Consider the following 130,180-nt stretch of genomic DNA (forward strand, 5'->3'; position numbering starts at 1 on the left):
TAGGGACCCAAATTAATTTATTCGGACTAATCTTCTTGAATGGACAATAATGCGTTTTGTGTCCAAGTTTGCAACAAAAGTTGCATTTGCTTTGGTGTCGAACATGTAAGATGGGGCCTTTTACGAAGGTGGTTGGATTTTGGTGAGGACTTCTCACAAATCCAATTCCACTTTTTTTGGGAACGTGACCCTTGTTTGCAAGGATCATGTTTAATGACTTGCTACCAACCTTGAATTTCTTCGATGTGTCCTTAAGTAGCAAGTTTTCCTTTTGGAGAGTTTCTAGATCATGGCATTTTATGCATGAGCTTAAACTATCATGATATTCGGCTTTTAACTTATCGAAATTACAAATAAGACTATCATGCTCCTTTTTTAGCAATTTGTATTTTCTACTAATTGTCTTACATTCATCAAATAATTCATGGAAAGCATTTAATAATTCATGATAAGGTAAATCTGCATCAATTAAATCTGTTACCTCTTCTCCGATGGCCATTAGGGCGTAATGAGCAACTTGCTCGGTGTTGGACTCCTCTTCTTCGGATGCGCTCGAATCATCACTTGTTGCTTTGAGCGCCTTCTTCTTTGGTGTTCTCTTTTTGATTTGGGGACAATCACTCTTGTAGTGTCCCGGCTTTTTGCACTCATAGCAAATGACTTGGTCCTTTTTGGGTTCAAGTTTGCTTTTTGTGTCATTTTTAAACTTGTTTCTTTTAATAAATTTTTTAAATTTTCTTGTTAGAAGTGCTAAGTCATCGTCACAGTCCCCATCACTTGAGTTTTCTCTCAAGTGGTCTTCTGAAGTTCTAAGTGTCATATCCTTCCTGTTCTTTGGAAGGATGTCTTCTTGCTTTTCATGAGCTTTGCAAGTCATCTCGTAGGTCATTAATGACCCAATTAATTCTTCAAGAGGGAAGTTGTTTAGATCTTTCGCCTCTTGAATAGCAGTGACTTTAGGATCCCAACTTTTAGGAAGGGATCTTAGAATCTTATTTACGAGCTCAAAATCCGAAAAACTTTTTCCGAGTCCTTTTAGACCGTTGACGACATCCGTGAAACGGGTAAACATGTCGCCAATAGTCTCACTCGGTTTCATCCAGAAAAGTTCAAAAGAGTGTAGCAAAAGATTGATTTTTGACTCTTTCACTCTATTTGTGCCTTCATGAGTCACTTCGAGTGTGTGCCAAATATCAAATATGGTTTCACAAATCGAAACACGATTAAACTCGTTTTTATCAAGTGCACAAAATAAGGCATTCATAGCCTTTGCATTAAGAACGAAAGCCTTCTTCTCCAAATCATTCCAATCGATCATTGGAAGAGAAGACTTCGAAAAACTGTTTTCGACAAGATTCCAAAGTTCAAAATCCATAGAAATAAGAAAGATCCTCATTCGGGTCTTCCAATAGGTGTAGTCCGTCCCATTGAACATGGGTGGACGTGTAATAGAATGGCCCTCTTGGTTTCTGGCGTAAGTCATCTCTCTTGGGTTTTAATCCGTTTGAGAGTTAACCCCGCTCTGATACCAATTGTTAGGATCAAGAGCACTAAGAGGGGGGGTGAATTAGTGTAGCGGAAATCTTTCACTATTAAAATCGAAAGCTGCGTTCGTTTGATAAAAACGATTTCGATGTAAAAGCCGATTCTAAGATTACTTTAACTTAAGATTAAGCGAGATGACATTAAAGTAAATCTATGAAGGCAGTTTGCAGTTTATGATAAAAATCAGAATGCAAGAGCAAACTGAAATGCGACGTTCGTACGATAAAATCGGTTTACGTCTAAATGCCAATTTTGAGGATATTGAACTTTGAGATACGTTTTATAAATGCGCAGAAGGCAGTTTGCAGTTATGATTGAAATCAAAACGTAAACGTAAACTGAAATGTAATGATCGTACGAAAAAGCCGATTTACGTCTAAATGCAGATTCGGAAAGTTCTGAACTTAGAAACTCGTTCGAAAAAGCGCAGAAGGCAGTAGCTATTTAGGAGGTTTGCAGTAAAGATAAAATGCTCAAAGTAAATGCAAACCAAGATTTAGAGTGGTTCAGTCAATCTTGACCTACTCCACTTTTGGCTTCCTCCACCGACGAGGTCACCGACGTCAACTAGAGGCCTTCCTTCAATAGGCGAAGGCCAACCACCCTTTTACAGTTTCACTCCTTTTGACGGGCTTAGGAGACAACCCTTACAGAAATTTTCTCTCCTCTCTTTACAACTCAAAACTTTGAAGAATAGAGGGAGGAGACCTTTTGGCCTTTACAACAATTTTGAGCTCTAAGAATCACAAAAAAAGATCAAGATTTCGAGTGTAAGTTCTGCTCTTTCAGTGCTGAATGGGTGGGGTATTTATAGGCCCCAACCCAGTTCAAATTTGGAGCTCAAAACTGTCAATTCCCGGAATTCCGGGATCAGGCGATTGCACCTCCTGACTGGGGCGGTTGCACTGCCTGCCAGAGCTCGAAGACTGAGCTCAGGCGGTGCTACCTCCTGTCAGGGGAGGTTGCACCGCTCAGTCTCGCTCAGAGACTGAGCCCAGGCGGTGCTACCTCCTGGCTGGGGCGGTTGCACCGCCCAGTCTCCCTGGGAGACTTAGCCCAGGCGGTGCTACCTCCTGGCTTGGGCGGTTGCACCTCCCACAGCAATCAGGGTCCGAATGGGTAGATCCATTCGGCCCAATTTAGGTTTTTCAGGGGCCCAATTGCCCCAAGATTAAGCTAATAGGATCACCTCCCATTTCCAACTTAATCATTATGCTAACTACGATAAATCCTAAGACAATTTCTGCAGCTTGCTCCGGTACGTCAATCGCTTCTTCCGGTGAGTTTCCGACGAACTTCCGTCGATCATCCGATGAACCCTCGGTGATGCTCCTGCGGACTTCCGGCAAACTCCTGGACTTGCGACGATCCACTTGGCGAGTTCCGACGAGCTTCTTTTGGCAAGTTTATGGACTTCTCGGATTTGTTCCCGCAGAACCTCCGACGACTGTCCGAACTTTTGTCGAACTCTCGAACTCCCAACGTGATCATTGTCTTGACTCCGGCGCAACTCCTGCTGCATGTCTAACTTTCATCATAGTTAATCCTGCACACTTATCTCAACACATAGATTAGACAACAAATGACAATTGACTTCATCATCAAAATCCGAGATTCAACACTTTCAAGTTATCTTTACGAAAATGCTTTCAAGTTAACCTCTCTCCGAAATGGTTTTCATCGAAATCGGTTTTTATCGTATGAAGGTTTTTTGAACCGACGTAATTTTACCGCTGCACTAATTCACCGCCCCACCCCACCCCTCTCTTAGTGCCGACTCTTTTCCTAACAGCATAGGCAAGGAGCATCCTTCTGGCATCTAATCGTACCACAAGAGCGAAGGTTTCTTCATAATCGATATCTTCTTCTTGGTTGAAACCTTTGGCCACTAATCTAGCCTTGTTTCGAACCACGATACCAAATTTATCTTGCTTATTTCTAAATACCCATTTAGTACCAATAACTAAATGGTCATTTAGTCTAGGAACAAGCTTCCACACTTCATTTCTCTCAAATTGATTCAATAATTCTTGCATTGCGATGACCCATGAATCGTCTTTCATGGCTTCGTCAATGCATTTAGGTTCAATATGGGAGAGAAAAGCAGCGTTGGTACAAAAATTATTAAGAGAAGAAAGAGTTTGAACCCCTTTCGATGTATCTCCTATAATTAGCTCGTTAGGATGAGCATCTACATACTTCCATTCCTCAAGCAAAGAAGGTTCGGAAGAAGATACATCCAAGTTGCTAGATGGAGAAAGGGATTCATTTAAATTCAAAGTATCAAATTGAAGATCATCATCAAAATCATTTTTCTTAACTTCGAAAATTTCAATAAAAATAACATAAATAGATTCTTCTATAACTAAAGTTCTTTTATTGAAGATTCAAAAAGCCTTTAAAATAGAAGAATAACCAAGAAAAATTCTCTTATCGGATTTTGCATCAAACTTTCCTAAGGTTTCTTTTTCATTCAAAATAAAACATTTATGCCCGAAAACTTTGAAGTATGAAACGTTGGGTTTTTTATTGTTCTATAACTCATAAGGAGTTTTGGAAAGTATAGTCTTATTAGAACTCTATTCATAATATAGCATGTCGTATTTACGGCTTCAGCCCAAAAATATTTGGGTAGGCTATGTTCGTTTAACATGGTTCTAGTCATTTTTTATAAGTTTCTATTCTTTCTTTCTACTACTCCATTTTATTGAGGATTTCTTGGAGTAGAGAAGTTGTGGTTGTATCCATTAGATTCATAAAATTCTTGGAAATCACGGTTTTGAAATTCACCACCGTGATCACTTCGAATTGACGAAATCATAAAACCCTTTTTATTTTGAACAAGTTTACAAAATTTGGAGAAATACCTAAAGCATTCACTTTTGTGTGTCAAAAAATAAGTCCATATGTATCTACTATAATCATCTATGATGACAAATGCGTATTTGCTATCTCTTAGGCTTGATGTAGAAATTGGTCCGAACAAGTCCATATGGATCAATTGCAAAGGTCTAGATGTGCTTATTTGGTTCTTAGGTTTAAAACTACCTTTTATTTATTTTCCTAGTTGACATGCATCACACACATTATCTTTGACAAACTTGATATGAGGAATTCCTCTTACAAGTTCCTTAGATAAAATTTGAGTGATTAGTTTCATACTAGCATGACCTAATCTCCTATGCCAAAGTAAAGTATTGTCATTTAAAACCGAAAAACATGTTTCATTACAAAGATCATTAATATCGATAGTGTATACATTATTTTGTTTTAGAGCAATCATAGATGTATTTTTGTGTGGTTTTTCTATAATACAAGCATTAGATTCAAATTTAACAATATATCCTTTATCACACTAATGCTCAAAAGGTTGTGCTTTAAGCCATCAACTAACAACACATCTTCAATAAAAAAGTTGGATGTGTTACCTATAGTTCCTTTGCCAATGATTTTACCCTTGTTGTCTCCGAATGTGACATATCCTTCATCTAGGCTAGTGAGCTTAGAGAATTGAGATGGATCTTCGGTCATATACCTTGAGCATCCACTATCAAGGTACCATCTCTTGCTCCTAGCTTGTGATAGTATATGTTTCTACAAAAAAGGATGATTTTTATATACCCATTTGATCTTGGGTGCCTCAAAAATCGATCGGCTTAATTTATTATTTTGTATGGAATTCTTTACGGTTCCTTTAGGAACCCAAATCAATTTGTGTGGACTACACTTCTTAAATGGACAATGATAAGCTATATGTCCAAGTTTGCAACAAATGTTGCATTTGTTTTGGGGTGAAATATATAAGATAGGGCCTTTAATAAAGGTGGTTGGATTTTGGTGAGAGCTACTCAAAAATCCGATTCCACTTCTTTTATGAATGTGACCCTTATTGGCAAGGATCATGTTCAAGGACTTGCTACCAACCTCAAATTTTTCTAAGATTTCTTTGAGTAGCAAGTTTTCCTTTCTAAGTGTTTTTACTTCATGGCATTTCGTACATGGAGCTAAACTATCATTATGCTCAACTTTTAATCTATTGTAATCACTAACAAGAGAATCATGCTTTTTTTTAACAATTTATATTTTTTACTAATTGATTTGCATTCATCAAAGAAATCATAAAAAGCATTTAATAGTTCATCAAATGATAAATTTGTATCAATTAAACTTGTTACCTCATCTCTAATGGTCATTAGTGCATAGTGAGCAACTTGCTCGGTGTTGGTTGGCTCCTCTTCTTCGGAAGCACTTTGAGTCGTCCCATGTTGCTTTGAGAACCTTCTTCTTTAGTGTCCTCTTCTTAGCTTGGGGACATTCGCTCTTATAGTGTCCCGGCTTCTTGCATTCGTAGCATATTACTTGATCTTTCTTGGGTTCAAATTTATTCTTAGCTTGGGGACATTCGCTCTTATTCCTTCTTATGAATTTTTTAAATTTTCTTGTTAAAAGTATCAAGTCTTTATCAAGATCCTCATCACTTGAGTTTTCTTTCAAGTGGTCTTCTTGGGTTCTTAGTGTCATATCCTTCCTATTCTTTAGAAGGGTGTCCTTAAGCTCTTCATGAGCTTTACAAGTCATCTCATAGGTCATTGTTATTTAAATCTTTGGCCTCTTGAATGGTCATGACTTTAGGGTCCCAACTCTTTGGAAGGGGTCTTAAAACTTTATTAACGAGTTCAAAATCTGAGAAACCTTTACCAAGTCCTTTTAGACCATTGACGACATTGGTAAATCGGGTATACATGTCTCCAATGGTCTCACTCGGTTTCATCCGAAATAACTTATAAGTGTGTACTAAAAGATTAATTTTTGACTCCTTCACTCTACTAGTGTCTTCATGAGTCACTTTGAGTGTGTGCCAAATATCAAAAGTCGTTTCATAAATCGATACTCGATTAAACTCGTTTTTATCTAATGCACAAAACAAGGCATTCATAGCCTTGGCATTTAAAGTAAAAGTCTTCTTCTCCAACTCATTCCAATCATTCATTGGAAGAGAAGACTTTTGAAAACCGTTTTCAACAATGATCCAAAGCTCAAAATCTATTGAAATTAGGAAGATCCTCATTTTAGTCTTCCAATATGTGTAATCAATCCCATTGAACATGGGCGGACGTGTAACTGAATGACCCTCTTGGTTGCCAGCAAATGCCATCTCTCTTAGGTTTTAAACCAAACGAGAGTGAACATTACTATGATACCAATTGTTAGGATCAGGAGCGACACTAAGAGGGGGGGGTGAATTAGTGCAGCGAAAAACTTTCGCAATTTCAAAAGTCTATGTTTCGATTAAAACCGATTCCGACGAAAATTGTTTCATAAGGAGTTTAATTTGAAAGCGTATGTGAGTATAGTGAAGGCAATAAGAAGGTAATGTAGCTTGCAATAACGAAACTTGCACAAATTGAAAAGCAAACCAGAATTTAGAGTGGTTCGGGCTTTATGACCTACATCCACTTTTGGATTCCTCCTCCGTCGAGGTCACCGGCGTCCACTAAAGGCCTTTCTTCAATAGACGAAGACCAACCACCTCTTACAGCGCTTTCTCCTTTTCACGGGTTTAGGAGAGAACCCTTACAAGTCTCACACCTCTCTTGAATGATCTCAAAACTTAGAAAGGGAGAACTCTAGCACTTGTTTACAACACTTTTACACTCCAACAACTCAAGATTATCTCAATGCTTTTGTGCCCTTTCATGCAGAAAAGGGTGGGATTTTTATAGGCCCCAATGGCTTCAAAAATGGAGTCAAAAAGTATCTAATCCTGGATTTTCGGGGTCTTAGCGGTACCACCACTATTACTGGGTGGTACCACCGCCTAACACCTAACATTGGGCGGTACCATCGCCTAGAAATCTTGGGGGGGGGCACTACTTTCCAAGCGGTGGCATTGTCGGCTAGGAATTTAGGAGCTGAATTGGGTGCTTAATTTGGCCCAATTTAGCCCTATTAAGGGCCCAATTGGCCCCTAATTAAGTTAGTGGGATCACCTCCCAATCCTAACTTAATTTATGGTCTAACTACGATAACTAAGATATGATTATAGTGCTGCCTGTTTTGGTGCGTCAATTGCTCTTCCGGCGTACTTTCGGTGAACATCTGACAAACTTTTGGTAATGTTCCGATGGACTCCCGACAAGCTCCTAGACTTTATGATGATCTTCTTGGCGAGTTCCGATAAGCTTCTTTGGCAAGCTCCTAGACTTCTCGGTTGGTTCCGGCAGAACTTCCGACGAATGTCCGGACTTCCGTCGAACTCTCGAACTCCCAATGAGATCTCAATCTTGACTCCGGCACAAACCCTACTTTATGACTTACTGCTATCGTAGTTAATCATGTACACTTATCTCAACATATAGATTAGATCAAACAACTTACAATTGACTTCATCAAAATTCGAGATTCAACAAGTCCTTCCCTGTTCCTCAAACAGTTTGCGGACATGTAGGAGAATAGATCTGGTATCCATCTTTTTATGTTGTCTTTGTAACTTAAGAGTCATGGATCCTAATATGTAACACTGAGCAAGAGTAGAGTCATCCATGTACTTCACGTAGCGAGCAATCTCATCCTCGCTTGCCCCTTCCTTAGGCGTAGGCATCACTGTATCAAGAATGTACACGATTTTCTCCGCTGTGAGAATAATTCTCAAGTTATGGAGCCAATCCGTATAATTTGGACCAGTGAGATGGTTGACATTAAGTATGCCACGTAAGGGATTTGAATGCGACATATTTCTGAAAATAAAGATGCAGTAGAAATAAATAATATGTAGATTTTACAAAAACATAAACAATCAAGATATGGACTTATATCTTAATATGCTCTCATTATTTTACTGACAAGTCATGCGACACCCTTAGCACGTGAAACAGAAGTCTCCAGCAGACTTCTAGTAGGGATCAGGATCCAATCAGCATCTTAGTATAACCTCGAGAGACTCGACCAATCACACTAAGTCCAAAAGATATGCAACTCTTGCCGATCACAACTCCTTGTGATTCCCGTCTTGTTCGGCATCCGAATCACCATGGTCTCGAGGGACTCGACCAACCAATGATGTTCGATTAAGTCAACACCATCGTTACAAGATGAGTCTGATTTGATGAAATGTCATCGAGGGACTCGACCAAACATACCTTGTCTTTAGGTCACCGGGGACATCTCTGTGTCGTAGGAAAGATAACGAATCACGATATAGGTGAGCCTTGAGAGACTCGACTAACTCAACCTACATCGAGAATCAGTCTCTACCTATAATAATGGAAGATCACATGGGTCAATCTAATTGCCTCACGTTTACCGACTTAATATTATCGAGAGAGGAGATTTTTGACTTAGTCTCCTAATCTGACATGTCACACACATACATATTTAATATCTATCTACATCGCATGCAAATATATATACATATCTAGTATGTGTATAAGCAATCACACCAGATGATCATGGACCATAGCCTAATATAATCAGGCCCGAGCCAGTGGGCCTAATCACTCACATCAAGATCTATGTGGGCAATGGTGCATCTTTATACCCTGTGATCGTCCATCTTGTCCTCATTGGTTCCGTCAACATCTCGACGCATCTCCATGCATCGCGATCGTCCGTCTCGTGAGTCCGGCTATCGCTTCCATGCTCCTGTTGCAACTCCTTGTGTGATTACAACTTAATCATAAGCACGTAAACCCGACAAGAAATAAAAAATAAAATGGAGGCTCGCAAGCCCCAATAATAATAATCACAAGTACACACATCACACGGTTCATAATCATTCGTCCATACATCATACATCACATGTACACATCATCATGTAGGACTACTTGATGATGATAATAATAATAATAATAATAATAATAATAATAATAATAATAATAATAATAATAAATTAAATATTTTAATTAATTAATATTTTCTAAAATCAGGGACACGTAGGGAATTTTTGAATTGTGAGGGGTATTTTCATAATTTGGACAAAGGATAGAATTTGAAATTTCTAAAATTCTGAGTGAAAGAACTATCTTTTTGCCTAGAAAAATGCCCTAAACCCATATCTCCTTCTCCTGCTTGTTGTGGCTACCGCCACCCTGCCGGCGGCGACCCTCTACGACGGGGGGTGGGGGTGCCACCCCTATAGGTGGGCGCCCCACAACAATAGTTGTTGCCCTTTCTCGCTTTTGCGTTAACGATTTTGATGTCAAAAGCTTCTCTAAAACATAACACACGTAGTTTAAAACTAATCTTTCACATGAACAACCTGACTTTGATACCACTGTTAGAAAATCTAAGGGCGACATCACATGCGTAGTAAAAGAACATTAAAAACAAAATCCCCAATTTCCTAAAGATGTGTTCATCGTCATACGAAGATTGGTGCATAAAAACTATGAAACTTAAAACTACATATATGAAAGATTGTGTTTCTTAGGGAGGATGAAGGAGGTCAAACATCCTCCTCTCTAGTGGTAATCCACATAGTAGGGTTGCGACGATGCTCCTCAAGCTTGCTATTTGAGAAGGAGAAGGGGAAGAGAATAGGAGAGGCAACCCAAAAGGGCTCTAGCCTACGAACCATTGGTTCCCTCCTATTTATTGAGATCTCCTATCAACTTAACCATAATAGATCCTGCCCTATTGGGTATTGGATCTCCATCCAACTACCCAAGCCTCTTAGATTAGTGATTCTCTATCCAATAATCTCTCATTAGCTATTATTGGATCTCTTCCATAGGATCCAATAATTCATGGGCTTATTGGATATCCAATAAGATAAGGGCTCTAGCAGATAACTCATATTTGAATCTCTAATCATCGTAATGCCTACCATATGTGTGTGACTCTCTAGGCCCAATATCGAGCTAGTCGTGAGTTATACCTGTCAGAACTCCTTCTGGCTTATTGAATTATTATCTCCATAATAATTCACTCGAGTCATCAACTACGAATGTACTAGGCAACTACGCCGCAATCCCCGATGATATAGGGGAATCCAATCTATTAGACCTATCTATCTAAGTTACCATGTACCTATAGTCCCTCATCTATCTAATATCCCAGAAATCGTATATCGGGAATGGTGCTGTCAGACCCATACGGTTTCTACTCGAGTCTCGCTCTAATCGAATTCTCCCGGAGAACTCTTTCTCTCTCAATCCGAATGACCCTAGCTAGGGATTTATCTGAGAAAGAACACATAGGATATTTCTCTCTTCACACCGAGAGTGAATGATTCTCTATCGACACTCAATAATCCTCGCAAGGTTGGCTACCACTCCCGATGACCAATTATGCTAGATCTGGAACCTTCAGACTTATAAGTCTTGTATCAAAGAATGGAGTACTTATACAGGACATCCTTGGTGTCTCAAGTCTAAGGATTAGATACACCACTAGGACTACGAAATCGTTGTCTGACAATAAGGCATCATCAACCATTCAACATTCCATAAGCGGATCAATCAGTGAACTCATTCTCCAATGAGCACCTGTACTATATCCCTAGTGTCCCCACACGAGCAGCTATGAGACCAGCTGCATCTATCATATGGACAGATATATAGCATACCAGTCTGTTCGGTTATCTCGATATCCCTCTTGAGTAACCTATGACCGGGATTATTTAGAATCTGTATTTAAAGGTGAATCGATCTTATTATTGTGATCTCATCACAATCTGATTCCCATTGCACAGATCCATGGACATCACAATATATTTAAGCAACAGGCAATATAAAGTGATAAAATGTCAAATAATAATAAGCAAAAAGACTGCATGTCAAGTCACACATGTCATCACTCACGTGATTAGCTTGCAATGCACCTATGACTAGCAAAAAGGGGACGAATTGTTAGGATCCCTTTATTTTCTGAGCTTTTGAATAATGTTTTGTTAAGTTTATTTAGTTCGATAAGAGTCCAATAAAGGTTTATTTAATATTTATTTATTATTAAGCATCCAAATCCCAATGGACTCTGGGTGGAACTTTATAAATAGGGATGTAACTGTTTCTTTTCAACAAGCAATGAAATATTATTCAGTCGTTTGACATACCCTAGGAGGCCAATCCCCTCGAAGTGATCAAAGAGGTCGATCCCCTCGAAGTGATCATCCTCTTTTCTCCCCTTTCTTCTATGATAAATCCTTAGGGTCTTATCAGAATCCCTCAAGTTGTATCATATATACCTCCTCCTCGATGTTGCCATTGAGGAACGCTATTTTCACATCCATCTACCAGATCTCATTATCATAGTGTGCTATAATAGCCAATAGAATTTGGATGGATTATAGCATGGCTATGGGTGAGAAGGTTTCGTTGTAGTCAATACATTGCCTTTGATGATACCCCTTGGCTACTAGCCTTACTTTATAGGTCTCCACCTTTCCATCCATTCTGATCTTTTTCTTGAAGATCTATTTATAACCTATGGGTACAATACCCTTAGGTGCATCAACTAGGTTCCAAACCTTGTTGAAGTACACGAAATCCATCTCAGAATCCATGGCTTCTTACTACTTCCTAGAGTCTATACTCATAATAGCCTCCTTGTAAGTCTGAGGATCAATATCCTCAACATCTTCTTCTCTTATATGTCTCACATATCTCTCAGGAGGATGAGGTATTTTACCAGACCTATGTAAAATCAGAACTTATGTGCTAGGTACCTGAACAGACTTGAGCTATGGAGTGGTGCTTGAGCTAGGTTCTCCAACCTCACTCAACTCTATCATACTCCCACTATCTCTGCCAAGAATGTATTCCTTCTCAAGGAACACTACTCTCTTTGCTACAAAGATATTTTGGTCCTCTATATGACAGAAATAATATCCACAAGTTTTCTTAGGGTATCCCATGAACTTGCATCGCTCCATCCTGGATTCCAACTTGTTGGGGTTATGTCTCTTAACGTGGGTAGGTAAGCCTCAAATCATAACAATCTTAAGATCGGGCTTCTTCCTTTTCCATATCTCATATGGAGTAGATACTACCGACTTAGTTGAAATTATGCTCCGAAAGTAAGTTACGCTCTCTATGGCGTATCCCTAGAATGAGATGGGTAGGTCGACGAAATTAATCATGGATCATACCATGTCTAGCATTGTGTGATTCTTCCTCTCGGATACACCATTAAGCTAAGGTGAATAATAAGGTGTCCAATGGAACAGAATCTCATGGTCCTTGAGAAATTGGGTGAACTTTGTACCCAAGTACTTTTTAGTCATAGGTTCCTTGTAAGCCAATCATGTGAGTGATGGCACGTGTGACATGATATGCATTTTTTTTCTTATTATATTTTATCACTTTATATTGCTTATTGCATATATGCATATACATTGTGATGTCCATGGATCTGTGCAATGGGAATCAGATCGTGATGAGATCACGATAATGATATCGATTCACCTTCACCCTAAAAAATCCTGGTTATAGGTTACTCGAAAGGGATATCGAGATAATCGAACAGACTGGTGTGTTGTATACCTGTCCATATGATGAAGGCAGTTGATCTCTTAGCTACTCGTGTAGGGACACTAGGGCTACGTGCAGGTGCTCATTGAAGAATGAGTTCACTAATTGATCCGCTTACGGAATGCTTGATGGTTAATGATACCTCATTGTCAGACAGTGATACCATTGTCCCAGTGGTGTACATGATCCTTAGACTTGAGAAACCAAGGATATCCTGTATGAGTACTCCACTGTTTGATACTGGACTTATAGGCCTAGTGTTGAATCTCGGATTTTGATGATGAAACCAATTGATACTATTTATGATTTGATCTACGTTTTGAGTGACGTAGGATGCTTCGATCAGGGAGAGACAATTAAAGCAAGAAGAATCATGTTAGGCCGAAACATGTTAGAAGATTAGACGTCGGTCGACGTATCGACAGAATGCTTCGGGCCATGAGTTCGGGCATCGGGCCTAGAAGAGCGAAAATTATGCCAAGGAAATTAGAGTTACGGAGGTCAACTAGCCGATTGGGTAATAGGCCACAAGAGAGGAGAATGCACCAAAAAACGGACGAAGCGTCGATGAACCAATGTTATGCTGGACAACATGATTGAAGCTTTGTAATAATTGTGTAGATCGAAGTTGGTTTTAATTATGTAGGATTAACTATGATAGTGATTAAGGCATAAAGCAAAATGAATTCCCAGAGTCAAGAATAAGATTTCGTTGGGAGTTTGAGAATTCGTCGGAGGTTCGGACGCTCATCGGAAGTTATGCTGGAATTGACCGAGAAGTCCAAGAGCTTGCCGAAGAAGCTCATCGGAACTCACTGTTGAATCTCGTATTTTGATGATGAAACTACTTGATATATATTTATGATTTAATCTACGTTTTGAGTGACGCAGGATGCCTCGATCTGGATGAGACAATTAAAGCAAGAAAATTATGTTGTGCCGGAGGAACATGTCAAGATTGGACGTCGGGCCGGTGGATCGATCGACGTATCGACAGAAGGCTTCGGGTCGTGGACTCGGGCATCGGGCCAAGAAGAGTGGGTATTGTGCCAAGGATATCGGAGTTGCGGAGCCAACTGGCCGATTGGGCAATAGGCCGCAGGAAAGGATGATGCGCCGAAGAATCGGACGAAGCGTCGAGGGACCAATGACATGCCGGACAACTTGGTTAATTGCTTAGGATTAATTGTCTCGATCAAAGTTTTGTTTACATGTGTAGGATTAACTACGATGAAAGTAAGACATGCAGTAGGAGTTGCACCGGAGTCAAGACAATGATCACGTTGGGAGTTCGAGAGTTCGACGGAAGTTCGGACAGTCGTCGGAGGTTCTGCGGGAACAAATCCGAGAAGTCCATAAGCTTGCCAAAGATGCTCGTCGAAACTTGCCAAGTGGATCGTCGCAAGTCCAGGAGTTTGCCGGAAGTCCGCAGGAGCATCACCAAGGGTTCATCGGATGATCGACGGAAGTTCGCCGGAAGCTCGCCGGAAGAAGCGATTGACGCACCGGAGCAAGTTGCAGTAAACGTCTTAGAAAATATCGTAGTTAGCACAATGATTAAGTTGGAAATGGGAGGTGATCCCATTAACTTAATCTTGGGGCAATTGGGCCCCTAAAAAACCCAAATTGGGCCGAATGGATCAACCCATTCGGACCCTGATTGCTGTGGGAGGTGCAACCGCCCAGGCTAGGAGGTAGCACCGCCTAGGCTAAGTCTCCGAGTGAGACTGGGCGGTGCAACCGCCCCAGCCAGGAGGTGGCACCGCCTGGGCTCAGTCTCCGAGCGAGACTGGGCGGTGCAACCTCCCCTGACAGGAGGTGGCACCGCTTAAGCTCAGTCTTCGAGCTCTGCCAGGCGGTGCAACCGCCTCAGTCAGGAGGTGCAACCGCCTGAGCTCGGTCTTCGAGCTCTGGCAAGAGGTGCGACCGCCCTTGACAAGAGGTAGCACCGCCAAGAGGCTCAGTCTTCGAGCTCTGCCAGGCGGTGCAACCGCCTGATCCCGGAATTCCGGGAATTGACAGTTTTGAGCTTCAAATTTGAACTGGGTTGGGGCCTATAAATACCCCACCCATTCAGCACTGAAAGAGCATGAACTAACACCGAAATCTTGATCTTGTTCAGTGATTTTTAGAGCTCAAAATTGTTGTAAAGGCCAAAAGTTCTTCTCCTTCTGTTCTTCTAAGTTCTGAGTTGTAAAGAGAGGAGAGAAAATTTCTGTAAGGGTTGTCTCCTAAGCCCGTCAAAAGGAGTGAAACTGTAAAAGGGTGGTTGGCCTTCGTCTATTGAAGGAAGGCCTCTAGTTAACGTCGGTGACCTCGTCGGTGGAGGAAGCCAAAAGTGGAGTGGGTCAAGATTGACCGAACCACTCTAAATCTCGGTTTGCATTTACTTTGAGCATATTATCTTTACTGCAAACCTCTTCTGAAGCTTACTGCTTTCTGCGCATATACGATCGGGTTTCAAGCCTTTCACTTTCCGAATCAGCGTTTAGACATAAATCTATTTTTTTGTACGATCATCATATTTCAGATTGCGTTTACATTTTAAGCTCTACCATAACTGCAAACTGCCTTTATACTCTTGCTTAAACTGCATCTTGCCTAATCAAGTGATTTACGAATCAGCATTTAGACGTAAATCAGTTTCTTCGTACGAACGTCGTATTTCATTTTGCGCCTATATTCTGGTTTTCATCATAGGTGCAAACTGCCTTCATAGATTGACTTTAACATCATCTTGCTTAGAATCAGCTTTCACACAGAAATCGTTTATATCGTTCGAACGCAGTTTCGTTTTAATCGCAGAAAGTTTTCCGCTGCACTAATTCACCCCCCCCCCCCCCCCCCCCTCTTAGTGCTCTTGATCCTAACAATTGGTATCAGAGCCCGGTATTTCTCATTTCGGATTTACACCCGAGAGAAATGGCTCTTCAAGAGGGCTTATCGGTTGTTCGTCCACCGTTGTTTAACGGATTGGACTACACTTATTGAAAAACTCGAATGAGAGTTTTCTTGATTTCTATGAATCTGGATTTATGGAATATCATTGAAAACGGTTTTCAACTTCCCTCTAAACCGATGAACAAATGGTCGGATTTGGAGAAGAAGTATTTTTCTTTAAACGCAAAGGCTATGAATGCCTTATTTTGCGGTTTGGACAAAAATGAGTTCAATCGGATTTCTACGTGCGAAACGGCTTTTGACATTTAGCGAACACTTGAAATCACGCACGAGGGAACTAGTAGAGTCAAAGACTCGAAAGTTAACTTTTTATTGCATGATTTTGAGCTTTTTCGAATGCAACCAAGCGAGACTATAGGCAACATGTACACCCGTTTCACGGATGTCGTCAATAGTTTAAGAGCTCTTGGAAAATGTTTTTCGGATTTTGAACTCGTAAACAAGATTTTGCGTTCTCTTTCTAAGAAGTGGGATTCAAAAGTAACTGCAATACAAGAAGCTAAAATCCTAAACAACTTACCACTTGAAGAACTAATTGGTTCGTTGATGACATATGAAATGGTGCACAATGCAAATGATGAATATGTTGAACATAATCACCTTCCAAAGAACATGAAGGATTTGGAACTCCGGACAAATGAATGCCACTTGTGCAATGACTCAAGTGATGAGGACAATGATGAACTTGAACTTCGAACACTAAATCTTAATAAGTTTATTAAACAAAAATCTAAAATAGACAATAAACTTGAACGAAGGAAAAGGCCAAAGAAGAGGAAGGCAACCAAGGATGAATCAAGAACTTCCAAAGGTGAAACGGCGAATTGGGCTTTGACGGGCTTCGACTACAAGGTAAGTAACTCAACTCTCTTGAATTATTTCGAAATTACATGATGCTCTTCATAATACATTTTTTTTTTAATATAGAATTAATTTTCTTGAAAATTACATGTTAAAAAAATTTGATGAAAATGCAAAATTTATGATCATGCTAGTAGTTTTGAAAATAATCATAAAAAATACATATTTTATGATAAATAAACAAAATGGTTTTGATTGAAAATATGAAATCATGCTTGATGATATAATGATGTTTTGATACCATGATTTTATTCTATGCATGAGATTTTAAAAATCATGTTTATTGGTTTTATAATTATGGATGATGAATCTTGCGATTTTCGATTTTCATGGTAATGAAAGTGCCTTATTGATCTTTGTCGTAATAAAACTTGCACTTTCGATTTTAAAACATGCTACATGTTTGGCATAGATGAAATAAAATCATATGAACTAAAACAACTAAAAAGAAAAAAGTAATTTTCTTGAAAATTTATTTTTCTCTACCGTATTGACTTTTTCACTAAGAGATCAATAAAATTATCTATGCCATTTTGAATCTCTTGAAAGTAATGTTGAGATTTTGATGATGTGTTCTTATTGAAATTTATTGAAATGAATCGTGATTTCTTGGAATTATAACTTGAGAATTCTTTTTATAAATCAAAATAACTTATTGTGATTCTTTCTTTTTGCTATTTGAGTTATCTAAAAAGAATCATAATATGTCTCTTAATATTCATAATTTGTCTACATGATTCGTAAATCTCATTACCAACTCTTCTTGATATTCCTTATGTGATGATATGAATACATGAAATATTCATTAATTTATTTTGATGTATACAAATGAAAAGTTATGATCATGCATGGTAAGATATAATTTGACAAAATTGATACCATCATGATATGAAGCATTTATGATTTGCAATGATGCATGCAATACTTGAGCTTTTTAATTATGATGTGATGTATTGCATATGATGTAAATCATGATTTAAAATGCTATGAGTTGTTACTAAAATGATGTATGTTGATTTAATGTCATGAATACTCTAAATGATGAATGTTTGGTATCATGATCAAAATGTTGATAAATAGTTAAAAATTTAAGTATCATGTATGATATGCTCATAATATTGATTGATTTATTCAGTATCATGCATGAATGAAATATAAGGTTTTTGAAATTGTGCATGTTCGAATTTAAAAATATAATGATGCACAAATAAGATTGAAACCTTCCCTTGTCATGATTTAGAAATTAATGTAAAGGGTCTTCCCTTCTCTTTCCCAATGACATAGGGGGAGAAAGAGTTGCTAATGTGCATATCTCAAAGAGAAAATTGCTAGTTTTCGTGTCTTAAAATGTTGAAAATTTTTTACTAGCTTGTATATTGTAAACTTGCTATCGTACTATCATGATGATGAGCATGTCTTATCTTCATAATTGTATTTGAAAAACTATGGCAAAAATATGTCCGAATGATTGAACTTGTTAAAATTAATTTTCGGACTTTCTTGATTGAATGATCAAATCACTCGATTGCCATGATGATTTTACACAATTACATGCCCTAATAATAGGTTGGAAATTATGTGCTTTGGATATAAAAATTTCCATGATAATAAGCATGTTTTGTCCTCATGATTGTATTTGAAAATCAATAGCACAGCCTTGTCCGAATGCATGAAAGTGTTAATTTCATTTTCGGATTCTCTTAACTATTGGCATCCTAACAATTGGATTTTCGAATTATCCTCTTCCAAACTTAATAAGCATATGTCATATCAAGTTTAATTCATATCATTAATTTTTGACATATGGAATCAATCAGCAAATACATCTCTTATACACTTATCATGTGAACAATATTTTGTTTTGAGAAATGGATTTGATGAAATGATTCCTGTTTATAAATTCCTTCTTGAAAAAGGAAGTCATTTTTACGTACAAGGATTTGATACATATCTTGATACTTGTAAAAATGAAGCGTGCTTTAATATCTTATCGATTTTAACGTCATTCGAGTAAGCTCAGAAGTAGCTTTCCTCCGTCATGCAAAAAAAAAATAACAAATAAAATGTAAGAAGTTTTCAAAGCTATCTCCATGTCATGTTTTCCTTGAAATGTTTGAATATTTGGTATCTTATCACTTTTTGTTGAAAAATGACATGAACCTGCTTATGGCATCGCACTTATATTTAAAATTTGCTTATATCGTTCTCCTTTTTGTTGACGACAAAGGGGGAAAAATATATGAATTGATGCTATGAACACTGATGCTATGATTGCCAAATTTGCATTATGCCATGTCTGCAATATGTGTTAAGATGTCAAGAACTTGTATCGTAATTTTACGCGTTGATATCTTACCATGTGATGAAATGCTATAATTAATAAACACTTGAAATGTTTGAGTTATGATATCAAAAGCTTACATCGCAATTTTACATGTTGATATTTGATAATAGCAAACTTGCATGATGATAAAACTTGATATTATGTTTTTCATGCAATGAGTTGAACCAATATCACAAACGCTTGATTGTGGTACTTCTCCTTTTTGTTGATGACAAAGTGGGAGAAGTATGATGTTATGCATAAGTTTATGCATAAGTTCATGATAACGTGTTGCAAGTATTCATGATGAATATTGCAATGACTTGAATTTAGTTTGAATTCAAGGTTTTATCAATATGGCATATTGATAGGGGGAGTTTGTTTAAACTCCGGGAGTTAAGTTTAACTCCGTCATCAAGTGGTTGTCATCATCAAAAAGGGGGAGATTGTTGAATCTCGTATTTTGATGATGAAACTACTTGATATATGTTTATGATTTAATCTACGTTTTGAGTGACGCAGGATGCCTCGATCAGGATGAGACAATTAAAGTAGGAAAATCATGTTGTGCCGGAGGAACATGTCAGAAGATTGGACGTCGGGCCGGTGGATCGGTCGACGTATCGATAGAAAGCTTCGGGCCATGGACTCAGGCATCGGGCCAAGAAGAGCGGGTATTGTGCCAAGGATATCGGAGTTGCGGAGCCAACTGGTCGATTGGGTAATAGGCCGCAGGAAAGGACGATGCGCCGAAGAATCGGACGAAGCGTCGAGGGACCAATGACATGCCAGACAACTTGGTTAATTGCTTAGGATTAATTGTCTCGATCGAAGTTTTGTTTACATGTGCAGGATTAACTACGATGAAAGTAAGACATGCAGTAGGAGTTGCGCCGGAGTCAAGACAATGATCACGTTGGGAGTTCGAGAGTTCGACGGAAGTTCGGACAGTCGTCGGAGGTTCTGCGGGAACAAATCCGAGAAGTCCATAAGCTTGCCAAAGAAGCTCGTTGGAACTCGCCAAGTGGATCGTCGCAAGTCCAAGAGTTTGCCGGAAGTCCGCAGGAGCATCACCGAGGGTTCATCGGATGATCGACGGAAGTTCGCCGGAAGCTCGCCGGAAGAAGCGATTGACGCACCGGAGCAGGTTACAGTAAACGTCTTAGAAAATATCATAGTTAGCACAATGATTAAGTTGGAAATGGGAGGTGATCCCATTAACTTAATCTTGGGGCAATTGGGCCCCTAAAAAACCCAAATTGGGTCGAATGGATCAACCCATTCGGACCCTGATTGCTGTGGGAGGTGCAACCGCCCAGGCCAGGAGGTAGCACCGCCTAGGCTAAGTCTCCGAGTGAGACTGGGCGGTGCAACTGCCCCAGCCAGGAGGTGGCACCGCCTGGGCTCAGTCTCCGAGCGAGACTGGGCGGTGCAACCTCCCCTGACAGGAGGTGGCACCGCTTGAGCTTAGTCTTCGAGCTCTGCCAGGCAGTGCAACCGTCTCAGTCAGGAGGTGCAACCGCCTGAGCTCGGTCTTCGAGCTCTGGCAAGAGGTGCGACCGCCCCTGACAAGAGGTAGCACCGCCTAGAGGCTCAGTCTTCGAGCTCTGCCAGGCGGTGCAACCGCTCCAGTCAAGAGGTGCAACCGCCTGATCCTGGAATTCCGGGAATTGACAGTTTTGAGCTCCAAATTTGAACTGGGTTAGGGCCTATAAATACCCCACCCATTCAGCACTGAAAGAGCATGAACTAACACCGAAATCTTGATCTTGTTCAGTGATTTTTAGAGCTCAAAATTATTGTAAAGGCCAAAAGTTCTTCTCCCTCTGTTCTTCCAAGTTCTGAGTTGTAAAGAGAGGAGAGAAAATTTCTGTAAGGGTTGTCTCCTAAGCCCGTCAAAAGGAGTGAAACTGTAAAAGGGTGGTTGGCCTTCACATATTGAAGGAAGGCCTCTAGTTGATGTCGATGACCTCGTCGGTGGAGGAAGCCAAAAGTGGAGTAGGTCAAGATTGACCGAACCACTCTAAATCTCGGTTTGCATTTACTTTGAGCATATTATCTTTACTGCAAACCTCTTCTGAAGCTTACTGCTTTCTGCGCATATACGATCGGGTTTCAAGCCTTTCACTTTCTGAATCAGCGTTTAGACGTAAATCTGTTTTTTCGTACGATCATCATATTTCAGATTGCGTTTATGTTTTGAGCTCTACCATAACTACAAACTGCCTTTATACTCTTGCTTAAATTGCATCTTACCTAATCAAGTGATTTACGAATCAGCATTTAGATGTAAATCAGTTTCTTCGTACGAACGTTGTATTTCAGTTTGCGCCTATATTCTGGTTTTCATCATAGTTGCAAACTGCCTTCATAGATTGACTTTAACATCATCTTGCTTAGAATCGGCTTTCACACATAAATCGTTTTTATCGTTCGAACGCAGTTTCGTTTTAATCGCAGAAAGTTTTCCGCTGCACTAATTCACACCCCCCCCCCCCCCCCCCCTCTTAGTGCTCTTAATCCTAACACTCACTAAGAAGATCGTCGTGAAGTCCACGAGCTTGCCGGGAGTCCATTGGAACATTGCCAAGAGATCGTCAGAAGTTTGCCGGAAGAAACCAAGACTAACCAGACCGGATTTACTTAGTGTATGCCTTAGAATTCATAGTTAGCACATAATTGGGATTGGAATTGGGCCAACCCAATTAAGGGCCAGTTGGGCCCGTGTATGGGCTATGTTGAGCCAAGTGAAAGGCCCAAACAATGACCCAACATGTGACACCATTGTGGCACAGTCTCCGATACTATATCAAGTGGTAGTATTGTCGATCTAGGTAGTGGTACTGCCAGTCTGGGTGGTGATACCGCCCAAACACAGTCTCTCAGGAGGTGGTACCGCCAGACTGGGCGGTGGTATCGCCCAATGTCAGTGCTGCAAGCGGTGGTACCACCAGGGCTTGGGAAACCCGGGATGAGACCTTTTTATGCTCTAAGTTTGAATCAACTTGAAGCCTATAAATACCCCTCTCATCACACAAGAATTGAGAGTGAAAAAGAAAGAAAATGTTGTTTAATATTGTGTAAACTCCTCTCAAACTCTAAGTGTTAGAGAAGCTTAAGAGAGGAGGTTGTGGGGGTTGTAAAGGTTCTCTCTTGAACCTGTAAAAAAGAGAATCGAGTTGTAAGGGTAGTTGATTTTCGCCCATTAAAGGAAGATCATTAGTGGATGCCTGTGGCCTTGACGAAAGGAGAATCAGTGGAGTGGATGTAGGTTACGACGATCGAACCACTAGAAAACTTGGTTTGTATTTACTTTAAGCTCTTTACTTATATTGTAAACTGCCTTACTTGCTTTACTTCTCAATATACTCTTCCGTGTGCATTCAAGTTAAATTTATCTTTACGAAACGGCTTTCGTCAGAATCAATTTTTCATTGTACGAAGAAATTTTAAAACCGATGATTTTTTCGCTACACTAATTCACCCCTCCCCCCCCCCCCTCTTAGTGTCGACTCATTCTTAACAGTTGGTATCAGAGCCACATTATTTCTCATTTGATTTAACACCTAAGAGAAATAGCTCTTTTCGGATTTCAATAGGGTTTTTCTATCGTTCGTCCTCTTATGTTCAATGGGATGGACTACACTTATTGGAAAACTCGAATGATAGTTTACTTGCTTTCTTTATATTTGAATTTATGGAATATTATCAAAAGTAGTTTTCAAAGGTCTTCTCTTCCAATGAACGATTGGAATAATTTGGAGAAGACTTTCTCTTTAAATACTAGAGCTATGAATGCTCTCTTTTACACTTTAGATAAGAACGAATTTAATCAGGTTTCTATTTGCAAAACTACGTATAATATTTGGCAAACTCTTGAATTCATATACGAAGGCACTAATAGAGTTAAAGAGTCTAAAGTCAATCTTTTGATTCGTGATTTTGAATTATTTCGTATGGAACCAAGCGAGACTATTGGAGACATGTACACCCATTTTACGGATGTCGTCAATAGTTTAAATGCTCTTGGTAAAAAATTTTCGAATCTTGAACTTGTGAATAAAGTTTTACGTTCATTTTCTAAAAATTAGGATTCGAAAGTAACGGCAATAAAAGAACTTAAACCACTTCCCACTTGAACAACTTATTGAGTCTTTGATGACCTACAAAATGACCAATGTGGCATACATGACGAACTTGAGAACAACCTTCCAAAGAACAGGAAGGATTTTGCACTTAGAACAAAAGAAGACTACTCAAGCGAAAGTTATGGTGAACTTGAACTTCTCACAATAAAGATTAAAAAAATTTTAAAACAAAAATTAAAAATTAAAAGTAAACTTAAAAACGAGTTCCTCTGAAGATGAAAGTACTTTGGGATGAAACGAGTTCCTCCGAAGATAAGGAGCAAACCGATGAAGACAAAGGGGCGAACTTCACTTTGATGACTTTCGTCAATGAGGTAAACAACTCAAATGAAACCCCTTTACTTTATTTCAAAATTATATGATACTTTTCATGAGTTATTTTTTAATTAGTTAGTAAAAATAAAAAATAAAAAAATATTGGGATCATGATAATTACATGTTTTATGAAAATATAATAAAATATTAGATCTAAATATATTGCTTGTACACCAAATAAGATTAATCTTATGTATATGCTTGAGAAGCAATAATGTGTATTATGTTGATTTTCATATTATTTTTCGATATTGATTAAAGATGTCTTATATTCGATGAAACCATATTTGATGTTTTAATGAAAATGTTAAGAGGTTTGATATCATGTTTATAGTTTGAAATTGTGTGTTATACCTTGAAAACTTGAAACCAGGTATCATGCCCAAAGTAATGATGCATAAAGATCATGCTTAACGAGTTTATATTTATAATTATGCATAATGATTTGAAGTAATGATGATTTTTGGGTGATTTATAGTTTATTGATCTTGATGATTTATATGATGAGATTTGCTCTTTCGATTTTAAACTATGATGTATGGTTTTCGTATGAAAAAATTGAGTATACTTATATGAAATTAATCACATAAAATGAACACATAAAAAGAAAATTATATTATCATTGGAATCAAAATGATTAAACAAATCACTTATTTAAAGAAGCCTTATGTTTTATATTTTTGGTCATGATGATTTTTAATAATAAAACCAAAAGATATGCATGTTTTGATTGGCATAAATGACAAAGGCATAGTTGTATGAAATAAAAATGAAATATATTTTTCTTGAAAACTTCTCGATCCTTACCTTATCGAGTTTTCAAAAAAAGAAGATTGATGAATCTATATATATCATTTGTATGAATCTCTTGGACTATGAAAATGATTTTGATGATTTGAATTTGAATGAGTTTTATCTATCTTGATTTCTTGGAATTACTTTTTTTTTTTTTAATCAAGATCTCTTCTTTGTACTCCTATGATTTTTTCTTGGTATTTTATTTAAAAAAAGATTTATTATATGAATCATGTCTTTTGGTATTTAAATGATCTTATCTTTCATGCCATGATTTCTTTGTATTTATGACTTATATGTTTTGTAATGATTGAAATATTTTACACCATTATATTCTTTCCTTCTTTCTTGTCTACAACGACAAAAGGGGGAGAAGTTATGAATATACATATGTTGAATCTTGAATTTTGATAATCAAGTGAATTATAAATTATTTTATCTAATCTTCGAAAATGTTTGGCCTTTTTTTGTACACGTGTATGTACAGTACAGACATATATATCTCTCCACCCACGGATTCAGCTCCCTGCAAAACCCGTGGATTGCTCATCAATGCAATGATAGATTTTTCTACGCTTAACATAGCGCTTACTAAGTAATCAAGAATAATATAATTGGAGAAATGGTGTACGCCGCTTGTGATGTTTTATTGCTATCATTTTCTGGCTCACACAGCAGCTCTGCATTTTGAGACTCCAGTGCTTATGCCGTACCTCTGACGTTTCTCCGGACGGTAGATGTTTCCAAATCATGTTCAACAAAACCTGTGGGTGGTGGATTCTGTGGCACTCGCATTTACGGGTCTTTGCTTTGATCTCATGCGGATTAAACCAAATAAAGACGGGGAAGTGTCGGTTTCGAACATATGTCGGGGACTATGATAACTATCTTCGAAATGATCGATCAATAATTTTAAATGTAATATATTTATAGTCATTATGCTCGCTCGGTGGCCTGGAAAACCCATGGATTCGGCCGGCGATACGGTTCCGAATCCAGTCAAACAGTGGAAACATAAGATGGCTGCTGCTCACCTGCTGCTGTTTTGGACCTCATCTTCTTCAACTCACCCTGTTTTGTTTCCAAAACGAAGAATTAGGCCGGCGAACGGTCCAGTAATGTATGGAACGCATGTATGTGATAGAAGGAATACAATCACACGAGTCAACGAATGTCAGTCATTGCGTTGAATTAGACTCTACTACTGAAACAGAAGAGAGGAGAGGAAGCATACATCTCTCTCTCTCTCTCTCTCTCTCTCTCTCTCTCTCTCATGGCACGAGGTTAGGCAGGACTTTGGCATCCCGATTCAAAGGGGGAGGAACACGCGCAAGGAAGGAGTTACGATTGGGAAAACAGTGGTCGCAATGAACCGGCCTACCAAAGGGTTGAATGATGCGAGCTACATTACGGTTCGCCGGTACGGCCATCATTAAGGGAAATGTGCACAGAGTGTGATAATTATATCAGCACCCTGGACATGCAATATCTCGCGACATACGACCCCAAGTACGGTACGAACTCCCATCTTGACGTGCATAAGAGGAGACAGCTGAGGGTTCGTGGCCTGCGTCGTGGACTAGTCGTGGGGCACACGGCTTCCGACCGAATAAAAACGTGGAGGACGCGGATTAATTGTTGACTAAGCGACGACCGGTGCAACATAATTTTTCCTTGCGTGGGAATCTCCATGCTGTTCCAAAAAAGAGGAACCTTAAGTAATTATATTATTAACACTAGCTAAATCCAATACGTTAGATTCCTTGGAACCTTAAGTAAAATAGAGTTGTCTATGGTTCCATGAAATCAAAATAATATCCTTGATGAAATCATCTCCATGGAAATCATGATCCTGAAAAAGTAAGATTAGAATATTACGCCCACTGTAATACGCAACGATTTCCGTGGAGAAGAAACCCGATGACAGTGACCGTCGATCGGGGTCATGGATGATGCATGCATGTCTGATGCACGTTGTACCTTTCACATCATGGCTGATGCACGTTGTGGCAGGATTAACTTGCTTCCACGAACTATTCACGAAGAAGAGCGCAGCCAAATCAGCCTTGGACCGCACTAAAGATGCAACTTCTGTTGTGGGACCCATGCCTAGGGCCAATACCTGAGGGCCACGCTGTTTGATCGTCACAGTAAGCCAGAGTCCCGACGTATCTGATGCACCTACGAGACGTTGAATGGGGACTTGGCCGTCACCTCCGTCAGCTGCAAACTACAGTACGTACCACGATTTCTCCCTCGAAGAAGCTGCAACGGCGACAGGTCAAATTCCTCATCTCGTGCTCGCTACGACGGCAGCCGTAAGTATTAAAGCTGGTGTTAAGAACGGGTTTCACAGCATCAAGAAAGTCCACCACCATCGATGGAGGCGACGAGAGGCGAGACGAAGAAGAAGGCAGTGGAGGATAGGGCGGGGGGAGGCGAGACGAAGGGCGGGCGGCCGAGAGAGGTCTTCCCGGAGCTGTGCTCGCCGGCACCCGTCCGGCTTACGGTCTGGTGCAAGTCACTCCTCTTCAACAGCCACGGGTACACCGTGTACGACGACGCCGACGGCCGGATGGTCTTCCGGGTCGACAACTACGCCCACAACTGGAAGCAGGAGACGGTGCTCATGGATCGCGCCGGCCATGTCCTGCTCACCATCCGCCGCTGCCGCAAGGTTAGGCCACACTTCTCTCTCTCTCTCTCTCTCTCTCTCTCTCTCTCATGTGGCCGCAAGGTGAGGCCACATACATACATGCGTGTTTCAGTTCTTGTTGAGTTTTAGGGAGATTTCAGTAACAAATGTCATAAGATTCCATGGACAGAAGTAGTGCAGTGCATCAGAACCTAAAACTATTTTGTTTATCTTGTACAAAGGCATGCATCATCTTTACCAAAAATATGATTCATATTTCAGCTAATAAATTGCATCTTTATATTTGTTTCAAGTTGCTTTTCGCTCGACATCTCATCTGACTGCACAATCATGCATGCAATGGATGCTTCAAGGTCCCGCAGAAGACATTCCCTTCCTGCTCCATAATGTTTGGTTGAGTGAGAGATGCTTTGAGAAAAACAAGGACCACACCTCCACGGTCATCCCTTTGAAAACCAAGCACTTTTCACCTGATGGACCCACGGAGAAGGAAAATTAGTCCATGATGTGATTTACAAAACAATGCACTACTGTTTCCATTTCCCCATAAAACAAAACAAAAACAAAATATAGCTTTGTTTTTTCTTTCTTTTTTACTTTTTTTTTATTGTTGTCGTGTAGAGGCTTCTCTGTTGGGACTCCTCCAAGTCTAGTTGGAATAATGATGACTTCTCAGGAGTATATTTCTCCAAATGATGAAGACAATCTTAATAACCGTGAATGTCTCCTCTTAATCTCATTAAAGCATACGGTAGAAATCTCAGCATATCATACTCGGCAGCAGATTAGATATAATCTTAAGTAATATACACAGAAGACAGCTAACATCCTAAGCATGCATGTTCTTAAGGGCACATATTGTATAGCTGCAGGTACTTCCTACATAAAGCAATCCATTTTAATGTGAGAGACAAGCTGCATCATATATACTACTGCATTGGTTAGATGGTTAATACCTTCCTTTGAAGCAAATTGGAACATAAGAATTGGATATAAGCTTCTTATCGATCATGCGGATTATAGCTGATCTCTCCGTGTCTTCACAGATTTTGAACTTGACAGAGAGTTGGGAGGCCTACAAAGGAGACAAGGATGTCCAAAGAATAGTGAGAGAGCAAAGACCGCTGTTCAAAGCCACAAAGGACTTGGGCAGCCCTAGTTGCACCATATCGATGTTCCCCGAAGATGGAGTGAAGCCTTCAGGCTATCGCATGAGCTGGTCTCGCGAGAAGGAATGGTCCAAGATCTATCAGGCCGCCGCAAATACTCCTGTAGCTGAGGTATTAATTATTAGCAGCACTCGAAGTCTCATGATCATCTCCCAAATGCCTTCTAACCATCATTAATTGCGTGATAGATTGGCAGAAAATACGGTTCGATGCCGATGAAATTACTGGACAAAGATGTTTTAGCACTGAGAGTGCAGCCTGGGATGGATCAAGCTCTTGCGATGGCAATGATTATGATCACAAATTCAATGAGGTGATGGAGCCAGTGGATCATTATGCGGTCATACTCTTTCAAGTCGTATGCCTGAGATGGATTAAGCAGGCAGGAGCAATGTGTATAGTTCATATTCTACATGAGGATAACTTCGTGAACGAAACATTGTAGTTACAACAGTAAGGAATTTGTGTTCATTTGTTAGTGTTATACGTACATATATACTACACCTTCTTTCTGAACTTTTTTTCTTTTTTATGAGGTTTTGGTATACAATCAAACTATTTCATGGCTTATGAACTCTAAAAGAATGTTTTCCGTCCCAAAACGAAAGTCGAGTACTGTAGCTTTTCTAGAGTAAGATTTCCATGGATGCCTGCTCCATGTGAACGCTTGGTTACCATGCATTAATGGAAAGGGAGAGATATATATGATTTTGAGATGCCTGAGAGGAGTCGATTGTCGACGGACCAAAAAAGGGTTCTTCAAAGGCGACTACTTGCTATACATATATAGAAGGTATCGAGTGAGCTAAACACGAGAACGAAAGCTAAACGACAGACTTTCCATGCACTCGTACAGTATTGTCTGTAGTACAACAGTGAAATGGAATAGATAGAGGATTCATGCAACAGCGAATACAGTTTCTGAACAAGAAGCAATAGCTTTTGGTGCTCTCTGCATCAGCTGATGGCCTCGCATGGTTGAACAAGTCACGGGCATGTTTTGGTTGCTCCTGCCTGAGAAGTAGCCAAAGAGTCGATGATACTTGCAAGTAACAGTTGTCATGTGAGGAAATAAACCGGCCCTCAAGAAGAAGTTGACAAGTGGATTCTCAAGTCAAAATGGAAAGTATCCTCCATAACTCTGAATATGGGAGATTTTTTCAAAGTTCAATCTCCGAGAGTCCCAATGTTATATATTTTACAAAGATTTTTTTGTTTTTTTTTCACTTGTACTTTTTTTTTCCAAACTTAAGCTAATGTTCTTATAGACTTTGATATTACTTAATTTTCAGGTCACCTTATTCGTATTCATCCTCCTACTCGTCCGTAAATCTATCTCGATTCTAATGTTTATTATCTTGGTACTTTAAAAGTTTGTGGTATAGATACGTTTTTTTCTTTTATTTTAGATGGACGATCTTAACATGATATTAGCAAATAAAGAGAAAAAAAAAAAAGATTGATTATGTAGAAGGTACAACCTCATATTTGACTTTTCATAGTCTCATAGGACCAAGTTCAATTTACCTAGTCATCATGTCATAAATTTTCTTCAAAACTTACTTTTCATTTTGGATAAACGATCTTGCCACATAGAAATAAAAAAAAATCGATTACGTGGAAGCTATAGCCTGATTGACTTCGAGTATCTTCAAAAACTAATCTCATTTAGCTTAGTCGTGTCATATATTTTCTTTAAATTTATAATATTATCTTGGTACTTTTAAAAAAGTTGTGATATGTTACATGTTATGTTGCTATCTTAGTATGACATTGGTACATAAAGATGAACAAGACCTGCCATGTAGAAGCTACAACTTGAGATTGACTCGATAGCTGCAGAGGACGAATCTCATTTAGCTTCTTAGTCATCATGTCCTCCACTTTCTTGATGAGAATCCATTTCTCATCATCGATTGGAAGTGGATTTTTCTCTTGTGTTGACAAGAATGTGCTTGGCTTTAGCTCAGAAGAGTCAGTCATATGGAGATAAGGTTAGGAGATGAATCCACTGTTGTAGGGAGAATCCATGCCTCTCTTCCCATTAACTCCATGTCAAAGAAGCCTGCACTGTTGGCTGCACAAGTGACTGCCTGCTCTTCTTGATGATTCCATGATTGGCCAAGACAAATTAAATAAATAAGAAGAAAAGTGAGATTAAAATAAGGGGTTGGATTGGATCTTCTTTGTGGTCCAAAGCACTGCATGCTTATTGAGGAATAGACTAACACCAGCTTCTCTTTTTGACTTGTGGAGGAGTTCTCAGAGTTTCTGAGTATCCAATTGACTTGGGAAAGCTTCATGTGAGGATTTGGGTTGTCTCTGGTGATTTTACTGGTTGTAGCATGGAAAAGAGTGTGGATTAGAGACCCACTTTTAAGTAACAGTGCATGGAGTTCAAGAATTCATGAGGTAGAGCCTACTTTCTTTCAGGAGTATCAAAATCTATCTCAACACAATCTCAATCTTGACCTACTTTTTTTGGCCAACATTGTGACCAAGTTAGCTAAACTCCAAGAGAATATTATATTAGACATGTGTGATCGTTATACTCATGTTTTGATGACTCAGTAGATTCTTAAAGACCACAAACTTGTCAGTTCCTAAGTCAATTATGAGATTCTTAATTGAGCTTACCTTTCATTTGGGAGGCATGAAGGAAGCCTAATATGATGTGACCACTGTCAACAACAATATTAAAATCATGCTTGGATGTTGACCTAAGAATTCCTATGGGTTAATGAGACCCTGCAGATTAAAGTTCTCAAGATAAAGCCAAATGTTTCTTCCTTTTTATCTGCCATGATCCTGTTCATGAGAGAGGAATTTTGTCGACAACATCATCCATGGTTTGAAAGTTCCTCCAAGTTAAGGTGGACATGCAGATTAAAGTCATGGAATAATGTTTATTTTTCCCCAAACAAGGTCAGATTAAAGCCATATGTCTCTGCAACAAGAAAAATGGCATGGGTGTTTTGATTGGTGATCAGAAATTAGCAAGCATGACAAGGGACCTCATTGATGGCATCCCTGCTTGACAAAGAAATCTAAACTTTAAGCAGACAGTCTACATCATCCTTTTTTAATTACCCCAAAGAGTTGCATCATTCATTAAGTTAATAACAACATAAAATTCTGATCAAAATCCTTCCATTTTTTTTTTTTTCCCATCAAAGATCATAGATTGGATCATTGGAACACAGACTCTGCTTTCAAATGTATGAAAGAGTATAGAGACCCGAACGCAGATTTGGAGAACCGAAGCTTGATCTATGCAAACAATCATTTTGATGCTTGGAAATGGACATCAACTTTGCATGATTGTTTTTGTGTTATTATTTTTATGCCCCCCAAAAATAATCCAAAGAAGCCTCAATTGCAGCAGTAACTCATCCTGACTTCTTTCACTAGAAAATTTGTGCTGGTAAGAATCTCACCATCCACAAATACAAAGTACAATAACTTTAGTTCGGACAATGTGTTTTTAGTGTTCCAAGATACAAACAACATCATCTTCAAAAAACTGGAGCTCCTACATGTCCAGTTGGTTTTTGATGGATTTTTCAGACAAATCATGTCATAGATAGGATACTTACAGAGCATCAAGAGTGGATCCAAAAGTCTGTGCTAGAAATAAAGGTAAAGCATGACAGGAATCACCTCCCCCTAAGTGCTGCACTTAGTTCTGCTGCTACTCCTTTGCTGAAAAAGATGGGACCAAGAAAATATAGTATAGATGGGTGAGTTTGACACAGCTACCAAAAAAAAAGTCATTTGAAACACTCAAATCACATTTATATGTAAGGTTTTAAGAAAGAAGATACCAGAGGAATCATGACTGTGGTTGCATGAGTGATTCAACTGAGATGACTACTGGAAAAGCTGATGGCTCTTGGACATGCTTGCTGTTCTAAGATGTCAAGATTTTCTTCAGAGAAAACATTACCATGTGCAGGGAGAAGCAAATACACCTGTGAGATATGCATAAAGAAAAGAAAAGGCTACTGACTGCATTATCTTCTTGAGAAAGTGAATATTACTGTCAAAGTTGTAAATGCTTCCTAGCAAAGAGAGAGAGAGAGAGAGAGAGAGAGAGAGAGAGAGAGAGAGAGAGAGAGAGAGAGAAGGCTAATGCATTAGTTTTCCTTACAAAACAATGCACTCTACAAAAAAAAATGAACAACAAAATATCCAAAAGCTTCAAGCAATTACATTAGCCCAAAGAGTGACTCAATGCATAACTCTGAATGTGCCACAATATTTAGCCTTTACATCATCTGCATGGCTCTTAAGGACTGACTCACTTAAAAACAAAATTGCAGTTGATGGGTGATTATGAAGAGGCTTACATTAAGACCAATTGTAAAAGAAAAATATACTTCAATAATATATATATATATATATGGGATAAAATAATTTAGATTTGAGTTGATATATAAGTATCATCAAGTGAGTTTTTTATTATTATTTAATGAATTTAATTAGTACTTATTCATTGATTGAGATGTACCAATCAATATTTATTAATTTGTCTCATGTCACATTGCCTCTGTGACATGAGAAGTTAAAGTTTGGATCACATCAAATTATGTACATTGATCCGTCCGAGATTTGGCGGCCCGAGGCCCATTGCGTCAGATTGGATCCGGTCCGGTTCAATCCGCACCCGATAACCATGGTTCGGTCCGGTTCAATTCTTCCGATGGATTTGATTTCGTCTTAGCAGTGAGGATGACTCGATGGTACCCCCATCATCAACATCATCGTCTAACGGTTTTTCCCGTCCGGGTCGGAGGAGAAGAGATGGCGGCGTCGGGGTGGGGTGTCACGGGGAACGATGGCCGGTGCTGCGACTTCAGCGATTGCGTGTCCCGTTGCCGGGAGCCCAAGTGCTGCGCCCTCCTCCGCGACGACTACCTGGAGTGTCTCCACCACTCCAAAGAGGTCATCCCCTTAAACCCCTACTCTCGTCTTCAAGATCTGCTGATTTTGATTGGGCCATCTCGCCATCATGCATCCTTCACCTTTTAGGGCATGATCATTAACCATCGTAATATATAGATAGTGTACAGTTTAGTGCGGGATTGATCGCAGTTTCTGAGGTGAGCCGGAGAACTTGGTGATCGTGTCATTGGACTTAATGTTTCGCTATAGCAGGATCAATAATTTTTGTTGAGATTGCAGTTCTTTCACACAAGGCTTAACCCAAATAGCAGGCTAAATTAGAAGGAAATCTTTTCCTAAGAAAAGGTGATAGCTTCTGTGGGGATTATAGCTGTATCCTTCGATTTGCTTTCGAATAAGAATCCTTATGTTACGAAATATCAGTATTTTGAATGATTCCCACAACAAGTTCTCATGTGTTCTCTCTCCTCAAGACAAGTTCACGTATGTCTTGAAATTTCACACGAGGCATAACTACTGTTTAATGGAGCTATGGAACATTTCATCTCAGTTCCGCAAGTGTCTGCCGTACTTCTCCTTTAATGTATGTTTCATTCCTAGTAATCAATCCCTTGCAGCAGGAGGATATCATGATCTCTACAAACTTAAGGGTGTAGAGAAGAATTGGTCGAATGGTCTCATAGGCTGTGGATCATATGTGAGGGAGTGCCCCTCCCAGGGACAAACGTTATCCCTAGGAATGGCATAAACCAGTGGGATAGGAATGGCATCAGCCGCAGGAGGATCACATTATCATGATAGAGAGAAGCAGCAGCATCAATTGGAGTGGTCTTGTCACGGAAAGAACTCCCCCTTGGCCAATGACAAGATTATGATGATATTACATATTAAAATATACTCAATGAATCCATATATATATATGTGGACTAATTATTTGTTTGTATGAGGCTGACACCACGAAGAGAATTGTGAAGCAAAGCGATGACAGTCCAATAGGGTGTGCTTGAAGTATCTTAGACAGTAGTAACCCACTTAAATGCTCATAATTTCCTATGAGTTGTATCTTTCATGTGTCTACTCTCAGCATGTAGCTAGAATCACCTGATTGGGATTTCTGCTTGCCAATGAAGGTCAATCCAGCTGTTGAAGTCGGACTACATAGAGGAAAGAATCACCTGGTTGTGATTTCTGCTTGCTAAAAAAGGTCAACCTAGCTATTAAAGTTGGACTACATATTCCTGTAGGTCAAACATGAATGACTCATCAACAGTGCTGCACTGCAACCCCACCAAAGTCAAGAGGTGTTCAACATGCATTTCAATCAGGAAGATATTAGAGCACAAAGTAGCCTTCTAGAAAATAGTTTCAGAAACAACTAACAGAGGTCAGAGTATCACACTAGATTGTTGCTGGCATTGCTATGTTCGATCCAACTCCAAGTTCTGATCACTTGGATTTATCTGCTTCTAAATCTTCTTTGTCTATGTTCAGTGGTAATTATGCTTATATGAGTGCAGTGAGGAAAACAGTAGCAAAAATTTAGCCAAAGGGATCAGTTTTGTTGAAGTATAGCCATTCTAGAGCACCATCATACAATATCAAAAAGCTGCATCAATATCCCTAGTTTAATTTCTCCTGCATTCCATCATTACACTTGCACTAGTATAATAAGCTTGACTCCACTATTTACCCACTGCTAAACCACTTGAGATATACATCAGCAGCAACAAAACCAAAAGGAGAGATTGCCCTCATCACATGAGGCAGCAAGCGTTGGCGTTCTCTTCGCTGAAGTAGTATGAGCTTGGAGGCGCCGTGGAGTAGATGCAGTTGCTCTGCTGCTGCATCAGAATCGGCATCGGATGCACCGAGCTGTAGCTCACTGCGTCGATTGCCGGTGGGATCGCAAGGCTACTGCCGCCTGCCGCTTTCTGGCCGGCCTCTTGCGAAGCCACTTCGGGATCAGCTCCACCAGGCTTGCCACTGCCTCCACTGCTGCTGTCGTGTTCCTTGCGACCCTTCTTCCCCTTCTTCTTACCACAACCTGCATCGGTGACAGCCTTCTCTGTCCCACTCTGTTTCTCCGGCAACGGAGGGGCTTCGCTGTCGGGCTTGTCCGACGATTCGGCAGAGCTGTCGTCGCCTGAGTAGGTCACGTTGTTTTCAGTGTTTTCCGGTGGCTCATTTGGTTTGCCGTCATTCTTGTTCTTGTTCTTTTTCTTCTTCCCGCCACCGCCACCTCCACCAGCGTTCTCGATCGGCTTCTGCTTCGGCCAGAGCTCAGCATGCTTCCCCGACTTTGTGAGCTTCCTTATAAGGCTCTCGGCCGTGACGTTGCCAGTTACCACAACCTTGTGCTGCTGGGAGTCGACGCTAATCTTGTAAACCCCTGAGAGACATCGAAACATCAGATATTGTAGTGGTGAAAGAGAGATTAACAGGGAACAGAGATGAAGCGTCATGGATTGGCGCCGGGCAACCATCTATGTGCTGGAGGACTCTCTTCACCTCCCTTTTGCAGCCTTCACAGTGGATGGAGACCTTCAAGGCCAGAGTCTGAAGCATCAACATGAACCAAAACCTTAATTCTCGGTTCCAGTTCGATAGAGTCTCTTTGAGCAAGCGAAGGAGAGGGAGTAGAAGCAATGTAGTACCTGGTATTTCAGTGGTTCAGGAGCTTCTTCAGGTGCTGCCATGAGGAACAACAGCGGAGAAGATGAAGGTTTGGTGCAAATACTTGGGCTGGTGGGGGAATCAAGGCCGGAGAAGAGCAAAGGAAAAGGGACTGAGAACAGAGAGAAAAGGCCGACGGTTTGGAGGGTGTGATGGGTTTCTCATTGGTACACAGCGGAGGAGAGATGAAACCACTGTTTTCAATGAAGCTTATAATAGATTATTGGATACAAAAGTACTGTTAATATCTTCTTTCTTCTTCTTTTACCTTTTTTTCTCTTCTTTTGGGCAGAGTCACTGTCATACATCACCACCATTAACAAAATCACCACATAAATTCCAAGGTAATTGCTTTACGTCAAGCGATTATATGTAAATGAAATGTCTAATGGACGTCATTAGACATTTTTTATTGTTATTTTTATTAAAAAAATATCATTGATATTTTTATCAGTTTGACATGGATTAAATCTATACATGTAAGATTGTTTTTAAGTATCTCTAATTAAAAGTATAAAACTCTCTAAATATCATTTATACATAGATCGAGATTGAAAAAGAATTTTTTAAATTTATTCTATTCGATATTTTTCTATTCTACGTTCAAATTAGTAATAATATATGATTCATAAATGTTGATTCGAATAATTTATTAAAAAATTATATTAAACTTAAAATATCTTTTTATATCTTACCCTATAGAAAGAAATTTATGTCATAAATAATAAAAAAATTATAATTATCTCTTTTAAGAGAAAAAATTATATATTTATCGATTTTGAATCTTCGTTCGCATAAATAAATATTCGGATTTCAACTATCACATGTCGGTCGATATCGTATTCCCTATCAATTTGCATGGTGGATGATCTCATCGTTCTTCTACCATCAGCTATTTCAGAGGGAATTCCATGGCACATGAAGCTCATCTCTCTCTCTCTCTCTCTCTCTCGTGCATTAACTTGCGTGGCAGAGGAAGGCAGGAAAAGTGAAATGACAGTGCTTTTAATTGAGGGGGTTCGAGTCATGGAGAGTTGTCGCCTACCCTGTGAGCTCGAGCGTCATTATCAACCCTATTCTCGCTTAAGCACGTAGCATCTGACATAAGCATCAGATCAAACTTCGCTCTCCCTCTGTGAGAGCGAGAGAGAGAGAGATGGATGTCCGTCTCATCAAAAAGTGACTTGTATCACCGAGAGATAGATGTCACATCAATGTCAATTCTAACTTCTGCTGAACCATGCAATGATGTTCTTTGGATAGGCACCAAAAAGATTAGCAGTATAAAATATGTCAAAGGCATGAATTATTCTTCCAATTACATACCTTATAATTGATAAAAATTAAACGAAGAATATAAAAAAATAGAAATCGGAGAAGAAACTATGAAATGTATAAGATGTAATTGTGTAGTTTATTTTGATAGTAAACTCTTGATAGTTATTTATACACACTCAGCAAGGAGATTATACATATTCAGCATGGAGGATTTTCTCAACTGCTTAGAGATTTCCTCAACTACCTTGAGGAAATCTTATCTACTTATCATGCCCCGTAAGATTGAGCCTCCATCACAGATGCCGATCTAATCTTATCTACTTATCATGCCCCCGTAAGATTGAGCTTCCATCAAGGATGCCGATCTTGGACCGATGAGATGAAAAAAAGTTTACGGACGAGAGGCTTTGTGAGTGAGTCTGCTAGTTGATCAACTGTATGTACGTGAGAAACACGGAGTTGATGTCTGACAACTTGATATCGCACGAAGTGGAAGTCAATGACTATGTGTTTCATGCGGGAATGGAATACTGGATTAGCACATAAGTAGGTAGCTCCAATATTATCACAATAAATATAAGAATAACTGTGGAGTTGACGTTGAGTTCCTGGAGCAGATTTATGACCCAATTGAGTTCAGCAGCGGCGGTGGCGATGGCACGATATTCAGCTTCAGTTATAGATCGTGCAACTATCTTTTATTTTTTTGAACTCCAACTGATTGGAATAGCTCCAAGGAAAACAATGTATTTAGACGTAGAAGTTCTATCATCAAAGTTCCCTGTCCAATCAGCATCAGCAAAAGCATGGAGATGGAGTGAAGTATTTTTGCGAAGAAAAATACCATGATTAAGAGTCCCTTTAAGATACCGCAAAATTCGTTTGACCGCAGACCAATGCGTAGTAGATGGTCGATGCATGAATTGCGATAATTTATTAACGGTAAATGAAATATCTAAACAGGTGAGAGCCAAGTACTGTAAGGAGCCAAGGACTTGTCGATATTGAATCGAATCTGTAGCAGGACTTCCATCACATAATTTAAGTGATTCACTGGTAGAGAGAGGAGTTGTAACCTTTTTCGTATCCTGCATGTTTGTCTTTGATAATAAATCTTGAATATACTTTCTTTGTGATAGGAAGAGACCTGAAGGTGTAAATGTTGCTTCCACTCCCAAAAAATAGCTTAAAGTTCCTAGATCTTTGAGGGAGAATCGATCGGCCAAGTGCTTTAGAAATACCTGAGTCTTCAAAGGATCATTTCCTGTGACAATAATATCATCCACATATACTAAAAGATATATTATGCTTTCATTGTGCTGGCAAATGAATAACGAGGTATCAGACTTGGAATTGATGAAGCCAATTGAGGTCAAAAATGATCCAAGCTCGTTATACCAAGCCCTTAGAGCTTGACGAAGTCCATAAATAGCTTTTTGAAGTTTGCAGACATGCCTCGGATATTGAGGATGAACGAAACCAGGAGGTTGCTACATAAAGACATCTTCAGTAAGTGTCCCCTATAAAAAGGCATTGTTAACATCCAATTGTTGTATGTGCCAGCCCTTTGAGATGGTCAAACTCAAGATAAGACGGATTGTTGTAGGTTTAACAACGAGACTAAATGTCTCTGTGAAGTCGACACTAGGTCGTTGATGAAACCCTTTGGCGACTAAACGTGCTTTATATCTGGCAACGGATCCATTTGGGTTCCGCTCAATTCGAAAGATCCATTTACACCCGATGATATTTTGTGTGTAATGAAAGGGTACTAAGGTCCATGTAGAGTTATGGAGGAGAGCATCATATTCGTCATACATGGCTTTATGCCAGTGAGAAGATTTTTGAGTTTGAGTGATTGTAGTAGGTTCACTGGCCTCAGTGGAGGAACTTGCTTTAGCATGTAAGTCAAGGGCTCGACGTGGTTTGACAATACCAGTTTTGGAGCGTGTTGTCATTGAATGTCTAGGGGGAATATAAGTGGTAGATTGTATTGGGGGTATAGCCGAGAGCGAGTCACTGTCATGGATCGGGCCAACCGTCGGCATGACAATGGCCAGTGGCAATGTTGCCGAAGGTATTGCTTCATTAATAGGGGAAACTTGTGAGGAAGGGAGTGGAGAAATAGAGGGAGTGAGAAGCTGTTAAACTGGAGTAATAGTAGTATGCGGATCTTGAGAGTAAGGACTGAATGGTGTCATTGGAGGTTCGTGTGATGAGATCGGAGGGATATTCCAGTGATGCATGTTTATCGGAGTAACTAGCATGGTAGGATTATTTTGAAAAGGAAAGACAGACTCCTAAAAAATAATATGACGTGATATAAAGACTTTTTTAGTTTGGGGTTCATAGCATCGAAAAACATTATGTTCAAGAGAATAGCCTATAAAAGTGCAAGGCTTAGATCGTAGTGTTAGCTTATGTGACGCATAAGGACGAAGCCATGGATAACATAAACAATCAAAAACTTTGAGTTTATGAAGGTTTGGAAGCTTATGGAATAATTTTTCAAATGGTGACTGGTATTGTAAGATTGGAGTGAGCATACGATTAATGAGATAAACTACAATTTGAAAAGCTACTAACCAAAAAGGTTGTGGCATGGATGCTTGATGTAGAAGGGAGAGACCAGTTTCAACGATATGCCGACGTTTGCGTTCGGCAGAGCCAACCAATTGGGGAGTATGTGGGGGTGACTTGAGGTGTTGTATACCACAAGCAGAGTAAACTGTTTTAATGGAAGATTGAAAAAAATTCTCGACCAACTTTCGAAAGTTGGTAAATACTGTGGAAACATCAGACTTATGGTGGAGAGGATATAACCATATGTACTTAGTAAAATAGTCTACAAAAATGACATAAAAGCGAAACTTGTCAAAAGAAAGAATTGGGGCAGGGCCCCACACGTCGGTATAAATGATTTCAAATGGTTTAGAGCAAGAAATGAAGGTTGTCCCAAAAGGCAGTTTATGACTTTTATTGCAAAGACAAGCATCGCAATGATTGACAATGTTATTGATTTTCAAGGTAGGAAGAGAATAACGAGAAAGTAATTTTTGCTGGATAAAAGGGGAGGGATGACCAAGACGACGATGCCATACATCAACTGGAGCTGCGACTGAAGAGTGAGCAGTAGGAAGGGTAATTTGCGAAGCGGATGACCACTCATAAATGTTGTCTTTGTTCTGGCCTTAGACTAAGGATGCCCCCGTGCTCAAATCCTTAACAAGAAAAAAGTTAGGGAAGAATTTAATTGAGGTATTATTTTTTTTACAGAATTGAGAAACGGAAATGATGTTTCTTTTAATGTTAGGTGCACACAGAACATCATCGAGTGTAAAAGTTGTGGTAAGTGAACTAAGCGTTGAGGAACCAGAATGAGTAATAGGAATTCATTTACCGTCACCGATGATGATATCTTCATTTCCGTCATAGTTGTTGTGGATGGACAAGTTTTGAAGATTATAGGTGATGTGATGAGAGGTGCCCGAGTCCACAATCCAATTGGGTTGGGTAGGAGTTGGAGTAGCCATGAAATTCGCTTGAGGCCACTGTGATGGAGTAGGGAGTCTAGGGCGAGACCGACAGACTTTTACAGAATGTCCGACTTTATCATATAGTTGGCAAACGACTCGTTGGTGGCTTGTGAAGTCAGGACGTGACGGCTGAAAGTTACCACCTTGATATGGATAAGGGGGGTTTGGTCTGGGCCCCATAAGGCTAGGAGGCAACTTAGCCAAATCGTTGTTGACGTGCTTAGTGTACTGGTTGCTCTTCCTCTTGGATTTTTGATTGACCTGAGCTGTAATAGGTGGTCCGGGCAACCTATCATCACGCTTCAAGTACGTCTCATAGTCCGGGCAACCTATCATCACACTTCAAGTACGTCTCATAATCGATCAACTTATCATAAAGTTCTTCGAATGATATTGGTGAGTCACGTGCCCGAAGTGCTGCTGACAGTTCTTTGTACTCGCCTCCTAGGCCATTGAGGGTATGAATTAGGACTTCTTCATCACTAAGAGAATGACCTATCAAAGCAAAATCATCGATGATAACTTTGATATGTTGTAGATAATCAGCAATAGTACTTCCCTCTTGTTTCGTTTTCATCAGATTAGAGAGAAGTCCGAGCATGCAAATACGCGAGCGATTTGCCAAAGTTGTTTGTAACTTGCATCATGCTTCTGCAGCAGTCGTACATGAGGATATCAGCGGGGCAATGAATCCAACAACAGAAGCTTGAATAGCTTGGAAGATGAGGCGATCTTGACGTAACCATAGTTTATGGGCTGGATTTGGCACTGGATTGGGTTCACCTGAGATGTTAATCATTTCAGGTGGACACTGGAGATAGCCATCAACGTAACCTAGGAGATCATAGCCAAATAAAATATTAGAAAGTTATGCTCGCCAAGATGCATAATTGTCGCCTTTGGATAATTTGAAAGAAATAAGTGCTACAACATTGATGGTGATAAGATTTTGAGAAGTGCTCAGAGTCCTTGTAGAAACAGGGACAGGAATATCGGAAGAGGAAAATGAAGATATCCCAGATATTTTGTGGCGATTTAAGTGATCTTTACAAAAGATGTAAAGATATAAGAGGGATGGAGGAGGAGAAAAGCAGATCGATGCGATGCAAAGGAGGCTGCAGCGATACTACATAGGAGGCTGCAGCGATGCACTGCAGAGGAGGCTGCAGCGATGCACTATAGAGGAGACTATAGCGATGAGCAAGAAAAAATCTGCAGTAGTTACAGTTATAGAGAAATTGTTGCGGCAGAGGGAAGCGGTTGCAGATGGAAGCTGTAAAAACTGCAATCGTTCCTATTGCCGCAGGAAGGCAGTGATGGCTGTGGCGGTAAGGATGGCGACAGCAGCACTTCTCGCTCGAGTGAGATGTGGGAACGAGGAGAGGTCGCTTGCCGGTAATGTAGGCGAGGTTCTTGTGAGGGTAGGAGGTGGCCGAGCAATCTCCGACTCCGGAACAAGAAGCAGCGACACCGGACGAGAGGTAAGCAGCAGCACTGTCCCTTCCACGTTAGTGATCGAAGTTTGGTTTCCCACATGCGCATTTTTCTACATTATAATTTTTATCATTTATTTTAAGGTCAATTAGCATTTTTCTACTTTATCGTTTTATCATTTATTTTAAGAACAATTATGTATTTTTACCGTAAAGATTATTTATGCTTTTCAATTATAAATACAAATGCATAGTAACTTGGCATATTTTAAGTTGGGTAAAATTTTTAAAATTATATCTATTTTTTAAAATATCTCTCGTACTTAAAAAATTATAAATAATATTATTTTCAAAATGACCCTTTTACTTTTATCGGTTATCGGCTTCCACTCATTTGGTTGTGCCTCTACCCCATTAGTTGTCTCTCTTTACCCTAAATATCCACTTGTAATCTTTGTGCAAAAGTTTTTTATTTATCATATGTAGTATTTATCATCATTGTTCATAGATCCATCCCCTTTTACTTATCCGTAATTCTTATCATTACTTATAGACTCAGTCTCTTCCTTTGCCCATAGACATTATTTTTTACCGTAAGAAAAGGAGGAGAGGGATACATGCCTTTGCCATCTCGTATGAGGGTCAGGAGCAAAACATACAATGATAATTTACTGTATCCCAAAGCTTCGATTCAAATAATTCAGTAAAAAAACAAGTGTTAATAGTAGAAATCCTTACAAAATAATGAGAAATAGTAGAATGAATCGCCCGTAATTAGGATTATTAATTTATAGGTTTTGAAATGAATATAAGTTAAAATTAACTTTGATTTCCTTAGAAGTCACATAGGTAGGATTAACGGAGATGACCCTCATGGGTTATACCAGCGATGATGGGTCCAACGAAGAAAGATGTAAAATGATATTTTTCAGAAGACTAGACATATTGTTTTAATTTTTTTTTTAAGTAGAAGTGTTTTGTGGAAAATTTTAAAAAATAAAAGTTTCATTCAAAAATTTGCCTTTTTTACTTTATCATATTAGCATTTATTTTAATAATAATTATATAATTTACTATAAAGATTATTTATACTTTTAAATTATAAATGCAAATGCACGGTGACCCCTCGATTTTTAATTTTAGTCTCTGTAAATACAAATAAAAATATAAAATATAAAACATATTTCGATAGACACAAAAAAATATATATAAAAAATATTTATTATGGTGATAAAATTCATACCGACCTCTAATTCATAGTCGAGCTTAATCCAATTCTCAATTCTCTGTAGGAGGCGATATGTTTTTTGAATCCATCATAAGATCTAAATAGAACATCAATCTATGAAAAAAGGAAATTGTTCTTAATGTCACACTAATGAAAATTACTTAATTTCTAGCTGACCAAATTTGATTCGAACTCATAAGACAATTGAAGCACATCAAAGTAGCCACCAATCCATATTTCACAGTCTATTATTTCTCATCACATCATGACCCACGGGAACTTGATCTCCTACCTCACCAAATCCTCCAATGTACATACTACATGCCACGAAACGGAGTGCTTGGGTTTGATCCCGACCGTCCATCGTCGTTTTGTCTTTCCCCGCCCACACACGGCTCGGTCGAAGACGCTCTGCCGCTTGACTCAGTAGTCGCGGATCCGAACGCAGTACCGTGCATCGAATCTCGCATCCGACGGTGCAAATTTCACGCCGCACTACGACAGGATGCGGCCACGCTGTTCCCCCCCACTCCCCTCGCTCCTTTTTGGGTTCCGCTGCGTTTACTCACACCGTTGCCGGGCAAATTTTGTTTTCGGTTCTCCCGAGATATCTCCCTCTCGCTCCTCGCTACTGCTGCCCGCTTTAGGGTTCCGAGTGAGGGCGGCTGCGGCGCCTCCATCCGCCGCCGAAGTTCACCCTTGCGGGCGTCCCCGACCTCCCGCAAGTCTCCGGTCAGGATTTTCTCGATCTCTCTGCCGCATCCCTCTTTTAGTTTCCGTCTCCTGGTCACTTGGCCGGCTGCGAAGTAGCGCCTTCTTCGCTGCAGCGCAGATCATCTAGTGCCTGGGGTTGGATATTTCGGCCCTTTGGTAAGAATTTATTTAGGGTTGGAAAATGAAGAAACCGAATTTATTTAGGGTTTCGTTCTTCGCTCGTTCCATTTGGTGGGATTTGGTTTCGTCACTCGTTTCTTCGATGGAGCTGAGATCGTTAGTCTGATTGCGTTTTCCCCTTTCTCCTTTGCTACCTTTATTTGTTTCATCATCGAATTAGGGAAGATAGTTGTTCTTAGAGCAGTACGTTTTTTCCCATTAAGTAGAGATATTCTGCTTCTTTTGACTGGTCCGTCGAAATCACGACCGTATGCTCGATGGCTATTTATGTGCAAATATGCATATGCATGCATTCATTCTGCAGAGTAACTTCATCTAATTTGCAATAGGAGCTACATTGGCATTTTCAATATTCAGTTGTGCATCATGAAGCTTGGACCATCGAGAAGTGAATTTGGGGATTCGCCTTGTTATTAGTTATTATGTTGTCATCAGTCCGCTTTTAGGTGCCTGTATGCTATTCACGGATGTGCTTAGCCCATGAGATGATAGTATTTGCTGAATGTCACTGTCCTTAAGGTGGTTGTGCTGTTTTGTTTGGTACCTTTGATCAGGCAGAAACGACAATTTTTATGACCATAAGACGATGGTTTCCAAAGTCTTTCTGCGCTCCTAGTGATCTTGTTCACTTTTTTCTGCTAGTAAGCCTCTTACACTTTAGGAAGACATACTACCTTGAGTTCTATGCATGACCATTATCTAATTTATGTGACATCCAAAGTTGAAGTACAACGTCAGAGAACAGCAAATTTAATGTATCTAGACATCATGACTTTTATGAGAAAAATAAATAAATATTACGTTTTCAAGTTTTGTTTTTGTGTTTGCGCCAATATGCTGTTTGGCTACTACCATTATAATTACTTGTTTATGTATGCATCTTTTCTAGAATGTCTTCCGAAGAGACTTGTGTATATTGAGAACTTATGATTCCCTGATGTGTGTGTGATATTTTGTTTTATCATCTTATTCTTGATTTGGATGCTAAATTTAGGATATTAGATTTTCCATAAGGTGTTTATTGATGCTCCCAAAAGATAACGAGAAGTTAGATTTAGATTGTGAATTTAAGAAATATACAAGATGCATAATTCTTTAAGTTCATGTATGCAGTGATTTAATGGATTTTCACTGAAATGCATAGTTTGTATGATATAGTTCCCAGACCGTGACAAATCTTAAAATGTCATGTTTTCATATGTTCCAATGTCAATAAGGTTGTTAGGCTTTCTGTAATATGCATCTCAGACTTAATTATCCAAAGACTAACAGAACTTCCAATGTCTGGTGCTTTGGAGTTAATTCCAACTTTTGCTGAAGACAACCGATTTTCCCCTGAATAATTTGATTGATTTATTGACATATGGATAATTTTACAGGGAGCCTTTTAATATTCACCTGATATCTATGTGGCAATTCTATTGAACCAATCTAGAAGATGAAGACATGTTGTAGGAACCTATCATGCTAACTAGTGACAAACAACAATATTCTAGTTATGGATCAGAAAGATAGGTAGTTAGGTAACATGTACAAAAAGGTGAATTGATTAGGTGAAACATTAATAGATCAGAGAATGCTCAAGGGAGGTTTACAAATTCCATGGTTATACAAGGTGACTGAATTAGGATTAGTAGCACAAGTAAAGGAGGATGTTTTACAAGAAACTGATGGCTTTTGATTTAACTAGGGATGTTGCTCTAGAAAGAGCTTATTGGTTGAAAAAGATCCATCAAGTGGAATTTATCTAGTTGGGTTTGGTGTTGGAATCTGGCATATCAAGTTGTAATCTGTAAAGAACAATCCAATTCTGCCAAATCTATTCTGTAGTATATTTGTATTTACCAAGATGAGGTATTATGGTTGTTGGAGGGTTTTCTTGTGCATAGTAATTGATCGAATTGTTTTTCAATGAATTGAAGCATTTTTCTGGTTGATGTCATTTAAGATTTTAAGGTTCTAGTTTTTGAGGACTTTTAACTCATTGTGATTGACCATCGTTTGCTTTCTCCTGTTTATATTTGCAGTAGTGATGAATTTATAGTACATTTAGAGGAGATTTTGATTGTAGACGTGTAAGTTGTTCTCATTAGTCCTGTTGCTATCATGGTTCCTCAATTTGTGCAAGTCTGGTTTCAAGGGTTGCAGTAAACATTCTTATTGTATCGTGGGAAGCAAAATGTCGACCTTGTATGATCTGTTGCAAAAAACTTTTGCAGGGCTATGTGTCTCTTTCATCAATATATTTTACACTCCTAAGTCCAATTCCAAGCTTTTTATGCTGCTACTCTCAACCCTTGGTGAAACTTTCCAGATCTTCAGACAGTTGTTTTGACATGAAAGATCCTGACCATCAGATTATTGAACCTTCGTTTTAATTAATTGACTTTTTCTCTGTCTCATTGGCATTGCTGTTTTAGGCGCTTCCTGAATGACTGTATTGTAGAATTCAATGAATAGTTGCCTATTTTATCTCCACATCCCTTCACTTACTAATCCATTTAGATTGCCAAATTTGTTTCTTCCATCCTCCTATCTTTTATTTTTGAATTTCTGAGGCCCAAACTTTTGCAATGTCATTAATTTTCAGGAGAAGGAAGCACTAATTGGAAGTCACCTTCCCTTTTGGTTATTTGCTATTATGGGGTGTGACTGCGGAACTAAGGGCTGATGTTTTTCAATTTCACTTAAGATGACTTCATGAAATTAAATAGTTTTGAATGCTTAATGACACCTAAAATTAGGTGGGAGGACTTACTTGCAGATTGAAGGTTTTCAATTATGGTTAAGATGATTCATGGAGGAAAATAATTTTGAATTCTCTAGTGACCGAAAAAATCAAGTGGAAAGGACTTCTAGAGTTTTAATGTGTATAAATTTGTTAGGCCATGACCGTATGAGTTTGTGGTAATTCATTCATATTATTAACTCTATAGCTTTTTACATCTCTACTAAACATAAGTAGTTTCCTTTTTTTCTAATTGGTTATTTGGGATTCATACTGAGAAACTATGAGATTGAAACTATTGAACCATCACTAGTGAAATATTACCAAGAAAATGTAATAGCCATAACAAACTTTTGAATTTCCTGCTGCCAGATTTTGATCTAAATCTATGGGTATGTTTTTGGCTTCTCTGTTTTTAGACAAATAAGCAAACAACATAAATTGTGAGAATGGCTCTTAGCTCCCAATCATTTGAGTTTATCTTAGTGTTTTAAAAAGATGCTTAGGTGCTTGCTTAGGCGCTCTAGCATTGCATAGTTGTCGGGCGACGGGCTTCAGTGAAGCATCACCAGGGCGCTCAATCATTGGGCGCTTGCCTAAATCCAGGTGCCTCGGGCAAGCGCCCGGTTGAAGGTGAGCAATCGAATAAGATAGTCAACTTTGGTTCGGTTGAACAATAACTTGGTTCAATTGAACCACCTAAGCACAATAAATAGTAACAGTAACACAACCCTCCTCCCCTGTGCACAGCGCTCAACCCATAAACCTTAGGAACCACCTCGACTCACCACTAATCCCACCATTGCCAAAGTCGTCGACACACAGGTCTGGCGCTTTGCTGTCGACAAATAGGTGTGAAGCTCTTGCTACTGTAGGTCTTGTGCGTAGTTCCCTTCGCTGCCTCTGTGTGCAACTCCTCCATTGATGCAGGACAAGATCGTAGCTTCCTTCGCCAACAACGAACACATTTGAAGCTTCCTTTGCCCTTGACGTCGTCATCCGCAACTTCCTCTGTCATTGTTGCCGCCTTCCGTAACTTTTTCCATCATTGTTGTCATTGGTCGTAGCTTCCAACGCCAATGCTACCACCGTTCAAAGGTTCCTCCGTCATCGTCGTCCTCTTCCTCCCCACGTCCTTTCATTAGTCTCCTTTTTTCCCCCTCTATTGTTATGACTGTTGTTAACAGTGGATTAAATACTATTAACAGTGGATTGTTAATCCTTAACTGATATTAAAACTATTGTTACCATATAACAAACTGAAATTGATATTAATCCTTAGAACTATTTGCCTATTTAGAACTAATTCTTATTTAGAATTAATAATCCTTATTTAACACTGTTTATCACTATTTAGAATTGTTATTAGTCCCTATTTATCACTGTTAATCTCTATTTATTTAAAACTATTATTAGGTTTTAGGATTAATGGCAAGTGTACAAAGCAATACAGAAAATTCATAAAAAAATTCACTTTAATGTTGCATTTTTATTTATATAATCATATTTATCAATTATATTATATATCTTTTATATTTTAATAGTTTACAGTGTCTTGATTTTCTCGGGCGAGTGCTTAGCACTTTGGGTGTTTTGGGAGCTTGGCGCCTAGCTCTTTTAAAAACACTGATTTATCTACATGAATCCTTTCGACATACTTGTTCCAAAAATCATTAGATCTTTTTTGTTTATTCTAATTGTCCTTTTTATCCTTTAATTTACAAATAAAGCGTATTTTTATTGTGCACTTGAGAATTTATTTTATTCATAGTTGCAACTACCGTTAGCTAATTTTCAAGCAGTCATTTATGACTCTCCATCTTATTGTTATCTTGACATCTATATCAACGTCATCTTTACTTTCTTTTTTGTTATAAAGTGTAGACTTTGTATGAAATGCTTCGCTAAATGAGGCATATTATATTTGCACAATACTATAGAAGTCTGTATTTTCAATTTGATCATATTAAATGATCTTTGGTTTCTAACTAGAACCATCTTTTCTTTGATCATGTTTGTGTAATTTTTGCCAGCTTCTGCTAAGAACTATTAGCTAATTTGTTTCTGTTTTATTTTGAGAAAATTTCTTGTTTGAATCAAATTTTAGGATAACAACACTTACATCTATGCAAGGATTGAAATATCATACCGTATCGAAGTTTCGACCTTCTCTCGGTACGATACTGTATACCAAGCGATATACATATATATATGAACGGTATATGTGTGTGTGTGTGTGTGTATGTGTGAAAAGTAAAAAAAAGAAATTTCAGCGACGTCGCCTCCCTTCTCCCCCACGCGAGGCAATGTTGCCTCTCTTCTTGCCTATATATATATATAATTTTTTTTTAAAAATGTGCGATGTCGCTTCTCTTCTCCCCAGGTGAGGCGATGCCGCCTATATATATATATATATATATATATATATATATATATATATATATATATATATATATATATATATATATATATATATATATATATATATATATATATATATATATATATATATATATATATATACCACCCAGTAGCGAGCAGTCCGTGTACTGGTTTACTATTGGATTGGTACGTACCGGGCGGTATCATTTGAAACTGTATACCTTGTATCTATGTCCTGAAAATTTTGGTTACCCAATCATTGGATTGCAACAGATGATAGAGATTAACAATGAAGAGACATCTGCAACAAACTTTTATTTGATGGAGCATAGAAGCTTAATGGGGAAATAAAAAGGGACAAAGATTTGATGAAACATCTTGGAATGCCATGCAGACTACTGAGAGTTGGCTGACAGAAAGTTAATGGAAAAAGAAGTGGAGTATCGCTTCAGAAACTGTGCAGTAGTAAACTCTCTTGAGACCATTAATATAGTCTGAATATCTGCTTTCTATATACAATGAAATTATTATATATGCTTTATTTCTTGCTCGCAGTTGATTGGAAGCACTTATCACAGTAGATAATCTTTTTGTCATCAAGACTGGAAGATTTTTTTAAATAAAAATAACTGCTGTTGAAATCTGTTTATTTTTTCCCATAACATGCATTAGAATATAACCTGTTTGGTGTAAAAGCTTGTTGGTCGGAAGTCCTTTTAAAGCTTAAGGTGCAGGTAAGTGATTTTCTGACACAGAAATTTTGTTATCCTTAATGAGTTCAATTAGATCTATTTTGATGCATTGCTTTAGTCAACTCTCTTTTGTGCATCTTTGCTGTTGGCAATTGCCTTTTGAAGTTATAAATTTTGAGTAATACTTTTCTATGATGCAGGTGAATGAATTTTGTTGCATAATTTTAAGTATCGTTAAGGGCAACAGTCAATTGCATCCAGCGGTCTAATTTGCTGAAAGAAACTATTTGAAATAGAAGGTTCAGACATACAGATAGATTTCAGCTCACTTTCTGAAAGAAAAAAGGCAAACATGAACAAGAAGCATAAATTTATCTGGTTCAAACTTCTTGCATGAAGAATCTATAGTGCACTCTTTCATTCTTATATCACAATGGACTGTAACAAGGAAGAAGCTATTAGAGCCAAGCATCTTGCAGAGAAAAAGATGCAGAACAAAGATTTTATGGGGGCACAAAAGATTGCTCTTAAGGCCCAACAGCTCTTTCCTGACATTGAGAACATCTCTCAGATGTTAACTGTCTGTGATGTTCATTGCTCTGCTGGAGCTAGAGTTAATGGTGAAATGGATTGGTACAAAATTCTCCAAGTGGAGTCAACATCTGATGATTTATCTATTAAGAAACAATATCGGAAACTTGCTCTTTTGCTACATCCTGATAAGAACAAGTTTTCAGGTGCTGAAGCCGCTTTCAAACTAATTGGAGAAGCACATATGGTATTGTCTGATCAAGAAAAAAGGCGCCTTTATGACTTCAAAAGAAATGCTAACATTAAAAGTGCCCCTGCAATGAAGCCTTTTCAGTATTCAAGGATGAATCCTCATGCCCAAAACAATCTTAGGACGGTGAATTCTAGTGGGTTTAATCAGCCATCTCCTTTCAGTTCTACCCAGACATTCTGGACAATTTGCCCCGTTTGTGGAATGAGATACCAGTATTATCGAAGCATTTTAAACAGAGCCCTGCGCTGTCAGAATTGCTTGAATACTTTTGTTGCATATGATTTAAATGCCAAAGTTGTGCCTTCCGCTGGGAACCCATGGAATAGTAATAAAAATCTAGAGAAAAAGATTCCAGTTGAGCAAGCTAATAATATAAATAAACAAAGCCAATTTAGAAATACCTCTTCTGACATGAAGTTTCAGGAGGATGCTTGTGGAAGATCAGTATTCAACCAAGATTGTGTTGGTGAAACTTTAAACATGGGAAAGAATATTCATGTGGATGCTAAGGTTGGGGCAGCTAATGCAGTAAATGTCACTGAAGTTGATAAGGGACAGCAGGCTGCTAAGCCGAAAACTACTAATGCTAGTAAGAAGAGGAGGAGAAAGGTTGTTTTAGAGTTTAGTGATGCAGATGGCAGTGATAGTGAAGACACAAAAAATGTGGATGATGGGCCTCCTGTAAAGCAGAATGCTTCTACATCTGGCCCACGAAGATCGAGTAGGCAGAAGCAGTATGTCTCTTATAATGAAGATGGAAGGGAAGATGGTAATGGTGGCAATTCCTTTGTAGCCCCTAGTAAAAGATGTAAAGATGAGTCATCCTGTAAAGCTGGTAGGTTTGAAGAACCATCATGCAGAACCAGTGCTGAAGGTGTTAATTTGGAAGACGACGGGACAGGTGTTGCTAAAACCAGACTGAATAATGAAGATGACATCATGTATGAAAATAAGTTGCCGAATGGAAATGAACAGGCCTATGAAAGTCAACAAGGGACTAGCGAACATCAGAAGTTCAGGCATGGAGCTGAATCAATTGTTGGGTCAATTCCTAAGGCCTTTCCTCCTATGGGATGTTTTGTTTACCCTGATCCTGAATTTGGCAACTTTGATAAACTCAGAGATGCAAGTCAATTTGCTGTTGATCAGATATGGGCAGTGTATGATGATCAGGATGGGATGCCTCGATTCTATGCTCGAATTAGGAAGGTCTGCACCCCTGGTTTCCTGCTGCGCTTTACTTGGCTTGAGCACGATCCTGTAAATGAAACTGAGTTGACATGGTCTGATGCAGAGTTGCCTGTTGCTTGTGGGAACTTCAGACTAGGCAAATCGGAATCCACCAAAGATTGTCTTACGTTCTCTCATGTTGTTTCATGGAGAAAAGGGGAAAAGAGAAACTCCTATGTTATATATCCTAGAAAAGGTGAGGTTTGGGCTCTTTTCAAGGGCTGGAATATCTGGTGGAGCACAGATGCAGACAAGCATAGGTTCCATGAATATGAAGTAGTAGAAGTCCTCTCAGATTTTGCATCGGGAACTGGCATTAGTGTGATTCCCTTGGTAAGGATAGAACAATCTGTGAGCTTGTTTATGCGAGCAACGGGAAAGGGAATGACCTCGTTTGTGATTCCACCCCATGAAATCCTTTGTTTTTCACATAATGTTCCTTCATACAGGTTGAGTGGAACTGAAAGAGAAGGTATTCCTCAAGGTTCTTTGGAACTTGATTGTGCATCACTTCCCAGTAACTTTAGACAGATGTTTCCTTCTGTTAATCTTGACAATGAGACAACAAGAGTTAGAAAGTTGGGTGGGAGCAGCAGTTCATCTTTAAATGCCACAATTGATAAAGAGGAACCTGTAACCAGTATAATGCAGGAAAGAGAGAAGAGGACAAGTCAAGACATGTTATCTAATGGGATAAACCGAGTTGATGATATGGAACAAAATCACATTAGTGAAGGACAGGACGTGAAAACTTGGAAGCATGTGCAGAATGAAGCAAAAACACCCAAAGTAGAAATTAGTGAGAGAGGTGACTCAGATGCAGAGAAGATCAATGACGATGATGATGATGATGATGATTCCTCATCAGTACCATCTTTAAGCCCTGACATCTATCACTATCCTGATCCAGAATTTTATAATTTTGAACAACACAAGATGATCGAAACCGTCCAGTGTGGTCACATTTGGGCATTCTATAGTGATGTAGATACATATCCCAAGTACTATGGTTTGGTAAAGAGGACCGAACCGGAACCAAAAGGGCTTAGAGTGCATATTACATGGCTTGAGGCCTGCCCAATGCTAGAGGAGGAGAGGCGGTGGTCTCGAGAAGGCTTCCCAATTGGTTGTGGAACATTTAAGGTTGTTCCTCAAAGCTCGATAATTAAGGAGACTAGTACTTTCTCTCATCTAGTACAGGCCGAACAAACTGGCAAAAGGAACCATTTTCTAATCCATCCGAGCAGTGGAGAAATTTGGGCGGTGTACAAGAATTGGAGTGTTGGATGGGGCCTCCCAGAACTGGAGAAGTGTGAATATGATGTGGTGGAGATTTGTGAGCGTAGTGGTTGTGGCTTGAAAGTTAAGCCTTTGACAAAAGTAAATGGCTATACATCTGTTTTTAAACCTGAAGAAAATACGAATGCAGCAACCGAATTGGAGATACCGACAAATGAATATATTAGATTCTCTCATCAAATACCTGCATTCAGGCTAACAGATGAAAATGGAGGAAAGCTTCGTGGCTACTGGGAGCTCGATCCTGCTTCCGTGCCTGATGTTCTACTGAAAAGCTAGGAGATCAAACTTGAAGCTGCCTGCTGCAGTTTCCGGGGAAAAGCCTTGGAAGTGCTGATGAAGGTTCCGGTACTGTAACAAATATGATTTTGTTCCCCACTTTAGTACCTGCTCATACATCAAGTCGTTCCTTTTTGTTTCTTGTATAGTTGTTGGCAGGAATGCTGTTCTGAACAAATTTTGGAGGGAAGCCTTGGCACTGATGCTAACGGCCATTCTCCTAGTTTTGGATCTTCCTGTGGCATATGCCTGCTTTCTTTATATGGCTTCTTTTCACATTACTGACAAGTTGGGTTACTATGATGGCATGAGCCCTCGTATCTGTGACATGCTTTCCTCCGCGACTAAAATTAACCGTCTGCTTGGTTGGGGTTGCAAATTTTGGCATATCAAACACTTCCAGCGAGGATGGCAGGTAACAGATTGCACTAAAAGTGAACAGGGATTTATTGTAAGCTTTGAATCATCGACAGGGCGTGTGTAATCTCTCTGAACTATTGACATTGTGTGTCTATTATTACCTATGTATGCTACGATTATGTGATGCAGTTGAAAACAGTAAAACACAAAAAAGAATATATTATCAGTAACTGTATGTGAATTGTATTTATATTTCAATTTACATAGTTCATGTGAATTGTATTCATATTCATTTATCTATCTCCATTGTTATGTGAAGCTTAAGCTTTGTGGAGGGGGAGAAGATTTCTCTAATCATATGTTTTTCTCTCCCATAATCTTACAAGAGATTTTTGTAATTATTTTTAAATTTTTTTGTTAACTAGGCTGAAAAGAAGAAAATTATTCCTAATTTTAAATGATCTCACGTAAGAATAAAAATGATTTTAAATTTAAAATTCTACTCCATGAAGATTTTAGCCTTATTTCAAGACAGCAATTGATTTTTTTTTTATATTTAGATTTTTTTGAAGTTTTCTTAATCCCATTCGGCCAACTCTCCTTTGGTAAGTAACATGACTTTTGTTTAACCAAATCTGATGCTATATATGAGAATCATCTGTAAGTAAGGAGCAAAACGATAAACGTACTAACTTTTTTTAACCAAATCTGATGCCGTTGAGATGATTTATATACTTAATCATATTAATTGGGAACCTTAGTTTTTATCTAAATACAAATGGTTGGGCACGTATCTAAATACAAAGAAATTTTCATGTATCGATTGGTAAGAAATGGTTTGGCACGTATCTAAATACAAATGGTTGGGCACGTATCAATCATGTAGTTTTTATCTAAATACAAATGTTCATGTAAATACAAATGGTTGATAGTCATACTTGATTTCTTTTACTTAGACCTCTTTAGCATTTTCATTTAATAAATTTATATTAAAATTTTTATATTTATAAAAATAAAACATATAGCTTTATTTTAACATTGTAGGTAAGCAAGAACAAAAAGATAATTTTAATATTTCAGTTGATGATGACAGATGTTGTCGATGGTGACAGACGAAGATGTTGTTGGGGGGCTATAGGTGACTATTGTAGATGAGAAGAGCAGCGACAAGAGGTAAGGACTGCTTTACATCTGTGTTGATGTCGATGCAAATGCCAAGCAACCCTTTCGTCGCTCTGCATCTACGTCAGCGTCGATGTAATTGTCTAGCGATGAAAGGGTTATTGATACAAATATAAAACATCACTCACCTCTGACTACTACTCTCTTCGTCTACAATAGCTACTCGAACGACCCTTACATCGATTGGCATCTACGTTAGTGTTGATGCAGTTGTCGAACTGCTGATATAGATGCAGAGCGATGCTACTCTACATCTGTATCGACGTTGATGCAATTGATAAGCTATGTCACTTTGCATCTTCAAAGCAATAAAAGGATCGCTTGATAATTGCGTCGGTGTCGATGCAAATACAAAGTGGCCCTCATTTTTCACCATCACTCTCCTCATCCATAATAGCCACCCGCAATCCCAACGATATCATCGTTCGCCACCAATATCGTCTATCATCATCAACTAAAACGTTAAGATTATCTTTGTATCATTTATTTTCATTGTATAATTGGATAAATAAAATTAGATATTTTAAAGATTACAATATAAATTTTTTAATTTTAGAAATCAGGATGTTAACAAGGTCTGATTAATTAGATAATTTGTAATTAGCTCATAACACTGTAGACTATGTATATACTATAACGTGATCCAAAGGCTGTAACATCATCAGATGCTGATGACACATCAGATCTTCACCACGCCGGCGAGAACGTACGAGCTTTCGTCTTTGGCGGAAGCAGCTTTCGTTCCCATGGCCTCGTTCGCTCACTTGTCGCCGGTTATCACCATCGGATCACTGTCGAAGCGGTTGGCGTCTCGGATGGGTAGCCATGTGCGATCCCTGTGGGATTCTGATGCACGTAAGGGATTCAAACACTTAGAGATTAATCCCAGAGTTACACACTGCGTCGCTGACCTCTTTGTCCTTTGGTTCCTTGTCACTGGGACAGGTAAGGACGGCAACTGAGATGCTCTTGACTGTTAACGCGGGAGCAGCTTCTCACTGATCATTTCATCAAACATGTTATAGCAAGCTCAGTACCCATCATTACACCTGTGAAATCTTGGAACAGGCTGCAGTTCCTGCTATTCTACCCGATGCCCATGAAGAATTCTATAGAAATGTCCTCACAGAACTGGAATCTTCAGCGGATGCCATTTATACAGGGATAGATCAGATCCAAGTGCCCCATTGCCACAACAGACCTCAGGGTTCGATGTTCATGATGGTTAGTCTATTATATCGTCCATTGATGCGTGGCTTTTTTTTTGTTTAGCTCATGACTGTTCCATTCAATTGTATTTGTAGGTTGAGGTGAACACGTCCCTTCTACTTGACAAACAAACCAAACGAGAAAAAAAAAAAAGGAAGGATATGTTTTACTTCAAAGAAAAATCAAAAGAAGGTGCAAATTCTTAAACAAATATTTCTAAAATGTTGATATTCCTGAACAGGAGATGTATTTTTGTAAATATTATGTATAGGTAGATCCATGCTAAAATTGTCTTTTGGAATCCATAAATAAACCATTTTTGAAATTTTCTTTTAATCATATTACCACAATTCAAATTGCAGGCAGAGAATTACCTGCTTAATTTGTGACCTTCATGGAGCTGAGGAAATGCATATCACACCCATCGCCTACAACGAAAGCTCCAGACAGCAGTTATGCCATTAAGATGCAGATAGCAAGAGACGACTTCTGAATTTTACCCTTCTGTAAATCCATAGCATACAATATATAAGCAATATGGATAATAGGATACTGCAAATGAATGGCAAGTGACAGAACTCAAAGTTACTTATAGCCAATGTTAGCAAAAGCTATCATATAAAATCCAGTAAAAACAGAAAGGAGAGCATTTATGAATATGCATAGTGTTCTAATGAAGAATGTCATTACTATGCCCACCATACTAACGATGGCAACTATCTTATATGAGTTTTAGGCATTCGAGAAAAGATTGGCAAGCCCACTGGGGCATGAATACAGATAGGAGGTCAGATTTCAGAAAGGTGAACAACAGAAAAAATTGTCTTGAAACATTAAATGATCCTATATGAGTTTTAAAGCATTTTAAATGCAGTGCAATGTAATATCATAAAGAAAGAATTTAAGAATGAGCACATTGACATTCTTTAGTTGAGACACTAAAATAAAGTCTCTTGTTTTAATAATCATTTCCTCCGACTACAGAGGTTATAGAAATGAATAAAGGGTATACAATGATCTATCAATTTTTTAATAGGATTAGACATAAACAAGTCAACACCACAATGTTCTTAAATCTTGAATAAAGGAGGCATAGCTTAAAGACTAGTTTAATCTCCTCATGGAAATTAGTTTGTCATTGTTATCACTGCAAATCAGTCTGTATAAGCAGACAAGTCTAAGGAATTTTAAGCCTCATAATAACATCACAAATAAGTCACATCAATCCCAATATGTCTCTTGATACGAAGCCCATCTTCACAATTCTGTGATTGTTCTCCAAGTCTACTTCCACTTATAAGATCCATTCCTCAACCCAGTTGAACTTATTCTGGTATAATCAATATGTAATTTCTTTATTCATTCTCACAAAAATAACAAGCATTTTTCATATATCTCAGTAATCCATAATCCATGACATTTCATGTAGTCCAATGTTCTTGTTTTATTTCCATTTCTATGCAAGAATAAACAAAACCTTATAGCACCTAGCTTTTCTCCAACCGCTAATCCAACATCTACTTCTCGGAGGAAGGGTAAGCATAACAATCATCGAAACCCTAATTTTTCTTTTTCCGCAAGTGAAATCCAAGATTCTTTAATTACAAGATCAAGATTTCTTGAGCCCTAAAACTTTCTTACAAGCAAATTCCTATAACGAACTACAGCGGATGAAAACGGAAGCAAGCCCCAAGCATCTCGAGTTGCAAGAAGGTCATCATTGATCAGTTCGAAGGAAACAGCACATAGCGATCAAGAATTCCTATAACGAACTACGATCAATTATTGATCCCAAAAAAGTTTCTTACAAGCAATTTCCTACGGTGAACCTCCAGGGGACGAACCGAAGCAGGCCCCAAGAATCTTGAGTTGCAAGAAGAACATCGCCGATCAAGAATTCCTATAACTAACCACAACAAAGATGACCAGCAAATTTACAACAATCTTGAGTTGCAAGAAGATCAACGTGGAACGCAAATGATTCGTATAATCATAACCCGCGAGCTACTTACCATCAACAATTCACGAGCGATGGAAGAAACATCTGAAGGAGGCGGATCGAACCTTGAGGATGGTTTGGATCCACGTCCTAGTGAGATCCCGCAACGGAAAATGGGAAGGGGGCGGAGAAAAGTGGGGAGGAGAAGCATTGTAAAACCCTAGGAGGAGAGTTCTTGAGAATGGAGATTAAGATTTTGGTTTCTGCTCCGACGAATCAGATCACTCCCATTTGGTTTCTGCTCCGCCGAATCAGATCACTCCCGCCGGTCCTCCCTCTTCGAGTCCTCGCTCTTCCACAAACCCACATCGAATATATATATATATATATATATATATATATATATATATATATATATATATATATATATATATATATATATATATATATATATATATATATATATATATAGTGTAATAGTGTATTATTAACTGCAGAAAGCTCCAATGGCAATAAAAACCATGATTTGCTCCAGAGAATAAAAGACGTAGCTTTTTCATGGATAATGCCAATGATGGATCAGAATGTGGAATGTTTGCTAGTATAATTTACCAGACAAACAACAACAGATACCTAAAAAAGAGAAAATGGAAGAGATAGCATTTTGGTTGTGATTCTCACTTGTAATTAGACCACTGTTGCTCAACCCTGGCACATAGTGGATTTATCAGACAACCATAGTTCCTGTTCTAGACGAAGGATGTGAAAAGAGGTGTGAGATTCTCCACTGAACGACCAATGATTAATTCCAAAGTATAAGAACAGTTGAACCATCCATTCATATCATGTCGAAGCACAGAAAGGAAAAAGCTTCCTTCTTGCAAATCAAAACAGCCCTTCATATTGTTCTTCCTACATATCAAAACTAATGAAGTACAAACATTCATCAATCATATCGTTAAAACAAGATAACAAGTGGTTTCACCGATAGAAGATAAAATGTTTGACAACAGAGATTAGTAGGCAAAACAAATGGCAGCAAGAAAATGCTCGACATTGTTGAAGATTCAGCTAAAAGTTTTTTCCTCCATGACAAAGATATCGAGGAACAACAAAATACATTATTGTTTCCGATGTTAGATGCTAATCTGTAAAATCGGATGTTAACCGCTCTTGGTTGCATAGGCAAAAGAAATAGCAGCAATACAAGTAGCAACAGTAGGATACAGCCAAGTCCACACTCCTCCACCCTTCTTCTCGGCCTCAGCAATGGCACCGCGCAAGACCTTGATCTCTCTGTCCATGTCCTCGGTCTTTGCCGCCTTGCTCTTGAGAGTCATCACGATGGCATCCAACTCCCTTTCACTGCCAATTTCCTGTCCAACACCATTCTCTTCACCTTCCCCCAAGCCATCGATAACATCTGAGTTATCCTTCAAGAGGAACAGGACCCTGATAAAGTTTTCATCAGCAGTTCTGGCCTTTGCCTCCATTTCCTCGACCACATGTAAGGTATTGTCCAGTTTCTCTTCCAGTGAAGCCTTTTCTTTATCCAATGAATAAAATTCCAGTTTCATATTCTTATTCTCCGCTATAAGGCAATCGAGTGATGCCTTAATTTCCGAGACCTCAACATGGGCATCATCCTTGCTCTTCTTTAGCTCCTCGATCTGCAGTCTTAGGCCATCGACTCCTGCCTTCTCGAGATCAAGGTCTCTCAAGGCTGATTCTTTCTCAGCTTGCAGCTGTAAATTGCACTCGGTGTTGGTCCTGCACAACTCTTGAAGCTCAGACACACTGGATAGAAGCTTCGCCACCTCCATCTGAAGATTAGCAATCTCCACCTTCTGCTCGGTTCTCAATCTGTGGATCTCATCCTTCTCCTCTTCAATCTTTTTCACCGTGTCCCTCAGACCATCAAGCTCCTTTACATGGTCCCTTTTTTGTGCCTCATTGTCAAGCTGCAGTCTTTCCTTCTCTTTCTCAAGAAAGCCAAGCTCTTTTGTTAACCTCTCTGTCTCCTTCCTAGCGGTAGCTTTCAACTTCTCCTCTTCGGCAAGCTTTACCTGGCTCAAATCTCTTTCCGAGATTGCTTGTTTCAGAGCCTTCTTGATATCATCCGTCTCTGCGGTGACGAAGTCCAAACGCTCATTGGTTCTCCTGAGAGCTTCCTCTGCCAAACTCAACTTCTCTTCCAATGCTATCCTTTGCTGCACGATGGCCCCGAGCTCAGAAACCCTCCCCCTCAGACCAGCAACCTCGGTCTCAAGAATAGTTTTTTCTTGCTCGAGCTCTTCCTTCTTGCAGTCAATGCTGTGAGCCCTTTCCTTAAGCCCAGCTATCTCCTTAACAAACTTTGTCTTGTCTTCCTCGAAGTCACGCTGCATGATCGCAATCTCCTCACTGAGAGCAATATTAGCTGCTTGAGAATTCTCCACCTTCTCCTGAGCCGTCTGAAGTGCCACTGACAGGACATCGAGATCCTTTTTGCACGCGTCCCTATCCTGGATTGCTTGCCGCAAATTTATCTCGATCTCACCCTTCTCGTCTCTAATCGACTGCAACTGGTCACTAGCGCTTCTCAGATATTCTTCCGTCGATTTAATCTTCTCCTCCAAGGTGGTGTTCTCATCTTCCAGCGATCGGACATAAGCCTTCCTCTGTTCGAGATCCGACTTCGTCCGATCGGCTTCCTCAACGACGGTGGCCACTCGCGCCTCAGCCTGACGTTTGTTTTCATCGAGATCCGCCACGGCGGAATCTCTCTCCAGGACAGCAACATCTAAAGCCTTCTTGAGGGCATCTTTCTCCTCGGAGACCGACTCCAACCGCTCCCGCGCAGTTACCAGAGCTGCCTCCGCCGCCGCCATCTCCGCGGCGACCTCGGAGAGGCGGGAGGCGACGACGAGGCCGGTGACGCGACGCTCGAGGTCGGAGGAGAGGGAGCTGTCGTGGGAGAGTTGGTGGAGGCTCGACCGGAGCGCGGTCACTTGCTCCCGCCGCTCCATCGTCTCCTTGAGGAGGAGCCGGTTCAGCTCCTTGAGGTTCTCCAACGTATCGGACGAGGGCTGTTTGGGCAGCGGCGCCGTCGCGGAGGTCTTCTTCCTGGCCATCGTCCCAGAACGAAGGGCCGGAGGAGGCTTAGGGTTTGAGGAAGGAAGGGGGCCGTTTTGGCCTTTATATGGCGTAAGAGGCCACGAAATGGGACGTTGGGAATCGGGGAGAGGAGGGTAGGTCTTGATAGGATGGGCTGTCGTATGGGAATCAGGGAAATGGTTAATCACGAATCAAAGCCTTCCTTCGTTTTGTTGCGACCCATGCGATGAGCCTTCTTTCATGGATCGTGTCCCGAACGAGACTGGCGAGGCCGCACAGAGAAAAAGGATGGGGCTGTTTCGAAATTTGAATGCGCGGGCGGAAACGAGCGGTGGCGATCATGCTGGGACGATCGGACGAACCGGACTAATTCATTGCTAGTGTACGTATAAGAAGTGTCAAAAGAGAATTTTGCATTACCCCCTTTCCTAAATTCCCAGTGTAGTTTATTTTTGAGTAGATGATTTCCCCTCATAATTATTTTTACTTGGGTTTGTTTTTTGAGTTGATAAAATATTCTTTTGATCATTTAAATTAATGACATGATGTGATTATTATAGAATAAAATTAGTAATTTTTTTTTATTAAATCGAACCTAGTCAAAATTTCTAAATTCCTAATTCAGCTTTTTTATCTTCCTTATTGCTATAATTTTCCTCCTAACTCTTTACCTCACCTGTTTTGTAGTGTTTGCTTCCTCTTTCTCCCTCCTCATTATAGTGCCTTTTTGTTTTCTCATTATCTTCTTATCTTAAAATACTTTTAAATATTATTAAAAACCTCAAAAAAATATAAAAAAAATTAAGTGAGCACTGCAATTATTATAAGTGGATGTGGAGACACAGGTTTACATATTTTAGATGAAGCTACAGATTGATTTTAATAAAGATTTAATTAGATTTTTTTATGATTGTAAGAAAATTAAATGTTAAATTTGACATGTTTTTGGATAGATTTTTGTGAACTCGTGCAGCAGTTCAGTTCTTTTTTAAGTGCAATGGGTGAACTTCGATTAAGCCATCTTAAGCTTTAATAATTATAATAGAACACGATCGTAAAGTGTGTTTCGCTAATTTTATGATTAATTTAGGATAGTTAATTATCGAATTTGATATGTTTTTGGATAAGTTTAATGACCAAAGTGTATCTTAGTTTATCTTCAAGTATAACGTGATCAAACTTCAAACTTTCACAATTATACTAAAACATAATTTCAACATGTATTTTATTAGAATTTCTTTTTATAATTAATTGTTTAATTTGATAGATGACCGCCGCCGCGGAAGGGGAGGAGGTGGCTGACGGGACGCGGCAGAGCGGGTTTTTGAGGACGGAGTGGAGGGATGGGCGGCTGATCTTGACAGAGGTGCGGCTCGATCGGCCGCAGGTCTTCCACCCGTGCCGAGAAGAGGGAGGGACGGCTCCGGTTGCACTTGATCGGATCGGAGGGCACGGTCGGGACAACCAATAAGAGGTATGCCAAGAAGCATTGGCGTACATATTGCTCCTGTTAAAAGCTTATTAGCTTCGGATGATTTGCACACAAATCATTCACCAAAACACATCTAATCGAAAAAAGACCAAAGACAAAAAAAAGATTTTGGAGGTGCGGGGAATCGAACCCCGTGCCTCTCGCATGCGAAGCGAGCGCTCTACCATATGAGCTACACCCCCGATGACTTTTTTACACATTCTTCATCAATTATAAAGGTATTATTAAAGGGGACATTATCATCCCATGGCACTCGCGTAACAGTGAATCCTCTCCCCCTGCTCGAGAGCAAACGAGTGTGCGCACACCGGGAACACGCTCACGACCGTCACCCGGTTGAGCTTCACCTCGGAATCGTCCTGTCGTATATCCTCCAACAAACTCAGCGCGCGGCCGGCGAGCCCGTTCTGGCAGTCCCCAGAGATCATCGCGGTCCAAGCAATGATGTTCTCGTCCGGCATCTCGGCGAAGAGATTCTTGGCAGCTGCAAAGGCTCCGACCCTCGTGTAACCGGCGATCAACGCGTTCCAGGAGGAGGGAAGTCTCACGGTCATTGCATCGAACAAGCAGCGATGAGCATCCACTAGCTTGCATCGAACAAGCGATATGAATGAAGTTATTATTCATGTTTAAAAATTAGATGATTAAAAATTAAATAAAAAAAAGGTGTCATGATCTATTATGTGATTATATTTTGTATCTTTTAAACAAAAAAAATCATAGGATAGTTGGTAATATATATAATAAAATATTTGTGTGGATTATTAGGAATGCCGAGATGAGTTATCAGAAAACCAAAAAAAAATATGGATAACTATTTATATGTAACTTCGATAAATATAAAACGACGAACAATGATTCAAGATAATATTAAAAATAGGAGAAGAGATGGAGAATAATATAAAAATCATAAATAAGAAATTAAATAATAGCTCGTAATATCTGTTCTGTGCAGAAGAAGTCGAAGCTTCCTTTTACTTTGGGCGTCTCTCTCCAGCTTTTCCAGGACTCGAAGCTGTTCCTCCTCCATCGAAGACTGCGACGGTGCAGTGTCCGAGGCAATTTCTTCTGCCCCTGCCCATGATTTCCATTGGGAACAAAAAGCCTTATATGCCTCTTCTTATGGCCTTGGCGGCCCCTCAGCTTTTGGCATTTGACATGCCAACCCCACCACCACCCTCTTGCCTCCTTCCAAAGCTCTCTCGCTCGCTTGCTCACAGAAGCTTCCTGGGTTGTCTTCTCTCTTCTCGCCCACCCCTCCTTTTGCCTTTATCCCTTTCTCCCTCCCTCCCTTTCTCTTTGAGTTGCAGATGTTTCTCCTACGAACTTGCACCGCCATTCAACTTCATTGCTGAGACCAATAAAGGCAACTGCTCTCTCTTCTTCTCTCCGATGACCCATAATAATTAAGATGGCTTTGAGTTGTTTTAGGGGCTTTTACGTACATATTCTTTCTGTGGTTTCAAATAACATATTTGATCCTTCAAATTTTAATATTACGTATATATATATATATATATATATATATATATATATATATATATATATATATGATTATTTTAATAGATACCTATAAACAATTCTGAAGATGCTTTCATCAAAATGTTAATGAAAAAGAGTAAAATACAATATAATATATATAATACGTTCGAAGAGTATTTTTTTTAGCTCTGAAGATATATGTACTAATATTTTAAATTATGTTAGCTAGTATTCTTCTAATGAAAAGAAAGAAAAGAAAGGGAAGAAGAGGATACTAACTACACAGAGTGTCTGACCCAGCTCAAAAGAAACACCTTCCAATCACGACTCGGTCTCCTGCTTTACATTTGCCGATACCACCACTTTGTTGTGTAGGTGCGATGAAGAGATATCTTGTAGGTCTGCATGGTTTTCTGGACCGTGACCGCTCATGCCTGTTTCCGCAGGTTATGGCCTGCAGTGATAGAATAGCACTGCCAAAGTGCCGCAGCATCTCCTAGGCGGCACACTCCAAATTATATATCCGGCGAGAGGATGCTGGGAAGAAGAGCACTCCGAAATCCAAAGGACCAGAAGCTCTCGCGATTGCACTCGGTTCCCAACACCTATAATATTGTTGAAATGGGACACTGTTGCAGTCACTCTTTTTGTTCCTTCTCTTCTCTTTGAAGCTTTGTTTCTTCTAAGAAATTAGCCCCTTGATTCCATAAATAGAAAACCTTGATGCATGAAAGCAAGCATGAGAGAAATAAGATCTATTCTGTATTGCATTGCATTGTCACAGTACACTTCCTTACAGGAGGAAGCATTCTATCTCTTTGAAGCTTTGTTTCTTCTAAGAAATTAGCCCCTTGATTCCATAAATAGAAAACCTTGATGCATGAAAGTAAGCATGAGAGAAATAAGATCTATTCTGTATTGCATTGCATTGTCACAGTACACTTCCTTACAGGAGGAAGCATTCTATCTCACCCACAAGAAACAGAAAGATAATGACGGACATAAATGTCATAACAGTATCTTTAACCATCATACAAGTACTCCACTTATAGCTAATCCAAGTTTAATGGTTAGGCAGACAACCCCATCTCGATCTCTTATTTAAAGGTGACATGGTTAATCTCTTCCAAGCGATCATAGGAAACCTCAGCCATAGGACCGGTTGCTTGCTTGGGGCACTGCACCACCCGCCATCATGGCATTAATCCTTTCCATGGGAAGAGAAGCTCTTCTCGGAGATGGCCTGTCGAGCTTCAATGATCCTTCGTACTGCTTCTCCCCGGGCCTCTCCATCGAGAGCACAGGCTTTCCCTCGTAAACATTTGCCATCGGATCGGAGCTGATGGCCGCGTCGATCACCGATGGTACAATCTGAAGCTGCTCACTCTTGCAGCATGGCTCTTCCTTGGGTCCAACGCACGCCGAGGTTGATCCGAGTTCCTGTAGACGCAGATCATCTGCCCAGATCATTCTCTTCTTCCCCAGAATGCTGTCGCTGATCGGATAAAACCCGTCGAGAGGCCCATCGACCTGTGATTGCAGATCGAGTTGGTCTCCACCACACAAGTGGAGATCTTGGAGCGAAGGGAAGCTCATGGGAGAACCCATTTCTTTGATGGCGCCCATATCGGCGACTCCTTGGTCCCCATGGCCTTTATAGCTTCCTGAAACCAAGCTTTCAGCTTCCAGTGTTTGGCATGCTCTCTCCAAGATACTCTGCATGTACTTCCCGTGCGCTTCGATCCTCAGCTGGAGGTGTTTCTGCACCTGTTCGAGTGTCAGTGTGAGAAGATGTGAGCTACGAGTACGTGTTTGGTGTCTAAGAGGGTAAGACGGCTTCTTGCCTCTAACTGCTCATGCAGTCGCCTATGGACTTCCATCTGCATCCGAATTGCTTCAGCGTGCACGTTCCTGCTACCATAATTTCAGATCCACAACCAAAACCATCTGCGGATTAAGTTTCAAGAAGATGGTGGTGACTTACTCGTTCATGTGACGACCCATCATTGCCGATGAAGAGGCTGCGTTTCTTTGTAGCTCGAGGGCAGCAGCTGGCACCAAGGTTGAAGCACCAGAGAAGAAGCATGAGGCAGAAAGAAAGATGTCGAAGAGATGCAAAGATACATAGCGTATATGCATACGGTTTGAGCATGAATGAGTCAGTAAAACTTGGGAAAACGAATGTTACTTCTCACCATTCTTAAAAGAATGATCATTGAGTTCCTTGTGGGGTTGCTTTCCCAGCCTGAACTTCTACAATTGCAAGCATCAACAGAAGATACATGAATGATGTTTGACAAGGAATTTGGACAAGGTCACGCAAAGCGATCAGCTTGAGGAAAACCTACCTGGAGATGGCTCTTGAGATGGTAGAGAGTAAGACCTTTGACACCCATAACTCTCATGATGGTTTTCGGTGTGGCCTCTGCAAAACCAAACACAGTTCATATCATTCACATATGACGGGGAGAGAGAGAGAGAGAGAGAGAGAGAAATTTGTGTGTACTGTCAGGTCCTCCGAGTTGAGTAACGGCGTCGACGAAGCGATCATGGAGCTCCACAGTCCACCGAAGCCGGGGCTTGGGATCGGTGGTGAGGACAAGGCCAGAGTCCCCTTGGACGCACATACCCCGATCATGTGAGCTCACAGTTGCCTTCTTGGACGGGAACATTCTTTCTTCTCTCTCTCTCTCTCTCTCTCTAATTTTCTATCTCCCCTTCTGTGTAGAATTGGGCTAGATTCAAGAACAAAAGCGTGGCATATATGGAGGAATAGGGTTCCGTTCCTGGAGAGATGGCCTGAGACACTCCCCCCTCTCCTCTCTCACTCTCTCCTCAGAAGCCATGGCTTATTGTTATTCTACTCCCTGCACAAAAGCCACCGACTCCAAGCCCCCCTTTGCCAAAAGACGTGTGCTAGTGGGGGAGAGATAGAGAGAGAGAGAGAGAGAGAGAATGACTTAATTAGGTCATTATTCTTCTCGTCACCACGGAGCCTTTCTCAAAACAAGGAACAGTGCAATCATATATTGGCCCCTGGAATGCAGCCCTACTACCCCCTCATAATTATGCTTGAGATCAATCAATCTCTGTCCCCCCTCCCCTTCCTTTCCTTCCGTACTAATTTAGATATCCCAAGCCATGCAAACATAATCAGAATATATTAACTCATGCTTCACCCACCTCGCAAAGAAAAGTTTTTTGGGTTAATCGTAAGATCCAGAACCATCTTCAAACAATCTCCTCATCAACTTTATTGCTTCTACCGGTCCGAGAGTTAGTCAAACTTGTGCATGTTGTGTGCATAAAAAAAGGTTACAATAGCCATATAATTGGTTAGAACACGATGCAAACATCCATGTCTACCACTTCCTTCCTACTTTACTCTCCAACATCTTTATCGGTCAAACCTTGCATTTCGTTCTGACTCTTCTCTCCAGCAAGCATGGATGCCATTCGTGTATGTAACTTTGTGGCTGCGTTGCATGCATCAAGAACAATCGAAGCAGGAAGTTTGAGCCGCCTCCCATGGTGTGTGTTGTTTGTAATTAGCCAGCACGATCATTGTGATTGCAAGCGATAGGATAGTTGAATAGCACACGAGACACAGAGAACAGCATCATTTCATGTATGGAGCTCTCCAGTGGATAGCCCATCGGTTGCTTAATTGGTGGAGCTGAAGATTTACTTAGACATAGATGTGTGTCACCGAAGCATTCCATCACCCCAAATCCATGCAAAATTTAAGATGTCAAACCCACCAAGTTGCAATAAAAGGTAGTCAGGAGGAGTGAGGACAACAAAAGGTTACTTCTTCCTCTTCCATCATTCCCTTTCTTTATCTTGATCCTAAAACCCATGCCACTTAAGTACATACACCACAAGGGAATAGATGCTTTCTTCTTTGACAATTCAACAGAGATTCTTCAGCAATTCTTGCAATATCTCTTAAAGACGTATTCTTTTGGTATTTAAGCATCAAAATATTCATGTAAGTACTATCCCTCATAATCTGATGACATCCAAAAATGTCAGTAGATTCAAACATTGTAAATTCAACTGTTTCCAAGGAACTTAAAATATGGAACTCAGAAACCCTAAATTTGAGTGGCAGAAGGCACAAAGATTGTGTTTCATTCTTGAAATACCAAGATTGTGACTTTGCTTGTGTCATATGGACGTATACTTTTCCTGGGTATTCTAAAAAAATAAAGTGCTGTTCAAAGCTAAGATTCTCAGAGGACAGGATTTCTGCACTCACCATCCTCACTTTGGCATCAAACATGTCCACCGGTTACTATCTAATGAAAGATTTTATTTCTCATATTTTTGCGATTTGGATGAGAAGGAGAAAAAGGTAAAACTGAACCAGTTAAGAGAACTTTCGACTCGATCGAACGAGTTGTCAAACTTGAGAGCAAACCACTACTTTCGATTCATCGAAAACCCTAATCCGTTAGTTAGGTCGACTAAATTTCTAGATGAATATGTATAGTATTCATCATGCATTATTCCTCGATTTCAGCAAGAAATACATTAACCAAATCATGGTTTAGGAAAGCTACAAACTCTCTCTCTCTCTCTCTCTCTCTCTCATTCCATCCAACACATTCGATCGGTCGACAAGGAAGCTTCGGCCTCTTTAGCAGCAAAAGATTCCTAATGAAATCCACGTGCAGTTGGAGCTGTCCCACTTAACCACATACTTTGCAAAGCAGTCTTTTAACCTTTAGTTCATCAAGCTCCAAATCATATCCACAAGCCATGTTAGCTTAGATCTCAAGCACACAGTTAGAGATGCTCTTTTGACTGATTCCTTGTCTAAGGAACCACTCTCTTTTTAGAAGCTTCACGCCATGACCTATACGTCTTCTAGGTAACCCTAGTTCTGTGTGAGGATGTGTCTTCCCGGCAAACCCCTAGCTTGGTTAAGTAGTAAACCGATAATAGCTATAGCTCATCTCCAAAATCACAATTTTGGTGTTCACAGTCTAAGCCACTGATAATAGCTATGGCTTTCTTAATTCGTATGACTGGAGCAATTTGATGAACTATATATGCAAGAATGTTGATGAAATGATATCTGTACCCCAAAAAAAAAAAAACAGTGAGATCACCAAAAAATTACAAGCATAATATGAATCTAGCCAGTTATGAACTCCAACAATTCAAAAAGATTCAAAACACTCACTAATTAAATATTAATGAAACCATAGTTTCAAGAACAAGTATCTTCGGATTCCTAGAGCCAATGATCCCAGGAGAATAACAAACTCTAGTATGAAAAAGTCTCTCTCAAAATTAGAGTTATATTGTTCTATAAGTGTCGTATGTATAGAGGGAAAGTAAAATGTGATGAAATAATTTTTGGATGCTTCTAGGTTTCTTTTTATGGTGTCTAGAGAGCGTGAGAGAAAAGGTGTGAATTTGGTGTAGGTAAAGAATTATCGAACCATGATAATCTTATGCCTTTTTTATATTTATTTATTTTCTTCCTTTCCAATAAAGAGATACCTCATAACCTTCTTTTTACGATCATTGTATTTTTTTGATGATGAGAAATTTTCGGATATGATGCTTTTGTTGTCAGCTGAAATGTATGTATGAGCTATTAGCTAGCATGCTTCTTCTAACTGCATTTGGCTTCTAATCTCTCAATGATCGATCCTTCCTTCTGCCAACTCGATGGTTTCATGATCAGTGGCCGATGAGACCATCCTCACTGGTACCTACTCAAGATCATCTTCCACCAATTCACCTTGAACTGCCCATGGCCTTGCAGTCATCAAAGAAGTGTGAACATTCATAAAACCAGCAGCCAATGATCCCTTTGTCATGGTCAGACAAACTAGCAAACACAGGAATAAACTAATCATTTTATTTTAACCTTTTTCCAAAGGCAATGCGAGCTTAATGATGATAATCCAATGGTCCAACTTCTTCTTCTTTTTTTTGGTACTTTACCTTTCATCTTTGAATTTTCTATCCCTACTACATAAGCATTCTTTATAGGCAGCTAGCAGCTAAGCTATATGTAAAAAAAAGGAGACATCAAGTTCAGGTGACTCAGACTCAAGTGTTGGATCTACTTCTTGGGCACAAGACCTCACTTGCAGCAGCTTCTCCCTACCACCTTAGCACATTTGGTAGTGCTATGGTGCTATAGCTTTGCTTTTTTTTGCTGTGGTAAAGTCTGTGTACTGATGGGCCTGCAAGCATAGTGATGCCCAAATGCAATGTACATATGATCCATGTAAGTTGGATCACCATTTGGGCTCTGGAAAACTGCTACATGTGGTTAATAATAATCTAAGGCATACTCCATTTTATCCTGTTACCTATGGATGCATTTCATTTCAGAGCAAGCATCCCTTAATATGTATGCAATTAAATTCATTTCATTTGTGACCATAGCTCTGATGCCACTGCCAAGAAGAAAGAAAGAAAGAAAGAAAGAAAGTTTTCGAGTTTAAATTACTGATATAAGTAAATTTTTTACCTTTTGTCATCATACACTCTTAACTACTTGGCAGAGTATTAATTAGGTTTTATCACGATTTGAATTTGGATTAGGGTTCTAAGTAAGAAGAGAAAGTTCTCAATCAATTAGGATTTGTTCCAATAATAAATAAACCATGAGTCTCGTCGTAAGAGAAAAATATATAGATGAAGATAGGAGTTGAAAGAGGAGTTCTCTAGTAAGAAAATATACGTCTCGTGTGAGCTTTGAGTTTAAGTCCAGGAAAAGTGATTCTTAATATTTGATTTTTATCATATAGTGAATCAACAGAGCAGCCAGCCATCACAGTAACCCAACCTTCTTCTAACTATTTCCTCAAGATTACAGAGTTCACATACTTCTCCAAAAACAATCATTATTTTGATTATTATTCTAATAATATTTATCTTGAAATATATTTTTGGCACAGCTATATATTTTGTGGGAAAGAGGAAGAATGTAAACCAAGAATATGTTTCATTAGCTATATATATATATATATATATATATATATATATATATATATATATATATATATTCTCAGTTCCTTCTTTGATTTTTGACCATTGACCATCAATTCCTTTGATACCGAAAAAGCTAAATGATAGTGAAGCTTCTCCTCTCTTGATCCCTTGTCTTCTCACAACAAGTAACGATCGAGCTTGCTGTTCACAGAGGTTGGCCTCACCGTGCTTTGACTCGATAGGCCTTCAAACAAGAAGCCATCAGCCGTCTCCGAACTCATCGCGGAATTGGTGGTGAGCTCTTGAAGAAATGCATCGCTGTAGTTGCTGCTAACGCTAAATGCTGTCTCCGAATACTGATATCGCTGCTGCTGCTGCTGCTGCTGCGGTCGGTAGTGTTGCTCCGGGAACACCGTCACCGTCTCGCGAACCGGATCGCTGGAACTGCGACCAAAGGTGACGACCGGCCCACCGCCGCGCCGATAACCCGAGGAATAGGGACCGGACGGGACGCCGGTGAACTGCTGCACCATCGCCCGGAAATTGGCGGTGTCGGTGTTCAGCATGGTGACGGGGGCCCTTCTGGAGGCCCTCGGCCGCCGCCGGGACGATGGCCTCGCCACGCGGCCGCCGCTGCTAGCCGACCAGTCGATGGTAAGGTCGGATGCGGCCGTGAAGGCCGTCGGCTCCGACAACGAAGCGAACACCGCCGGGCTTCCGGTCGCGTCACTGGTTGCCATGGACAGTCGAAGCGAGGCAAGCAAGGAGTAGGCAAACGGGCAGCGGCGGCGTGTTTATATAGCTGCAGCGAAAGATTGCAGTGACCAAGGCTGACCGAGATGCTATGACAGCCATCTATTTAATTCAGCGGACGGTCCTGATGACGCCGCGCCGATGGTGGTGGAGCGCGCGGGGACAAAGGCGCAGGTTCGAGGAAGCATCCCTTCTTCTTGGGGTGGCGATTGCAGGGACATGATTGGGTAGGGTGCGGTGGCTATGACTCGTGCTGGCTGGCTTGGGATGCGTAAACATGTGCGATGCCGTCTCGGTTCAGCCAACCCTTCTCCTTCCCCTCGTTGACACGCCATGCTAAACCTGTGGCCCTGTTTGATGAATAGCGACTTTGATGCTACGGCTGCACTGCGATCGCGTCAGTCAACGGTTGACCGATTTAATTCCCACGTCGAACCACACCGAAGCTACTGCAATGTTGTTGATGCTCCAACGTTCAAGCAAAGATCCCACCAACTTGTTTTGATTGGTCCATTCGGAGCAATTCCTTCTACCTTAAAATCTCGAATTTATGGAGCAAATTTGGAACAGGAACTCGCATGATTGATCTCCTCCTTGTTACAGCAGCTCATCATCCTTGTGTTAAGCACATGTAGCCCATGCCGACCGATCTATCCAAGAATAACAGGACTTCCTCTGTTTCCCTATAAATGTGGAATCAGACCATGTCCATAATTCACAGACGCTGAAGATATTTTATGAAACGGGTTGATATTAGTGATCCTGAACGAGTTAATTCTTCAACGCCGCACCCATCCATCCGATCGAATTAGTCGTGAAAGTAACGCGGCAGGACGTGTGATGTTACCTTTGCTAGATTTCCCACCAACCTCGTTCGACAAGCAGTGCGTTGCCGGGTCGTCATTCATACTAATCTGGCCCGAAATCAATGATCTCATGCGAGTAATGGTGTCCTTTCCTTAACAGGGATTGTATTTGACTCGACCTAAACTACAGACACGTGCTGCCAAGAACACAGTTTATTTTGGCCTAATCTCGATTACTATGCATGCAGAACAAGAGTAACTCTTCATCTTATGACAGGGCCCGCTTCAGCAGCCTCTCCTCAGGCACATGCACCGGCGCCGGAGACCGTGGCAATGCCCACCGTTGAAGCCCTCGGTCTGGCAGACATGGGCGCAGTTGGTGTCGGAGAAGCATAGCCCCCGGAAGGAGCGGCTCGCGTACCTGCACACTCTTGCTTCCACTCCCGGCATCATCAGCTCTGCGACCAGTTTTCATTTCCAGATGTACGTTATTACCATCGTCATCTTCATAGCTAATCAGGACCAGATCATAATGGATGAAGCTGAAACATTCATCATAAAAGATTTGAACATGCACATCACTATCCAGACAGCACTACTTACGAGAGGCAGAGAAAAGCAGAAACATGAGGAGAGCACATGCTGTTGCCTTCACCTCCATCTTGCTTCCAACTCCCAACTTAAGCAGCTAACGACGCTGATGGCGCGGGGAGTATATACACGCACGAACATGTGAACAGTCGAAGCCAGCTCACGTTGTCGGAATGCATGCATCGGGGTGGCGAGACATGCAGGGCACTACGTAGCAGCCTCTGCTGTCCACACGTATGTATGCACCTCGTTCACGCCGATCCCAATGCCAAGTGCCGACTCCTGCGCACACCATGTCATCCTTCACCAACTCCCAGTCTCAAGTTCTCACTCGTGTTCTCATCGTTGGAAATGTTATCGGGTCGGATCCAGAAACGCTTTTGAACCCATGAAGGACGCCCCTAAAAGATACTCGAAGGGATGCATAGCGTCCATCAAATTCACATGTTATAAGAATAATAACAAAATCGATTTCCCGCCCACAAAAATGACTGGGCAGCTGCAAGAAAGGTTAAATTTACTCGTAATAATATGCCAGGGTAGCATTGACAATTACACTTTGTGCGAGTCAGAAGATCTCAAGTAGATAAAAAGCATAGTCCATAAGCAACAGCAATATGATAATTTAGCGTACCTAGAGACTGGTCATTCCAATTCTACCTCTTAGCCACTAAGCTCACAAGTCCATCGTGGTACACTAACTCATGTCATAAGGAAGACTCCACATAGTCAAAGTTCAAGGCACCGAGGGTGGTCTTTAAGAGACATTTATAAATGTTGAGCACCAAAATGAACAGTCCAGCAGTAAACCATAGTCTGCTGCTGTAAAGGAAAGATGGATGGAAAACTGAAGTGAAGCACTGAAAATATTGTCCCTACACAAAAGGCAAAAAAGACGGAACCACGAGTGATTATTGCACGGGTGGAGTGTTGCAAGAACCTGCATGCGCAACCAAGGCTTCAGAAACTTGGAACCATTTGTAATCCAAAAATCCTCAATGCTTAGCATCTTCTTCCTCGCAGAACTTGGAGTATTGCTCCGAGTCCATCAGCGAATTCAACTCGCCAGTGTCACCCATGTTAACCTTTACAATCCAGCCATTCTCGTATGGGCTCGCATTAACCTGAGTCAAGTTACCAAAGACAAATGACCATCTCACTGGTTTTATCGAACCCTCAAAGGAGAAACAGCTTTAGCGCAGACAAGTATACGGACATTGTCAATTTCAAGACACGAATATTAACAAACATATACACATGCTTTTGGATATGTAGGGGGACAGCAACAAGTAAACAATAACCAAAATTCTAACTTTTAGAATATTGCAAGCAAACAAATGGCAAGACGTGTCTTCGATGGTATGACATCAGAATTGTGCAATTCACAAGAAAAGATGGTAGGAAATCATTTTGATTTAGTCATATACTCCAATCATCTGCATGTTCACCTCAGGGATTGGAATATCAAAGACAATATATGTTGCACTTACAGGATGACATGCAAAATAGATGAGTTTGGGAGAATGCAACCAAAAGCTGCTCTATAACAGCAGATGTCAAAGTGAAAGCAAATAAACACACATCTAGAGCTGAAGTTGGTGGACCGACAAATTAAAAACTGATAACTATTTCTTGATGAGATGAAACACATTGTTAGCAGTGCCCATCAAGTAGCGATATCATTTCATGAAATACCAACAAGTTCGGCGAGCTTTGACACAGAATTGAACTTGCGATGAGACTTGCGCCCTGATTTAATACCCTTTTAAATCTGAATAGTTTAGTTACTTTGTATCTAAATTAGCAATCACCAAAGCAAATCAGTCTCTCCTGACCTTATGTTTCATGAAGAAATTTCAAGGAGCCCACACTTGGTATACACATTCTTTTTCCATCCATTTTGCTATATCACCATCATCTTTAAATAATCAAATGTGATAAATGTTAACGTACAACTAGGTGGGTTATATTCTTCCTGCAGAGATGAGAAAAATGACTATCTACAAAAAAGCCTTGGGCCTTTCTTTTAACACGACACATTGGATCCAAGACATCCAACTTCACCTTATCTCCCTTTTTTTTCTTTTATTTCAAAGTGCTGATATATTATCGAAGCATTCCTTCCTCTTCCTTGGAATGCCATGTGGAAATGTTTTAAGTATTTAGACTCAGTGCCGCAATACTGACCTAAATGGGTCAAAAGGATTTCTTACTTCAGTTACTAGATTCCAGCTCTAAAAATTGGGTACCCAAGTAAATATTGCAAGGAAGAATAGATAGATGGCCTGTGGACTCTGCCGCTGATGGGCAGATTGGCACAAGTCATCATGAATCCATCCCTTCCTCAAGAGAACCACTTTATAATCTACTCTGTTTTTTAGGACCAACCACATGAAACACTTTGGCCTTCATGATGCAGGGAGCCACTCAAATCATCTTCTGAAATCTAGAAATAGTGCCATTGTTGTTGAAAAACATATAGAAACAGAAAAAAGTTTGGAAGAGGTCCATCCCCAAGAGATGGAGCCATTGGAGGAGTATAAATTAGTATGCTCTTTTTGGTGTATGATAGATAAAAGAACAAAGAGCTAGAGACCTGTCAAATAGGACAAATAACAAGGTTAGAGTAATTTCCTAGGCCTGAACTGTCACACTGGTGTGTTGTACTCACAGAGATAAGGGTGTGCGAATGAGAGTGACAAGGCTGGAGAAGGCATGCTCGGGAGGAAAGGATGCAACCAAATATCCTTCAAAAGCAGGATAGGATGACCATCACCCACAACAAAGATAGAGATAAGCCCCAAGGCTGCTTTGATAAATATATTGCCTCAGATGGGGGAGAAGGTTCTCCTTGCCGAGGTGAGCAGACTAGACCCCTCATGCTTGACTGTGTGACCATGATTGCTTTCCACCATTATTTTCAAAGATGAAAAGATTGAAGTACACAAATATTAATCACTCCAAGCTCGCCCTACCCTTTGGATTTGCAAACGATGGAACATTTGTTAACGGACCATAAACCAGTCCATATTCTTATGATCACCAGAGCTATTGCATAGACTAATTTACACATTTATTACCTCTGAAAAATATTATTTGCACAAGATTTCCTAGATTGAATCTAAATAGAGGCAAGAAGGATGTGTGTGTATATATATATGCATAGAAAGAGAGTATTGTTTTGAACCCATCACATATCAGAGAATTGGGAAGTTATTTGTTACTCGTGCAAAGAGGCATCAAATTATGAAAATTGAAATCTAAGTTTAATAAAAATAAGTGCCAAATCTATAATTAAGAAGATCAAAATGAGCAGCAAATTGCTTCCTGTACAAGGAAAACAACACCAAACATTTTCTACCAGTTACATATCCAAGACGATTTGCGTCTTGAGATTAAGTCGTCATTTTCTACCAAGCATCAAGTCATCTGCCTCATCCATAGCCAAGCATAGATCGACACTCTCTGCCATTGTTGATAATGGCACAATTTGATACAAGTCTGTAGATATTTAACCAACCTAAGCTATTTTAATAATGACAGCATTTAGCAGCTTCCGATACCTAAATCTGCTAAGACTGTTCAGCAATGGTGATTACTTTGAATGACTATTCTTCATTTATTACTAAGAGAACCATGCATATAAGCTAAAACAAGAAACAGTCTTGAAAACCTAACAGCAAGGCTAGTGTTTTTGATGCTTGCATTTTCTGTAAATGGCTAAAAAAATAATGTGACAACTGGGAGAAACTCTATTTCTTAAATAAAATAGTGGTAGAAAACAAGTAATTTGAAAACTCACCAAACCAGGAGAACCTGTTAGCTCAGAATTAACTTCAACCACCTCTCCAGAGACAGGAGAATTGACATCACTGGTTGCCTTGACACTCTCAACTGCACCAAAACCCTTTCCCTGTGCTACAGTTGTGCCGACTTCTGGCAATTCAACATACACAACGTCGCCTAAGTGATCCTGGAAGGAAAAACCATAAAGAACTCGGTAAAAGTCAAACGTAGAAATTGTATACACATACATAAAACTGAAAAACATCAAAATAACCATGTCTACAGGAATTTTTTTTTAATCTGTTGAAATGAAAAGGACACCATCACAGTATTGCGCTCCTAATCAAAATGTCGAGTTGAAAAGCTAGATAGTTATATCTCGGCCAGGAGCTGCCATGTTGTTAAGACAATTAATCACCAGATACCAGAAAATGAAACTATTTTAAAAACAAACAAAAAAATCACCTGAGCATGGTCAGTTATTCCTATCGTTGCAGAAGATCCATCAACTTTAATCCACTCATGAGTGTCGGAATATTTCAAATCCTTAATAACTGTACAGAAAATGATCAAGTTACGATTAGCTTGCTATACTTCCGGGGATATTCATTAGTAATACCAAAAGATACTGATGAAACTTCAAAATCTAGATATCTTTAACTCAGCATTCCATGCCTCTGCACTATGAAGTTATGCAATATGAATTGCTTTACGTCCTAGCGAGGGAGATAGGATCTGAAGCGTCAGCAAATGTTATACTAGGAAACCATGATGAAGTAAGGGGCAGAGTAAGGGTTCTAATAATCTTTGCATTGGTCCATCAGTCCAATTTACTAGGACTCTTAGATTCAGATCAACTTGATGCTTCTCGATCTACGAACTCCAACATCGAAAACAACCGTGGCAACTGCACTGCCACCATAAGCCAGTTGTCCTAATCCCTTCTGCTCATCCTTTTCACAACCCGCACTGCGGGAAATGGCAAGAACAATTAACCAACGCACAAGAGGCCAAATCATCCATCACATCACCATCACCCCTGGGATATATATCAGCCAACACCGACAAAATAAAAACGCTCAAATCGAGTGGCAACGAAGAATATAGAACAAACGAAAACATCATGAAACTATCATCGAATATAACCACAACCCTAACGTCACCGGAATATATCTCAGTTTTGCAGGTACGCGATGATCCAATCATCAACAAAAACAACGAGAAGCATCGAACAAAAACCGTCAAGAGAAATCCGACCATTCGCATAGAAAACAACAGATAGAAACGGGACCACGCATATTCACCATCCGCACAGAAGATCTTTCCACCCACAAACCCGAAAAATCCCAAAATTCAGTAAAGTGCATGAAGATTACAGACTTACCAGTGGAGAAGCCTCTGTGGAAGACAGAGATCCTCAGGTAGGAGGCGACTCTCGAAGCCCACAGCACCCTGTACGCCATGTTCAAACCCAGCACCTCTCTCACTCCCTCTCTGTCTCCTTATTCGTACTCGCTTTGCTCCCGACCTAACCGGACCACTTGGAGCTTAACATGTGGAACAATGACGTGTTGAAATCAAAATGAAAGTTAACTAATCATTAAAGGCCATTTAAATCTGATATGATCCTTTTTAACGAATGCTCATTTTGACCCGTATCCTATAGTCACGCGCTGATGTGGACCGTCATCTCAATGGCATCCATGAACCGAATTGGGGGGCATCAGATTTAGCTTTATCCAACCAAACTTAATATCGTCATGACTCGCTTGTCTTCCCATGCGGTTTTGTTTTGACAAGGACGACATGAGCTGTCTCACCAAACCCGAGTTGAGTTGAGTTAGGTTTTGTGAGTGATGGACGCACTTGGGTCACATTAACGGCCCTTCCGATGACACGTGTTATGTACCTTAGCTTCATTCATGTGCTTTGCACGTGATTAATTTGGAAAAGGGAGGATAAAAATAAAACCAATGGATGCGCAAAACGACAAATCACAAACATAACAACATGTTATGATAGATAACTCAATTAAACATGTTTTTGTGCTCATAAAAATATTGACACATAGACACCGACTTGATTTAAAAAAATATAATGTGTCATTTGCTGCATCAACGCAAATTAAAACAAAAATATTCATCGAATTATAAAATATTTATATTATATCTCTGGTAGGGATGCTAATAGTAAAGAATTCACATATATGCCATGTGTAAGCGAAAAATTATGATGTAAAAAGTCATGTGTTACTTGATGAATAGTTTTGTACATTTATACAAGTTAAGGGGGAGCTTAATTATTAAGATGATTACTTTTGAATCTCATGATTGAAGATTATGATATAAGAAAGATACAATAGGTAAATATATCAAGATTATACCTAATCAATCATTTTATGTCATATGTGTTCTTGTGAATGATTCTCTAATATGTATCGAAATGATTGAGCATTAATGTCAAAAGTAATATGAGTGGAACATGAGTAAATAGGCTTATAGTAGGCTTCATGGTTTTATAATCATGTAAATGTAAGTTGTATAGAATCATCATACGAAAGTAAAATTATCCAAAAACAAACCATATTAGGTAGTTATTTTGAAAGTTTTCTAGTTTTGTAGAGTAATGCAAAGTGTCAGTCAACACAATACCTAAGAGCTATCTAAATGACGCATAGTTAGATGAGCCTTTAGGGTAGTATCTAGGGTTGGTTTATTGTTTTGTTCTATAGCAATATCATATGAGTACTTATTGAGATTTTTGATCGCGATAGACTATCTTAGACCATTTGTTTCATGTTGTGAAATCTATGATTGTAATTTACATAGCCTATTAAGTGTTTATTGAAATATCTACTCGTAAGATTCTAAGTTAAATGTTTCTTCTAACCCATCTTTTTTTTATATGTCTTTAAGATATCATGAGAGGTTTTGGAGAGATTAATCCTTTATAAATAGACACACAAGGATGCCATGTGACTTAGACGAAATCAACTTAGTCCATTATAGATGGTTTCAGAGTAGGACAAGCATATTTAAAAATACTTAGCATACAAATATAAGGAACATAGCGAGGCTACGTCAAGAGCATACAACATGTATAATAGTTTGAGAGAACGAGAGTAAAAATATATGGAAAGGAGTCACTTAGAGGAGTAGACATCCAATATTGACATTTAGAGAATGACCAACCATTCACACGAGAGGCACCACAAGTGAGTTGGGTATAATGCATAGTATGCAAAAATTAGGATGGCTGAGTTCGATCTACGGCTTGACATTAGTAACTAAAATTGATGGTGCACAAGGTAAACAAGACGCTTGGTAAAGGATGAGACCATGCAAGTAGGGATGGATTGTTTGGTGACTGAAATAGTTATACAAAACTCATAGAGATGAGAAGAATTGCTAACTCGAAGAATTTAGTACTTATTGTAAGAGCTTGTATGTAGACAATGGATTATCTGTGACCATCTTAAGGTGATCGAAACTTTTATTTCTGAATGAGAATGATACGCCCATAGGATGCTGAAGTGTATAATAAATTTAATATGTTACTAAGCTTTGATAGGCCATGCAATCGTTATGAAACTGATAATGATAGTTATTTATATATGTTATATTTATTCCGATTTAAGACCAAAGATGTTCTTATGCTTACATCTGTTAAAAAAAATAAGTCTAAAAAAAACTTTTTGATTGTATTTGAATTTAGTGGTATACAACATATATGAGTGATAAGAATATTATTATCATTGCCGGAGTGAATGAACAAATTTGAAAGTCCAATATAATATGATATGAAGCCCTATAGTGGATAATCGAATTCTTTAATTACTTATATTAGAAACTTTGTTAATTCTACTAGAGTGCTTGATTTAGAGTTTAGTGGTGAACCTTATATTTGGAATAATAATAGAAAAGGACTTACTAGGGTTAAGGTAAGATTGATATTGCTTTGGTCAATACTCATTAGGTAAGTTTATTTGGACATTCAACTGTTTCCCAACTTCGTTTTGTTTTCTTTGATCGTTGTCCTTTGGAGTTGATTGGTAAAGGGAAAGTGACACATAGCAAACCATTATTTATAGTTCAAAAATCTTAGACTGAATTAGAGAGGTTAAAGACTTAATTAGTGTTACTTTGAATATCACTAACCCCAGAATCTGTCATGCAAATAATATCTAAAATCTTAGTAATCCTCATAGAATCGGCAATGTTTAGGTAATCTACAAGAAAATTATTCTAAAATTCTTAAACAATTTTTTTCCCTGAAAAACAAGGATTCTATATGACTTATCCAATGGTGAAGAGTTCCGTATTCAATAACATCTTTAAGCTTTAATTAAATAAATACATATAAAATGGTAGGTAAATGCTAAACCTAAATGGATAATTGATAATGACAGAAATACTAAATACTATCACAATTTAATTATGATTAGATGATGACATTATTTTATTCATCAAATTATGGTAAATCGAACAACAACATATTTTAAGGGAATTCGTCATTTTTTTATAAAAAAATTTAATGGATATACGGTTGAATTTTAATTAATTATTTAGATATAATTGGTAATCAGCTTAATTTAACTCTCAAACATCTCTATAATTAAGCATCCTTACATAAATATTGGGCAAAAAACCATTCATTCCTAACATCTATTCATTCTTATTTATACACTATATTCATTCCGTACGATTATTTCACCGTACGTCCCTCTCTTGGTATCTCCCGACGTATCCTAAACCAATCGTTGGCGTGACCAAAGTTGTCTACGGTCACCTCCCTATCACCCATCTGTCCCCCCCCCCCCGTTTATCGTTTCCCCAGCCTACCGCCCTTTTCGGTGAAGATACTGAAGGTTCCCGCACCTCTCGGATTAGGACCGTTGTTTAGGGGACCGTATAACGATCTTAATCAACGAGGACTAACCGACGGCCACCGATCCAACGGCTCAGATCAAATCGATAAGTCGATAAATTGATAATCACGCGACCCCTTTCTTCTTCGCCCTCTCACCGGGAGGGAGAACGAAGCCTTTATTGCAGTCCTTCCTCCCCGTCTCCCCCATCTCTACCCTTTCACGAAACCCTAACATCACCCCCATTTCACAGCCCGGATTTTTGGGAAATCGACTCCGACCTCTTGTTAGCGCTACCAGATCGATCCCCCGTTCTGGATTAGCTCTTCCAGATCGATTGATTTCCTCTTGGGTTCTCGCCCTCCTTTCAGGTTGATCTGGTTCGTCTGGTCTCTCCGCGGATGGCGGTGCTGGAGGACCTGATACGGTCGATTGAGTTGTGCTTGAGGTTGGTCAAGAAGCAGCAGCCGCTCGTGGACCCTAATCTTGATCCCGTGCTGCTGGTTCCCGGGATCGCCGGGTCGATACTGAACGCCGTTGATGATAATGGTAAGGAGGAACGGGTGTGGGTGCGGATTCTTGGTGCCGATCATGAGTTCCGGGCGAAGGTCTGGTCGCAGTTTGATCCCGCCACTGGTAAAGTTTTGCTCTCCCCATCTCTCGATTAAGATCGCAACTGTGGTAATCTTATGGTCCTTGAGGTCTTTGTTCTTGTTTTCTTTAAGTTTGATAATTCAAGACATGATTGACAAACCCTAAAATGTATAGAGAACATTACTTTGACGAAGAATAAATACATTAGTAGTTTCGTTTTGGTAAAATTAATTTATGTACTTGGCTTTACCAATCTCCAATTATCCAAATAAAAAGAAGGATAAGCTAGTTGTTTTCATAGTTTTGCTAACTTGTATGTTGCGGAGGACATAAGACCTGTTGCTATACTCTCACTAAAAACTGCTAAATTGATTTTGAATAAGTGATTTGTTCAGGCTGCTTGGAATGCATTTCTAGAATTATTATTATTTTCTTGGACACCTATGATATGAAGGGGGAAATTTTCTTTCTCTTACTTCATGTGGTTCAATTCTGAATCTTTTACTCACAGAAAATCTCTTTATTGTGAGTTTGCTATCTGGTTAGTTTGAAAATGTTCTCCTACATGTTAAAAGACCTGGTAGTTGTTTGGTATTTCTTTAATTATTTCTCATGCTAATTTTAGTAAATTGATGACTAGTTCTTCGAGGAACCATGAGAACCAAGTTTGCTTAAAACAATGTGAATAAGTTGAGTATCAAGGAGTCAAGGACTAAGAGTGATGATGGAAAGTAAAATTTGCAGATGTTTTCTATGTTTTATTTGCTTGAATTGAAGTCCAGAAATATAGGCCTTGGTCATGATGCTAGAATCATTGGGAATTTTTCTGTTTTTGAATGCAGTAATTTGAAATAAGAAAGTTCTAAAGTTTCTAAATGCTGGAAAATTATGTTGATCATTTGTTTTTAGTTATCCAATATTTTAATGCAAATAATATGATGGCATATCCATTTTTATTCATCCAATATTTTAGAAAGTGACATTGTTACCTCATCAAGGCACTGTCAAAAACAATAAAAAGTTAAAAAGAATATGCACAATGATGTTGCTTGTTTAGTTTCTTTTCTTTTCCGGGTAACAACTACCTTTTTAAATTTCTTTAGTTATCTTGGTACTTCATGCGGCATGACTAAGCCAGTTTGGGAAGACAGTGTGATGTTCTACATGTATTGGAACTTAACATTTTTAGCATCACCAGTCCATGCTGAGCATGATACTAGCAAGTGGTCAAGTTTGGAGGGGAGAGCATATCAAAGAAAGGAAGGGTGATAGGGAGGAGGGAGGGAGGAAACAAGAAAAAAAAAGCTATCAAAAGTTGAAATAAATATATTTTTTAAAAGACATGGGTTCTAGTTGGTAGGCTCACCATCAGGTACCTGTTCTCTTTAATAATTAAAACTGGCTTACAGTTTTTGATCCAAATTGGATGGTGAGCCTCAGTCTGAATCTGATAGTAGGAGGCAATCTGCATGCCACTTTTGAAGCAAGCTGGTAAGTTTCAGATCGTACGGTCCACCCAGTTTGTGGGCTACTACTCTTTACAGGTGCAACTGGAGGAAAAATGCCATGTTCTCTTCCTATTAGTTGTGCTTTACCATATTTTTCTGATACAGAAGCCATCTATAATGTAGTTGTACAGATTTTGTACAAATTTTGTCTATCTGCAGGTGTTCATCCATGCACATACATTATCTTGCTTGGCATGGTATGATCCAGTTATGATAGACTTTGTTAGGGTGGACCAAGTAATTCTCTGGCTATATGCAGCTTGAATCTTATTCTGGTGTCCTTTGTGGAGCTGAATCAATATCGTTTTAGGCATTACAATGGTTAAAACTTGCAACATAAACACAATCATTTCTAGTTATTACAAGCACATTTTTTTACTGGTGAACTAAGCAATATGTAATTGATTTCCAATGTGCAGGGAAGACAATTTCACTTGATGAAAAATCAAGAATTATGGTTCCTGAAGATAGATATGGACTATATGCAATTGATTGTTTGGACCCAGACATGGTATTTGAGTGTCTCTTCTTTAAGACTTGCAGCTTTTATTTCATAAGCTATAAGCTGAGAATGTGACATCAGCTTCCTTTCTCCTCCTTGTCTGCTGTGAAATCAGTATTTTATCTCCCTATATATATATATTTATATATATATGTATGTATGTTGTTCTGGTTGTGTAATCAATTTAAATTTTTTATGTATTGTAGATTGTGGGACGGGATGGGGTTTGCTATTATCACGACATGATAGAGCAGATGATAACGTGGGGTTACCAAGAGGGCACAACCCTTTTTGGGTTTGGATATGATTTTCGACAGAGTAATAGGTCAGCCACGCAGAAGTTGCTTTTAAAAAACCCTTCTCAAATATGCTTTTCCATTCACAAGTGACTCAGAAATTGCTTTACAAACAACTTGTCTTAAGTGTGTTTTTCCATTTATATTCTGAAGTTCTCTTGGAACATTCTCGTGAAAATGTATTTGCTGAGTTCTATATATCAGACTTGATTTCATATATCTATTCATATACATACGTAAGTATATGCTTCTGCACCTACATGCATATTTGTATATATATACCTATGTAAAGTATACAAAAGTATATTTGTAAATATAGAAGCACATAGTTACAAACTTATATATGTATGCATATACATTAGCATATGCATGTATGTATGCATGCATGTCCACATGGAAAGTTAAATGGGAATTTACACTAGGTTACTACATGGTTTAGGTGTTGTTTGCATGTTGTATAATCTTTACTTCTATGATATTCATTATGCAGCAATATAAGACATGGAAACTCTGTAGTTTTTCCTGTATTCACTCGCAATAGATTTTCTTAGTTATTGAATGTATTTGTTTATGACACCAGTAAAATGAAATAGATAACAATAGTGAGTTTATGTGGATAGCATAATGACTAAGACATTAAATAGTGATCGATCAATATTTGTAGTCTTTGACGAAGAGCTTCTTTTTATAATAAAATTTAAAAAACCCATGCAACACCTTGATTAGTCTTACATCGAAAGTGGGTAAGACAAAAATGAGCTTATAAGCGTCTGATGGGTGTACTACTGTCAATTTCAGCCTAAGCATCTTGGCCAGTGGTTTGGGCCAAACGAAGTTAATAGACTATTTATCCTATCAGGTCGGATCGTGACAATTGGTATTAAAGCTAACCTAGTGTTGGGCGTGGCGAGGGGCATGGACAAGTCATGGTGTGGAGCCACCATTGGGCTATAACTCATGCACTATGCTAGGGTTTGATCTGGGTTGTACCAGGCTTTGACGAGGACGCTAAATCCTTAAGTTGGATAGTTTGTAACACCTTGATTAATCCCACATCGGAAGTAGACAATAATAAGATTAGCTTATAAGTGTCTGATGGGTGTAGTACTGTCAACTTCAGATAAAGTATTTTGGCTAGTAATTTAGGTCAAACAAAGTTAATAGTTTAATTATCCCATCACACCACTATTTCACACATCACATGAGGAAAAAAAAAAGATTGAATCTTATGCGAAACATCAATGATAATAGATGACATTAAATGGTGATACAGATGTGGACAATCACATTATATTCACATTATGTTATAGGACTGCTATATCTATTTTCTTTAATTTCTCAAGCAATAGTATTGAATTAGGGGAAATCCAAGACCCAAAGTCATCAAGTTGTTCCAAATCATTTCAGTGAATAAAATGGGGCTAGAACTATATTGTAATTGAAATAGCAGTTATATGCATGGGGTCAAATATGATCCATGAAGACTGGAATGCCCCACTAACAATCTACCAGTTTGACTGACATATATCATTGCTTCATTTTTTTTTTTACCATCAGCAACTGAAGGATACTGTATCGTGTCCAGGTATTGTACCATCCATAAGCTGACCGAGACTTTGCATTGGCTGTTTCTTAAAACCTTGTTTATTTTGTCTACCATATAATCCACCACAAGCAATTTAGAAAATTATTCACCCATCATGTTGCTGTAGCATCTTCTATGAATGTAATACAATGGCTATACTAAACCATGATAGCAGCTGCTTACCTGAAATATTTTTTTGTGAATATTACTATGATTGAGTAAATTGTTTTGTAAGTGCTCGAGATTATATTTCTTGGTCTTTGCTAGTAGTATGTAATATGCATTTTGTTCTGTGACGAGGGAATAGGGATGCAAAATAGCTCTTCCATCAATCCGAACATAGAGATGGGATTTGAATAACAGTATCATTATTAAATAATGACGAAATCCCTCATCCTTATGTCATGTCGATGTGATAAATAATGGAATAAGGTCTCAAAGAGGCTTAATAGGATCAATTCTTGTTTTAGTCATATCCTTTGAGATTATGATAAACTTCATCTTTTGCTGCATACAACCCTCATATAATGTTTACTGTAAATGCTTGGGTCTTGGTGCCTTTTCTTGTCATAAGTGCATGAAGAAAGTTCATGTCACTTTTGGGCATCCTCAGTATGGGACACAATTTGCTAGGGACCTAGTGAATGAGGAGAATTATGCTTTTGTTTTATAGCTTAATCATCCCTACCTCCCTTGTGTGAAAGGTCATCCACTGATCTTGCTATACTTTATCTAGGTCTTCATCGACGGGGACATCTCTTGTCGATGAAAGTTGCTTGAAACCTCATTTCCATTAGCAGACATCTTCCCTCCCTCTTAAGTATAGCCCTTTCCATGATTCCTAGTTATGTTCCACTTTTTCCTTGCCTTGGCTAAATTTAGGTTCCTCCTGATGTAAGTTGAATGTTGAAGGTGGTTTTGTTCGGAGGGGTCATCCTAGAGGCAATTCTGGCACACTCCAGATTATGTTCAGATTCAACTCCTTTCTTTCTGATCTTTATGTCAGCTGTCCAAAGAAGACAAAGCATCATGTACTATTTGACTTGCCAAACCCTCCATTCTTCAATTTTTCTGTGCAACACCTTCTCTTAGTTATTGCCCGATATTGGTCATTTTTTCCTCTTGGTTTCAAAATTTTTCCTTTTGTACCATCATTATACAGATGCCTATTTATCTTGCTTCCTCTTATCTTTAGTTTGCAACCTTTACTGTTCTTTTTGGCATGTTCTCATGGTTCTGCTCCACTATCACTTGCTTTATTCTTTTTCATTCTTGCTTACGTATTCTTCCTTTCTTGCTTCTTGGAACTTGATCAAGATAATGAGGATATGTTTTCTTCATCAGCACAGGTACCCACTAATTGAACAGTGTGTCATATAAGTCAGGATCCTGACTTTCAAATCATAGTCCTGGTTGCAAAGAACATTTTAGTAGAGACTCTTTTGTTTCTTAAGTTCGACCAGGCTGCAGTATACTTATGGTTATTGATAAGAAATTTAATAGTCTTGGAGCATCCTAATCATAAATTTGAAAGGTTGGAAATGCCATGTATAATAACTCCATCCGTGTCATATCTACCAGGAGGCAAAAAAGAATTGTGATTACATAAGTACTGCTCATATTTCTGGGCTCTATGGGCTGTTTCACAAAAAGAAAGTGTTTACCCAATACCAAATATGAGGAAACCCAACTAACTTTAGTTATGGCATGCACTGGAAACAATGAAAATAAATCACTTCACCAGCATGATAGCTTTCCAAGGAAAAAAAATCTGATCTAATAATTGCCATTTTATCTTGGAAATTTGATTTACTTGATTCTACTATGGGGATTATAGCTATTAACATTTTCACATACTTTTCTTTCAGGCTTCAAGAAACTCTAGATAGCTTATCTGCAAAGCTAGAATCGGTATATGTGTCATCCGGTGGAAAGAAGATGAATATTATAACCCACTCAATGGGAGGGCTGCTTGTGAAGTGTTTCATGTGCCTTCACAGTGATGTAAGAATACTCTTTGCTATTAAGCCAACTGTCCTTGTAATTCTTCTATTGTGCAAATAAGCTTTTTCCCCTTTACTCTTTGTGGCAATTATTTAGAGATTCTATTATTTACAAATTACAATTATGTGACATTTCTTAGATTTTTGAGAAATATGTGAAGAGCTGGATTGCAATTGCTGCACCATTTCAAGGTACAATTCCTTAGCATATTTGTAAATTCTGCTTTACTTTGACTGGGAAAACATAGATGAATTCTGAACTCTGTGGTCTTAGTGCTTACATTAGAAACTAGACTATATGTGGAAGTTGAAGTGTACCATTTGAGGTTATCTGCGATAAAGGAACTAGTAGTTATTGAGAATGATGACTGTTTTTCTTCTTGAAGTATCTATTTGACCAACTATTTAACCTTTTCTAGTTAGATTTGCTTTATCGTTAATACGTGAGAAGATATCTTTTCTAATTGCTCCTTGTTCATGTTTCCTGTATAAAGGAAAAGTGTAGTTCAGAAAAGACTTCAAACTTGCAAGACAATTTGAGTATTCTGTCATGGCCAAGCACTATATTTTTGTATTTTATTACTTGAATGATTATCTCTACTGCTCATATCTTGAGTTTTTAGTAGCATAGGATTTGAAAGTAAATAATACTTGGTGCTTTCTTCTTGTTGGATGCTTAGATAATTATGTCGCATGCAATGACCCATCCTATACAGGAGATCCTAGTAAAATGGTGAGAGCAAACCTTGGACATCTTCCTCTTTAGATAGTTTAGCAAAGATGCTGGACCCTTTCCTTTACCTCCTTCAGGAAGTTATTACCACATGTTGTGTCATTATTCTTCTTGTGTTTTGGGCCTGTATAAATGAGGCATGGACATGATAAGGCCTGTGAAGAATTTCCCATATTCTGATCTATTATGTTCTAATATAAATTTTGTGGCTGCATTGTTTTTAGTCTGAATTTGCAGCAGAGCAGCTATAAGAAGTGCAAGTATAACCTGATAGGCATGATCCTTAACCTAACAACTACTTTATTGAAAAATGATGTCAAATGCTGGTTGATTCTCGTTGACTCCCTTCAGTGTTATGGATCTCATTGTTGATTTCTTCAAGTTCCTGTCAACGGATTGCCTTGGAAATGACCAGAGTCCTAACATTTAGCCTTCAGTTAAGAAGTTATTTTAGTACCTTTTCTTGTTGAATTTGCGAGTCCCAAGGCAAACTGAACCTGTAGATGCCTTGACTGAAATAGTGTGAACTTGAACATCAGACTAAATAGAAAGCAAAGAAAATTCTAGTAGTCTTATGTCAAGAGATGAGGAAATAATGATTGTCCATATGAATGATTCGTTGGTAAGATCCTCTCCAAAGCGTTTTCTGGTTGATAAATTACCTAGACCTTGAGAAATGGTAGCTTAACTGCCATATGGATCCCTTCGTGTAGACTAATGCATCCTGAGACGAGCAACATGTGTAGGGTTTGTTCTTTTGGATGTCACACGTTGGAATTTGAAAAGAGGATTTTTGGGTTATATGTTATGCAATATGTATTACAGTATTCCTAGTATGATAGGGATTTAAGTTGAAGAAATTGTGATACCACAATGGTCAGAAAGACATAATGACGGTGCATCTCTGTGTGGATATAACTTGGATGTATGCATCACGGATTGTTGTTAGGGCTTGGAACTGCAAGTTATTGGGTTTTTAGGCTATTTGTATTATAATAATTGCCCTATGCTGGTGATATCTGATGATTTTCTTATGGAATAGATGAGTTAGTGCTTGTAAGTGGCAGAGTATCACTAAGAGTATTGGTGCATTCCTTAATTTTCGTTTGTTTATAATCTGTTGTAGTTCTATTTGAGATGTAAACCAATCATATCCAATATGATTATTGACAAAAGTGGATCTGATTAGATAGGAGACTTTGTGCAAGGAACACAATTTTAAGATCTCATCTATGGTTGGAAAAAGATTGTGTTCATGTATTATCCTTACCTCAAAGGGATATTCAAGATTTTAAGCAAGGGAGGTGCCTAAAAAACGAAGGGATGTGATGTATCCCAAAAACTTGATATGTTCACTGTGAATCATATTTAAACTTTGGGAAACCAGCTATATTTATTGTGTATGATGGTGGCTGCCCTTTTGTCATTAGTCCTAAAATGATCATCTTTTTTCACCTCAAGTGCTGGATAGCTTTTGAGTTCTGTTGCAGTGACATAAAATATCTAATTTAGTCCTTATAATATGGACAAAAGGGTAAATGATTAAAAAATGTTGTGAGTTCAATGAGAACTTCTGTCTGTGGCACTGTTCTAGGTTAAAATAAATTACACTATGCAACCAAAATTATTTAGAGAATATTCTTACTGTGGTTGTTATGATGTCAGAGTGTTATAATGTCTGACATGACAAGAACCCAATGCTCATGTAACTTGCACGATTATCAGATTCTTTCAAAAGAAGCTTTCATCTAGTTGTAAACATAATGTAGCGGACTGTCTTATGCTCTTTCAAGAATGAAACTTTAGTAATACAACTCTTTCCAGCATATTTTTCATTTCATCAGAACTATCATGTTACTTGGTTTAAGGAGTTCCTCATGCCTTATTGATCAAGGCACTAACAGCTTTTGTTTAATCGACATCATTGTTGCACAAATTTATGAGTATATTTAGGTATACTTCATTTATTGTATGGACAGGTGCACCTGGATATATAACAACTGGTCTCTTGAATGGTATGTCCTTCGTGGAAGGGTGGGAGGGAAACTTTTTCATCACCAAATGGAGCATGCAACAACTGGTATATTTTCCCACTCCATTTCTTTATTCCTTTAATCATTTAACTCTGCCTCGTCTTTGTTCCTTGGATTAGTTTATCATCATTTATATTTGAATAGTTGATTAGAGGCAACATCTCCTGGTATGTTCTCTCTGTAATTATGAATTTTTATTGCTTAAAGGACAATTTAGCTTCTCCTTTAATACGTGATTTTTAACGAAACCTTTGGCTAATTAAATCAAATTTGGATGCCAATTGAACCTAAAAGTCAGAATTAAATGCCTAACAGTATGTGCATTCAAAAAAGGCAGTTTGGTCTTTCTTTGCTGGTCATTTAGTTTTACAATGTAGCAGTGAACATTGTGCTGCATGTGTTGGACGATGCAGCCTTGACTGAGTTGTATTATGTTGGCATTATGGTATAAGATTAAAAATCTGTACAAGGATCAGTGTCAATTAATATTAGTTGGATAAAGTTTAAAAACTGATGGTAGAGACTAAGGTTTAAAATATCATCTGAACTGGTTGTTATGGATCGGTATTTAGCAGCTGAAAACTGATCAGTATGTGCAGTGGATGATTTTGTTTTGTCAAGTCTACTGTGGGACTGTTTTGCCCAGTAAGGCCACTGTACCTGGTTTTCACCAGACAAGAAGTATATCGGCACCTATAATTCCTTTTAATCTTTTAACAATTGTGTGTGATTCCTATATTTTGAATCATAATGTCCATACAACCTCTACAGACCATACTGTAGCTGAATTAGGACTCAGTGTGACATCAGAGTAGGACTAAAAATCATCTTATGAAAATAATTGAATTTTGTAACTTATACGTTCATAATTTACAAAATTAAGAATCATAAAAGCATTCTAACCGAGATCATTGATCATGATTCTCTTATTCTTATTGTCGATTATAACAAGACAATACCTTCTTGTATACCCTTCAGTTCTGCCGGACTCAGCATTTTATTGGAGAAAGAAATAAAAAGTGTTGTGCAACTATTCTTGGCTTGAGATGCAGCATTTGTGCATATGTATATAAATTTTCACCATAATTCGAGATGCGAAATTGAAATGCATAGAAACAGCACCCGCTGCAAAAGTTCATTTTTTCATTTGCTACTGATAGTGGTTGAATTGCTTTTTGTTTGTAAATTATTATTATTATTATTATCAAATATTGATATATATGGTCTTTTCACTCTATATCATCTATATGGTCTTCTCCTGTAGTTTTACTTTTAATATTATCTGATCAGCTTTGTTGGGATGTTATTCTTGGTTTTTAGTCTTGATTTTATTATTCACTGTACTTTCTAGTATATTGTAGGTAGATAATGTATAAATCATTAGGTGTAAGTCTGTATGAATGCAATCATATGTTATGTTACTCTCCTGTACTACAAACTAATTTTAAGTAGATTTGAGAAGTTAGGTTGGATTTTATGAGCTAATGTGCCTTCTGTTTCAGCTTATTGAATGCCCATCCATTTATGAGTTGATGGCCTGTCCCAACTTTTGTTGGGAAGATGTTCCTCTTTTGCAAATGTGGAGACAGAAGCATGATGGTTCTGGAAAATCCAGTATTCTGCTGGAGTCATATGAGCCTCTAGAAGCTATAACTTTGATGAACGAGGCTCTTGCAAAAAATACGGTAAGGCATGACTGATCGCTCAGATTATGATGCAGTACCTGTCAACTAAATTCCTTCACAGCTTTATTGGATGGAGAGAATTGGATTCTCCTGTTTTAATGCAACAAGTGGGAGAAAATTAGAAAGAGGTGAAGAGAACCGGGCGCAATTGATTTCTCTTTGAGCCCTTTAAATAAAATTTCTTTCTTTTACCATTACCTAATGAAGAAAAAAAATTGAAAAGAATGTGAAATATGAAACCGCCAGAGAGTAAGTTGCAATTAACTCGGTAGAGATTCTCTTCTCTTTGTTAACAAACTGAACCAAACAAGAAAACTTATAATAAGCTTCTAGTTTAATTAAATAACAGATGTTAACTGATTTTATAGAAAGATAAATTTATTTCACAAAGTTATAGATGTAAGAAGAAATTTATAACTTCTAGTCTAGAAAATAATTCTACGATACCATACAAAGTCAGTGACATTTATATGAGTAATTAGGTTCTTTCTTTATTCACTTATAGATTCTGATTTTGACCTTGGGTTTAGCAGGTTGCTTATGGAAGCATGCAGGTTCCTTTACTGTTGAATTTAGAAATTCTGAAATGGGCCAATGAAACTCATGAAATTTTATCTCGTGCTAAGCTTCCGGATGCAGTAAAATTTTACAATATATATGGGATTCATAATGACACACCACATAGCATCTGGTATGCTCTCTCATATCCTGTTAACATTCCTTGATTTTTCGCATGTTGTTTAGACTTCTTGTTTCAAGTTTTAGGGTTTGTATTTTGGATATACAGCTTAACTTTGCCAGCCTAATTGATTGGTTTTTAGATTTTGCTAATTATAATTTTTACTTGTCACAGTCCAACTTGGGAATTGAAATATGTACCATCTAGTTGCATGTACTAGACATAAGATCCTAAACCAAGGGTCTTAGCATGCTCAACAGAGCCCCAGAATTATTCTCTTGTTGTGTTTGAAATTGTTAGACCTGGAATTATTCTCCTGTTTCAGATATTCATCTTGCAATTGAGACTGATTGAGTACCTAATTAAGCTTTGTAAGAAGCAATTTTGAGGAACAAAGGCTTGACATAGGTTATAACCATAACTATTTTCAGAATTGAGCTGAATTTTAAGTGAATATATAATGAGGCTAAATCGAGACTCATCTAAGTAAATATATAATAGTGTTAAGACAAATCATGCTCAATCTTGATTATATATGCATAAAAATCAGTGAAAAAAACAAAATACATATTCTATGTTTATTTTCTGTAAAACAATATTGAAGTTAGTCTTTTTCTGGATATTATGGCAGATTGGCAGTATATAATAACCATATACTCCATGCTTACAACAATAGTATAAGCTTGCTGCCACAGGAGCTACTTTTATGGGAAATTCTGGAAGTGTGTTTTCTTAACCATCATCTTTAAGTTACTGATATTATGCTCTGCTTGCAGTTATGGGAATCAGGAATCACCAATTTCAGACACAGAGCAACTTGTTTCTGCACAGGTTATTTTCTCTTACGGAATGTTAATTCACAATTTAACCTGAAATCAATAACCATGAGGTTGTCAATAGTTTGTGCAGAGTAACTAATTTTTTTTGCTTCATGAAATTGAGGACAAATGTTTTTAAGTGATAAAAAAAATTTCAACAATGATGCACAATTTTAAATAAGATATGCTGTACAAAATAACTAGAGTATTTTGAAATTAATGAAATTACAACAGGGGTCTATGCAATTAACATGTGGAATTAGATATTGTTGGTAGCAGCTTATGCAAGTTTGGTAGAAAAGAAAATTGAATTTGGAGATGAGATTCTTGGAGTCTACGTGAGAGTCTGAGCACAGATATTGTGAACTATGGAGGAAGACTGAGCAAACAGAGGGTATGGGCATCACCATTTTGCCCATGTTGCACAGTGAGCCAACATAGAAGGATTAGATCAATTCAGTGACTAAATCATTACCAGTGAGATTTTTGTATGTTTTGACTGAAAACATAGCCATTTTGTCTAGTTTGGCTGAAACACTTAACTGACTGAAAAGCTTCTCCTGCATGCTGATCCAGTTGCATGGATATTGATGCAGTACGTTGATAATAATAACGTAAATGAATCAAGAGCATTATTTTAATTTCATTAATCATATATGATGTTCGATTATTTCAATCTAGTATTACATAAATTTGTTATATAATCGTTTTGACTGATCACAAGATAATCATTCAAGAACAGTTAAGCTTTTCCCATATTACATCCATGAATGAAGTGCCCTTGATGTATCACTTAGCTATTTCACTAGAACATAAGTACGTATGTCAAAAAGTATTTGATACTATCCAAAAGTATCCTATAATTTTTGTATTTAACAAATATTTGTTGCAAACATGGATATGGCAAGCAATTCAAAGTATCCATGTTTAATAGATTTTGCTTGCATGGCATCTTTTGATAATACGTTTCCTGGCACCCGAATCTAGTCCCACATTGGAAGTGGGAGGATGGATGTGATTGTATATAGGGCTAGATGAGCTTATTGTTGTTAATTGGAGGTTAAGCATTTGCATGGTTTAGGTTCATCAAGTGATGGGTTGGTTTCTCATTGGGTTGGATTATGACAAATAGTATCATATCAGATTTACCCTACTAGGAAATAGCTCTTGATGGTGGGGCTGGAGGTGGCATATCATGAGGTGAACCCGCCACCTTATGAACCATGTAATAATTATAATTTCAAGTTATGAGTTGGACCTTGGGCTTTGACAAGGATGTTAAAGTTATGACATCCCCATCTAGTCCTGCACTGGAAGTTGGAGAATAAGTGTGTGATTGTGTATAGGACTAAATGAACCTACTACTAATTTGAGTTTAAGTATTTTTGGGCCAGTTGTTTAAATTGATCGAATTAATGGGTCAGTTTTCCCTCGGGCCAAGTCGTGACATGTTTAGTCCAAAATTAATGTGTTCATGTAAAGATCTCAACTACTTGTAGAATCTAGGAACTAAAAGTTACAATTTCTGTTTCATCATGAGTTATAGCAACAGAATTTTGAAGATGACCTTGCACTAATAATGATGTTTGTGACTTTACTTTCTTTTGAAAATAAACCAGGCTTAAGAGGATGAGAGTATATCAAGACCCATATAAGGTGTATGTTTAGTTTCAAATGACTTGTGCATGAGAAAGTTCTTGGGTGAGGAATTTGCTAGTCCTTGGTGGTGATTCATATATTATCACCAACTGCAAGTCGAATCGTTTATAAAAAAAGCAAAAACAAAAAAGAAAGTAAAAGAGAAAGAAGTCCCTATGTAAATATCTGCTATAATGCTTGCAGCTCGATAAAATAGATGACAGTTATGATACTCACTTCAGCCAATAAATATGTGGCTAAAATCATTTAGACTTGTCCTTCAGCTTCATAGAATATCCTATACTGTAGACACATTTATTAGCTTTAAGGTCCTGTTTTGTGAAACCTTATCTTGGGCTAGCTATATGTGCCTTTCATTCCCTTAAATTTGGACACTCTGTATTATCGTGTGTAAATGTCTTTACAACTCAATGGTTCACTTTAGTTCTTAAAATGCTTTCTGACTAACCTTATTTTGAGGTCACTGTTAATGTATACCTCTTAGGAATAACAATCATTGGATCATTAGGTTTTACCCCTTTCACATATCCATTTTATTTCAGCTTTCCTCCCCTTGATATGTTTGTCATTCCTCTGTCAAGTTTGAAACATTTTAGTAGAATATGTTTGTCATGCGCTTGTCAATTTCTTGTAATAAAGATGGTCATCTACGATTCTACATTGTGTTGTATTCTAACAGCATCGTCTGCTGCTATGAATATGCTGCCTTTCTCTACCCTGCTGGTTACTTCACATTCATCTCTTTTAACTTGGATTTCACATAATTAATATGCTGTGCTCATCCTCATGATGCTGATCTTCATCCATCATTATGTGTTCAGCAAATTTGTCCATTCATAGCCATTTACCAATACTTATCCGTGCTGAATTGCAAATGTAATTCCCTGTCAATCCAATAGTAAAGGTGGTTAATTGTAATTCATTGAACAATTGACACATGTCTTTCTTTTAGGACTTCTGGTTGACATATACTATAGCTTTGCTCACTCAATGCCATTGTAAGTTTAATTTGTTCCAGTTGTTGTAACTCATCATGTAAATGGACTTTATGCTTAACTTTTACATATGTTATGATTTACAGTTGCACTCTCATTATCTGGCAAAAGAATTATATAATGAATGTTTTCTTTCTGGAAACATCTTTGATTTGGCATGCATCAATTATATTGCTTTCATCTGCCTGAGCACATTTCTCCTCTTTGAATCAAACAGACTCCAATATATAAGGATAACAAGTTCTATCCCATCTTGATCATGAGATTCATATAGTTGCTGGTGTAGTTTGGGTTTCTGTATTGCTATTTTGACTTCAAAATCTCACAAATTCACCTTGTCTCCATCACTTCAAAATAATTTCTTGCTCTTGTTAAAAATCAATCAGCTGGCAGTGTTGTTTCTTCATGGATAACTTCTAAGTTTTGCACTATTGTTTAAATCAAGGTTTGAAATTTCGTACCGTACCAATGTATTGAGCTTTGCTCGGTATGGTACGGTATGTTGTATCGAGCGGTATGCCAAGGCATACCGAGTGGTACGCCTAAATATATATATAATTAATATATTAAAAAAAAATCAATATATAAAAATATTTAAAAAAGGCGTATGTAGCCTCAACGACGATGCCTCCTCTTCTCCTTGTTGCCTCGTCTGCAGCATTCGGCAAAGACGCCGAAGGCCGTAGACGTCTCTAGCTTTCGGCGAAGAACGTGGTGAAGGCCGCAGACGTCTCCAGCCTTCGACGAAGAACGCAGCGAAGAAGAAGGCTACAGAATCATAAATGAGGCGATGAAGCGCCTCTTCCCTTGATCCCCGCGCCTCCAAATCCTCCTCTTTATGACTCTCCTTGCCGTTACCTCTTGGATCGGGATCGTTGAGGGAGGGCGGCGTCGGATTGGGATCGAGAAAGGGCACGAAAACAAGTTCGCGTCGAGGTTTTCCCGATTCTCCCTTTTCTTCTCCCCATTCTTCGTATGCCCTCTCCTTCTTCTTCCTTCTTTGACGCTTCTCCCTCAGCCTCGCTGCAATCAGGCGTTATATCGAGCGGATTGCCCGCTACCTTGATTTAAACACATCTTACCCATTCATCACATTATTTGAGCATCTGTTCTAACTCATTCGTATCATGTCCATGTGGTTGATCTTTTTAGACATTTTTGAAGTATATGGGTTTTATTTGTTCCTTAAGCTACCTTATTTACAATTTTTGTTATATTACTGCAACTAACAGTATGAAAAATCATTATAAGTCTCATTTTATCATTTGCAGCCTAAGTATATTTGCGTTAATGGTGATGGAACAGTTCCTGCCGAATCAGCAAAGGTATGGCAAGTTGTATTTTTAATAATCATCACAAATTGCATGACTATTTTATTGTGTCATGAAATATGATACAAGCAAATAGCATAAAACATTATACAAACAACGGCAGGATGATTGTGAGGTAGCTTTGGAGACGAAGATATACGATTTTATGCAGGCATAAATGGCCAGTTTATACTGTAGTTGCATAAATAAACTTATTATAGATAATAATTTTATTTTTCTGTGTCATATGAGCACTGAACTTTTGAATGCCATTGTGACATGAATTCCTATTTGTATGCAAAAATCAAGCAAATGCTAGAATGTCAAATTGATGCACTATGCTGAAACCAGATACTGGGACCAGACTTATTTTTGCTTACTATGTGACAATACAGATATGATTATTTGGTAAAATCTGATCATGAGTGCTGCTATCTTGCAGGCCGATGGGCTCAATGCAGCAGCAAGAGTTGGAGTTCCTGCTGATCATCGAGGAATAATATGCGACCGACATGTTTTCAGAATATTGAAGCACTGGCTGAAGGCAGGAGAGCCAGATCCTTTCTACAATGCTCTCAATGATTATGTAATTTTGCCCACAGCATTCGAGATCGAGAGGCATACAGAGAAAAGCATGCAGGTAGCTGCTCTGAAGGAAGAATGGGAGATCATATCAACCGTCGCCGACGAAGATAATAAACCAGCTGATCTTCCACCTATGGTGGGCTCATTATCAGTGTCTTGCGGTAACAATGTGCAATCAATGGAGAAGGCCGAGGCTACTGTTCTTGTGCACCCTCAAAGCAAAGGCCGACAGCATGTTGAAGTCAGAGCAGTCAGTGTAACCATGGGTGCATTGTAATATAAAATGCCATGTATATAAAACTTGTTCTAACATTCTAGAACAAACAATGTACAGTGTAAATAGTTACTGTATCGACGCACCTTACCTATCAGATATATGTGCAGGAAGTATACGCCTATTGATCAAAATAAAATCATGTACATAGTAGAAGCCGTTTGATGTTTACATTAGTAATTATTCAGCTATTAATCAAAATCAAACCATAATTTTCTTGAGAATAACTAAAGGAAAAATGTTCTAGAGTGTTAAAATAGGCATTTGTTTTGAAATTTTATGCATGGACGTATTTTGAGTTTAGTGATATCCCTTTCTTGCAGACTTATTTAGATTTTATTTCTTTCATTTTCTAAAATTATCTTTCAATTTGCTTAGTCATAAGTGTCATTAGGTCAAAATGCACTTGCAGGAGGTGAAATGGCTTCGTGATGTATTACCAAAATCTTGGTTTGGGTCTAATGATTACTCTGATGTGAAAGTTCAGGTCCTCCAGACACCTCGCTGTACCAGACAGCGAGGTGTTGCTGTCGTTAAGCTCGGAGACTGTTGATGAGCTCTAAACAAATTGTTCATAGACTATGAGGATAGTAGAATAAAGTAAAATTCTTAGAAGTGAAAAATCTTGAAGGATTAATTTTGATATCAAGGAGATTTAGGTTAATTTTAACATATCATTTTCTATTCGAGAGATTTTTGTTCCTCAAATCAATGAGAGTATTGATGAAGGTGAACAACAAAATAACATCGAATAACTCTCACATGATATTGATGTCGCCGTTGATGATCTTGTAGAACAATCACAATTGACAAATAACAATCACAATTGATAAATTTGAGAAGATTTCAAAGGAAAAGAAAACATGTCATTTCTGATGATTATGTGGTATATCTACAAGAATCAGATTATGATATAAGAATAAAAAGAGACTCCTTATCGTTTTCACAAACCATAGAAAGTAACGATTTTGAAAAATAGTATGATGCAATGGAAGAAAAGCTAAAATCAATGGTCCAGAATGGTGTTTGGGATCTCGTTGAATTGCCCAATGATTGTAAAAGAGTCGGTTGTAAATGGGTCTTTAAGACAAAACGTGACTCAACGGACAATATCGAACGATATAAAGCCAGACTTGTGACCAAAGGTTTTTCTCAGAAGGAAGACATCGACTATAATTAGATTTTTTCTCTAGTTTCAAGAAAGGACTCATTAAGAATCGTCATGGCATTAGTAGCTCATTATGATATTGAGTTGCATCAGATGGACGTGAAAACAACATTTCTGAATGGGGATCTGGATGAGGAAATCTATATGGAACAACCTAAATGATTCATTGAAAAGGGAAAAGAAAATTGAGCTTGTAAACTTAAGAAATCCATTTATGACCTTAAACAAGCTTCCAGACAATGCTATATAAAATTTCATAATACCATTACTTCCTTCGGATTTACGGAAAACACTATTAATCAGTGTATATATCTGAAGGTAAGTGGGAGCAAGTTTATTATATTGATCTTATATATGGATGATATTTTACTTGCCAGTAGTGATCTTGGTTTATTACACGAAATCAAGATATTTCTCAATAAAAACTTTAAGATGGTTGATATGAATGAGGTAGCCTATGTTATTGACATTAAGATATTCAGAGATAGATCTCAAGGATTATTAGGATTGTCTTAGAAAGGATATATTGATCGTATCTTGGAGAGATTTAATATGCAGCTTTGCTCAGGTACCTATTACTAGAGGTGAAAAATTCAATCAAAACCAGTGCCTAAGAAATGACTTAGAAAAGAATCAAATAAAGAATATTCCTTATGGGTGCACAGTTAGAAGTCTATTATATGCTCAAACTTGTACAAGACCAGATATCAATTTTGCAGTTGCAATGTTGGGAAGATATCAAAGCAACCCAGGAATGAAACATTGGAAAGCTATAAAGAAAGTAATGAGATATCTGCAAGGGATGAAAGATTATATGCTTACATACAGGAGATCAGATCAACTTGAAGTGATAGGATATTCAGATGCTGATTTTGCAAATTGCCTCGACAGTAGGAAGTCCACTTCAGGATTTATATTTATGTTAGTTGGTGGGGCAATTTCTTTGAAAAGTGCAAAGCAATCGCTTATTGCATCATTAACAATGGAAGCTGGATTTGTGGCATGCTTTGAGGCCACAAATCAAGCTTTATGGATGTAAAATTTCATCTCAGGACTTGATGTGGTCGATTCAATTGCCAGGCTGCTGAAGATATTTTGTGATAACACTGCAGTAGTTTTCTTCTCTAAGAATGATAAGTACTCTAGTGGTTCCAAGCACATTGAGATAAAGTACTTGATGGTTAGAGAAAGAGTCCAGAAACATCAAGTGTCAATTGAGAACTTGAGCACCACTATGATGATTGCTGGTCCATTGACAAAAACCTTATAGTGTAAAATATTCAAGGAATATGTTTTTAGAATGGGGCTAGTGAGCAAGTCATAAAGAATATGGTAATGCATGTTTATGTGGATGCTATTATTGACATTCTTCTTGCTTAATTAAAGTTATCTGTTTCTGCTATCCTGTTTACATTTGTGTCTATGCATATTATGGTTGAATGTAATAACAAGATTGTCTTGACAAGACAAATTACAAGGGTCATTATGGACTATATTAGGAAAGACTAACAATGTTGTAGTACATAGAAGGGAGTATGAAATTGATGAAATATAACCGTTATGACTCGCATTGATAGTTGGACTTAATATAGTATTATTATGTTTATTGGACTTATTGGTTTATTTTAAAAAAATATGATCATGTATACAATGCTTTTCAAAATTTTTTGGAATCCAATTAGGTAAAATTATTTTTTAAATAAATTTTATTTTATTTATTTTGATTTTGAATATCTCTTTTATATCTTACCAATTAATGGGTGGGAGAATGTTAGATTTTGTGATCCTTTTGTAATTGGATAAGATGGGAGGAAATCTCCAAAGTTGAGAGAACGTTAGCACGTATACAAATACAGACGCATCTCAACTCTCTCTAAAAAATCCTCTCCCCAGAAAGAGGAGAAAGGATGTAGAATAAAAATTATTTTTATATTTTTGATATGACATAATTATAGATTTTATGTTTACACAGTCCACTGTTAAGAAACCAGGGAAAGGATGCTGATACCGCACATCACCACTGAAAGGTATTCTTCTCACCGGCAAGTGTTTCTGCTTTTGCTCGTCGGTGAATAGGACTTCAGCGTCGCAGCAACACACACTGATCCTTCAGAACAAGGAAACGAATAAGAGCAGTTGCTTTAAGAATAGTCGATTGCTTCGGTCTTCCTTCCAAAGTTGCAGTATATGATTCTTCCGAGGCTAAAAGGGTGGAGTGAATACGACGGCCCCCCATCTTTGATATCAAGAAAGCATAGAACATGCAAGAAAATTAAGGGTACCTAAGACTGGTATAGTTTATAAACATGGATACCGGATACATTTGGATATTGAAGTAGCTAATTGGATTTACGTATGGATACAGTGAATAAACGGGCACAGTTCAACCCATCATCATACACATAATCATGTTACCTCGGATTCCACCAACCAAGTCAGCGTAAACATTATATTATTAACGCAAACGAAGGAGTTATAGTTACGCATCGACGAAAATTTTCATTCATTCGAGGGGCCATAAAGTAAAAAAAATACACACATTGTTTACATGATAATTAACCTCAAAAGGTTAAGTTGTTAGATAATGATCCAGTATATATTAACGTTATTTTTATTTGCAGCAAAGGACATCATATTCGTCCTATCATTCACAGTACGCAGCGAGAAATGATTACATGACACTCGAGGAAACCACCCTTATGGAAATCAATGTGAAGTAGGTGTAGGTCAGATCCGATGTCTTATCATCGCTTAAAATTATCGGGTGGGACCTTGTCGATGATGACTCGAACGATCTCGAGCCCTCCCTTCCATGTACCTCTCCAAATCTCGAACAAGCCGAAGACGACCTGATCTGGTGGGGCAGTAAAGATGAGGACCTGGCTCTGGATATCTGGTATTGGGAGCTCTGTATCAGAGGGAAGCAGGCTGAGATCCGCCTTCTTCCATACGAACTTTCCACTGGCATCCTTGGCCATCAGGTACACCGGGCAGCCGCTCCACCCGAATGCGTCTGCCCTCATCTTCACCATGAACTTCACCTTGTACCTCTCGCCGGCCACCAATCGACTCCCGTCCAGCTTGCCGACTACCTCGAGCCACGATACCTGGAGCAAGGTGATCGAACCCCTGCGGTTCGGTTCTCGTGACAAGATAAGAGAAAAGAGACGGGAAAAAAAGGAGTGACGTAAATTTAATGCAAGAGGTAAATAAGAAAGTTTTATTTCTTTTGTTTTGAAGAGTACATATATTTAAGTTCAATTCTGTAAAGTCTTGAAGGAGGTTACGCTACTTCTATTAGACTTCAATTCTCTCTCTAATTAAGTTTATTATTATTATTATTATATTTCTCTCTAATTAGACTTCAATTCTCTCTCTAATTCTGTAAAACTCCAACAACACACATATTATATTTATGAAAGGCTTGTGTTGTCTCTCCACATTGATGAGAATGAAAGAGGGAGGGAGGGAGGATCTTACAGTTTGTTTTTGTTGATGCACCAGTGGCGGGGATCGTTGCCCCAAGTGACGTCGAGTGCAACCGGATCAATTTTCGCTCTAGACTTGTCCTCGGATATCTATCAAAGCGGCAAAGAATAATAATCACACACATGATTTAGCTTCTTTGCAGTTGGTAGAAAACACGTATCACGCGTAAATGGTTGATGACCTCAATGGCTTCTCGTTTGACTTTCTCGTCAGTTAGCTTATCTTGGGGGTTGTAATGAGGAGATGACTCCATGTTGCGTGTGTGTTTGGGCGAGAGACGGCGAGAGATTTGAGGAAGTTGTAACCCGGAGATGCCTTTAAATAAACAAGGGCTCCGGAAGAAACACTACTGAACCGGCGTCTCTCGTGGGACTCTTGAAGCCGTCCTCCGCTTTTGAGATGGCTCTCTTTATTCTCTCTTTTCCTTGGGTCGGTTGAGTGCCGAGTGACGCCAAGCATTTTCTTGTTCTTCTTTATCTCTCTCTCTCTAATGTCACAACGCACACCGCCTAGAGTCATCTCAAAGCTATCTCATCTTCAATATCCGAAAGCTACAGTGATATCGATATATCGTTGTAATATATAGTGATATCAATATTATCCAAAAAATAATTATTTGATCTATAAATATATCATTGTAATATCCGAAAACTACAATGATATCGATATGCAAGGACAATTAGACTCATCTTCTTTTTTCATCCTATCGTTCACAGAATAACTGTGCGATAAAATAAAAACTTAGAGAAATTGAAAATAGATCTATAATTTCAATTTCTAATATTTCATTAGAAGATTCTGATGACATTATGAAATTAGAAGAATCACTTCTATCAATTATCTCTTAAAGAATTCTATCATAAATAAATTTTTTTATTGATTATAATCATAATTCAAATTAATCAAATTTATAATATATATCTTATCTAATTATTAAATAATCTAATATTGAGTTCTGAGTGCTGTAAACTGTACGTGGCTTGCACGTCCAACTTTGTTGTAGAAGGACGAAGGGTTTTTTCTTTACGAAGTAACAGCCATCAGATTCATAGGAAGTTTGTGTTGTCTCGTCTTCATAGCTTCATGGTGTTTTGTTTCATCGAGAATATGAGATTGCAATTCCTTTCAACCGAAAAGTGGAGTATATATATATATATATATATATATATATATATATATATATATATATATATATATATATATATATATATATATATATATATATATATATATATATATATATATATATATATATATATATATATATATATATATATATATATATATATATATATATATATATATATATATATATATATAGGGAGAGGAGAATAGGAGAGGCAAACAAAGACTCTAGCTTATGAGGCTCTAAATCCCTTCTATTTATAGAGGCTTTCTATCAAAACCTAATGGATCCTCCCCTAGTGGGTATTCGATCTGCATCCAATTACCCAAGCCCTTTAGATTAGTAAATTTCTATCCGATAATCTCTCATAGGTTCTTATTGGATCTCGTCCATGGGATCCAATAATTCAGAGACTTATTGGATATCCAATAAGACATGAGCTCTAGCGGATATCTCATATCCGAACCTCTACTCATCGCAATGTCTACCATATGTGTGTGACCCTCTAGGCCCAATATCAAGTTGGTCGTGAGTCATACATGTCAGAACTCCTTTTAACTTAGTGAATTATTATCTCTGTAATAATTCACTCGACTCATCGACTATGGACGTACTAGGCCACTACGCCGTAGTCCCAAAACGATACAAGAGAATCTAATCCATTGGACCTGTCTGTCCTCAGTTACCATGTACCTATAGTCCCTCATCCATCTAATATCCCAGAGACCGTATATCGAGCATGGTGCTATCAGACCCATACGATTTCTACGAATCTCGCTCTAATCGGATTCTCCCGGAGAACTCTTTCTCTCTCAACTCGAATGACCTTGGCAAGAGATTTGTGTGAGCAAGAACACATGAGATATTCTTCTCATGACGCCGAGAGTAGATGATCCTCTATCGACACTCAATAGTCCTCGTAAGGTCGATTGTCACTCGTAATGACCAGTTGTACTATATCTGGGACATCCAAACCTATAAGTCTGGTATCAAAGAGTGGAGCACTCATATAGGACATTCTTAGTGTCTCAAGTCTAAGGACCAAATACACCACTAGGACTATGGAATCGTTGTCTGATAATAAGATATAATCAACCATCCAGCATTCTAAAAGCGGATCAATCAATGAACTCATTCTCCAATGAGCACCGATACTGTATCCCTAGTGTCCCCACATGAGCAGCTATGAGACTAGCTGCATCCATCATATGAATGAGTATACAGCATACTAGTCTATCCAATTATCACAATATCCCTCTTAAGTAACCTATAACCGGGATTATTTAAGATCTGTGTTTAAAGGTGAATCGATCTCATTATTATGATCTAATCACGATGCGATTCCCATTGCACGAATCCAAGGACATCACAATATATACATGCATATATACAATAATCAATATAAAGTGATAAATATTAAAATATAATAAGTAAAAAGATTCCGTGTCAAGTCACACGTGCCATCACTCACGTGATTAACTTACTGGGCACCTATGACTAGCAGTCATTGCCTTAGATTGGCACTACATCACTACCTTTGATTGATGCCTATAGTATTGTCGCTACGACTGTGTTTGCTAGCCACGATCAGTGTTGACTAGCAAGTGCCGATATATATATATATATATATATATATATATATATATATATATATATATATATATATATATATATATATATATATATATATAATATTTTAATTATTATTCCTGCATATTTATTTAGTCATTGACATACATATGCTTAAAATTATAAAATAAAATCTATTTTTAATATAAAGATATGATTTATTTTCTATCATGATTATAATTTCATATAAGTTTGTTAAAGCTAATTAATATTTAATAATAATAATTATTGATATTATTTAATTATTAATGAATTAGTTTGGTATAAATTAGATTAAAGAATATTTTGTGAATATTATTGGTAACTTATTATATCTTTAATTTTTTTATCTTATATGCCAAAGTAGTCTAAGATAGCAAACTTACAGGATATAAATTATAATATAAGATATTTTAAATTATATTTTATATTATATCCTATTTTTAACCTGAATGATAATAATATGATATTAGTTTTTAGTGAATGCTGAATATATTTATATTTCACCCAAAAATAATATGGATGATATCAAAAGTTAATTATATTTTTACAAACTCAAAGTATTAATATTATTTTATATTTTATAATGATATTTTCTTCCATACACTCTTATTCTTTTCGTAGTGTCTATTTACTTCAAATTATTCATAACTAATTACGGAGAAATTGAGGATCGCCTCCTGAATATACTCATCCCCAAAGTATGAGTTATCTTAAAGAATCCTTATCCTGCTCCTTTGAATATTAAGAATTAGTATCGCATTCGTTTCAATAAGAAAAGAAGGATAAGATATTGAAACTTCCACATGTTAAAAGTATCATTGTGTGCATGAAGTCTTAAAATTATTTGAAGTGCACTTGATTCCTGATGTTCATATTATTATAAGTGTAGGAAAAATTTACCTTAGTGGAGAGTCATAGATAATGTGTCTTGGACAAGTTACATAATTACAAATGAAAATTAAAGTGTAAGATCAAAATATGAATAGAAATATTTTTAAAATATCTTAATTATTTTCTTGTCGTGGTGTGAATGATCTATCAATGTTATCATAAGAGGAAGTTTCTCTTAAAATATCTCATTTATTTTCTTGTAATTATATTGGATACTAATATTTTTATTTTTATTTTTCCTAATGTTAGACAAAACACATGGGTATGAAACTTACCAAACAAGAACAAAAAAAGAGTAACAAATGGGTTAATGATCATACGTAAGAAATTAAGGTATGAATGATTTATCATTGTTTTAATTTATATTTGATTAAATAGTACTCATGATGTTGTTTAATTTATTTTTATTGATAGTTGTTGATTCAACGTTATAGTGGAGAGTCATAAACAAGATATATATTTTTTCATATTATGTAATTACTATATATATATATATATATATATATATATATATATATATATATATATATATATATATATATATATATATATATATATATATATATAGGCGATGTATCGACAAGACATAAAAAATTATTGTGGTACAATTCCGCATAATCGATAGAAATGGTTTATAGATTATTTTTTTTTTTGAAAAGTTTCAAGTAACTTGTTCATATTCATGTTATAATTTTAGTTTTTATTTAAATTTTTTATTAGCATATCATTGAATTATTTGTAGGAAATGATGAGTTCAAAGAACTCCCCTTATAGATCACACTTCAGAGTCCAAAACTTGTAAACAATTGAAAGATGAATAGATATATTTTTAAAAATATCTCATTTATTTTCTCATTATTATTTCTAATACTAATATTTTTATTTTTTAATATTAGGCAAAACGCGTAGGTAAGGCAACCATCGGAGAAAGGGTGTGCAATAAATAGGTTAGCCATGAATGATTTATCATTATTTTCATTTATATTTGATTAAATAGTGCTCAATTAAAAATATGAGTCAAATGATTAATACGAAGAAGTTTGTTTCAAATAACTTCTTCGTATTTATGCCACAATTTTAGTTTATATTTCAATTTTTTATTATTTGATTATTGAATTATTCGTACGAAAAGGAGTTCAACGGACTCTTCTAATAAAAGCATCGGACGGCTCCCGATGCTTCATCATGATCAGAAAGGTGGGCATAACCGTCGAGCCTCCCCTCGGCCACGACGACTTTGGACGTCGACTCTCGACACGATCAATGCGACGCCACCCGGCCATTCGTGCCTCGGATCGTGTCGGTTTGGCGGCGTCAAATCGCCGTCTCTCCCGCGACACTCGAGTAAGCTCAGGTGGCGAGACGGAGTTAATGGTGGGTCAAGTACGGGTCGATGATGGGGTGCGGAAAAAGGCCATCATAGAGAGGGGGCTTCGGTGGTGGTGTCGTTATTTTCGACGAAGATGGGGTCATTTATCGCCTCCTTTTTGCCGTTTCTGGTAAAAAATCGTTACCCACCCCCGTTTACCGTTTGAGTAAAAAGTTTTCCCCAATGAGAGTAGAGCGACAGGCTGTAAAGAATGCCCCAAACCCGATATCCTTACCCCTCGAACTCCGTTCCGCTTCTCCGCGTCCTCCCTCGCCCCCCACCCTCCCAATGCGCACACGAAACCGACCACACACCCCGCAGTGGTGCAAACTCTACGGAGGAGAGTGTCGTTATAAATCTCACTGAGATACTACCGTTTACCCAAACGTCGCCACCCGCGCCACGAACCCGAGCCGAAAGGAAAGTGCGGGCCCCGCTTTTGTGACGCCAAGTGACGTCGGCGGTCCGGGTGGGCGCTCGACGAGGAGTTCTCTTTCTGATGCCCGTAGGGTTCAGTTGACTGCCCGCATAAATCCATCGTTCATCAGCGGGTCCCCGTCGAAACGAACGGCTGATGTACTCTTTTCCTCGAATTAGATTCCTTCCTAGTGTCTGTACTGTGTATTTACTTCTTTACCCCAAAAACGCCGGTGACACAGCGAAGGAAACGGAAGCGATGGTTTCTGGAATCGGGCTTTCCACTTATAAATACTACTCTTATGCTCTCCTTCCCTTTGTTTCTCGCCTTCTCGCTCGCTCTCTGGCGGCGATCGCATCTCGCCATCGCGGATGGAGGTTTCAGCCACCTGAGGCCGATCCGGTGGTGCCGGCCGCTCGACCCGCGTCCCCGGCGAGGCCGCCGTCCGTCGCCCGCAGCGTTATTCTCAGATCCCGTCGATCGGATGGATTCGCCCGATCTTGATTCATAGACGACGCCGGTGATCGGTCCCCGTGGAGGTACTCCGCTGTCGGATTCGCTTGGTGATTTAGATGTGGATGTTGCAGTTTGTTTCCTTTTTGCGGATTTCACGGGAAAGGAGGCGAAATAATGATATTTTGGTTTGTGATTAGTAGGTCGTAGATGATATTCTGATTTAATGTGATTTCTGGTTGTAGATGTTCTTGTGATGCTGAAGCGCGTGGTTGCATATGGTGATCTGGCGGTACTGTTGATTTAGATGCACACACTGTATTCTTTCGCGGTGATTCCGGGAATGAAGGATCTGATCTTTGCGATCTCTTGGTGATATTCTGGTACTCGGTGACCATCGTTCGTATGAGGTGAAATCTCTAGTTTAATCATTTACTTGATGATTTTTTTAGCGATTCATTAATTTAATTGCCCAGTTATTTGACAATAATTATCTGCATTGATTTGTGGTTTCTTTTACTTCAATCAAGTAATAGATCAATTCTGGATGAACTGAAGCACGTTTCTTACAAGAAAATTACGACATAATGGTCTTTCGTGGGGTTTTCTTTACCAGTGGTGGAATATGATGTTTTCAAGGCCTGTGGAGAAAGTATCATTTCTGGATATACTGTTCTCAAATGTTGTGTCTTATGTTTGCGAGGCCTATTTTGTTGGTTTGGTCTAATTGATTATCGTTCTTGTATTAGTGCCACTTTTCTACATTGCAGTTAGGTCTGTAAACAAACCAAACATGAATAAACAGAGTTTTGTCGCCCTTTGACTTAGACAAACAAAGGCATGGTTTAAGCTCTGCACAAGCTCCAGGTGAGCTTGCTTGAGCCAGACTCATGAAGCTCATATCGAGCTTCAGCTTAGCTCAAAGATTGTTTGAACCGAGCTCCCATGGCACATTGTGATTGTTCTCAGATTCATGAGTGAGAAAAGAAGCATTCCATGAGGAAGTTATTGTCAAGGGCCTTGAGTCAAGGGCGACCCAGGTGGTGGCTGGAGGTGGGTGTCATTAGAGATTCTAGTAAAGATGGCATGGGTCATGGCAGCAGAGTTGATATGTGTTGTGGTTGAAGTGGATCCGAAAAGAATTGCTGGAAGGGGAGGAACACCCAACTCAAAAACTTGGGAATAGGATTAGATGAGCATGCAGAATGGGGTAGGGATGGGGGGGAAGGAAAGAAATGTGAATGAGGAGTTGGGAAAAGGCAAGGGACCAACAAGCTGGGTGTAGAAACCCCAATAGCACTTGCCTACAATAAAATAAGGCCCACAATTTTAGCTAGTAGATACAGATCTAACTGAACAGCCGGAGTATATTTGATTTAGTATTTTTAAAAGGATGGTCCAATACATTGATGCTCCCTTTGATGTCTTCCAATGACTATAACCTTGATCACCCAAGTCATCAAGTTGCAACCTAACCATGATGATAATGTAATAAATATTACATTATCTAATATTTTTTGTTCAAGGTCTTAATAAGGCAAATATTAATGAATATAGCAAAGTTCGTGTTCAATTCATCAGAAACTGATATCTGATTTGAGCTTGGCTTAGGATTCTCACATATGGGTTTGTCACAAGCTGTTCGCAAGCATGAAATCAAACTTACACCCCTAGTTGTGTCAACAGCAATAGATACTAGTCTAGTTTTTACATTACTTATCATATGTCTTGAATTCAGATTTGTTGTGCATATGTTTTAATGTGATAGGGGCTTGTTCAAAATATCTTACCTGAAAAAAAGGCAGAAAGGTGTGTTGCAAAAGCAAAAAAAAAAAGGGTTACTCATACTGGAATTGTGATAAAATAGAAATTCTCAGATGCATGAATGGATCTGTCTCTTAATCTGCTAATAAGAGTAATTAGTTCGAGAAAAACAAAAAATAATAAGAATGAGCTATTCCAGGAGGGATTTTTAGTTAAGTTCTTGAAAACTTTAACCCAGAAACTGCAAAAATAATAAAGGTGAAGGGAACTATTTGCTTCTGAAAGACATGTTCAATTATTTTCATTTCAATTAATTGCAATATTATAGGCAATGTTCATCACAAAAAAGGAAAAGTTGTTTTTTTTATTATACTAGGGATGATGTAAAATCTCTTCTCCTCCTGATGGCGCTAAGATTGTTGCAGAAGATCAAACCTCAGGTGAACCAAATCTGGTTCTGATTAGAGAACATGTTGGAATTTTGAATAAGTTGTAAATCTAGTTCATTCAGAGTAAGAAACCACCACCATTACCTAAGCTGGTTGTCAAATAGATGGAGGGGTTTCATGCTGATTCGGCCATTTATGTGTCACCAAATGGGACCGTTTCAACCTTAGGGTTGTACCTAGAGGCCAAATATCCTCGGGTAAATGTTGATCCAACTATGATTAGAAATAAGGATAAAAACCTCCTGAGATGCTACAAACATGAACAAAAATAGTAAGATAACAGCTTAACATATACTATGCTCATATAGGGACCCTATGACATTAAAAAATCCCATAATAATTAGTTATTAAAAACAAGGATTTTGTTTCAACAATAACAAAAAAAGGAATTTTTTATTTACTATACTAGGATAATGTAAAATCTTTTCTCCTCCTGATGGCCCTGAGATCGTTGCTGAAGGCGAACCCACAGGTGAACCAGATCCAGTTATTAAAAAAACATGGTGGAATTTTGTGGAAGTGGTGATTATAGTTCAATACAGAGTAAGAAACCACCACGATTATCTGCCAAATTACTATCTAAAATGGTTGACAGATTTGGACATTTATGTGTCACCTCTACAGGTAAATGTTGATCCAACTATAATTTGGTTTGGCTTGAGTAGCTTAGCCTCCTTGGTGTTGATGCAAATAGTATTTTTTAGCCTGTAGGAGTTTACATTGCAACAAAACCAAATGAACAAAGAATTTAGGCTTGTTCGTTTTGCTACCTCTTTGATTGGGTTTCATATTGGGATGTAAAGAGAAATTATTTCCTTTAGGGTTACATTTTTGTCAATGAATGAATTGAATTGAACCAACTGGGACACTCTCCTGCCTTTATTGTGAAACTCCTGGTCATCATTGGTTGCTACATCTGTCATTGCCAATCGCATCTTGTTGTCATTGACTATGCACCATTGCTGGTCATCAGTATAATCACCACAACACTTGTTGTTACCCATTGCATATATTTGCTATCACCTTTGGTTGTTTATTGCCATTCTGGATGTTTCCAACCCCCAATTACCAGTAATTTTTGTCCTCATTGCCAAACTGAGGTCACCAATTTCATCCTTCTGCAAATAATTGCTTCTCTTTATCTTGCTTTCCCAGTGTTAGCACCCATTACTTGTCAAGAAACCAAAATGCGCTACATCACATCATGTACCAACCACCATGAGTGCATGCCAGCCACTAGTGATTGTTTATTTTTGTACTTAAATTGTATTGTCCTCCACCATTTTGACTGTCATTAACCATTTTATGAGTATAAAGTTCTATTTTTTACCTAAAAACAATGGAGGACAGGCTTCTTCTTTGTTGTTCCAGTACGATAGCTCCTGATGTTTGTGTGACAAAGATGCATGTTAGTTAAAACACCTTAATGCCATCCAACACAGGCCTTAAAGTTGATTTATTAATACATTGGTTATTTCAATATAGGTTGGTATGATACATTTCAATTACTTTCTGGCATTGTTTGTTTTAAATTGTGTTGATAAGTACTAATTGACAAAACAATCATTAGTGGTAAATATAAAAAAATTGGCTTAATGTTGATTTCAGCTTGTGCTAAACTGTGCTAATCGACAATGCAATCTGCAGTACTAACTATAAAAAAGGATGGCCTGGTACACATAATTCTTACCAGTATGGGGTTTAAGAATGGTTAATGTAGGAAACCTTACCCATGCAATTAGAGAGGCTGTTTTGGTGGTTCTGACCCTACTCATTTAGGTTTCAGAGGAGCAATCTTATCATGGCACTGGTTCAGTTATGTGTTTTTTGTATTGATTGTATGTTATGTTTGTTACGCCTATATCTACTTATATCTATACAAATTGCTTTGCTAATGGTAACTAACTCTGTTATTACTCTTTTAGATGAAGTCAAATGCCATGTGGATTTGTTTCGTCTTGTATTCTGGTTGTCCTTTTATGATAAAAATATTAGTTTGCATTTGATCTTAAAATTCTATTAATGGGTATGCATATGATGTAGTTTTTGGAGCTTACTGCCTGTTCTCTTCTTTTTCTTTCCAGTAGCACATGGACAATTGCATAACGACTGATTATTTTGAGTTAATTGTTTTAGGAGCTTACAGAGAAATAGAACTGCAACATAGCAAGCCAGAAATCATGGTTGTTGCTCCACATTGTTATCTTTCGCAGCTTTTCAGATCTTTTGATCAGGAATGTGATTCATCTCAGAAATATTTAATTGGTTACCTGGTCTTGGCTAAAACTGGCAAGCTAGCAAAGGTCAAAAGGGATACATTTGACACAGATTTCGTTGTTGATAATGGATATCATAGAGGATTAAAGAAGAAAAGATCTGTGGTTAAGACACAGCCTGGAGGTAGTTATACTGATCGAAGATCAAATGACTGTCTTCTTCCTGGACTTCATGATGATATCGCACTAGATTGTCTGGCCTTAACATGTAGGTCTGAGTACCCTTCACTTGCCTGTCTGAACAAAAGATTTAACTCACTGATTCGTAGTGGATACCTTTACAAATTAAGGAGACAGCTTGGTGTTATCGAGCACTGGGTTTATCTAGCATGTAGTCTGATGCCTTGGGAAGCATTTGATCCATTCAGGCGTAGATGGATGAGGCTACCACGGATGCCATGTGATGATTGCTTCTCTTGCGCAGACAAGGAGTCTCTTGCTGTGGGGACCCAGCTTCTTGTTTTTGGACGGGAAGTAATTGGTTTTGCTATCTGGATGTACAGTTTGGTGAGGCATGATTGGTCTAGATGCCCACCTATGAAGCTGCATCGTTGCCTTTTTGGATCTGGAAGCTCTGGGCACATCGCTATTATTGCTGGGGGAAGTGATATGGCTGGCCACGTTTTGAGTAGTGCAGAGTTGTACAATTCAGAGTGTGGTACTTGGGAGACTTTACCCGATATGAATGTGCCGAGGAGATTATGTTCCGGCTTCTTTATGGATGGAAAATTTTATGTTATAGGGGGCATGTCAAACCATACAGATCCTTTGACTTGTGGCGAGGAGTACAACATCGAATCCAGGACATGGAGAAGAATTAGGAACATGTATCCTGGTGGAAACAGGGCTACTCAGTCTCCCCCTCTTGTTGCAGTCGTAAATAATCAGCTTTATGCCGCAGATCAATCTACGAACGAAGTCAAGAAGTATGACAAGTCAAACAACACTTGGAATGTGGTAAGATCATTGCCCGTGAGAGCTGACTCTTCCAATGGTTGGGGTCTTGCATTCAGGTCATGCGGTGACAAGTTATTGGTGGTCGGTGGTCATCGAGGGCCTCAAGGTGAAGTAATTGTTCTGCACGTTTGGCGTCCTGAAGATGGAAACACGGGTGGAGCAGAGTGGGATGTGCTTTCCATCAGAGAAAGAGCTGGTGCTTTTGTTTACAACTGTGCGGTGATGGGTTGTTGATGCATGCAAATGCGTGCTGTTTGTGTGTCATGAATTATATTAGTCAGGAAAGATCAGAAGACTTGATTCATGAAATTGCTTATATTACTGTTTTTTTGTTTTCTTTTAAGTACTTAATATTTTTAATTCCCCTATTCATCGATGATGCTTGCTTACTTTGTTCTCTTGCAGTTAAGGTCTCCCGCCACGAATTAGACCATTGAGTTGATATGAAGTCTCTTACTTTTTCCTACTATCCAGATAGTCCCCGGTACATCCACAAGATAGTTCCATGTATTATTGCTTCACAGGCTATAGTCATGAGCTGAAGGAGCTACATACAAGTCATGTGGAGAAGGTTGGTTTAGCTGTCATATCCAGACTAGTTGTTATGCTCATGATGCTTTAACTTCTCTGTTCTTGCTACAAATGTATATTTCCAGCACTGAAAGATCGACGACTTCTTCCCGGGTCTTATCCTCCTCGCTACATCTGGTAATTGATCTCAAGCTCTAGCTCAGATTCCTCACTCGACCGCTGCCACAAACCCTTCACCTCCACGTCGCTGAACCTTCCATTGTTCCGGTGCGCAATGCTCACCTTCGAGTCACTACCGACTTTAACCCCATTCACGTACACCGAAGACTTCCCTGATGCAATCTTTGGCGGTAAGCCAAGTCTCACCACCCTTCCCCACAACCAAGCGCTGCTACGAAGCATACGTGTCATTGACCACCTCCGACCGCAGCTTCAAACCCTTCCCCTCCACCTTGCCGCTGAACCCCACCGGACTCCACTCGCTCTCCTCCCTCGCCATCTCCACCACCTCCCCGGCCGCACGTCCGTCCTCGTCGATCGCCACGAGGATCTCGAACGGGCTCCGCCGTGCCGATGCGGTTGTCAGCGCCTCACCCTGCATAGGCAAGATGATGCCACCCCGGACATGAACGTTGATGCTGTCTTCTGGCGCAGCAAGAGTCACGTACTCCCCAGCGTCGCTCCTCACCGACTGGGTTAGGTCGAACAGGTTGAACCACCTGCCTCTGAGGAAATAAGCCTCGACCGTGACCGCTGCCGGCTTCAGCACCGGCGAGACCATCATTCCGGCTCCCAGCAGAAACTGTGTGTTGATGCTGTAGTTCTTCGTGTCTTGGGGGAAGGAGAAGAACAGCGGCCGCGCGATTGGCGCCCCCTTGACGTGCGCCTCGTACATCAGCGTGTAGATAAAAGGAAGCAGGCGTTACCGGAGCCCGAGTGCCTTCCTCGCCGAAACGATGACGGAGCCCCAGTTGTCGAGCTCCTGCGGCATGGATGTATTGTCCGAGTGATCCCTCGAGAATGGATAGAATGCACCCAGCTTCATGGCACAAAGGAAATGATTCAGATCCTTCCGCAGGTAATATTCGACCCACCCGTTTCAGGTTCGAAGAGTTACGCACCTGAATCCACCGCGGTAGAGCTCCTCCGTCGCGTCGCCGCAGAACTCACAGATATCAGCTCCGGCCATGGGGATCCCGAACAGCCCACAGTTCAGAACCGACGATATCGAATACCCAAAATCGTCCCATGTCACGGCATTGTCGCCGGTTCAATGCGTTGTGGACTTCCCCGGAACCGACGAAAGTCGACCGGCTCAGCACGATCTCCTCCCGATCGTTCTGATGAGTCCACCATGAATTTATTGAGAATTGATTCATATATATTCATCGGTATCATATTTTAATTAATTTTAATCATGTTATTATGAAGATAATAACATGATTCATGATCTAAGATATTATTATGAAGATAATTTTTACACTTAAACTTAATATATGAGATGATGAGAAACTTAATATTATGTTATATAAAGTGTTATGTTTCATGAAGCAAAGGTAGGTGCTCTAGAAAATATTTTATAAATGATTTTAATTTTACCTCTTATTTAATATTATTAAAACATTATCTCTTAATTGCCTTCATAGTATTTTATTTTTAATATTTTCTTATTTCTTCATCTCCAACATTTTTCGTATCATTAATATGTTCAATTTAAACAAGGCATTATGAATTTCAAAGATAATTGATGGTGTTATGAGTACCATCGACTGATGAGTCAATATGGTTGGTCCATTGTTGAAGGTGTAGACTTACCCAAGTGCTTCTTCCTAGTTGACGTGGGAGATTTGGTGAGGTGAGATCGTGTTGGCGATCCGGTCCGAAGTCGTTTTATTGGCAAGGACCTAATTCGGGATGATTGGATAGACGGTCTGAAATTTTCTTGGTTACAAGGTTCCTCCTTGGGGTTGGGTCAACCAAATGTCCTTGAGCGAAAGGTTGTCTTGTGGCTACGTGGTTGCGCCCTACGGTGCCATTTGGGGCTGGTGACCTAGAGCCCTACTTAAGTGGTGGCCTCAGTGGTAAATGAGCGAGCATCGGACAAAATCGTCTCTATCATTTGGCTCCTTCTGAAGGGCATCCTTCAGGGCCTTTCTTTAGAGGGCACACTTGCGTGCTTTGATGAAAGTCTGTTGATTGGGGTGTTGCGTCGGTCCAACTAAGGTACGGTCCTAGAGTCTTTATGCCGAGTGTACAGCTAGGGAGCGTGTAAGCTCGACTTAGGTGCATCCCTCGAGCCTTCTCACTGAGGTGCATGATTAGGGAGCACATAGCCTCGGCCTAAGTGTAGCCCTCGGGGCTTCACATCGAGGTGCATGGCTTGAGAGCGAGTATTTTTTAACTCTTACTTATCCGAGTGCCACCCTCGGGTCTTCAGACTGAGTGCATGGCTAGGGAGCATGTAAGCTTAGCTTAGGTGCAAGCCTCGAGTCATATCGAGGTGTATGGCTAGCGAGTGTGTAAGCGTGAATTAGTGTTTTCGTAAAACATATGTCGATTCAGAAACTTCGTTCAATAAAGCCGTATCGAAAAGATGTTTAACTTAAAAATGTATGAAAGCATAATGAGCGTAGAGAGTAAGAAATCAATTTGCAATGTAAGTGAAAAACATAAAGTAAATATAAATTAGATTTTATAGTAGTTCGGTCGTCCCGACCTACGTCCACTCCTGATTCCAAATTTGCTCGAGGCCATATGCTTTCACTATCGATCTTCTTTCAATGGGCGAAGATCAACTACCCTTACAACTCTTTCTCCTTTTCACAGGCTCAGTAGAGAACCTTTGCACCTCTCTCTTTTAGACCCCACTCCTCCCCTAGAAACCTTCTAACTCTAGGAGAAAGAGACTCACTAACTTTATAGAGATTATAATACTTTTTTCTCAAGTATATTTTCCTCTTTTTCTACTCAATTTTGTGCTCTTCTAAGAAAAAATAATCGGGTATTTATAGACCCCAAATGACTTCAAAAATAGAGCTAAAAAAGGTCTCATCCTGGGTTTCTCGGGTCTTGGTGGTACCACCGCTTGTGCTGGGTAGTACCATCGCATGTAGCACTAACACTAGGTGGTACCATCGCCCAGACTAGCGGTACCACTGCTTGACATAGTCTGGGAGACTGTGTTTGGGTGGTACCACTGCCCAGACTATTGGTACCACCGCTTGACAACCTAGAAAAGTATGCTCTTAACTTTTTCATCTTATAAGTGGTTCCATCAAATCTTAGGTGACCGAATGAGCCTTCCACTTGGCCCAAATAGTCCTAACTCAAGCCTAATGAGCCACTAATTTAGTTGGCATAGTTACACCCGAAACCAACTCAATAACGACCTAACTACGACTAATTAAGACAACCGATTACAAGACTAGAATTATATATTGTCCGGCATATCATTGATTCATCCAACGATTTGTCCGATCCTTCGATGTATCATCATCTCCTTTGGCGTATTGCCCAATCGACATGTTGACCTCCTACAACTTTTAATCTCCTTGGTAAAATATTCGATCCTCTAGTCCAATACCCGAACTCACGACACGAAGTCCTTCTATCGGCACGTCGACCGATCCTTCGGTTGACGTCCAATCTTCTGACATGTTCACTCCATCCTAACGTCCGATTCTTCCTACTTTAATCGATTTTCTTTTTCTAATCGAAGTTAGTCTTGCGTCACTCAAAACATAGATTAGATTATAAACTCATCAATTGATTTCATCATCAAAATCTGAGATTCAACAATCTCTCACTTTTTGATGATCACAACCAATTGATGACGAAGTTTAAATTAAACTCCCCCTTATCAATATGCCATATTATAGAAACTTTAAATTCAAAAAATCATGGCTATTTCATCATTACATGCATCGTGAATATTGAAAGAACCAATTAATCACATCATTGCATGCATCTTAAAATCATGAGTATTTCATACATAATCATAATTTTAAAACATCAAAGTACACCATACATGATCATTATCATAACCCATGCATGATCATCATCATAACCTTTTTAAAATATCAAAGTACACCATGCATGATCATTATCATAATGCATGTATGATCATCATCATAACTTCTCCCCAATTTTTGAGATATAATTTTAAATCATTAAATTATAAATATAATTTTAAGTTTTTGAAATATTATTGCATATATCATCATTTAAGAATATGCAAGCTAGCAAGTTTTAGAGATGTGCAAGTTTAGTAATATTTTCTTTTCTTGAGATGGGCAAGATAGCACTCTTGCTTCTCTTGAGATTGTAAGCTAACAATTCTTGTTTCTCTTTTGAGATAAGTTTACAAGTTTTACTTCTTGAGATGGGTAAGATAGCAAGTTTTTGAGAATGTGAAGTTAAACAAAATTTTTGCTTCTCTTGAGATAGTAACTTTTTGCTTCTCTTTAAGATGTGCAAGCTAGCAACTTTTCTCCCCTGTAGTCATTGTAAAAAAGAAGTGGATAATACAATGTTGTAATTCTTTTTCCTTTACATCAATGTTCAAACCATTGCATGAAAGATATTAAGAAAGATTAATTTGTGATGAGGAGTATAATTCATGAATACAAGGGAGTAAAATAACTTTAAGTTGTGAATCAAATATCGAAAAATCAAGAGAAAAATTATGATTCATTTGGATAAATCAAATAGCAAAAAGAAGAATCATAGTAAACGATCTTGATTCATATAAAGAAAATCTTAAAGTTATAATTCTGAGAAATCAAGAACATGATTTGGATTAAGAATTCATTCAAATTCAAATTGTCAAATCATCAAAATCACTTTTAAGGGATTCAAAATGACATAAATAGATTTGTCAATCTCCTGAGATGCTTGCAATTTTCTTTCTCCCCTTTGTCATTATAAACAAGAAAGAAGAAGAGGAGAATAATACGATGGTATAAATTTTTTACATCAGTGCTCTAATCATAACAGTGCTCTAATCATAACAGAAGGTTTACTACCATAAATATAAAGAATTTGTACATAACAAAACTCAAGTCATAAATTATCAAGATGTCAAGTAGCATATCATGATTTATTAGGATACGTCTCCTCTTTAGTGAATAGGAAAAAGAATAGTAGGAGAACAAAATATGAAAAATCTTGATTCATATATTAAAAAATTTTAAGTTATAATTCCTAAAATTTACAAGAAAAATCATGATTCATAAAAAAAATCCTCTTAAATAATAAAAAGGAATGATATGAGAGCAAGATTTTGATTCATAAAGGATTTCAAGTTATAATTCTAAGGAATAAAGAGAATCATTCATTGAGATAATACTCCTCTTTAGTAAATAACGAAAAGAAATATTCAGAGATCAAAGATCTTGATTCAAAAAATCTCAAGTATCAAGTTCATGATTCGGATAAAACTCATTCAAATTTAATTTATCAAATCATCAAAATCACTTTCTTAAGAGATTCATAAAAAATAACATAAATAGATTCATTAATATCTTTTTGAAAGATTCGATAAACTTTTAGGGATAGAGACATTTTCAAGAATAATATATTTTTTTATATGTTTTAATTTATGTGATTTATTTCATACAAGCATGCCTTTGTCATTTTATGCCAAATAAAAATATGCATCATCATTTAAAACTTAAAAAACATAAAATCATCACAAAAATCATTAAGATCAATAAGCCATAAATCACAAAAATCATCATTACTTCAAATCATCATGCATAATTAAATTATTAAATTATCAAGCATGATTTAAACATAAAATATTTTTAAAATCATTTTATTTCGGCTAATGAGCTTTGTGAAGTACGTTGGATATTCGGTCATAAGTCTTGAGCATCCACTATCAAAATTTTATTTTTGCTCCTAGCTTTCGATTGTAGAGATGTCTATAAGAAAAACAGGTTTCCTTTAGGTACTCATTTGACTTTGGGTCCGTCATGGTTGGATCTACTTATCTTGTTTTTAGACATAAGGTCATTTATGGTTCCTTTAGGAACCCAAACTAATTTATGCAAGTCATATCTTTTAAATGAACATTTATATGTAAAATGACCATGTTTACTACAAAAATTATATTTATTTTCAAAGGAAATATTTAATGTGGGTCCTTTAACAAATGTGGTTGGCTTTTGTTGAGTATTACTACTCAAAGCCAATTCCTTCTTTACTACGAATATGACTCTTATTGGCAAGAATTATGTTTAAAGATTTACTATCAATTTTAAATTTATCTAATGTTTGTTGTAATAACAAATTTTCCTTTTTGCATGAATCTAATTCTTCACATTTAATGCAAGGATTTAACATGTAATTATCATGCTCATTTTTTTATTTTTTAAATTCACTAGTAAGAGAAGCATGATCCTTTTTTAACGACTTATATTTTTTACCAACTAGCTTACATTCATCAAATAAATCATAGAAATCATTTAGTAATTCATCGTAAGGTAAAGACATTTCAGTTAAGTTGTATACCTCATCATCGAAGCCATCAAGGCTTAGTTCTATTGAATCTCAAATTTTGGTGATGAAACCAATTGAGAGTATTTATGATTTAATCTGTGTTTTGAGTAATGCAGGAAGCTTTGATTAGGGAGAGACAATTAAAGCAGGAAGAATCATGTTGGGTTGGAGAAAAATATGTTAGAAGATTGAATGTCACACCAAAGGATCGGTCGACGTATCGACAGAAGGCTTCGGGTCATGGGTTCGGGCATCGGGCCAAGAAGAGCAAATATTGCGTCAAGAAAATCGGAGTTATGGAGGTCAATTGACCGATTGGGCAAAAGGCCATAAGAGAGGATGATGCACTGAAAAATCGAACGAAGTGTCGATAAACTAATGACATGCCGGACAATTTTGATTCAAGCTTTGTAATAATTGTCTAGATCGAAGTAGGTTTTATATGTGTAGGATTAACTATGATAGCAAGACATAAAGCAAAATGAAGTCCCGGAGATAAAAATGAGATTTCGTTGGGAGTTCGAGAGTTTGTCGAAAGTCTGGACGTTCATTAGAAGTTTTGTCAGAATTGACCGCGAAGTCCAGGAGCTTGCCAAAGAAGCTCGTCAAAACTCGCCAAGAAGATCATCGTGAAGTCCAGGAGCTTGCTAGGAGTCCATTGGAATATTGTCGAGGGATCATCAGAAGTTCACCGGAAGATCGTCGGAAGCTCATCGGAAGAAACTTTGACTTATCAGATTTATTTAGCGTAGTGTATACCTTAGAATTCGTAATTAGTACATAATAGGGTTGGAATTGGACCAACCCAATTAGGGGCCAAGTGGGCCTATGTATAGACTTTGTTGGGCCAAGTGCAAGGCCCAAACAGTGACCCAATAGGTGGCACCGTCGTGGCACAATCTTCGAGACTATGTTAGGTGGTGGTACCATCAAACTGAGTGGTGGTACCACCCAGTGGCAGTGTCAGGCGGTGGTACTGCCAGTCTGGGCAGTGGTACTGCCCAAACATAATCTCCCAAGTGGTGGTACCGCCAGACTAGGCGGTGGTACCACCTAGTATTAGTGTTGTAGGCGGTGGTACCGCCCAGCACAAGCGGTGGTACCGCAAGGACTCGGGAAACCCGGGATAAGATATTTTTAGGCTTCAAGTTTGAATCAACTTGAGGCCTATAAATACCTCTCTCATCCCTAGTTAACACACACAAGCACAAAGAACTTCAAAGTGAGAAAATGCTATAGAAATTACTTGAGAGATCCCCTTCTCTAGCTTAAACTTAGAATTCTGGTTAGAGAGGAGTGTGTACTTGTAAAAGGTTGTCTCCTAAACCTGTGAAAAGGAGAAGAGGGGTGTAAAAGAATAGTTGGTCTTTGCCCATTGAAGGAAGACCGTTAGTGGATGCCGGTGGCCTCGACGGAAGAGGAATCAGGAGTGGATGTAGGTCACGATGACCGAACCACTATAAAATCTAGTTTGTATTTCTTTAAGCAATTTACTTTAATTGTAAACTGCCTTCTTATTGCTTTCACTATGCTCCTTTACACTTCTAAGTTAATATCTTATGAGATCGATTTTTTATAGTACGAAATATTTTATGAACCAATGTAATTTTACCGTTGCACTAATTTACCCCCCTTACTCTTAATGCCAACTCGTTCCTAACAATTGGTATCAGAGCCTTGTTCTTTCTCATTTGGTTTAACACCTAAAGTGAAATGGCTCTTTTCGACTTTTAAGAGGGTAACTCTCTTATTCGTCCTCCCATATTCAATGGGATGGACTACACTTATTGGAAAACTTGAATGCTAGTTTTCTTACTTTCATTGAATCTCGATTTATAGCATATAGTTGAATTTGGTTTTTAAAAATCTTCTCTTCCAATGAACAATTGGAATGAATTTGAGAAGACTTTTTCTTTAAATGCAAATGTTATGAATGCCTTATTTTACTTTTTAAATGAAAAGACAAAGACTTTCTAAACCTAAGAGAAGGAGACTCTATACTTCAAGAGAGTTTATACCTTTTTTTCTCAAGTATATTTTTCTCATTTTTTACTCTATTTCTTGCTACCCCAAGCAGGAAAGAGTGGGGTATTTATAGACCCCAAATGAATTCAAATTTAGAGCAAAAAAAAGTCTAATCTTAGGTTTCCTAGGTACTGGCGGTACCACTGCCTAACACACTAACACTAACGGGACTACCATCAGTTTGAGCGATACGATCGCCTGACATAACTTAGAAGATTGTGTCTAAGTGATACCATCACCTAGCACTGGGCGGTACCATTGTCACGCCCTCTCGAATTACCACATTCAAGAGGCGTGAACCTGTCTTAAATCGATAATATTAAAAATTTTATCAATAAACCATTCTAGAATCCAAACTAATATTTGAGGACATTGAGAAACATTCAGTCAAATTCACATCCATAAAATCTGTGTAGTTTATAATCGTACACCACATCACCGGATAATTCATATTTATGAAAACTCAAGCCAACTTAACCAAAAATTAACCATACTTATAAATCCACAAGTGTAACAATTTATATAATCAAAACTCCAACCATTTACAATGAATTCATATCATTGTAAACTAAACATAACATTCTAAAATTCTAAACGAAATAGGTCTTTTAAAAATTTTACACGATATATCAATTCAGATTCATTGATAACATTTCATTACGTACAAAATGTACTTATACAATAACCACAATATATCAATATAAGACTTGCCCAAAATCTAAATAGCTTTCCGCTATCTCAGCCCAATTCAAACATCTAAGCGAGTGACATGCTAACTTGAAAGATTTATATAACAACAGAGTAAGCTAAAAAGCTCAACAAGTGATAAACATATCCAAAACAAGAAAGGGCATAGCTACAAGTAAACTTGGTATCATAATGCAAGGTAAAATACAATAGTTCATAGACATAATCTCATTAGATACAGAATCACAAATGTCATTTCAATCAAAATATATCTGGTTCATAACAAATGGAATAGAGAGTAATTAGAGCATGTCAAAGGCATATGAAACATTTCAGAGTATATCAATGATATATAAAATGTTTCGGAGTATATCAATGGTATATGAAATATTTCGAAGCATATCAAAGGTGTATGAAATATTTCAAAGTGTATCAATGATGTATGAACATTTTATAGGCATAAGAAGTATTTCGAGACATATCAATGACATATGAAATGCTTCAAAGTGTATCAATGACAAAAAAGTATTTCAAAGTATATGAATGGTGTATGAAATGTTTCGAATCAAATCAAGGCATATGAAATATTTCAGAACTTATCAAATAACAAATACAAAACAGAAGCTCAAATATCGCATTTGACGTTGCATTTATATCATTCTTATCCAAAGCACACATAGAAGCATATAACCAAAGCTTTGGATATCATATCAAACACATAGAAGGTGAAGTGGGATCATAACATAATATGGTCCATCCATTTCTGAATTACCAATAAACATAAGTCTCCAACGTTTGGGAGCTCCATCCACTCACGTATGAGTGAAGTAAATGGGGGCCGACCGAGCATCGCAGGCTCTAAGCATAACTTTCTTTGCTATTTTTGGCAAATGTTCACATTATCCCATAAACACCAAGTACAAAAGGATAGTGTGAATAATAAAAATGACACATATCAGAAGCATATGCAGAACAACGAAATGTACATATGCCTTTATGAGTCATTACGATGTAAACATATTCTTTCATAAACATATTCAAATTTAAAAAGAAATAAAAATAAGAGCATACAAGGATTTCGGCATATATCGAAAGCACATGCGGAACAATTGAACATACATGTGCCTATACGAAATAATACGATACAACATAAACTTTACATAATAGGTTTCAAGTATGTAAATAATTTAAGGACAAAAGCATACAAATATTTAAAGTATTAGTATAAAGCTCAATTGAAGAAAAAATATTAGATGAAATTAATTTTCAAAGGGCATGAAACAAGAATAGGCAAAATCAACCAAAGCTCGATTCTGGCAGAATTTGAGAGGTATATTAATAAATAATTTAAACTATTAATTATACTCTAATTTACTCAAGAAAGGTATGATTAGAAAGGTATTTCAATCTACTTTCATATGAATTAAGTTTTATACAAATCAAACTTTCCAACAAAGAGTTACAAATAATTTGGTAACCAAAGGTCAGACAACAAAATCTCTCTTTTGTAGAATTCATAGGGTCGGTTTCATTAGATAACTAGGTAGGAATTTGGACTCTAAATCTTTCAATCCAAATGTTAAAAGAAAGTTCTATGAGTCTATTTTGAATGAATTTGGCTTTGCCCAAATCAAAGATCAGTGTAGAAGGTTATACTCATAACAAGGTAGAAAGGTTAGAATCTCAAAAGTTTTTTAGATTCTGATCGTTACATCTAAATAAGAGATATATCAGATGCAAGGATAGAATAATTCAAATTTTCTCATATTTAAAGCAAATGCAAAGATAAAATCATAGTAAAGAAAGATTAGAATACTTGCAGGAGAAAAGATCAGTACACTTGCAGTAGAAAAGACCGAAACACTTGCTTTTTGAAGATTTTGATCCGAAGGTGTAAGCCCAAATCCTTCTACTTTTCTTCCGTCTCCTCTCCCTGTTTCATTTTCTGCATATATCTTCTTTCTTCCTCCACAACTGCAGCTCATGCAGAATGTAGAGGTGTAGTCACCTGCTCTCCCCTCTCCTCCTACTTCTTTTCTTCTCTTTCCCAGTCGCAGCTGCAGCCATGGCCGTAGCTGCATCCCCTTCCACTACACTACTTCCTTTCTCCCGTCTCTCATTTCTTCTTTTTTTTTTTTCTCAAATGTAACTGTCGCAACCACAGTCGCAGCCGCAGTCGCAGCCACAACCGCAGCCTCTTCTTCCTCTCCTTCTTCTCTTCTAGCTACAGCTGCCACCGCCGTAGCCACAACCCTTTCTTCCTTCCCTTCTCTTCCTCTTCTTCCCAGCTGTAGCTGACACAGCCACAGCCGCAGCCCCTTCCACTATGCTACTTCCTTTCTCCCTTCTCCCATTCCTTCTTTTTCTTTCCGCCGCAGCTCCTTTCCGCATCAACCAGAAGGGGTTGCAACCACGGCCGCAGCCGCAGCCCCTTCTACTATGCTACTTTCTTTCTCCCTTTTATTATTCATTATTTTTCTTTCCCAAACGCAGCTGTCGCAGCCGCAGCTGCCGCAACCACAACCATAGCCGCAGCCGTAGCCACGACCGCAGCCACAACCGCAGCCTCTTCTTCCTCCCCTGCTCTTCTTTCTCTCCTTCTCTTTCAGCTGCAACTGCCATCGCCAAAGCTGCAGCTCCTTCTTCTTTCCCTTCTTTTCTTCCTCTCCTTCTCTGCCATAGTTGCCACAACTGTAGCCACCTTCCCCTCTTCCTCTTCTTCTCTCTCTTCTCCTTCTTCTTCTTCTTCTTCTTCTTCTTCTTCTTCTTCTTCTTCTTCTTCTTCTTCTTCTTCTTCCCTAATCCTCCCTGATGCACAGCACCTCCTCTCCTTTGTTTCCTCCTGTGGGAAATAGAGGTGGCGCAACCACCCTCTCCCTCTTCTTCTTCTTCTTCTTCTTCTTCTTCTTCTTCTTCTTCTTCCCTTCTCCTCCCTGACGCCCGACAACTCCTCTCCTCTATTTCCTCCTGTAGGAAACAGAGGTGCTATAGCCCTAGCTGTAGCCACCTCCCTCTCCTCTCCCTCTCTTCTTCTCCTCTGCCACTCCTCTTCCCTTCTCCTCCTCGACGCACTGCCTCTACTCTATTTCTCATGTGGGAAACAGTCTGTGGGAGGCGATAGGATAAAACCATAATTTTTTGAATTTTTTTTTACAACCTAACAATTTGATCACTGAATTTACTATTTTTATATATAGATCATCCAATTTACAAATAGGTATTTATAAATAATTATTCAAAGTAAGAGATATTATACTCTCTCCTCTTAAAAAATTATAGTCCTCTAAATTAGTCATATCTCAATTAATGAAAAGATGAAGATATATTTTCTTCATTTCCTCCTCCAGCTCCTAAATAGTTTCATCAATAGAATATAATTATATAATCATCCAAGAGTGACTGAAATATCCTCCTCATTGATCTTCAATAGATGGAAACTTGACCTTAGACTAATCTTGGAAAACACTGATACACCTCGAAGTTGATCAAACAAATCATCAATTCCGGGTAGAGGATACTTATTTTTTAATGGTCACCTGATTCAATTATCTATAATTAATATAAAGCCTCAATGTCTCATCCTTATTCTTAACTAACAACATCAGAGCACCCTATGATGAAACACTAGGCTAAATAAAACCTTATCTAATAGTCCTTGTAATTGCTTCTTCAATTCCACTAACTCGAGTGATGCCATTCTATAGAGATGCTTAGATATTCGGGGTTGTCCAAAGAACCAAATCAAAAGTAAATTCACACTTTCCGTCTGAAGGTAATCCGGGCAAGTTATCTTGGGATACATCAGATAAAGAGGTAAATCATGCCTAAGACCCTCAAAATAAAAGATGGGTTGATCTAGTATGCATAAAGTGATCATTTTTATATAACAATATATACTGGCATGATAGGAAGATAGCCAATCCATACAAAGTATAATATTAAAACTCTAAATCTCTAGGGGAACTAAATCAGCAAGAAGTTCATGTTCTTCAATAGAAATCAAACAAGATGACCAGATCAAGCTTATTATCAAAGAATCCCAATAGCCGTAGTTACATAGAGCATATGACCTAGTGGTCTAGGTTGAATACCCAAGTGATAAGCAAAATATTATGAAATAAAACATAGATTGGAACTATAGAGAAATCTAGGAGTGACATCGCATGCGCAGCGGAAGAATATAAAACAAAAACCCTAAATTTCCCAAAACGGTGTTCATTATCATACAAAGATTGGTGTGCAAAACCCACGAAACTTAAATCCACATGTGAGATTGTTGTGTTACCTAGGAAGATCGTATATCCCTGAATCCTTGCAGATCTATAGGGGATGAATGAGGTCAAGGGCCCTCTTATCTAGTAGTGATCTATACAGTAGGGCTACGACGATGCTCCTCAAATCTCCACACTTGCTACCTAAGGAGGAGAAGGGGAGAGGAGAATAGGAGGTGACAACTAAGAAACCTCTAGCTTATGAGCATTTAGTTCCGTCCTATTTATAGAGGTCTTATATCATCTTAACCATAATGGATCTTACCATATTGGGTATTGAATCTCCATTCAACTACCCAAGATAATTAAATTAGTGGATTTGTATCCAATAATCTCTCATTGGCTGTTATTGGATTTTATCCATAGGATCCAATAATTCAAGGGCTTATTGGATATCTAATAAGATAGGGGCTCTGACGGATATCTCATACTCGAACCTCTACTCGTCGCAACGCCTACCATATGTATGTGACCCTCTAGGCCCAATATCAAGTTGGCCATGAGTCATACCTATATGAACTCCTTTTAGCTCAGTGAATTATTATCTCCATAATAATTCACTCGTCTCATCGACTGCGGACGTACTAGGCCATTACGTTGTAGCCCCTAGACGATACAGAGGAATCTAATCTTTTGGACCTATCTGTCCTTAATTATCATGCACCTATAGTCTCTTATCCATCTAATATCCTAGAGGCTATATATCGAGTATGGTGTTGTCAGACCCATACGGTTTCTAGTCTCGCTCTAATCAAATTCTCCTAGAGAACTCTTTCTCTTTCAATCTAAATGATCATGGCTTGGGATTTGTCTAAGTAAGAACACAT

General features: G+C 38.4%; 10 protein-coding genes, 1 long non-coding RNA gene and 1 other non-coding gene across 22 annotated transcripts; 4 read left to right on the forward strand and 8 right to left on the reverse strand.

The window, feature by feature from the left end:
* The first annotated feature begins 26,796 nt into the window (after window positions 1–26,796).
* On the forward strand, window positions 26,797–28,683 carry LOC108951722 (protein LURP-one-related 8). The gene is made up of 3 exons (XM_018820549.2): window positions 26,797–27,093; window positions 28,119–28,352; window positions 28,430–28,683. Exons 1-3 carry the CDS (start codon window positions 26,797–26,799, stop codon window positions 28,556–28,558), a joined length of 660 nt encoding a protein of 219 aa, XP_018676094.2. The 3' UTR covers window positions 28,559–28,683.
* A 6,194-nt stretch (window positions 28,684–34,877) lies between these two features.
* On the reverse strand, window positions 34,878–36,133 carry LOC103971484 (heavy metal-associated isoprenylated plant protein 36-like). The gene is made up of 3 exons (XM_009385511.3): window positions 35,801–36,133; window positions 35,627–35,702; window positions 34,878–35,535 (listed from the first exon to the last, which is right to left on the reverse strand). Exons 1-3 carry the CDS (start codon window positions 35,840–35,842, stop codon window positions 34,901–34,903), a joined length of 753 nt encoding a protein of 250 aa, XP_009383786.2. The 5' UTR covers window positions 35,843–36,133; the 3' UTR covers window positions 34,878–34,900.
* Window positions 36,134–43,859: 7,726 nt separating this feature from the next.
* On the forward strand, window positions 43,860–54,234 carry LOC135583510 (uncharacterized). 4 transcript variants are annotated; one of them, XR_010502281.1, is made up of 3 exons: window positions 43,861–44,164; window positions 50,191–53,651; window positions 53,732–54,234. XR_010502281.1 is itself a non-coding variant. In XM_065174469.1 (2 exons), exon 2 carries the CDS (start codon window positions 50,424–50,426, stop codon window positions 53,580–53,582), a length of 3,159 nt encoding a protein of 1,052 aa, XP_065030541.1. In that variant the 5' UTR covers window positions 43,860–44,164; window positions 50,191–50,423; the 3' UTR covers window positions 53,583–54,234. The 4 variants fall into 4 exon arrangements, 3 of the variants coding, with proteins under 3 accessions (XP_065030541.1, XP_009383698.2, XP_065030543.1); XM_065174469.1 differs by having other exon boundaries at window positions 43,860–44,164; window positions 50,191–54,234; XM_009385423.3 differs by having other exon boundaries at window positions 43,860–44,026; window positions 50,191–54,234.
* LOC135653047 (uncharacterized) lies at window positions 53,873–58,629 on the reverse strand. Of its 3 annotated transcripts, none has more exons than XR_010502283.1 (3): window positions 58,346–58,629; window positions 56,708–56,837; window positions 53,873–54,010 (listed from the first exon to the last, which is right to left on the reverse strand). It is a non-coding gene; the product is annotated as an uncharacterized LOC135653047 (long non-coding RNA). The 3 variants fall into 3 exon arrangements; XR_010502284.1 differs by lacking the exon at window positions 53,873–54,010 and adding an exon at window positions 56,182–56,449; XR_010502282.1 differs by lacking the exon at window positions 53,873–54,010 and having other exon boundaries at window positions 56,483–56,837.
* Window positions 58,630–59,251: 622 nt separating this feature from the next.
* LOC135652858 (uncharacterized) lies at window positions 59,252–61,405 on the reverse strand. Its single transcript, XM_065174162.1, has one exon. The coding sequence runs from the start codon at window positions 61,383–61,385 to the stop codon at window positions 59,436–59,438; it is 1,950 nt and encodes a 649-aa protein (XP_065030234.1). The 5' UTR covers window positions 61,386–61,405; the 3' UTR covers window positions 59,252–59,435.
* Window positions 61,406–62,969: 1,564 nt separating this feature from the next.
* TRNAA-CGC (transfer RNA alanine (anticodon CGC)) lies at window positions 62,970–63,042 on the reverse strand. Its single transcript has one exon. It is a non-coding gene; the product is annotated as a tRNA-Ala (tRNA).
* Window positions 63,043–65,235: 2,193 nt separating this feature from the next.
* Window positions 65,236–67,228, reverse strand: LOC135653408 (myb family transcription factor IPN2-like). Of its 2 annotated transcripts, none has more exons than XM_065175355.1 (6): window positions 66,849–67,228; window positions 66,691–66,767; window positions 66,538–66,595; window positions 66,327–66,393; window positions 66,187–66,253; window positions 65,236–66,109 (listed from the first exon to the last, which is right to left on the reverse strand). In XM_065175355.1, the coding sequence occupies exons 1-6, from the start codon at window positions 67,012–67,014 to the stop codon at window positions 65,489–65,491; spliced, it is 1,056 nt and encodes a 351-aa protein (XP_065031427.1). In that variant the 5' UTR covers window positions 67,015–67,228; the 3' UTR covers window positions 65,236–65,488. The 2 variants fall into 2 exon arrangements, with proteins under 2 accessions (XP_065031427.1, XP_065031428.1); XM_065175356.1 differs by having other exon boundaries at window positions 65,357–66,103.
* A 3,916-nt stretch (window positions 67,229–71,144) lies between these two features.
* LOC103971402 (VQ motif-containing protein 22) lies at window positions 71,145–72,107 on the reverse strand. The gene has a single exon (XM_009385416.3). It carries the CDS (start codon window positions 72,043–72,045, stop codon window positions 71,482–71,484), a length of 564 nt encoding a protein of 187 aa, XP_009383691.1. The 5' UTR covers window positions 72,046–72,107; the 3' UTR covers window positions 71,145–71,481.
* A 2,099-nt stretch (window positions 72,108–74,206) lies between these two features.
* On the reverse strand, window positions 74,207–78,789 carry LOC135652769 (glycine cleavage system H protein 2, mitochondrial-like). The gene is made up of 4 exons (XM_065173997.1): window positions 78,626–78,789; window positions 77,707–77,795; window positions 77,258–77,428; window positions 74,207–74,579 (listed from the first exon to the last, which is right to left on the reverse strand). The coding sequence occupies exons 1-4, from the start codon at window positions 78,702–78,704 to the stop codon at window positions 74,451–74,453; spliced, it is 468 nt and encodes a 155-aa protein (XP_065030069.1). The 5' UTR covers window positions 78,705–78,789; the 3' UTR covers window positions 74,207–74,450.
* Window positions 78,790–82,255: 3,466 nt separating this feature from the next.
* Window positions 82,256–99,538, forward strand: LOC135586475 (lecithin-cholesterol acyltransferase-like 4). Of its 2 annotated transcripts, none has more exons than XM_065174520.1 (11): window positions 82,256–82,744; window positions 84,630–84,721; window positions 84,919–85,037; window positions 88,462–88,597; window positions 88,737–88,788; window positions 91,309–91,409; window positions 92,865–93,047; window positions 93,581–93,738; window positions 94,503–94,557; window positions 98,470–98,523; window positions 98,951–99,538. In XM_065174520.1, exons 1-11 carry the CDS (start codon window positions 82,510–82,512, stop codon window positions 99,368–99,370), a joined length of 1,605 nt encoding a protein of 534 aa, XP_065030592.1. In that variant the 5' UTR covers window positions 82,256–82,509; the 3' UTR covers window positions 99,371–99,538. The 2 variants fall into 2 exon arrangements, with proteins under 2 accessions (XP_065030592.1, XP_065030591.1); XM_065174519.1 differs by having other exon boundaries at window positions 82,365–82,744; window positions 93,578–93,738.
* A 3,515-nt stretch (window positions 99,539–103,053) lies between these two features.
* Window positions 103,054–104,402, reverse strand: LOC103971399 (protein PHLOEM PROTEIN 2-LIKE A9). Its single transcript, XM_009385413.3, has 3 exons — window positions 104,206–104,402; window positions 104,016–104,113; window positions 103,054–103,664 (listed from the first exon to the last, which is right to left on the reverse strand). The coding sequence occupies exons 1-3, from the start codon at window positions 104,275–104,277 to the stop codon at window positions 103,280–103,282; spliced, it is 555 nt and encodes a 184-aa protein (XP_009383688.1). The 5' UTR covers window positions 104,278–104,402; the 3' UTR covers window positions 103,054–103,279.
* A 5,341-nt stretch (window positions 104,403–109,743) lies between these two features.
* Window positions 109,744–115,714, forward strand: LOC135653260 (F-box/kelch-repeat protein At5g60570-like). 4 transcript variants are annotated; one of them, XM_065175050.1, is made up of 3 exons: window positions 109,744–109,978; window positions 110,138–110,302; window positions 114,190–115,714. In XM_065175050.1, exon 3 carries the CDS (start codon window positions 114,196–114,198, stop codon window positions 115,570–115,572), a length of 1,377 nt encoding a protein of 458 aa, XP_065031122.1. In that variant the 5' UTR covers window positions 109,744–109,978; window positions 110,138–110,302; window positions 114,190–114,195; the 3' UTR covers window positions 115,573–115,714. The 4 variants fall into 4 exon arrangements, 2 of the variants coding, with proteins under 2 accessions (XP_065031122.1, XP_065031123.1); XM_065175051.1 differs by having other exon boundaries at window positions 109,745–109,978; window positions 114,242–115,714; XR_010502378.1 differs by lacking the exon at window positions 114,190–115,714 and adding an exon at window positions 110,429–110,695 and having other exon boundaries at window positions 109,746–109,978.
* The last annotated feature ends 14,466 nt before the right edge of the window (window positions 115,715–130,180 follow it).

This window comes from Musa acuminata, chromosome BXJ3-11 (assembly GCF_036884655.1).
Source record: "Musa acuminata AAA Group cultivar baxijiao chromosome BXJ3-11, Cavendish_Baxijiao_AAA, whole genome shotgun sequence".
Classification (NCBI taxonomy): Eukaryota; Viridiplantae; Streptophyta; class Magnoliopsida; order Zingiberales; family Musaceae; genus Musa; species Musa acuminata.

Excerpts from the sequence above, each read along its gene's own strand:
- LOC108951722 (XM_018820549.2), top strand. The coding sequence starts at position 26,797 with ATGGAGGCGACGAGAGGCGAGACGAAGAAGAAGGCAGTGGAGGATAGG. Across the intron at positions 27,094-28,118 it reads CCATCCGCCGCTGCCGCAAG|ATTTTGAACTTGACAGAGAG; the intron begins GTTAGGCCACAC and ends GTGTCTTCACAG. Across the intron at positions 28,353-28,429 it reads CAAATACTCCTGTAGCTGAG|ATTGGCAGAAAATACGGTTC; the intron begins GTATTAATTATT and ends ATTGCGTGATAG.
- LOC103971484 (XM_009385511.3), bottom strand. The coding sequence starts at position 35,842 with ATGGCAGCACCTGAAGAAGCTCCTGAACCACTGAAATACCAG. Across the intron at positions 35,703-35,800 it reads CTGAACCACTGAAATACCAG|ACTCTGGCCTTGAAGGTCTC; the intron begins GTACTACATTGC and ends TTGATGCTTCAG. Across the intron at positions 35,536-35,626 it reads AGTCCTCCAGCACATAGATG|GGGTTTACAAGATTAGCGTC; the intron begins GTTGCCCGGCGC and ends GATGTCTCTCAG.
- LOC135583510 (XM_065174469.1), top strand. The coding sequence starts at position 50,424 with ATGGACTGTAACAAGGAAGAAGCTATTAGAGCCAAGCATCTTGCAGAG.
- LOC135652858 (XM_065174162.1), bottom strand. The coding sequence starts at position 61,385 with ATGGCCAGGAAGAAGACCTCCGCGACGGCGCCGCTGCCCAAACAGCCC.
- LOC135653408 (XM_065175355.1), bottom strand. The coding sequence starts at position 67,014 with ATGTTCCCGTCCAAGAAGGCAACTGTGAGCTCACATGATCGGGGTATG. Across the intron at positions 66,394-66,537 it reads TGATCATTCTTTTAAGAATG|CTGCTGCCCTCGAGCTACAA; the intron begins GTGAGAAGTAAC and ends CCTTGGTGCCAG. Across the intron at positions 66,254-66,326 it reads ATGGGTCGTCACATGAACGA|GAACGTGCACGCTGAAGCAA; the intron begins GTAAGTCACCAC and ends TTATGGTAGCAG.
- LOC103971402 (XM_009385416.3), bottom strand. The coding sequence starts at position 72,045 with ATGGCAACCAGTGACGCGACCGGAAGCCCGGCGGTGTTCGCTTCGTTG.
- LOC135652769 (XM_065173997.1), bottom strand. The coding sequence starts at position 78,704 with ATGGCGTACAGGGTGCTGTGGGCTTCGAGAGTCGCCTCCTACCTGAGG. Across the intron at positions 77,796-78,625 it reads CCACAGAGGCTTCTCCACTG|TTATTAAGGATTTGAAATAT; the intron begins GTAAGTCTGTAA and ends TTTTCTGTACAG. Across the intron at positions 74,580-77,257 it reads TAACAGGTTCTCCTGGTTTG|GTTAATGCGAGCCCATACGA; the intron begins GTGAGTTTTCAA and ends AACTTGACTCAG.
- LOC135586475 (XM_065174519.1), top strand. The coding sequence starts at position 82,510 with ATGGCGGTGCTGGAGGACCTGATACGGTCGATTGAGTTGTGCTTGAGG. Across the intron at positions 85,038-88,461 it reads GATTTTCGACAGAGTAATAG|GCTTCAAGAAACTCTAGATA; the intron begins GTCAGCCACGCA and ends CTTTTCTTTCAG. Across the intron at positions 93,739-94,502 it reads GACACACCACATAGCATCTG|TTATGGGAATCAGGAATCAC; the intron begins GTATGCTCTCTC and ends CTCTGCTTGCAG.
- LOC103971399 (XM_009385413.3), bottom strand. The coding sequence starts at position 104,277 with ATGGAGTCATCTCCTCATTACAACCCCCAAGATAAGCTAACTGACGAG. Across the intron at positions 104,114-104,205 it reads TCAAACGAGAAGCCATTGAG|ATATCCGAGGACAAGTCTAG; the intron begins GTCATCAACCAT and ends CCGCTTTGATAG. Across the intron at positions 103,665-104,015 it reads TGCATCAACAAAAACAAACT|GGGTTCGATCACCTTGCTCC; the intron begins GTAAGATCCTCC and ends ACCGAACCGCAG.
- LOC135653260 (XM_065175050.1), top strand. The coding sequence starts at position 114,196 with ATGGACAATTGCATAACGACTGATTATTTTGAGTTAATTGTTTTAGGA.